The 144,179-nt window shown below is 46.6% G+C and overlaps 4 protein-coding genes across 13 annotated transcripts in view; 2 read left to right on the top strand and 2 right to left on the bottom strand.

Moving 5' to 3' along the window:
* Positions 1–43,797, top strand: part of LOC146010024 (uncharacterized) — a 437,588-nt gene extending 393,791 nt beyond the window's left edge. The window contains exons 1-5 of one of the 5 annotated variants that reach the window (XM_083150827.1): positions 20,653–20,968; positions 21,110–21,557; positions 31,487–31,584; positions 31,963–32,074; positions 41,811–43,797. In XM_083150827.1, the coding sequence (XP_083006953.1) occupies positions 21,122–21,557; positions 31,487–31,584; positions 31,963–32,074; positions 41,811–43,711 (2,547 nt within the window). In that variant the 5' untranslated portion in view covers positions 20,653–20,968; positions 21,110–21,121 and the 3' untranslated portion in view covers positions 43,712–43,797. Of the gene's footprint in view, positions 1–20,652; positions 20,969–21,109; positions 21,602–31,486; positions 31,591–31,962; positions 32,075–41,810 lie in introns of those variants that run through there. The other 4 variants (XM_083150825.1, XM_083150826.1, XM_083150830.1 and 1 more) reach the window with 4 other exon arrangements.
* LOC146010064 (uncharacterized) lies at positions 1,859–13,073 on the bottom strand. 2 transcript variants are annotated; one of them, XM_083150929.1, is made up of 4 exons: positions 12,133–13,073; positions 8,712–8,809; positions 8,171–8,570; positions 1,859–3,806 (listed from the first exon to the last, which is right to left on the bottom strand). In XM_083150929.1, the coding sequence occupies exons 1-4, from the start codon at positions 12,278–12,280 to the stop codon at positions 2,467–2,469; spliced, it is 1,986 nt and encodes a 661-aa protein (XP_083007055.1). In that variant the 5' UTR covers positions 12,281–13,073; the 3' UTR covers positions 1,859–2,466. The 2 variants fall into 2 exon arrangements, with proteins under 2 accessions (XP_083007055.1, XP_083007056.1); XM_083150930.1 differs by having other exon boundaries at positions 1,859–3,803.
* Positions 43,798–67,512: 23,715 nt separating the features above from the next.
* Positions 67,513–106,737, bottom strand: LOC146010021 (uncharacterized). Of its 4 annotated transcripts, none has more exons than XM_083150821.1 (9): positions 106,567–106,737; positions 105,978–106,129; positions 103,897–103,994; positions 103,566–103,755; positions 100,237–100,334; positions 99,906–100,095; positions 96,265–96,362; positions 95,778–95,889; positions 67,513–71,075 (listed from the first exon to the last, which is right to left on the bottom strand). In XM_083150821.1, the coding sequence occupies exons 2-9, from the start codon at positions 106,009–106,011 to the stop codon at positions 69,343–69,345; spliced, it is 2,553 nt and encodes an 850-aa protein (XP_083006947.1). In that variant the 5' UTR covers positions 106,012–106,129; positions 106,567–106,737; the 3' UTR covers positions 67,513–69,342. The 4 variants fall into 4 exon arrangements, with proteins under 4 accessions (XP_083006947.1, XP_083006944.1, XP_083006946.1 ...); XM_083150818.1 differs by having other exon boundaries at positions 96,259–96,362; positions 106,567–106,736; XM_083150820.1 differs by having other exon boundaries at positions 96,259–96,362; positions 105,978–106,108; positions 106,567–106,736.
* On the top strand, positions 106,549–127,823 carry LOC146010030 (uncharacterized). 2 transcript variants are annotated; one of them, XM_083150849.1, is made up of 7 exons: positions 106,549–106,872; positions 107,904–108,055; positions 109,618–109,715; positions 109,857–110,142; positions 110,251–110,348; positions 110,722–110,833; positions 123,525–127,823. In XM_083150849.1, the coding sequence occupies exons 2-7, from the start codon at positions 108,022–108,024 to the stop codon at positions 125,255–125,257; spliced, it is 2,361 nt and encodes a 786-aa protein (XP_083006975.1). In that variant the 5' UTR covers positions 106,549–106,872; positions 107,904–108,021; the 3' UTR covers positions 125,258–127,823. The 2 variants fall into 2 exon arrangements, with proteins under 2 accessions (XP_083006975.1, XP_083006974.1); XM_083150848.1 differs by having other exon boundaries at positions 106,551–106,872; positions 110,251–110,354; positions 123,525–127,821.
* The last annotated feature ends 16,356 nt before the right edge of the window (positions 127,824–144,179 follow it).

Below are 144,179 nucleotides of genomic sequence, written 5' to 3'. Positions count from 1 at the left end.
TAAAAAAATCTTTTCAGATAATCGATACATTCATATAGTTTTTGTGGTAACATGAGAAAAATATTTTTCTGTAGTGTATTCTCTTTTTGAATCACATATTTTCTTTCTTCAGTCACTGCAAATATGTATCATATTTTTGCTCCTCTCATTCATCGCATTTGAATTCGGTTTATTAGCATTGTGATATTGATTTACTGCAATCACTTGATGTTCTGCACATATGTTTTTTCTATATGTTGGTTTTCATGTTGTACGTGAGGTATTCACTTAAATTTTTTTATTCCATACAGACCCTCCTGCATTGTACAGTGTATTTCACCCTTATGACTCCTCCAACTCCGGTGATTGTCACGAAGATCTCTATGTGGAATAAGCGGCCCCTGGTGGAGCGCATATTTTCCGCATTTCTGCGTTCCAGTGAGTCACACCGCCGAGACGGTGATGAAGTCATCAGGCGGGGACTACATGCTGACGGCGGCGGGTGCAATGGAGCGTTTCACTGTCTATATGGGCATAAAGGTAAGCACTATTGTAGTTATCTGTGTCCCTGACGAAAATCTGTCAATAGATTTGAAACGTTGGCAAAATAAACCAAAGTGTGGTGTATTTATTATACTTTGAAAGACCTTGTGAGTGCTGTCCGTCCTCCTCTGCTTATATATAAACGCCAACGTTTCAATATTTATTCATATTTTCTGCCCTGACGAAAATATGAATATTGAAACGTTGGCGTCTGAATAGGCTGTCTGTCAAGTTTCTATTGTGACTGAGTGCTGCCGCACCGACCAATATATATATATATATATATATATATATATAAATATAATGATGTCTTACATTTAATTTGTGTGGTTTTTGATAAGCATATTTAATTGCTTTTAAAATAAGCAGTTTATCTATTGTAACTCTGATTTCCCTGGTGGTCTCGGGTGAAAGCACTCAGCAAATGTTCATTACCAGACAAACTACCCCTCCCCCCTTTCCCAGCAGTTTTGGGGTTGGTGGCAGGCAGTCCAGTACACCGACCCCAGGCAGTGAAGAGAAAGCAGGGCTGGTCCATGCTGTAACTGCAGCTCCAGGCGTGTCCCGCGCATGTCACACAGGCAGCGCAAAGCACAGCAACATTGCAACTGCCCCAGCGGTGTCCAGGCTATTGCTGAAAATACTGGTAACTGGTACATTCGCGGTGGGGAAGACCCGATTAAGCGATAGCCGATGCGGTAGTCAGCTCTGCGTTGTTGCTGTGCTTCCGGCACCGCTGTCTGTATGACAGGCGCAGTACAGGAGGCACCATGTCCCAGCAGAAGCAGAGTGGTAGTACAGGGAGAGGCTTGAGCGCCTCTTCAGTCCGGTGCCTCCCTGCACCGCAGGAGCCGCTGAGAGGGTAGCGCCGGCCCTGACAGCTTGTTTATAGTGTGCAATTCTCCAGCACATTGTGTATGTGGAGGGGGTAAGAAAGCCACCACCTTACTTGTTAGGGGATTCAGTCCCAATGCGACTGGCCTCCATCCGGCGTCTCAGCCGGTGGCGGGTGTCTGACCCGCCACAGGATCGAGTTGATTGTTGCTGCGTATGTAACGTTGTGCTGCCGGGTGGTCTCGGCGGGCAAACACCTAAAATGAGGTCCCAGCTCCAGTGCAGCGGGTAAGTTGCAACCTGCAGCCCACGTCAAAAAACACTCTCCGGCTCCGCAGTGCAGTCTCACCAACACCTGGGGATATAGAAGGATGCGGGAAGGAGGTATGGGCAGCAGGAACGAGACTCCGGTAAGGGAATAGGGCTATTATAAGTGGCGTAATGCAAGAACTCTCCCAGGCCGATTCTGCTCTCCTTCCCTACCAAGCCATGCCCTATATTGACATATTTTAATTAAGAAAACACCATTCGATTGCTTATTTCTCCAGAAAAGTCAAAGATAATCTCCAAAAAATCAATTCAATGTCAAGACAGAGAAATAAAAGTGAATGTTTTATTGTTTGTCCCCACCAGGAAGAAATACTTCCCATAATCCACCATTCCACAACAGCAAAACCTGGGTTCTACCCAAACACTTCCAGAATGTCTGTATAAATGGTCCTGCATGTTCTCTGTTACGTGTGTGACTGACATGGATAACATGTAGACACTTCTGTAACACTATGGTCTGTCAGTAATGTGGTGAGTGGGGCAGAGATCTACTGGAATATACACATACTATAAGTTACACCTGAGTGACCTTTTCCAGTCTTATATTACTGACACACGTTCCAATTACCTGATGAAGGATCACTCATAATGTTACAGGATTGTGGTTACAACCCTGTTGTAGATCAGCTCATTGTAATGCTTTACTCTTGTGTGAATTCTGATGGGTAGGAAGATTGGAAATGTATGTAAAACATTTCTAAAACTCACAGCATGCATATGGATTAAGTTGTGTGACTTCTCTGATGTCTAACAAGATCTGATTTATACAGAAAACATTTCTCACTCAGAGCATGGAAATGGACTCTCACCTGTGTGACGTCTCTGATGTGTAAGAAGACTTGATTTCTGTGTAAAACATTTCCCACACTCAGAGCATGGAAATGGTTTTTCACCTGTGTGAATTATCTGATGAGTAATAAGATTTGTTTTATGTTTAAAACATTTCCCACACTCAGAGCATAGAAATGCCCTCTCATCTGTGTGAATTATCTGATGTCTAACAAGTTTTGATTGGCTTGTAAAACATTTCTCACACTCAGAACATGGAAATGGTTTCTCACCTGTGTGACTTCTCTGATGAGTAATAAGATTTGATTTCTGTTTAAAACATTTCCCACACTCAGAGCATAGAAATGGCCTCTCACCTGTGTGAATTTTCTGATGTCTAACAAGTTGTGATTGGCATGTAAAACATTTCTCACACTCAGAACATGGATATGGCCTCTCACCTGTGTGACTTCTCTGATGACTAACAAGGTCTGATTTATACAGAAAACTTTTCTCACACTCAGAGCATGGAAATTGCCTCTCACCTGTGTGAATTGTCTGATGTTTAACAAGAACTGATATCCGCGCAAAACATTTCCCACATTGAGAGCATTTAAATGGCCTCTCACCTGTGTGACTTCTATAATGTGCGACAAGACGTGATTTAATTTTAAAACATTTCTCGCACTCAGAGCATGGAAATGATTTCTCACCTGTGTGAATTATCTCATGTGTAACAAGTTCTGATTTGTGTTGAAAACATTTCCCACACTCTGAACATGGAAATGTACTCTCACCTGTGTGACTTCTCAGATGTGTAACAAGATTTGACTTATGTGTAAAACATTTTGCACACAAAGAGCATGAAAATGGTTTCTCACCTGTATGAATTCTCTGATGTCTAACAAGAAATGACTTCTGTTTAAAACATTTCCCACACTCTGAACATGGAAATTGCCTCTCTCCTGTGTGACATCTCTGATGTGTAACAAGAAATGATTGTGTAAAACATTTCCCACACTCAGAGCATGGAAAAGGCCTCTCACCTGTGTGACTTCTCTGATGTGTAACAACATGTGGTTTAGATATTACACATTTCCCACGCCCAGAACAGGGACATTGTGTATCACATGTGTGATCTGCATGATGTGTGACAATAGCTGAGGTATTAGAAGAACAGACATCACGATTAGAGGGATCAGATGATATATAAGCACTGGGAGGTACTGGATGTATATTTGGGGTACTGGGGATGTCTCCTGGAGAGTCTTGTGTAATGTCATCTTCTAGTTTAGTATCAGCAGATAAGATGCGATCTTCCTCCAGGACATCCCTGTATGTGTCTCCCCCTGCTGGAGATAATATAATTATTATTATGCCCAGGACTTTATACAGTGTAGACACATAACTCCACCCTACAGAGACTATACAGTAATTCTCATCAGTTCCTGCCCCAGTGGTGGTAACACTCTGTATTCCCTGCCAGACAGCACTGCTCACCCCTACATCACTGTGTCACTATGATGTCATCATTATGTCAGCCAGTGACATTGCTGAACCCCAATATCCATCCAGACTGCCCTCATACATAAATACAGGAAACTTGTGGGCTGAATTACACACAACTGCGTCCCCACTACACAAAGTGCTCCAGGTGATTGTATATACATATACTAGTAAGCCCGCTCAAAGCAAAAGCTGTGACATACTGTAACCAATCCCAAACCACCCAACCCTCCCCCAGCCTGCATGTCTATCTCCAACTGTGACATACCTAATCCCAAACCACCCAACCCTCCCCCAGCCTGCATGTCTATCTCCAACTGTGACATACCTAATCCCAAACCACCCAAACCCACCCTGCATGTCTATCCCCAACTGTGACATACCTAATCCCAAACCACCAAACCCTCCCCCACCCTGCATGTCTATCCCCAACTGTGACATACCTAAACCAAAACCACCCAACCCTCCCCCACCCTGCATGTCTATCCCCAACTATGACATACCTAACCATAAACCACTCCACCCTCCCCCACCGTGCATGTCTATCACCAACCCAGATATCTGGGCTGGTAATACACAAGAGAGTGTGGGGAGAAGACTGGTCAGATCTCTGGGCTGGTAACACACAGTGACATGATGTTAGGAGGAGAACAGGAGTATAATAGGGGCTGATGGCTCCTGATGTATGAGATACACCACAGAGTGTGGGGAGGAGACTGGTCAGATCTCTGGGCTGGTAACACACAGTGACATGATGTTAGGAGGAGAACAGGAGTATAATAGGGGCTGATGGCTCCTGATGTATGAGATACACCACAGAGTGTGGGGAGGAGACTGGTCAGATCTCTGGGCTGGTAACACACAGTGACATGATGTGAGGGGGAGAGCAGGAGTATAATAGGGGCTGATGGTTCCTGATGTATGAGATACACCAGAGAGTGTGGGGAGGAGACTGGTCAGATCTCTGGGCTGGTAACACACAGTGACATGATGTTAGGAGGAGAACAGGAGTATAATAGGGGCTGATGGCTCCTGATGTATGAGATACACCACAGAGTGTGGGGAGGAGACTGGTCAGATCTCTGGGCTGGTAACACACAGTGACATGATGTTAGGAGGAGAACAGGAGTATAATAGGGGCTGATGGCTCCTGATGTATGAGATACACCACCAGAGAGTGTGGGAAGGAGACTGGTCAGATATCTGGGCTGGTAACACACAGTGACATGATGTGAGGGAGAGAGCAGGAGTATAATGGCGGCTGATGGCTCCTGATGTATGAGATACACCAGAGAGTGTGGAGAGGAGACTGATCAGATCTCTGGGCTGGTACCACACAGTGACATGATGTGAGGGAGAGAGCAGGAGTATAATGGCCGCTGATGGCTCCTGATGTATGAGATACACCAGAGAGTGTGGGGGGGAGACTGGTCAGATCTCTGGGCTGGTAACACACAGTGACATGATGTGAGGGGGAGAGCAGGAGTATAATAGGGGCTGATGGCTCCTGATGTATGAGATACACCAGAGAGTGTGGGGAGGAGACTGGTCAGATCTCTGGGCTGGTAATACACAGTGACATGATGTGAGGGGGAGAGCAGGAGTATAATAGGGGCTGATGGCTCCTGATGTATGAGATACACCAGAGAGTGTGGGGAGGAGACTGGTCAGATCTCTGGGCTGGTAACACACAGTAACATGATGTGAGGGGGAGAGCAGGAGTATAATAGGGGCTGATGGCTCCTGATGTATGAGATACACCAGAGAGTGTGGGGAGGAGACTGGTCAGATCTCTGGGCTGGTAAAACACAGTGACATGATGTGACGGGGAGAGCAGGGGTATAATAGGGGCTGATGGCTCCTGATGTATGAGATACACCAGAGAGTGCAGGGAGGAGACTGGTCAGATCTCTGGGCTGGTAACACACAGTGACATGATGTGACGGGGAGAGCAGGGGTATAATAGGGGCTGATGGCTCCTGATGTATGAGATACACCAGAGAGTGCAGGGAGGAGACTGGTCAGATCTCTGGGCTGGTAACACACAGTGACATGATGTGAGGGAAGAGCAGGAGTATAATAGGGGCTGATGGCTCCTGATGTATGAGATACACCAGAGAGTATAGGGAGGAGACTGGTCAGATCTCTGGGCTGGTAACACACAGTGACATGATGTGAGGGGGAGAGCAGGAGTATAATAGGGGCTGATGGCTCCTGATGTATGAGATACACCAGAGAGTGCGGGGAGGAGACTGATCAGATCTCTGGGCTGGTAACACACAGTGACATGATGTGAGGGGAGAGCAGGAGTATAATAGGGGCTGATGGCTCCTGATGTATGAGATACACCAGAGAGTATGGGGAGAAGACTGGTCAGATCTCTGGACTGGTAACACAGTGACATGATGTGAGGGGAGAGCAGGAGTATAATAGGGGCTGATGGCTCCTGATGTATGAGATACACCAGAGAGTGTGGGGGGGAGACTGGTCAGATCTATGGGCTGGTAACACACAGTGACATGATGTGAGGGGGAGAACAGGAGTATAATAGGGGCTGATGGCTCCTGATGTATGAGATACACCAGAGAGTGTGGGGAGGAGACTGGTCAGATCTCTGGGCTGGTAACACAGTGACATGATGTGAGGGAGAGAGCAGGAGTATAATAGGGGCTGATGGCTCCTGATGTATGAGATACACCAGAGAGTGTGGGGGGGAGACTGGTCAGATCTCTGGGCTGGTAACACAGTGACATGATATAAGGGGGGGAGCAGGAGTATAATAGGGGCTGATGGCTCCTGATGTATGAGATACACCAGAGGGTGCAGGGAGGAGATTGGTCAGATATCTGGGCTGGTAACACACAGTGACATGATGTGAGGGGAGAGCAGGAGTATAATAGGGGCTGATGGCTCCTGATGTATGAGATAGACCAGAGAGTGTGGGGAGGAGATTGGTCAGATCTCTGGGCTGGTAACACACAGTGACATGATGTGAGGGGGAGAGCAGGAGTATAATAGGGGCTGATGGCTCCTGATGTATGAGATACACCAGAGAGTGTGGGGAGGAGACTGGTCAGATCTCTGGGCTGGTAACACACAGTGACATGATGTGATGGGGAGAGCAGGAGTATAATAGGGGCTGATGGCACCTGATGTATGAGATACACCAGAGAGTGCGGGGAGGAGACTGGTCAGATCTCTGGGCTGGTAACACACAGTGACATGATGTGAGGGGGAGAGCAGGAGTATAATAGGGGCTTATGGCTCCTGATGTATGAGATACACCAGAGATTGTGGGGAGGATACTGGTCAGATCTCTGGGCTGGTAACACACAGTGACATGATGTGAGGGGAGAGCAGGAGTATAATAGGGGCTGATGGCTCCTGATGTATGAGATACACCAGAGAGTGCGGGGAGGAGACTGGTCAGATCTCTGGGCTGGTAACACACAGTGACATGATGTGAGGGGAGAGCAGGAGTATAATAGGGGCTGATGGCTCCTGATGTATGAGATAGACCAGAGAGTGTGGGGAGGAGATTGGTCAGATCTCTGGGCTGGTAACACACAGTGACATGATGTGAGGGGGAGAGCAGGAGTATAAAAGGGGCTGATGGCTCCTGATGTATGAGATACACCAGAGATTGTGGGGAGGATACTGGTCAGATCTCTGGGCTGGTAACACACAGTGACATGATGTGAGGGGAGAGCAGGAGTATAATAGGGGCTGATGGCTCCTGATGTATGAGATACACCAGAGAGTGCGGGGAGGAGACTGGTCAGATCTCTGGGCTGGTAACACACAGTGACATGATGTGAGGGGAGAGCAGGAGTATAATAGGGGCTGATGGCACCTGATGTATGAGATACACCAGAGGGTGCAGGGAGGAGACTGGTCAGATATCTGGGCTGGTAACACATAGTGACATGATGTGAGGGGGAGAGCAGGAGTATAATAGGGGCTGATGGCACCTGATGTATGAGATACACCAGAGAGTGCGGGGAGGAGACTGGTCAGATCTCTGGGCTGGTAACACATAGTGACATGATGTGAGGGGGAGAGCAGGAGCATAATAGGGGCTGATGGCTCCTGACTCCCCCACTGGGCAGATACAGTCCTTAGGTTGTACTGACAGAGGAGGGTGTAGGATTAATGATTGTTTTTTATTGACAGAGGAATATTGGGCTTTTAATAAGTGTTTATTACTCACCTGTGCTGATATCTGTAGGGGTTTCCTCTTCCTTACACTGCTGATTACCTGGTACACACATCTCTTCTTCTCCCTCTGTATCTTCTGCCTTCGTATGAGTTACATCCGTCTCTTCTTCTCCTTGTGTATCTTCTACCTTGATATCAGTCACATCAGTCTCTTCTCCGCCTTCTGTATCTTCTGCCTTAATATCAGTCACATCCGTCTCTTCTCCGCCTTCTGTATCTTCTGCCTTAATATCAGTCACATCCATCTCTTCTTCTCCCTCTGTATCTTCTACCTTAATATCAGTCAAATCTGTCTCTTCTTCTCCCTCTGTATCTTCTGCCTTACTATCCGTCACATCCGTCTCTTCTCCCTCTGTATCTTCTGCCCTAATGTTAATCAAGTGTTTTTCATCCTATATAAAGCAGCAATAAAATACATTTTGCAATTCAGTAAGAGATTATATAATACAAATATTTGGATGTAATGTGTTTCTCTACAGATCATATAATGATAGTGACTTTAATATATTGGGAAGACCCTAAATCCCACCTACCTTATCCTCCTGTGGGGTCCTGTGAGTTCCCTCTGTACAGTGCTGGGAATACAGAGGACGGGGACATCTCTCTGGGGTATTCCTGTTACTGGGCCCATCTGTAGGAGACACGCAGTGACTGAGGACATGGTATATATGTGATTATCCTGGGAATACAGAGGACGGGGACATCTCTCTGGGGTATCTCTGTTACTGGGCCCATCTGTAGGAGACACGCAGTGACTGAGGACATTGTATATATGTGATTATCCTGGGAATACAGAGGACGGGGACATCTCTCTGGGGTATCTCTGTTACTGGCTCCATCTGTAGGAGACACGCAGTAACTGAGGACATGGTATATATGTGATTATCCTGGGAATACAGAGGACGGGGACATCTCTCTGGGGTATCTCTGTTACTGGGCCCATCTGTAGGAGACACGCAGTAACTGAGGACATGGTATATATGTGATTATCCTGGGAATACAGAGGACGGGGACATCTCTCTGGGGTATCTCTGTTACTGGGCCTATCTGTAGGAGACACGCAGTGACTGAGGACATGGTATATATGTGATTATCCTGGGAATACAGAGGACGGGGACATCTCTCTGGGGTATCTCTGTTACTGGGCCCATCTGTAGGAGACACGCAGTGACTGAGGACATTGTATATATGTGATTATCCTGGGAATACAGAGGACGGGGACATCTCTCTGGGGTATCTCTGTTACTGGGCCCATCTGTAGGAGACATGCAGTGACTGAGGACATGGTATATATGTGATTATCCTGGGAATACAGAGAACGGGGACATCTCTCTGGGGTATCTCTGTTACTGGGCCCATCTATAGGAGACACGCAGTGACTGAGGACATAGTATATATGTGATTATCCTGGGAATATAGAGGACGGGGACATCTCTCTGGGGTATCTCTGTTACTGGGCCCACCTGTAGGAGACACGCAGTGACTGAGGACATGGTATATATGTGATTATCCTGGGAATACAGAGGACGGGGACATCTCTCTGGGGGTATCTCTGTTACTGGGCCCATCTGTAGGAGACACACAGTGACTGAGGACATGGTATATATGTTATTATCCTGGGAATACAGAGGACGGGGACATCACTCTGGGGTATCTCTGTTACTGGGCCCATCTGTAGGAGACACACAGTGACTGAGGACATGGTATATATGTGATTATCCTGGGAATACAGAGGACTGGGACATCTCTCTGGGGTATCTCTGTTACTGGGCCCATCTGTAGGAGACACGCAGTGACTGAGGACATGGTATATATGTGATTATCATGGGAATACAGAGGACGGGGACATCTCTCTGGGGTATCTCTGTTACTGGCCCCATCTGTAGGAGACACGCAGTGACTGAGGACATGGTATATATGTGATTATCCTGGAAATACAGAGGACGGGGACATCTCTCTGGGGTATCTCTGTTACTGGGCCCATCTGTAGGAGACACACAGTGACTGAGGACATGGTATATATGTGATTATCATGGGAATACAGAGGACTGGGACATCTCTCTGGGGTATCTCTGTTACTGGCCCCATCTGTAGGAGACATGCAGTGACTGAGGACATAGTATATATGTGATTATCCTGGGAATATAGAGGACGGGGACATCTCTCTGGGGTATCTCTGTTACTGGGCCCATCTGTAGGAGACACACAGTGACTGAGGACATGGTATATATGTGATTATCATGGGAATACAGAGGACTGGGACATCTCTCTGGGGTATCTCTGTTACTGGCCCCATCTGTAGGAGACATGCAGTGACTGAGGACATTTTATATATGTGATTATCCTGGGAATACAGAGGATGGGGACATCTCTCTGGGGTATCTCTGTTACTGGGCCCATCTGTAGGAGACACACAGTGACTGAGGACATGGTATATATGTGATTATCCTGGGAATACAGAGGACGGGGACATCTCTCTGGGGTATCTCTCTTACTGGCTCCATCTGTAGGAGACACTCAGTGACTGAGGACATGGTATATATGTGATTATCCTGGAAATACAGAGGACGGGGACATCTCTCTGGGGTATCTCTGTTACTGGGCCCATTTGTAGGAGACACACAGTGACTGAGGACATGGTATATATGTGATTATCCTGGAAATACAGAGGACGGGGACATCTCTCTGGGGTATTCCTGTTACTGGGCCCATCTGTAGGAGACACGCAGTGACTGAGGACATGTATATATGTGATTATCCTGGGAATACAGAGGATGGGGACATCTCTCTGGGGTATCTCTGTTACTGGGCCCACCTGTAGGAGACACGCAGTGACTGAGGACATTGTATATATGTGATTATCCTGGGAATACAGAGGACGGGGACATCTCTCTGGGGTATCTCTGTTACTGGGCCCATCTGTAGGAGACACGCAGTGACTGAGGACATGGTATATATGTGATTATCCTGGGAATACAGAGGACGGGGACATCTCTCTGGGGTATTCCTGTTACTGGGCCCATCTGTAGGAGACGCGCAGTGATCGAGGACATTGTATATATGTGATTATCCTGGGAATACAGAGGACGGGGACATCTCTCTGGGGTATTCCTGTTACTGGGCCCATCTGTAGGAGACACGCAGTGACTGAGGACATTGTATATATGTGATTATCCTGGGAATACAGAGGACGGGGACATCTCTCTGGGGTATTCCTGTTACTGGCCCCATCTGTAGGAGACACGCAGTGACTGAGGACATTGTATATATGTGATTATCCTGGGAATACAGAGGACGGGGACATCTCTCTGGGGTATCTCTGTTACTGGGCCCATCTGTAGGAGACACGCAGTGACTGAGGACATGGTATATATGTGATTATCCTGGGAATACAGAGGACGGGGACATCTCTCTGGGGTATTCCTGTTACTGGGCCCATCTGTAGGAGACGCGCAGTGATCGAGGACATTGTATATATGTGATTATCCTGGGAATACAGAGGACGGGGACATCTCTCTGGGGTATTCCTGTTACTGGGCCCATCTGTAGGAGACACGCAGTGACTGAGGACATTGTATATATGTGATTATCCTGGGAATACAGAGGACGGGGACATCTCACTGGGGTATCTCTGTTACTGGGCCCATCTGTAGGAGACACGCAGTGACTGAGGACATGGTATATATGTGATTATCCTGGGAATACAGAGGACGGGGACATCTCTCTGGGGTATCTCTGTTACTGGGCCCATCTGTAGGAGACACACAGTGACTGAGTACATGGTATATATGTGATTATCCTGGGAATACAGAGGACGGGGACATCTCTCTGGGGTATATCTGTTACTGGGCCCATATGTAGGAGACACGCAGTGACTGAGGACATGGTATATATGTGATTACATAGGGGGCCCTCATACTTGTCCTCCCCTATATAATAAATGTTTCCTCTTACCCAGTGATGTGAGGGGCCGGTGATTCACCATCATCATGTCCTTGTACAGACCCCTGTGTTCCTCCTCTATATACTCCCCCTCCTGCATGGAGAGACAGACAGTGACATCCTGATACCTAACAGGCACCGGACACACACAATGATACATACTATACAAGAACCTCACAGATTACCCGGACCTTCTCTTAGTGTTATATTATACTATGTGAATAAGAAGAGATGATAACTACTACCACGGTGTATACAGCCCAAATAACAGATGGTGGTATGCGGGGCACTGGCCAAGTTTAAAATATAAAACACAAACTTTTATTAACAACTATTATATAAATCCCCACAAAACAACCCATAAAATATTATTATAATATTAGTAATAAATATTAGTTATAAAACCTAAAGGAAGAAATAACACAGCTACTGTAACCATTACTGCTGCAGCCCGGATCAGTGTTGCATTTGCGCGCGGCGGCTCCTCCACAAGTCCCCCTCAACAGCATTATCTGTCACAGCGCTATGCAGGGTCTGCGGCTGTGCTAAGAGCACCCAAGCTGCCAATCAGCTCCCGATGAAAAGGGAGATGGGGTCTGCAGGCTGTGTGGGGCAGAGCATCCACACACTGTGCAGGCATCTGTCTCCAGGGGAGCAGGCATCCGTGGCTGTCCTGCGCCCCAGGTCTCTTTCCAGAGGAGCAGGCATCCACGGCTGTCCTGCGCCCGGGTCTCCTTCCAGAGGAGCAGGCTTCCGCGGCTGTCCTGCGCGCCGGGTCTCCTTCCAGAGGAGCAGGCATCCGCCGCTGTCCTGCGCGCCGGGTCTCCTTCCAGGGGAGCAGGCATCCACGGCTGTCCTGCGCGCTGGGTCGCCTTCCAGCGAAAATACTTACCCTTGAACGTCCTTTAGTTCCTGTGAAGGATCAAAACCCCGCTGTTCTTCTATGAGTGCCACCTTACCTGACTGAGAAATAAGTTCTGTCACTGCACAGCGAGCAGCAGGGGGGAAGCTGCGGGCACCCAGCAGAGGCAGTTGTAAGTGGTGCTCCTGGCACTCCGGAGTCCGATGGTCCTTCAGGTCCACCTCTATCATGTCCTCCTCCGAACAGCTACTTTTAAGACACCACCGATTTCATCAACAAACTAATGAAGACCCCTTATAATGACAAACACCTTCTGGCCACTATGGATGTGGCGTCTTTATATACAGTGATTGCCCATGATTTGGGGCTTCAGACGGTAGGGAGGCATTGCAAGCAAATAATCACACTGATCCCCCTACTGATTTTTTTTATTTCTTTGTTGGAGCTCACTCTTACATGTAATTATTTTAGATACGATGACCAATACCTGCTTCCAAACTGTGGGCACAGCTATGGGCAGTAACATCGCACCCTCATCCGCTAACTTATTTATGGATATGTATGTGAGGGCCCATATACACTCGCAGTTTGGAGGTAAACTGGCATTTCATCATCGTTTCATAGATGGGGTCTTCCTAATTTGGAAAGATAACCATGAATCTCTGCATGAGATGTTCCTACATCTTAACTCAATAGATTCACCCATTATATTCACTATTAATATTCAAATTGAATCGAATTTCTAAATGTTCTGGTTTATTCAGACCACTTCGATTTAGACCTAACCGCAATGGTCCGTTTGAGACCCTTGTTCCGAGCTTGCACCCCCTCTTCTCCCCTGTGACGTCAGGACGTCCCTTAGCCCACTTCGATTTAGACATAACCATTTGACCTCCTTCCCTCCTAGTCCTGAATGACAGTAGGGAGGGAAGGGGTGCCGCGGGTGTGTACCTGATACTGCAAATGCTACTGATCCTCAGACTCCTCCCCCTGATGAGGACAGCCGGTCACATGGGGGGTGACATCATTATAGATCCTTTTCACTAATGCCCCTTTCAGACCGCACTTTTAAAACGGTAAATTGCCGTTTTTTTACCGTTTTAAAACGGTAATGTGTGCGGTCTGAAAGGTCCAGTCCCACTTAACCGGTTAGAAAATGCCGTTTTTTCTAACCGGTTAAAATGCAGGGTCCTACCCGTTTCTGAACCGGTATTTTAGCCAAAAAATCGGCTCAGAAACGGTATTTAGGACCCAGCCAATGAGCTGGGTCCTAAATTCAGCCCAGTGAATACTTAATGAGCTCATTAATGAGCTCATTAAGTATTCACAGCACTGGAGCCCCCCGCGCGCGTGTCTACACCCCCCGCGCGCGTGTCGACGCCCCCCCGCGCGTGTCGACGGCCCCCCCGCGTGTCGACCCCCCCCGCGCGTGTCGACGGCCCCCCCGTGTCGACTTACCCCGTGCCGGTATCTCCGTTGTGGTTCCCGGCACTGCAGCTCAGTATGCTCGGAAAGCACTTATGAAAAAAGTGTCTTTCAGAAAATGGCTGCCCCCATACGGAAGACAGTTTTTTTAAACTGGGTTTCCTATGGGGCAGCCATTTTCTGGAAGACACTTTTTTCATAAGTGCTTTCCGAGCATACTGAGCTGCAGTCCACAACGGAGGTACCGGCACGGGGTAAGTCGACACGGGGGGGGGGGCGCCGACACGCGGGGGGGGTGGGGGGGCGTCGACACGCGCGGGGGGCGTCGACATGCGCGGGGGGCGTCGACATGCGCGGGGGGCGTCGACATGCGCTCGGTCGACACGCGAGGGGGGGGGGAAGCTGCATGGAGGGGAGTGCTGAAGGCTGCACTGGCTTTGACCCTGTATTTGGAAAGTTTCCAAAAACGGGTCTGCCAGTGTCAAAAAATCGGCACTTAAACGGTAATATACCGTTTAAGTGCTGCGGTCTGAAAGGGGTTTTATCTGGCAGACCCGTTTTTGGAAACGTTTCCAAATACAGGGTCAAAGCCAGTTATGCGGTCTGAAAGCAGCATTATTAGCCGCTGTCGTGCCCCTGCACTGCAGCCGTGAATGATCTCCTCTCTCGCCCCGGGAGAGGAAGCTACTCCCGACTTCCGGCCTGTGCGTTCCAACTGACTTCCTGTATCCGGTCTACTTCCGGTCACTATGCGTTCCACCTGGCTTCCCGCTCGCAGCGCGCCTCAGCTTCTCTCCGGGACCAGCGGCGCCGGTCTTCATTCCTTCGGTCCGGACGTAAGTAGGGTGTTCTATTCCGGGTAACCGGGTGTGCAGCAGTGTAACCCCCATATTGGGCCCTGATTATTGGGGGTTATGTAATGCAGCCTAGGTTGTAGCTGTTCCCGGCCGCGGTGCATCATATACACATCCCAATGGCTGCTATACAGTGTTACATTGTGTGATTTGTACATTTTGCAGCCTTATACATTTACATCCGTCACATATAAGAAACAACCTGTAATTTGGTATAGAACTGATGTGTGACGTATCAGGCAGCAGTGTATATAAACATTTGTATTGTAACTTGATGTATACATATATAACAAACATATGAAAGAATTATATCAGCAGCGTATTGTAAGTAATAGAGAGAAAGGAAAGTTATGGGAAGAACGAGTCGGGTGTGAGAACCATCTTCCGGACATCGGGAGAGCGCTGTGCGGTTTCCTATTGTATACGGGTTTGCTCAGGATGGGGGTCGATGCCTGGTAGCGATATTTTTGTATGTAGCCGTTTCCCATAATTCTAGCCAGGGGAATTTTTGTATGTAGCCGTTTCCCATAATTCTAGCCAGGGGAATGTGTCAGAGGCAGACATTATAATGTCGTCCATTGTTATATACGCTTCTATGTGGTTGAGCTCAGGACCTAATCACTGTCGACCATATCCCCCCCCCCAACACTATCCTCTTCTTCGTGCCTAATCCTGCCCCCTCCCTGCAGCCTAACCCTAGGTCCTCCCACTAGTGCCTAATCCTGCCCCCCCCCCCTGCAGCCTAACCCTAGGTCCCACCACTAGTGCCTAATCCTGCCCCCTCCCTGCAGCCTAACCCTAGGTCCCCCCACTAGTGCCTAATCCTGCCCCCTCCCTGCAGCCTAACCCTAGGTCCCCCCACTAGTGCCTAATCCTGCCCCCTCCCTGTAGCCTAACCCTAGGTCCCCCCACTAGTGCCTAATCTGCCCCCTCCCTGCAGCCTAACCCTACGTCCCCCCACTAGTGCCTAATCCTGCCCCCTCCCTGTAGCCTAACCCTAGGTCCCACCACCAGTGCCTAATCCTGCCCCCCCCCTGCAGCCTAACCCTAGGTCCCACCACTAGTGCCTAATCCTGCCCCCCCTCCCTGCAGCCTAACCCTAGGTCCCCCCACTAGTGCCTAATCCTGCCCCCCCCCTTGCAGCCTAACCCTAGGTTCCACCACTAGTGCCTAATCCTGCCCCCCCTCCCTGCAGCCTAACCCTAGGTTCCCCCCACTAGTGCCTAATCCTGCCCACCCTCCCTGCAGCCTAACCCTAGGTCCCACCTCTAGTGTATTATCCTGACCCCCTCCCTGCAGCCTAATCCTAGGTCCCACCACTAGTGCTAATCTGTCCCCCTCCTGCAGCCTAACCCTAGGTCCCACCACTAGTGACTAATCCTGCCCCCCCTCCCTGCAGCCTAACCCTAGGTCCCCCCACTAGTGACTAATCCTGCCCCCTCCCCCCCTGCAGCCTAATCCTAGGTCCCACCACTAGTGCCTAATCCTGCCCCCCCCTCCCTGCAGCCTAACCCTAGGTCCCCCCACTAGTGCCTAATCCTGCCCCCCTCCCTGCAGCCTAACCCTAGGTCCCACCACTAGTGCCTAATCCTGCCCCCCCTCCTGCAGCCTAATCCTAGGTCCCACCACTAGTGTATTATCCTGACCCCCTCCCTGCAGCCTAAACCTAGGTCCCACCACTAGTGCCTAATCCTGCCCCCCCCTCCCTGCAGCCTAACCCTAGGTCCCCACTAGTGCCTAATCCTGCCCCCCCCCCCCCCTGCAGCCTAACCCTAGGTCCCCCACTAGTGCCTAATCCTGCCCCCCAGCCTAACCCTAGGTCATACGTTAGCCCACCTCTGATAATCCCGATGAGGATGTCGGTGTTCCGAGAATCGGCATCCTGATCCTTGTAGCCCTTGTACCTGGTGCTATTATACCGACCCTGCAGGAGTCTTATGTAACCCCCCCCCCCCCTTTCCTGTGGAAGTTGGGGGGTTATGTTACTGTTTGTCACAGCCGCCGGGGGTGATTTGGTGTTACCGCACACACCACACCGTAATATACACTCACATTCTCCCGGCTATGTGGCGCACACTGGTAAATACAATATAGTTTTATTACACCTGACACTTCTCCAGGAGCTTGGTGCATAGGGGGGTAACCCGTGTCCCTATAGGGTGTAAGGTTGTTACTTTCTATCTCTCCATGCAGGAATGGGAATATTTAGAGGAACAACAAGGATTATTACAAGTGTAGTACCCCAGAGTTATGTACAAATAGGGGCCCCTTTATGTTGGCATATATGGGTATGGCAGCCTGTGTAGCCCTGTGTTCGGTTAGGCCTGAACTCTAGGTGACCCTGTCAGCCAGGCTAGAGACACCTGGGTCACCTCTGCCCAGCAACTGCTTTAGGCGGGAAGAAGCCTTGTCTGGGGATTGGATACTTGGGTCGCAGGGCAGAGGGGACAGGGGGCTGGTTGTTGCTGGGGCCCTAGGAGCCAATCATTTGCAAGGAGCTGAGGGGGAGAGGAGATCCCTAGACCTGGAGACCTATAAAGAAACAGCCAGGAGCAGGGAGAGCAGACAGAGGGTGAGATGTTATTAAGCCTTGAAAGTGATAAACCCACCAACCAATCAGCTCCTTACTGCCATTTTTAAATGGGCTGCAACATGAAGGTTAGGGGCTGATTGGCACTTTATCACTTTTTTTTCAAGCTTAGTACATCTGATCCCCTGAGAGTTAAGGGGAATTCACACTGGCCGATATATTGTCCGTTTTGATTTAAATGGACAATATATATTGACAGTCCATCAGCCAGTGTGTACCTGCGATATATCATCGTTCTGTGTGTATGGGCCCCGGCAGATGAACAGAGATTGGCCCTGGCGGTGGAAGGACTCTGCCTGGACAACAAAACATCTATGTCAGTAAATTGAGTTGGATCTTAACGGTGTTTTCTTTTGTCTGCACACACAGGGGACATACGCCTGCACACACAGGGGACATACGCCTGCACTTGTCTCTCTGTCACGGTGCGCACCCGCTGAATCATAAGAAGAATTTCCAGAGCACCTGGGAGTTACACAAGGACCGGATGATGGAGAATTACCGGCCCCTCACAATCAATGGGTAACAGGAGACTTTAGTGGGGAGCGGTACTGACAGCCACCTACATACACACATTACATGATACTCACATATATACCATGTCCTCAGTCACTGTGTGTCTCCTACAGATGGGCCCAGTAACAGAGATACCCCAGAGAGATGTCCCCGTCCTCTGTATTCCCAGGATAATCACATATATACCATGTCCTCAGTCACTGTGTGTCTCCTACAGATGGGCCCAGTAACAGAGATACCCAGAGAGATGTCCCCGTCCTCTGTATTCCCAGGATAATCACATATATGCAATGTCCTCAGTCACTGTGTGTCTCCTACAGATGGGCCCAGTAACAGAGATACCCCAGAGAAGATGTCCCGTCCTCTGTATTCCCGGGATAATCACATATATACAATGTCCTCAGTCACTGCGTGTCTCCTACAGATGGGCCCAGTAACAGAGATACCCCAGAGAGATGTCCCCGTCCTCTGTATTCCCGGGATAATCACATATATACCATGTCCTCAGTCACTGTGTGTCTCCTACAGATGGGACCAGTAATAGAGATACCCCAGAGAGATGTCCCCGTCCTCTGTATTCCCAGGATAATCACATATATACCATGTCCTCAGTCACTGTGTGTCTCCTACAGATGGGCCCAGTAACAGAGATACCCCAGAGAGATGTCCCCATCCTCTGTATTCCCAGGATAATCACATATATACAATGTCCTCAGTCACTGTGTGTCTCCTACAGATGGGTCCAGTAACAGAGATATCCCAGAGAGATGTCCCCGTCCTCTGTATTCCCCGGATAATCACATATATACCATGTCCTCAGTCACTGCGTGTCTCCTACAGATGGGCCCAGTAACCGAGATACCCCAGAGAGATGTACCTGTCCTCTGTATTCCCAGGATAATCACATATATACCATGTACTCAGTCACTGTGTGTCTCCTACAGATGGGCCCAGTAACCGAGATACCCCAGAGAGATGTCCCCGTCCTCTGTATTCCCAGGATAATCACATATATACAATGTCCTCAGTCACTGCGTGTCTCCTACAGATGGGCCCAGTAACAGAGATACCCCAGAGAGATGACCCCGTCCTCTGTATTCCCAGGATAATCGCATATCTACCATGTCCTCAGTCACTGCGTGTCTCCTACAGATAGGCCCAGTAACAGAGATACCCCAGAGAGATGTCCCCGTCCTCTGTATTCCCAGGATAATCACATATATACCATGTCCTCAGTCACTGCGTGTCTCCTACAGATGGGCCCAGTAACAGGGATACCTCAGAGGAGATGTCCCCTCCTCTGTATTCCAGGATAATCACATATATACCATGTCCTCAGTCACTGTGTGTCTCCTACTGATGGGCCCAGTAACAGAGATACCCCAGAGAGATGTCCCCGTCCTCTCTATTCCCAGGATAATCACATATATACCATGTCCTCAGTCACTGTGTGTCTCCTACAGATGGGCCCAGTAACAGAGATACCCCAGAGAGATGTCCCCGGCCTCTGTATTACCAGGATAATCACATATATACAATGTCCTCAGTCACTGTGTGTCTCCTACAGATGGGCCCAGTAACAGAGATACCCCAGAGAGATGTCCCCGTCCTCTGTATTCCCAGGATAATCACATATATACCATGTCCTCAGTCACTGCGTGTCTCCTACAGATGGGCCCAGTAACAGAGATACCCCAGAGAGATGTCCCCGTCCTCTGTATTCCCAGGATAATCCCATATATACCATGTCCTCAGTCACTGTGTATCTCCTACAGATGAGCCCAGTAACAGAGATACCCCAGAGAGATGTCCCCATCCTCTGTATTCCCAGGATAATCCCATATATACCATGTCCTCAGTCACTGTGTGTCTCCTACAGATGGGCCCAGTAACAGAGATACCCCAGAGAGATGTCCCCGTCCTCTGTATTCCCAGGATAATCACATATATACCATGTCCTCAGTCACTGCGTGTCTCCTACAGATGGGCCCAGTAACAGAGATACCCCAGAGAGATGTCCCCGTCCTCTGTATTACCAGGATAATCACATATATACCATGTCCTCGGTCACTGCGTGTCTCCTACAGATGGGCCCAGTAACAGAGATACCCCAGAGAGATGTCCCCGTCCTCTGTATTCCCAGGATAATCCCATATATACCATGTCCTCACTCACTGTGTGTCTCCTACAGATGGGCCCAGTAACAGAGATACCCCAGAGAGATGTCCCCGGCCTCTGTATTACCAGGATAATCACATATATACAATGTCCTCAGTCACTGTGTGTCTCCTACAGATGGGCCCAGTAACAGAGATACCCCAGAGAGATGTCCCCGTCCTCTGTATTCCCATGATAATCACATATATACCATGTCCTCAGTCACTGTGTGTCTCCTACAGATGGGACCAGTAACAGGGATACCCCAGAGAGATGTCCCCGTCCTCTGTATTCCCAGGATAATCACATATATACCATGTCCTCAGTCACTGTGTGTCTCCTACAGATGGGCCCAGTAACAGAGATACCCCAAAGAAATGTCCCCGTCCTCTGTATTACCAGGACTGTACAGAGGAGACTCACAGGACCCCACAGGAGGATAAGGTTTGTGGGATTTGTGGTCTTCTCTATATACCAAAGTGACTTTCACTATATGATCTGTAGAGAATCAGAATACATCCAAATATTTGTATTATATAATCTTTTACTGAATTGTAAAATGTATTTTATTGCTGCTTTATATAGGATGAAAACCACATGATTAACATTAGGGCAGAAGATACAGAGGGAGAAGAAGAGACGGATGTGACTGATATTAAGGTAGAAGATACAGAGGGAGAAGAAGAGACGGATGTGACTGATATTAAGGTAGAAGATACAGAAGGAGAAGAAGAGACGGATGTGACTGATGTTAAGGCAGAAGATACAGAGGGAGAAGAAGAGACGGATGTGACTGATATTAAGGTAGAAGATACAGAGGGAGAAGAAGAGACGGATGTGACTGATATTAAGGTAGAATATACAGAAGGAGAAGAAGAGACGGATGTGACTGATGTTAAGGCAGAAGATACAGAGGGAGAAGAGAAGGATGTAACCGATACGAAGGCAGAAGATACAGAGGGAGAAGAAGAGACGGATGTGACTGATATTAACGCAGAAGATACAGAGGGAGAAGAAGAGATGTATGTACCAGGTAATCAGCAGTGTAAGGAAGAGGAAATCCCTAGGGGAAAGCAGGTATGGGGGTCCCCTATATAATCACGTATATACCACCCCTCCTCCCTTCATCCCTCGCTGCCACTGACTTTGCCTCTTTCTTCCTCTCTAAAATTGAGATAATCCGACATGATATCTCGTCCCATACCCCCTCTGCTGCCCACCCACCCCAATCATCCTCCCCTCCCAACTACCCCAATCTGTCATACTTCTGCCCTACTACAGCTGAGGAATTTCGCTCCCTCATCTCATCCTCTCCCCCCTCTACCTGTCCCTTGGACCCTCTCCCCTCCCGTCTCCTCAGTTCCCTCTCCCCCACTGGCTGCTCCCATCTTGCTCACCTCTTTAACCTATCTCTTTCTACTGGCATCTTTCCCTCACCCTTCAAACACGCTCTGGTCTCACCTATTCTTAAAAAAACAAACCTGGACCCTTTATCTCCCACAAGCTACCGCCCTATCTCTCTTCTCCCCTTTGCCTCTAAAATACTAGAACGGCTGGTTTATAGGCGTCTCACCAGCTACCTGTCTGACCACTCCATCCTAGATCCCCTTCAATCTGGCTTTCGCCCACTTCACTCCACTGAGACTGCCCTAGTGAAAGTCACCAATGACCTGCTGTCAGCCAAATCCAAGGGTCACTTCTCCCTGCTTATCCTTTTGGACCTATCTGCTGCCTTTGACACTGTGGATCACCCTCTCCTCCTCCACACACTCCAAAACATTGGCCTCTCTGGCACAGTCTTCAACTGGTTTTCCTCTTACCTCTCCAACCGTTCCTTCTCAGTCTCTGCCTCTGGCTCCACCTCACCACCTTCCATCCTTCCTGTCGGGGTCCCTCAGGGTTCCGTCCTTGGCCCCCTTCTGTTCTCTCTGTACACCTCCTCTCTGGGTGCACTCATTAACTCCTTTGGCCTCCAATATCACCTCTATGCGGATGACACCCAAATCTACCTCTCCTCTCCTGATCTGTCCCCCACTGTTTTCTCTCAAGTTTCGAACTGCCTCGCTGCCATCTCTACCTGGATGTCTGAGCGATTACTGAAGCTGAATATGGACAAAACCGAACTTATTATCTTTCCCCCACCCAGAGCTATGCCCCCTACTAATATCTCTATCACTGTTAACAACACCATCATCTCCCCTGTTCCCCAACTCCGCTGCCTGGGTGTCACTCTTGACTCCTCCCTCTCCTTTGCACCCCACATCCAAACGCTGGCCCATTCTTGCCGGTTCCAGTTACGCAACATTGCTCGCATCAGGCCCTTTCTCTCACAGAGTGCAACTAAGCTGATCATCCACTCATTAGTCATCTCACGGCTTGACTACTGTAATGCTCTTCTCACCGGCCTCGCTCAATCCCAACTAGCTCCTCTCCAATCTGTCCTCAATGCTGCAGCCAGGCTTATCTTCCTCTCCCGCCGCTCTAATTCTGCTACTCCTCTTCAACAAAATCTGCACTGGCTTCCATTCCCCTACAGAATCCTCTTCAAACACCTCACACTCACATACAGGGCCATCTCTAATTCCATTGCTCCATATATCTCTAACCTCATCTCCATTCATACACCCTCCCGCCCTCTACGGTCGGCTGACGACTGTCGTCTCTCCTCCACCCTGATCACTGCTTCCCATGCTAGAGTACAGGACTTTGCCCGTGCTGCACCCCTTCAGTGGAACGCACTCCCTCGCTCCATTAGACTCTCCCCGACCTTGCAAAGCTTCAAACGGGCACTGAAAACTCACCTATTCATCAAAGCATACCCTTCCACTGCATAAACCAGCTGGTTCTCCGACCCCTTGCCTGTTTACATCCTGCTATCTAACCACCACCCACTTGCTTGCACCTCTTGTAATCTGTCTCCCCTTCCTACTAGATTGTAAGCTCCTCCGAGTAGGGCCCTCTTCCCTCCTGTTGTCAAAGCCCACTTCTCTTCACATGTCACTCACAGCTCTCCTATACTCCAACACTCAGTGTACTCTAGTTGTATATTGAGTCCTCACTACTTGTATCCAAGCTGTAATGTGTATTGAACTGTGGCGCTCTTTATTTGTACTGTATTCTTGTTATTTCTCCTTCCTCCACTAGGTGTCACTGGAGCGTAGACAGTGGGGATAGAAGGGCGACCTCAGGGAGCTAGGGCACTCTATTGTAAATTCAGTGTGGCCAACTCCTCCCCTTCTCCCCCCCCCCGGCAGTCTTAGATCGTGCCCAAGGGAGCTGGGCATGTTTTCTGATGCTCCTGGGCAATTGTCATTAGTTAGGTCTTTATTATGTTTTAAAGCAAGAGGACAGGCTGGCAGTATGCTGTCACTGCCAGCCTGCTACGTGGGCGCTGCCGGGGGGACCCAGCCGCCGCTACAAAGCACTGCGCCCGGGTGACCACAGTCTCTGTGAAGACGCGCGCGCCCCATAGACAGAAATGGCGGCAGCGCGACGCTTCCACAGCCGCTCCGCCGACCGGCCAGCAGGACGGCTGTGAGTATTCTGACCTCTCTCCAGTTAGTGGAGGAGGTCAGCAAAACAATAATGGCGGATAGCAGAGGGGTTTTTCTGCGTATAGAAGCCCTGGCACCGGAGCGTGGACGGGAGGCGGGGCTTAGCGCAGACCCCTCCTCAGTAAGGGGGGTAACCAGGCAAGGCTCAGAACCTCCGTTCAGCCCCCTGCAGCGCTGCTGGCGGCCATTTTTAGACTTTGGCGCCTCAGGCAGAGCGTGCAGGCTGTGCAGTAATCCTGACTCCGGTGACCGTCCCGCATATACTCTACCCAGTCTGTGAGGTACACAGCGGGGGCTAGAGTAGGGTGAGCCAGATTTGGGCTGTGCTAAAGTTTGTTAGGCTACAGTGCCTTTGTTGTAAGGCAAGTTTGGCCGGGCCAGCTCTTAACCCTTTCTCTGCGGTCTCCCCTGTCAGTTTCACTTCTAACCTTATTCTTACTGTTGGAAGTGTGTGAGTGTGGTGTTATATCTCTGTTCAGTATGGCAGGAGGGAACACCAAATGTAAGGGCTGTAAGGGGAAGTTTACTCCTTCTGCTGATGGAGTTGTTTTCTGTGGGAAATGTGGGTACTTATGTAGTATCTGGGCGCCCAATTTTTTTATTGTATGCCTTAAGTTAAGGCATACAATCAGATGCGATGCGATGACCTGATTTTTCCATAGGATTCAATGTTAAAATGGACTGAGTCCATTTTAACATGGAATTCAATGGGAAAAGGGGTCCTTTTCATACCCCTACTATCCAAGTGGGCATGGAGTTGGATATAAACCTGTGGCGAGCCACCGAGCCCGAAGCGTGGCGAGCGGACGGTATTGTGTCCCCTCGCTGGGCTCGCCACGCTTCGGGCTTGGTGGCTCGCCACAGGTTTATATCCAACTCCATGCCCACTTGGATAGTAGGGGTATGAAAAGGACCCCTTTTCCCATTGAATTCCATGTTAAAATGGACTCAGTCCATTTTAACATTGAATCCTATGGAAAAATCGGGTCCATCGCATCCGATTTGGTCGCATGCGATGTGATGTGCCCGATCCGACCCGATTTCTAAATCGGGAGCCCAGATACTACATAAGTACCGAAATGTGCAGTTAACCCCTCCTCATCCACAGCTCAGGAAGCACCGGTATGAGCTTCTCAGCTTACTGAGGTAATGACACGTTTGGCTTCTGAACTTTCTGCCTCGCAGAAAGACAGAGAGCAGGCAAGAGACCAACAAATCTCTTTAGCCACAGCTGTACAGGGGTTAACAAAAGCCCTTGTCCCGCCGGCTTCTGCGGAGCAGGGTCAGGCATCTTTACTGCCCCCTATTCTCTCACAGGGAAGGAGGCCGTTTACTCATGACTCTGGCACTGATTCAGACGAAATGCCTGAGTTAGAGGAAGGAGAATATTATATTCCTAGCGCTGCTGCACCAGAGACTCAGGATCAGCAAATGGCGGTCCTACCGGACCCTGATCCTGTGGTACATGGCTTAGAGGATTTGATTGCCATGGTGAAGTTAGCCACGGATTATGTTGATACATCTGAGACTCCAGCAAGGCCTTCTCTGTTTGGGAAGAGGCCCAAACAGTCGTCTAGCTTCCCTCAGTCTGAGGAATTAGATGATTTTGTTACACAGGCCTGGAATCATCCAGATAAAAAATTTCAGATTCCTAGGAAATTTTATGTTTCTTATCCACTCCCTGCAGATAGTAGGAAGAAAGTGGAAACGCCTCCGGTGGTGGACCCATCGGTGACTCCTCTATCTAAGAAGATGGTATTGCCGGTGCCTGGGGCCACATCTCTCAAGGATGCTTCTGACCGTAAGTTGGAGCTTACTTTAAAGTTAATTTTCTCTGCGGCAGGAGTTTTACAGAGACCAGCGCAGGTAGGATGCTGGGTAAACAAAGCAATGGGGGTCTGGGCCTCCAAGATTTCTGAAGGTTTAAAAGACAACCCAGACCCAGCCGAGCTTAATAGGTTAGCTGAACACATACGGGAGGCCTCTGACTACCTGATGGAGGCTTCGGCTGACATTTGTAAAATGTCCGCACGTATTTCAGCCTTATCCATTTCTGCGCGCAGGGCTTTATGGCTTAGGCAGTGGCAGGCAGATGCGGAGTCCAAGCGGGCGGTTGAAGCATTGCCCTTCAAGGGAGAAGTCTTGTTTGGAGCAGAACTAGACAAATGGATCTCTCTGGCAACGGGGGGTAAGTCTTCTTTCCTCCCTTCAGCTGCTCCACCTGCCCCTCGTAAGACCTTTCAGAGTCACACTTAGGTCCTTTTGTCCCCAAAACAGATTTCGCGGTAGATCGAGAGGAGCTTCCGTCGCCCAGAGGGGAACTCGGGGCAGAGGAAGAAGTATGGCCACAGTACAGCAGGAGGCAAAGTCCACCCCTAAACAGGCATGACGGTCTCCTCTCCCTGAAGGAGACCCTCCAGGTGGGAGCGCGTTTGAGGCACTTCAAGCATGCGTGGCTTCAGTCTTGTCAGGATGCTTGGGTACGGGATCGGGTGTCAGATGGTTACCAGATAAAATTCATGTTTCCTCCTCAGAGATTTTTCAAGACAGGTTGGCCAGCTTCTCCAGAAAAAGCAATCCTTTTGAGGGAAGCAATTGCCAAGCTTCAAAGGATGGAAGTGATACTCCCAGTCCCGATGGAGGAAAGGAACCAAGGGTTTTATTCTACCCTGTTTCTGGTGCCGAAACCGGACGGATCGGCTCGTCCCATCCTGAACCTGAAACAACTGAATCCGTACCTACAGCCTCTGAAATTCAAGATGGAATCCATTCAATCTGTAATTGCAGGTTTGAGTCAGGGGGAGTTCCTGGTATCCCTGGATATCAGGGACGCCTACCTGCACATTCCAATTTGCCCATCCCACCAGGCTTTTCTGCGATTTGCAGTTCTGCAACACCATTAGCAATTTCAAGCCCTGCCCTTTGGCCTCTCCTCGGCACCTCGGGTGTTCACCAAGGTGATGGCCGTAATGATGGAGATTGTTCGCTCAAAAGGCGTAACGATAATACCATATCTGGACGACCTCCTTCTGAAGGGCTCTTCTCAGGAGGAACTATTGACAAACATCAATCTGACCAAGAGGATACTGGTAGAACACGGCTGGATCCTAAACTACGAAAAGTCCCAGCTGCAGCCATCGCAGAGGATGCAGTTTTTGGGATTGATCCTGGACACGATACAACTGAGGGTTTTCTTACCGGAAGACAAGATCAGATCACTGCAGGAGTCGGTGCGTCTAGTACTGCAGCACAGGAAGGTCTCAGTACTCCTCTGCACGCGTCTGCTGGGGAAGATGACCGCTTCTTTCGAAGCAGTCCAGTATGCTCGCTTTAGGTCAAGACCATTTCAACTAAATCTTTTGAGACAATGGTCAGGATCACACCTACACCTACAACGTCTGGTGACCCTGTCCCCAAGAGCGAGGCTCTCCCTTTCATGGTGGCTTCACTCAGCCAATCTCAGGGAGGGGAAACGTTTCGCTCTTTGGAATTGGACGGTCATCACAACGGATGCAAGTCTCCGAGGATGGGGAGCACTGACATTGGACCATCAGTTCCAGGGCCGTTGGACTTGTCTGGAATCCTGCCTACACATCAATATTCTGGAACTCAGAGCAATATATTACGCTCTCATCCAACCACAACCCCTGCTTCAGGGTCGACTAGTCCGGGTTCAGTCCGACAACGCCACCGCGGTCGCCTATATAAACAAACAGGGCGGCACAAGAAGTCGGACGGCCATGAAAGAGGTAACCCGAATCCTGGTGTGGGCTCAGGATCATGCGATGGCCATCTCAGCGATCTTCATTCCAGGAGTGAAAAATTGGGAGGCCGACTACCTAAGTCGGCAGGATGTCCACCAGGGAGAGTGGTGCCTTCATCCTCAGGTTTTTCAGCGACTGGTTCGAAAATGGGGATGTCCTCAGGTAGACCTGATGGCTTCACGTCTCAACCATCAACTTCCGTTGTACTTTGCACGAACTCGAGACCCAGCAGCAGCGGGAGTGGATGCCCTGACGGCTCCTTGGCCATTCAGCTTTGTATACCTGTTCCCTCCGTTTCCGCTGATACCCAAGATTCTACAGCGCATAAGGAGGCAGAGGGTGTTGGCCCTCCTAATTGCTCCGGACTGGCCTCGGCGAGCTTGGTACACCAGCCTCACAACCCTGCTGGTCGAAGAGCCGTGGCCTCTGCCATTACAAGAAGATCTTCTCAGTCAAGGTCCTTTCGTCTTCCCAGACTTAAAGCGGCTACATTTGACGGCGTGGCTGCTGAAAAGTCCATCTTAAGACCAGCAGGGATTCCAAGAACAGTAATCCCGACCATGATGAGTGCAAGGAAAGAGGTAACATCAAGACATTACCACCGTATTTGGAGGTCGTATGTGGCATGGTGCGAAGGCCGCGGGGTCTCCACAACGGCATTCAAAAAGGCCAGACTTCTTTTATTCCTTCAGGCTGGGCTGTCTGCAGGTTTGCGTTTGGGATCCCTGAAGGTTCAGGTGTCCGCTTTATCCTTTTTTTTTCAAAGACGGTTAGCACTGCTACCTGAGGTACAAACCTTCTTTCAGGGGGTTTTACGATTGCAGCCTCCGGTTCGCCCTCCTACGGCCCCATGGGACTTAGACTTGGTCCTTGATTATCTTTGCTCCTCGGTTTTTGAACCTTTGGATGAGGTAGATCTCAAATACCTCACTTGGAAGACGGTTCTCTTACTAGCTTTGGCCTCAGCCAGAAGGGTTTCAGAGCTGGGAGCCCTTTCATGTCGCTCGCCTTTTTTGGTGTTTCACTCAGAGCCGAGCTTCGTACATCCTTATCCTTCCTTCCAAAGGTGGTTTCCTCCTTCCACCTTAACCAGCCTATCGTAGTTCCTGCATTTACCGAAGATCCTCAAGCAGAATCTTTGGACGTGGTGAGGGCCTTCAAAGTTTACGTTGCCAGAACAGCCTCAGTTAGAAGATCGGAAAAAAGGTTATTCACTAGGAATAATCAGGCGCCTGGTATTGAGCTGATTCTTCAATTTAAAGCAGCTGCTCAGGTGTGGGGGTAGTCACTCCCCACTTTTTAAAGAAGAAAGAAAAAGGGGAGACACGCACCAGGCAAGTCGAGCAACGCTTAAAGACAATGAATATTACCAATTGGTAAAGAGTGTAAATTTTTACTGTTAAAAGTACATACAAATAATACAATAATACAAATAAACAAATAAGGGGGTAAGGTGGGGAAATAAACGTAAATTGGAATTAATAAAAACAATAATAAAGGGATAAAATTGGAGGATGTAAATAAGTCCTCGCCTCAATGGACACGTCTGTGTGATATATTGGGTCACTTATTGGAGACCGGGTAAGTGCACATTACCGGATATGAATTTGGATGTCCCACAGAAGTAGCAAAACTGGGAGTCCTCACGATGTCTGTGGCTCGATGGATTGCCACTGGAGGAGATGGATACGCTTGGATGGATTCAGTCCTCTATTGGACGGCGAGTGAGATGTATTATACAGCTGTATCAAATGAGAAACTGCGCATTATTACTCATTTGATACAGCTGTATTATACATCTCACTCCCAAAAGTGAGACACCTATTAAATGATTTTTGGAGGATATGTCCCCTCTATCTTTGCTCTCACTGCCCCGATCATGTGATCCGTTTCTGGTCACATGACCGGAGTCATGATAATTGTACTCCACAGGTGTATTGATTCCCCCATTAGTAGGGGTATATATACCTGTACAAGGTAACCAGTCCCCCACACCTTTGATAAAGCTGCAGGACGCAGTGAAACGCGTTAGGTGACCTCCCTCAGCCTCTGGACATCGCTGTGAACACTTGCATTCAGTGTGGACACTACCATTCTTTATTCCCCACTGTGGATATCTCCAAACGGCGGACACCGTGCTTAACAACTCCTGGTCAAACCATCTATACCAGTGTGAGTTACCCCAGACACGGAAGCCATAACCCATTGCAGCAACATCTACTGGGATTTCGTTTTTGGACATCCTCCGGCGATTGAGACTAAAGGCAATATCTTCTCTCGCCGTCCAATAGAGGACTGAATCCATCCAAGCGTATCCATCTCCTCCAGTGGCAATCCATCGAGCCACAGACATCGTGAGGACTCCCAGTTTTGCTACTTCTGTGGGACATCCAAATTCATATCCGGTAATGTGCACTTACCCAGTCTCCAATAAGTGACCCAATATATCACACAGACGTGTCCATTGAGGCGAGGACTTATTTACATCCTCCAATTTTATCCCTTTATTATTGTTTTTATTAATTCCAATTTACGTTTATTTCCACACCTTACCCCCTTATTTGTTTATTTGTATTATTGTATTATTTGTATGTACTTTTAACAGTAAAAATTGTTACACTCTTTACCAATTGGTAATATTCATTATCTTTAAGCGCTGCTCGACTCGCCTGGTGCGTGTCTCCCCTTTTTCTTTCTCAGTTAGAAGATCGGACTGTCTCTTTGTCACCTATGATCCAATCCGTCGGGGATGGCCTGCATCTAAACAGACTTTGGCCAGATGGATACGGTTGACTATAAGACAAGCATACGTGAAAGCGGCTCAGACTCCTCCGGCTTCCATTTCGGCGCATTCTACGCGTTCAGTAGGACCCTCTTGGGCGGCTGCTCGAGGGGTTTCCATTAATCAGCTTTGCCGAGCTGCTACATGGTCGGGCAGGCGAACCTTTGTTAGGTTCTATAGATTCGACACATTTGCTTCATCGGCCTCACAGTTTGGCCGAGCAGTTCTTGGGGGTTCTCAGCGCCTTCCCACCCGTGTTGGGAGCTCTGGGACGTCCCCACTGTCTACGCTCCAGTGACACCTAGTGGAGGAAGGAGAAAATAGGATTTCTGTACTTACCGTAAATCCCTTTCTCCGAGTCCACAGGTGTCACTGGACGCCCTCCTCGGCGCTGTTGCCGACTTACCTAGGAAGGACCTTCTAGTCCTGGTTTGGGGTTTCTTCCTGCTAACTAGTTTTTGTGTGGTTAACTATGTTCAGTGTTTGTGTTATTTCATCACTGCTTGACTCAGTTTCCATGTCTGCATGAATGTTGGTTAAAAGTTCCAGCTCCCTCTGGGCACCATCATTGAGACTGCCGGGGGAGAGAGAAGGGGAGGAGTTGGCCACACTGAATTTACAATAGAGTGCCCTAGCTCCCTGAGGTCGCCCTTCTATCCCCACTGTCTACGCTCCAGTGACACCTGTGGACTCGGAGAAAGGGATTTACGGTAAGTACAGAAATCCTATTTTATTCAATGTTATGCCAAGCTTTGTCTCCCTGTATTGTTCCTTTGTACGGCGCTGCGAAACACTTGTGGCGCCTTATAAATAAAATTATAATAATAATACCATGTCCTCAGTCACTGTGTGTCTCCTACAGATGGGCCCAGTAACAGAGATACCCCAGAGAGATGTCCCCGTCCTCTGTATTCCCGGCACTGTACAGAGGAGACTCGCATGACCCCACAGGAGGATCAGGTACAGGTAGGTGGGATTTAGGGTCTTGCCAATATACCAAAGTGACTTATAACTGAATGATCTGTAGACTGTGTGTTATACACTGAGCTGGTGGAGACCTGTGGGATAGAGAGATTGCTGGGGATTATTGTGCATGTGTGTGTTCATAAGTAGGTAATGGGACAGAAATAATGAATACAAAGTAAAAGAAGATGTAATTAGATAAAAGTATAGATAAATAGTTGGATCATATAATCAGAGTGCAGACTGAGTAAGTACAAGCTTCTGTGGGTGGTAGGGAGATTCCTGAACGCATTTCACCATCAGTTTGAGGCTTCCTCAGAGGGTTCTCTGTCAAGACCTGACACATTTCTTTTATATTTGTGGGGTTTTTTTAAGGGTGAAGATCCGACTAATATTAAAGAAGAAGATCTGGAGGGAGAAGAAGAGACGTGTGTGATGAGGGATCGGCCAGTTAAGGAGGAGGAGATCCCTACAGATCCCAGCACAGGTGAGTAGTAATCACATATTACAGAGAGTAGTCACATGTTCTACTGTCTGTGTATGGCGTCCTCTGGAATCATTTCAGTTTCCTCATTTTATCTGTGAATTAAATTCAAAGCAAATTCCACAAAGTGCTGTTGGAACGCCATAAAGGCGGTCAGTATAAGGCTATCATACGTGTGCCCAGCAGGTGCTCACCGTGTGACATATATGGGCGGAGCTGTGTGTACCGGAACTCCAGCCACCTATGTGATTGCATGGGGAATTCTGCCCGTTGCAGCTGGGATGTGTAACCTAAATACAGATGTACTAAGACTTAAGGCCGGTTACTTTATCCCACCGCTATAGATGGGATCCTGTTCCAGGGGACAATGTTGAATTCTCCTGAATCTCCAGGTAGTGGGGGCTTTCCTTGTCAGGGTCCATGGGTCCCACAGGGGACATCGGGGTTGTAGGCGGATCCAGGGGGTCCGAGGCACCAATCAGCGAAGCTCTTAAAGGTTTTACCCAGCATGCCCGGGCCCTCTCCCCTACAGCCCCGCCTCCAGGCTACTGCCGCCAGTTTTTAGTTGGTGCCTGCAGGAAGCAGACGCACCTGTAATCAGCAGGAATCACCTCTTTGAGGTGATTCCAGAAGAAGCTTTTTATTTTTAAAACGGCTGCTACGGCGGCAGAAGCCGCCTTGCGGCAGAGACGCTCCCCGCCGTCAGTGATTGACAGCGGAGTGAGCGTCTCCTTCACTCCTCCCGGCGCCGACCTCCTCAGAACATCTTGAGGCAGACGGCGGAGGCGACGTCAGCGCCTAGCACCGCCGGACGTCGCTCTCCTGACAGCGTGGCCGGACCAGGAGCAGGTAAGGCTTCCTAAGGAAGCACTAATCGCTGTCCTGCCGCGGCGCGCTGGGAGACGCCCGCGGTGGCTGGCGTGGGCACTCGCTTCGGCCAGGGATCCCACTAGACCACCGGGGACAGAGCAGCAGGCTGGGCCTGGGGGGGACCCATTTTTAAGTAGCTCTTATGCTCCGGTGGGGGAAGTCCAGCAAGGGGAGGTGGCGTTTGGCCTGCAGTCCCTCCCCCAGCTTTGGCGCCAATCTCCTCGAGGTCTGCCGTCCATTAGCTGAAACTGTTTGTGCCCGCCCCCCCTCTCTTGGACCAGCGCCATTACAGCAGCACGCAGGTCTCCAGAGGTCGGGCACATCTCTCTCCCCTGTGAAACCGGCTACAGGCTAAGTAGTGCTTTTCACAGCCACCCTCATTCCCCCTTTGCTCTATAGAGTACTGTGGTTGATATAGGGTGTGTTAGCTCATCTATATTGCCTAATATAGTGTGTATGTGACTTTGTGCTAGTACTTCCTTTTCCTCTGTCAGTTTTTTTCTCAAACTGTCCACTTTATTTCTAAGTGAGGTTTTTACCTCAGAGGTCACATACTGTCAGTGGATCACTCTAGGTTCTCTTCCACTGAGTTACCTACTGTGCACTGTATCCCCCCTATTGGGAGTGTGCTCACTATGTCCAAACGGGGGCGCAGCCAGACAGAATCTCCCTTGCTCTTGTCTTGCAAGAGCTGCGCTGCAGGTCTGTCTGAAATGGATGTCATCCAGGATGGGCTATGTGTCAATTGCTTTACTCCTCCTGACCATCCCCAGCCCTCAGGGGCACCCCAGCCACCATGGGCAGCCTTTCAACAGCTGTTGGGCACCCTGGTGGATCGTCTCCCTAATGCTGTAGCACCCCCTGTAGTACAGCCCCCCCCTCCATGGGTGGATGCTCTGTCGACCACGGTGCAGACCTTGCAGCAGACTACGGCAGCTATGCAGAAGCTACTGCCACATGCTGCACAACCCAGTAGATCCTTGATAAATCCGTTGCTACCGGTAACCAGGGATGGCTCTGATGACACAGACGATGGCGGGGATGAACCCGATAATGCAGACCCTGATAATGGGGATGACATCATACCTGATGACGATGGGGATGACCCTATGCCTACTGATCCTCTCGCTTCTCAGGCTGAGACCCCTGACATAGCAGGCCTTATTTATGCTATCCGGGAGGTTCTTCTGTCAGATGCAGATGAACCTGAACCCACTGCTAAGACCAGGGACGTCTTCAAAAAGCAGAAGGTAGTCAAAGCCCAGTTCCCTCATTCTGATCATTTATCAGAAATCAGGAGAGATCAATGGGAGGCTTTAGGGAAGAGAGCCAACATATCTAAAAAGATGCTGGCTAGATACCCGCTACCTCCAGAGGATTGTACCCCTTGGGAAATCCCTCCCACAGTGGACGCGCACGTGTCCAGGCTGGTTAAACCATCCATGCTCCCGGTAGCCTCAGGGTCAGCCCTGAAGGACCAGACAGACAGGCGTCTGGAAAACGCTCTTAAGGCAGCCTTTTCTTATGCAGGGGCAGTGCAGAGGCCTACAATTGCAGCTACTTGGGCGGCAAAGGCCATTTCTCCTTGGTTACAAGTGATAGAGGATGAGTTGGCCCCAGTCGCATCTGAGGATGCAAGGCTGTGTATGCAACACATCAAACATGCAGCATCATATATTATGGATGCTATGTCGGACGCCGGCACTCTAGCTGCCAGAGCCTCCGCTAGTTCAGTGCTGGCACGCCGGATTATCTGGCTTCGGTCATGGAAGGCGGACCTAGAATCCAAAAGGACTCTGGAACTCTTACCCTTTAAAGGGGAAAACCTGTTTGGGGAGGAGTTAAATAAAATTGTGGCCTCCTTGGCGTCAGCTAAGACAGCCTGCCTCCCTACGGCTCTACCTCAAAGGCCTAGAACCCAGTCCTTTCGGCCCTTTCGTCCTCAAGGCAAGGCCAGAGGCCAGTCCTATACCAGACCCTCGCCCGCTCATAAGACTGGCAAACCCAAACCCAAGCAGCCTTGGGCCGCCAGACAGGCTCCCCCCAAGGCCGACAAGCCTTCCGCATGACGGGGCCAGCCTCCCACAGGCGGACCCCCAAGTGGGAGGCAGACTCCTGTACTTCGCTCACCAGTGGCTATCCACTACAAAGGATGCCTGGGTGAGGGAGGTAGTGTCGCAGGGGTACGCCATATCCTTCTCAAAGCCCCCCCCAAGAAGGTTCTTTTGCACAGGCCTCCCGAGAGACCCATACAAGGCAGAGCACATGAGGATCATTCTACAGACCTTACTTCGGTCGCGGGTCATTGTTCCCGTGCCGGGGCACCAGAGAGGCCTCGGCTTCTACTCAACCCTGTTTCTGGTGCCCAAACCAAATGGAACGTTCCGTCCCATTTTAAACCTCAAAGCTCTGAACAAGGTGGTAAAAGTCACAAAGTTCAGGATGGAGACCTTGAGGACCATCATCCTGGCCCTAGAGGAGGGGGGACTTCATGGTCTCTCTAGATATCAGAGACGCATACCTCCACATTCCCATCCTACCGGCCCACCAGAAGTATCTGCGCTTTGCTATTCTGAAGAGTCACTACCAGTTTCAGGCCCTCCCATTCGGCCTTGCAACAGCGCCAAGGATTTTTACAAAAGTGATGGCTATAATGGCAGAAATCCTGCACAAGCAGGGGATCAGGGTCTTCCCCTACTTGGACGACCTGTTGATTGTAGCCAAGTCACCAGAGGTCCTAACATCCCACTTGCAGATAACAATCTCCACATTACAGGCTCACGGGTGGCTCCTCAACTGGGAGAAATCTTCCACGATCCCCTCCCAGAGAATGTTGCATCTGGGAGCTTTACTGGACACCAGAGCCCTGCGTCTGTTTCTCCCAAACGACAAGGCCAGGGACTTAGTACAGAGAATCCAGATCTTTGCTCAGAAACCAAGAGTCTCGGTTCACTGGGCCATGAAAATATTGGGGAGGATGGTGTCCACATTCGACATGGTCGAATGGGCCCAGTTCCACTCCCGTCCGCTCCAGGGCCTGGTCCTGGCGAAATGGGATGGCCTACCACAACACGTCAAGTCGACGTTTCTCACTCTAACACAGGAGGTCAAAGACTCGCTCCTGTGGTGGGAACAGATGGACCACCTAAACCAGGGGAGACTATTCTGGTTCAGAGAGTGGATAGTACTAACCTCAGACGCCAGCCTGCGAGGCTGGGGGGCAGTAGTAGGATCCCGGTCCTTGCAAGGCGTCTGGACCGAACCAGAATCTCGATTATCCATCAATGTCTTAGAGATTCGAGCAGCCTACAATGCCCTTCTTCAGTCTCAGGATCTGTTGCAGGGAAAACCTGTTCAGATCAGGTCGGACAAAGCCACGGCGGTGGCATACATAAACCGCCAGGGAGGAACTCGAAGTGTCGCCGCCCTCCGGGAGGTCTCCAGGATTCTCACCTGGTCGGAAGAACATCTCCTAGCCCTGTCGGCAGTCTTCATCCCAGGAGTCCTGAACTGGGAGGCGGACTTTCTGAGCCGACAGGATATCCACCCGGGGGAGTGGTCCCTACACCCGGAAGTGTTTGTCAGTCTGACGCAAGTCTGGGGCACCCCAGATGTAGACCTCATGGCGTCCAGACACAATTTCAAACTCCCATGCTTCGGAGCAAGGACCAGGGATCCTCAGGCCTACTTCACGGATGCCCTGTCCGTACCGTGGAAGTTTCATCTCCCATACGCGTTCCCTCCGATAAACATGATCCCCAGGGTGATCAGAAAGTTCAGGCAAGAAGGAGGAACCCTCCTTCTCATCGCGCCAGACTGGCCACGCCGACACTGGTACGTGGACCTACAACAACTGTCACACCAGTCCCCCTGGCCATTGCCTCTTCGTCAAGATCTGTTGAGCCAGGGGCCGTGTCTTCATCCAGACCCTCAGCGCCTGTCTTTGACGGCGTGGCTCTTGAAATTGCCTTATTAAAGAGCAAGGGTTTTTCTGACAGGGTGGCTAGGACGATGATCCAGGCTCGCAAGCCAGCATCTTCAAGGATATACTACCGGACTTGGCATTCCTATTTTTCTTGGTGCAATTCTAATAAATATGATCCCAAGATTTTCAAAACAGCCAGGATATTGGCCTTCCTTCAAAATGGATTGGACTTAGGACTAAGATTGGCTTCTCTGAAGGTCCAAATCTCAGCCCTTTCAGTATGGTTTCAGAGAAAGATTGCATTCTTACCTGACATTCGCACATTTCTACAGGGAGTAGTACACATACAGCCTCCCTTTGTTCCTCCCACGAATCCTTGGGACTTATCTTTAGTGCTTCAAGCTTTAACCAAACCACCGTTTGAACCACTATCATCAGTGGAGCTTAAATGGCTGAAAGTCAAAACTGTCTTCCTCCTGGCCATTGCCTCCGCACGCAGGGTGTCGGATCTTTCCGCACTGTCGTGTAAATCACCCTTCCTGGTGTTCCACAGTGACAGGGCAGTGTTACGGACAAGGTCTTCTCATCTGCCCAAGGTGGTGACAAAATTCCATGTCAACCAGGAAATCGTGGTACCTGCATTCACCTCAGATGACCTTTCATCTGATGAAAAATTGCTTGATGTGGTCAGAGCTTTGACCATCTATATCGACCGCACTAAATTGGTCAGGAAATCTGATTCCCTCTTTGTGTTATATGGCTTTCACAAGAAGGGTTGGCCAGCGGGTAAACAAACTATTGCCCGCTGGATCCGCATGGCTATACAACAGGCATATCTTCTGTCTAACAGGCCCATTCCGGTTGCTATCAGGGCACACTCTACTAGAGCGGTTGGGCCTTCATGGGCAGCAAGCAGGGGTGCTTCTGCCGAACAGCTGTGCAAGGCTGCAACGTGGTCATCCGTCCAGACATTTATTAAGTTCTACGCCTTTGACACGTTCGCCTCCCAGGATGCCTCCTTCGGTCGTCTGGTTCTGCTGACACCTCAGACAAATTCCCTCCCTTAATTACGGCTTGTGACATCCCCGATGTCCCCTGTGGGACCCATGGACCCTGACAAGGAAAAGGAGAGTTATGGTAGACCTACCTTTGTTAACTCCCTTTCCTTGAAGTCCATGGGAACCACAGGGCGCCCACCCTTTAAATTTGCCACTGAGGTTCACCTTTACGTGATGTTCTGATACTGTGACCTGTTCTGACCATTCCAGAAGTATGTATGAGTTCTGGGCATATGTGTAATCTTCTCCGCTTCCTGCTCTCGGCTTGTTACCAAAAACTGGCGGCAGTAGCCTGGAGGCGGGGCTGTAGGGGAGAGGGCCCGGGCATGCTGGGTAAAACCTTTAAGAGCTTTGCTGATTGGTGCCTCGGACCCCCTGGATCCGCCTACAACCCCGATGTCCCCTGTGGTTCCCATGGACTTCAAGGAAAGGGAGTTAACAAAGGTAGGTCTACCATAACTCTCCTTTTTTGCCAGCAGACGTATCTGGTACCCTAAGTACCCGCCCACTCCCGCTTCCTATTGGTCTCCTATCTATATCCTTGGCATTGGCTACTGATTCTTCAGAGGCGGACTCACATCTGTTATTTTTAAAGCCTTGTTTCACAGGGTTCACTTATATCCCGGGGCTGGATTGTCAACCCGTCCTTACAGAGAGTGACTTTTCCCTGCTAGGCCATATCCTGGCCGTCCAGTCCCTAGGTGTGTGATTATGCATCTTTAGTCCATATGGGTATGTTTTCTTCTTCAACGCCATTCCATGGGCCTTCATTTGACCCTGCTTTCCGGGTGTGATGCGTTTCATCTCCATCTGGCTCTTGGCTCAGGTTCTGGCCAACCACTTATGATCTGGAGCTGGGCTTTAGTAACCACAGAACCAGGGTTCTCCAGTATAAGTTTTGAGTTTGGTCCCGTCAGTAGGCTCTTATCCCGATATTGCTGAAGGCTGGAAAGCCAGTCTGTGCTCTGCATTGTCACTATATAAGGACAGGACACGTATCCTGGTGTGAGAGACGAGTTTCCTCCTTGTGTCTTTCCCGACTTCTTTTATTCCTCAGCAACGTCTGGTCACAAGTTTGCATCTAAGATCTTGGAAGGTGCCGGTTTCTGAGCGGTCATTTACCATCGCCTTGTCTTGTATAATTACATCATTGATGCAGGTGGTCCTCAGTCTGCAGACTCCCATGACTCTGTGGTACCTCAATACGAGCTTTGATTTCTTGCAGCCTGTTTGGTCTGAGCCACTTGAGTCCGTGGACCGCAAGGATGTTACTTTGTATTCTCCCTGGTGATTATTTGTGATGACACGACAGTCGACGCTTTGTACTACATCGTCCTATTTGTGTGCTTTGTGCAGCCATTGACATGTGCGCATTGCTCAGAGGTAGCTGGTGCCTTCCATGTTCATGTCTCCAGGGATCTCTGCGTCTCAGTAGGGTGGCACCTAGTTGCCCCTGCACAAGTTACTAAGCTCTACCATATCAGCACCTTTGTGAACCTGTAGGGCAGTTTTGGGCGCAGGGTTATTTGTTCAGCTCCTACACACTCCCTCCGGTGACGGAATCTTTGGGATGTCCCCAGTGTCCATCAGCGGCAGAAATAGAAAACTTGGTTTTTGCACTTGCCAGTAAAATCCCTTTCCCTGATTACATGGGGGGCAGTGGACACGCTCCCAGTGCGTCATGTGTATGGTTACATTCTGTGTGTTATGTGGTGGAGGTTGTTGTTGGTTGTTTGCGGCTATGTCTACAATGTCTTGTTCTGTCTCATTTTAGTTTCTTCCCTTTTTTCTTTTTTCCTCTCTGTCTCTTCTTGGGCTTGGTTATGTCACAAACCTGACTTGGTTTACATTTGTTTCCTGATTTGCAATGTTTCCAGGCTTGTCTGTGTCCATGCTGCTGCAGCTGCTCTGCATTCCTCCTTGATCACCTGACTTCAGCACTGGTCACATGATCCAGGTATATTCAAGAAATCCTTCTTCCTGGTTGTGACCTAATTGCTGCTGCGGCGGCCAGTAGCCAATCCCCAGCTACCTAGGGGGATATAAGGATTCACTTGAGAACAGCTCAGGGCCTTGAACAACTAGTCTGATCCCTGTGTTCATCCAGAAGTCAGTGTTCCAAGGCTCCAGGTTCCTGTCCAGAGTCCCTGTGGTTTTCTGTGCAATCTGCTGCTGCTACTACTAGCTGTTACCAAAGCTCCCTGGCTCTCTCCACCTGCCAGGTTACCTTCTTTGCTGTTACCATCTCCAGCTCCCAAGGGAAGAGGATATAGAGCACTCCAGCATGTCCCAGCAGAGTTTGCTATTGGTCTTAAAGGGCCATCACCGTCTTCGACTCCCTAGTCAGCACAGGCGTCAACTCTAAACCTCACTCGTCATTCTCCTGAGAGTTTCCCAGAGACTGACTCCAAGGCTCCTGAGTACCTGCTACAGTGATCCTCATCCTGCTGCTGCTACGACCACCCTGCCTGGTTAATTCCACCTGCTGTAGCTGCTGTTCTATTATCTCCAGCGTCCAGCTTACAGTCAGCTTCCCGAGTGCAGCACAGGGCCATCGGTTCCCAGACCGACACAGTCATCGACTCCCAGATCGATTCTGCAACCAGCATGAAGGCTGAAGAATGTCGGGTTCCTCACTGACAGTGCCTTCCATTGGCTCCCAGGCCGACGTACCCTCCTGGTTCCTAGGCCAGACGGACTCTCCAGCGGCTCCCATGCCGTCAACTGCCTGTGTCGGCTCCCAAACCACTATCTTCTCTCTGGCCTCCCATGACAACGAAGACCAAGTTCCTCAGTTCCAAGCTCACTGCCACTAGTCACCATCCTTCTCCCGTGACTGGCCAGTTAGCTGTGGGGAACTCGGGTCAGAGGGCCGCGACCTCTCTACCGAACGCAGCGGAATCCAGACCTCCTTGTGGGGGTCCCTGGTAAAAACCGTTGGTGGTGTTAGACTCCGCGCCTCTGACCAGAGTCTCATCAACTCCCCCACCTTGCTGTGCCCGCAGTGCCAGTGATCCTCTTATGAACTGTCCTTGCCTCTAACCCCCAGTGTTCCAGTTCCCAGCGTCCACCACTGGCCCACTGCTGCCACATCCGGGAACACCAGAGACCCGAGTCCTGACAGGGTAACCTTAACTGCGGTCAATCAAGTGCCAGACTCCACACACCAACATGTATACACCGGTGTTTCCATTGTCCCACCATGGAATCGGAGAAAGGGATTGCCCAGACCTCTGTGAGCTGACAAGTACCAGGGGAGGGGGCGGGCATACAATATTAAATATTTTATCCAATGACTTTACCATACGCCAGCACCAGTGATACTGTGATATGATTTGCTGGAGCAGCACTGACAATATACCAGCACTTATGTGTTATACCTTCCAGATGTACACATATAATTATATGGGTACACAATGGATTAATAACCTTTATTCTGAGGTAATGTCACATCCCTTGGGTACCGGGCACATAGCTTATTCCGGTCAGGAGATGCTCATTTTACCCCTCATCCAACAATTAAGTTGAACAATATTAATATCCCATAAAATAAACACACATCGGACCTTCACGTTAATACACGATACAACACTATTATCACCTTTTCACTGTATGTCTTTTATATATGTTGCTGAGTTTAGCTAGCATCATCCAATGACAGTTACAGTATAATTACTCTCCTGGGACACTTGGTGAGAGAATATAGGGATTATATACACCACATTAATAGTTACCCCAGAGTGCCCCTTGTAGGAATACTTCTGTGCCTGTGTATATACTGTATATCTCTGCATTATTGAATACATTAATATACAGGGATTGGATAGCTATACTATATATAGGCTGTGCAGATTAATTCTAGGTTTTCTTATTTAATTCCGGGCAGATGATGACAGAAGGAAGAATATTGTGATGGGAGATCGAATTTTGTTTCCAGACATTAAAATAGAAAATACCATCATACGGGATTCTCCAGGAGAAAACACCATTATCTCCGATATACATCCAGTGCTTCATAATGCAAATTCATCGTCTGATCCTTCTTCTCCAGGGGACTATGCTCCTAATAACTCTGCCATTGTTACATGTAGTCCAGGTCATACAGCTGATACAGGCTTTCCATGTTCTGTGTGTGGGAAATGTTTTCCTCACAAATCACCTCTTGTTAGTCATCAGAGACGTCACACAGGTGAGAAACAATTTCCATGTTCTGAGTGTGGAAAATGTTTTACACATAAATCAGCTCTTATTAGACATGAGAGAAGTCACACAGGTGATGAACCATTTCCATGTTCTGAGTGTGGAAAATGTTTTACATACAAATCAACTCTTATTAGACATGAGAGAAGTCACACAGGTGAGAAACCATTTCCATGTTCTGAGTGTGGGAAATGTTTTCCTCACAAATCAGCTCTTGTTATTCATCAGAGAAGTCACACAGGTGAGAAACCATTTCCATGTTCTGAGTGTGGAAAATGTTTTCCTCACAAATCAGCTCTTGTTATTCATCAGAGAAGTCACACAGGTGAGAAACCATTTCCATGTTCTGAGTGTGGAAAATGTTATACAGATAAATCAGCTCTTAATAAACATCAGAGAAGTCACACAGGTGAGAAACTATTTCCATGTTCTGAGTGTGGAAAATATTTTCCTCACAAATCAGCTCTTGTTATTCATCAGAGAAGTCACACAGGTGAGAAACCATTTCCATGTTCTGAGTGTGGAAAATGTTATACAGATAAATCAGCTCTTAATAAACATCAGAGAAGTCACACAGGTGAGAAACAATTTCCATGTTCTGAGTGTGGAAAATGTTTTCCTCACAAATCAGCTCTTGTTATTCATCAGAGAAGTCACACAGGTGAGAAACCATTTCCATGTTCTGAGTGTGGAAAATGTTTTCCTTACAAATCAACTCTTGTTATTCATCAGAGAAGTCACACAGGTAAGGAAGAATTTCCATGTTCTGTGTGTGGAAAATGTTTTACACGTAAATCAGCTCTTATTATACATGAGAGAAGTCACACAGGTAAGGAACAATTTCCATGTTCTGAGTGTGGAAAATGTTTTAGCTGTAAATCAGCTCTTGTCGTTCATCAGAGACGTCACACAGGTGAGAAACCATTTCCATGTTCTGAGTGTGGAAAATGTTTTACAGAGAAATCATCTCTTGTTAAACATGAGAGAAGTCACACAGGTAAGGAACAATTTCCATGTTCTGAGTGTGGAAAATGTTTTACACATAAATCATCTCTTGTTATTCATCAGAGACGTCACACAAGTGAGAAACCATTTCCATGTTCTGAGTGTGGAAAAAGTTTTACTGCGAAATCAGCTCTTACTAAACATCAGAGAATTCACACAGGTGAGAAACCATTTCCATGTTCTGAGTGTGGAAATTGTTTTACACAGAAAGCATATCTTGTTATTCATCAGAGACGTCACACAGGTGAAAAACCATTTCCATGTTCTGAGTGTGGAAAATGTTTTACTGAGAAATCAGCTCTTACTAAACATCAGAGAATTCACACAGGTGAGAAACCATTTCCATGTTCTGAGTGTGGAAAAAGTTTTACAGAGAAATCAGCTCTTACTAAACATCAGAGAAGTCACACAGGTGAAAAACCATTTCCATGTCCCGAGTGTGGAAAATGTTTTCCTCACAAATCAGCTCTTGTTATTCATCAGAGAAGTCACACAGGTGAGAAACCATTTCCATGTCCTGAGTGTGGAAAATGTTTTGCAAATAAATCAAATCTTATTAGACATGAGAGAAATCATAGGTAAGAGGTCCATACTCCTGCTGTGAATGTGTAAAATATTTGAAAAATAATTCAGTTCTTCTTAGGCCCATACACACTAGGAGATTTTAATTTCAGAAGACTTTGCTGAAAATCTTTCAAAGATTGCAACAGACAGGCTTCACCCTGGGCACAACCTATTTGACATTCTCCCATCGGGCAGACACTTCAAATCGATCCCTGCCAAATCATCCAGATCCGCGAAAAGCTTCTTTCCGTTAGCTATCCGCCAAATGAACAATGTGCTACAAACGAATACAAATCGACTCGTCTAACTATGCTTGTCTAACTATGCCTATCATTGAAACGTTAAATATCCAATGTATGTACGCGAAAAAGTCAAAATGTCTCTGGTTGTCTCACCTCCACCCCGTTCCCTTACTTGTTCCCTTGCTCGCAGCTGCTCTGTTATATACGCGAGTATACATGGCCAATAAAGTTGATTCTGATAAAAGGTGATTTACATAATGGGCGGGGTTTGAATTACAAGGGTAGGAGCAGGGGCCGTTGTATTCTGTGCATTCCTGTTGTTGGTGCCTGATTCAGAACGGATTGCTGGGCTGCATATATTTGGAGCCTAGCAATCAGGTAAACGCCACCCCGTGCCGCCCTGACCGGGCAAAATCCCACTCATGTGCATGGCAGACATTTCATTTGCAGCTGTGCACGTAGGGAGAAATCCATACACTTGCACCAGCAATATATATGTTACGCCATAACAAAATATACATTGGGGGTGCAGTGGCGGCGCTAACATATACATTGCTGGCCTGCGAAAAATGTAAGTCATGACTTTGTGGGACAGGGGACTTTGCACTCCGCAATGCCCATTACACATTATGCCACATACCGTAATGGCCATTATGCATTATACCACATACCGTAATCCCCATTACACATTATACCACATACCGTAATGCCCATTACACATTATGCCAGACACCGTAATGGCTATTATGCATTATACCACATACCGTAATGCCCATTATACAATTATGGTAGGAAGAGGCAGAAGAGATTGGTCGCACAAGACCATACAGTATGTGTTACAGGACCCCCTAGATGCAATCACGACCGTCAGGTTGTGGTAATGGCGGAGGTGTGCTACCCCAGGACAGTGAGAAATATCACAGTTGAAAAAGGAGAGAAAGAATGTCCTTTTTAGTTGGGTGCACCTATGTATAATTAAAATATAGCTTTTAATGAGAATATATAAAAAGATTTATTGCGAAGTGTTAAAAAATATTTTCACACACAAAGATTAGACATACAAAGGTTAAAGTCAGAAATAACACTTAGTAAAAATAAGGTGGCAGACAGAAAGCTCTCTCTAAATATCCTTCTCTCGATAATGGATGGATTGGTGTAGAAGCACCTTGTTTTTAATTCATACAAGTGGGGTACTTAAATTGTAATCCCAATACATGCAGACCTGTTATATATATGCTGCTTATCGGTTATGCCCGCTCTGCGGGTACCCACAGTATCACTACTATTAGTCCTGACACACCAGGTCAATCACCCGTTTACCCAGACTGTAACTGGGACAAAAGTGGGCTATTACCTTAGGTGGTATGGAATAATAATACGCTAGGTTAATTATCCACTGTGATCCCGCAGGTGGATATTATATATCTTATGGATGATAAGCCTGGCGATTAGTGTCTCATGATATATGTCTCAATACGCAAGATTTGTTAGCAGGATCTATCAGACTCATGCGTGGTGTTACTGGTCTGAGATCACTGATAACAGATAGGTAGTGTGTACCAATAGATTCACCGCGTGTCCCTTAAAAAAGCGGTTAAGTGTCCCTGCTTATTGTGTCCTGGATACAGGTTCAATGACTGGACACACGGGGAAAGTGAGCACCGGTATATATACCGTTGGTGCCCCGCTATAAATTAAAGGGACTGCTCTAGTATATGTCGACTCTTATAAAGCCCAGGATTTATTAGTGTTGATTTACTTCCCAATTACCCTGCATATAGCCGGGACAGATCATATGGGTAGATGATAAAACTCATAGATAGTAACACTCAATTAGGGCTTGCGTTATTCCACTGCGAGCCCGCAAGTGGGAATAGGAGTCTACAGTAATTAAGAGCCACAAAAATGAGGTCACACTCTGTACTGTCAGTATGCGTCAACGTGGTAGTGATTCAGTGCGTGAAGAGTGATTAGAGACATAGATACTTGAGATCACGCCAGCTCACTGTGTTGTAGTAATCACACAGTGCTGCAGGACTTAGATATCAGATCTCATCAACCAGTACGTCCCTTCCCCAAACCCACAATGTACGCTCAGTGGCTGGGTGTAAAGGGGTTGGAGACGCCGGTGTTGATGCCTGTCTAGCCCCGCTACCCTTACAAGGGCTGTGGGGTGATACTGTCTAATACACACAATCAAAATACATCCTAAATAATGAAAAATAATAAAGAGGAGAGAGAGCTGATTCTGTCTGCGCACCGCTAGCCGGCACGCGCTTCGCAGAACAGCTTTTTCAAGGCCAACCAGATAGCAGTCCTGACAGGAGTTTTATACCCCTGTGTGTCCCTATCCACCAATCAGAACGTGGGTGTGTCTACGATGTGCCGGAGACTCAGTATTAGACAGAAGGGGAAGGGTAAGTCAGCATACGTCCGATACTCTGCTGATATTGTATGCTTTTAATGACTTGAGTGTAAGTGTTGTGTCTGTGCCAATTTGTGACATAGTGTCCGCTCCGTGATGTCTGATACAGGCTCTTAGTATTAAATATTGAAGTGTCATTTGCCCCTCATTGGGTGGGCAAGGCGGAGCATCAGTCTACTCATCTTATGCTTGCCACAACCTGATTGTGTAGACCTTGCCGACTCGATTCCTGATGACCGTCCTCTCATCATGTTAAGGTGTTCCCCCACTCTCGGATGAGACTATTCCCAGGTACCGCGGTGATTACCTCTCTCTGTCCCTAGGTGAAGTAAGGTCGACTGGTATTATGTCGACCTGTACTGTAGATATACACGTAATCATCAACATGGGGAGACCCTATCTAAGGGGCAAGGTGTTCATCACTCTACCTACGTGTGTCTAGTGAGGTCGGTGAAGGTTATGTCGACTCATATCGTGGACTATTGTAATTCCCTCGTAGTATCGTTAAATGGGTCTTCGGGGTCTGGTGGCTTGTAGTGGGTAGGAATACCGACCCCTTACCTCATACCTCGCTGCCCTAGTTTATATCTCATAAATAAGGTTGCCCCCTGTAGTTCCCTTGGCTATTCGCTATTCTCGTGTCTCCCTCCTGGGCATCCACACTGATTGCTGCCATGGGTTGAGTGAATCTAGCAGGCGAATTATGATGTTGGGATGTAGTGGTTCCTGAATACAGGTATCCCACAGTAAATTGGTGGTAGATGTATCTATATACAAATTGTGGTTACATCCTCATACTGGGTGTGTTGATACTATTGTCCTTGTGTCGATGTGCATTGAGAGATACAGTGGTAATTAATCTGTCCACTAATATCGGTTTATTTCTCTGTGCATGAGTGGAATAATGAAGACATGGATGTGTATGTGTCGGTGTTGGACGCAGAACGTGACACAGCAAACAAAAGCAACAAATGTGCATAATAATGAACAAACGGGGGGGTGTAAGTGATGACACAAAGAAATGGGTGAAATTGATATGTCAAAATTGACATATCCTGCCTCATAACAATAATCAATAGTGGTGATCTACCATGCTGTGTGGAGTTGCAGGGTAAAGGTGACATAAGGTGAGGTTCCGAATTGATAGTGGTGAGTGTCGAATATGGTGTGACCCTTCAGTGTCCACACCATATTGAGTGCCGGGGTTAAAATACCATACAAATGGAAGAAAGAAACTGAAAATAAATGGATGCCCTTAAATGGAGTGTGGTGATAGGGCTAGACAGTAGTTGACAAAAAGACTAATTCTTAGTCATGTCGGTAAGAAGAAATAGGGGTCGACACATTAATTAAAGGTGTGGAATAACTTTAGAAATCAAAAATGTAGTATGTTGGGTCGACTATATAGTCGACATTCAAAATGGAGCCAGTGATGTGGCCAAGTGTGATGCTATCGCATGTCACTTCTCTATGACAAGTATGTAAGACACGCAAATAATGTGATGTGATAAATAGTTGTAGTAAGTGTGAGTTACCATTATAATAGTCGGGTCCCTCAGTCACCAAGGGATATGACCGCTTAAAACAAGTAAAATCGTATATAGATGGGTAATGTTACCATGGAAGTGCACAGATTAAATTATTCTGATGGATTGTGGAACCACCTGGGAGGGATTGTTGGTTATTGAATATTGTCAATAGTTGATCGAGAGTTGGGGGGTAACTTGTTCGTAACTGGTCGTGGGGTGGGGGATCAAGGTTAGTGGTCTGCAGGGGCCAATCACAATGCCTCCTAGTGTGTTAGATAAGGGGTGATGGTACTGTTGATCCATTATGGCCATATGGCTAGTCTGGAGATGACCTAACTCTCATTGATAAACATAGGTCTTGATTGGGGGATCCTAGGAATATTCAGGGGGTACATAGTGGGTGGAGATTCTTTCATGGTGTGAGATGTCACAGATAAGCCGCATAGCTGTTCTCCTCGTTTAAGCCTCTTGGGGACATAGTGTCCATCAGAAAAATTAGCCTAGTCTCCTGTCTGAGGAGTTCGGCATCAACATCTCCCCTTCTGATGCCTAAGTCCACCTTCTTCATTCCATAGGCTACTAGGCCCGTAGGTTTGCTATTGTGGTGGCGGTGGAAGTGTCGGGCAATCGGGGTGAGGGATTTCATCGCTTTCCTGTCTTTCTCAGCATTCTTGATGCTGGACAGGTGCTCCAGCAATCTTTTCTTCAGTGGTCTCTTGGTTTTACCTATATAGGTTTTTGGAGTGGGGCATGGACATTGTAAGTTGTATATAACGGCTGTCGTGTCACAATTGATTTGTTCTCCAATCTTCCATCGCTTTCCGAATTTGTCAACATATTCTTCTTTAGGGATCATTATGCTGCAGGCTTTGCAAAAACCACATCTCGAGGAGCCATTTTTCCTCCTAATGACCCTCTTATTGCTTTCAAGGTGGCTGTGTACCAATATGTCCCGCAAGTTCTTACTCCTCCAATTAATCTGTATTCGGTTATCCACAATTGTTGCCAAATCTGGATCCGTTTGGAGAATTCTCACATGTTTGTTGAGAATTGTTTGGATTTGTTGCCACTCACTGCAGTAGGTGCTGATGAACCGTACTTGGTTATCTTCAATGATCTGCTTCTTTTTTGATGGAACTAGGAGTTGCTCCCTCTCGTATGCTCGTGTGTCATGATAAGCTTTTTTGACAGCTCTATGACTATACCCTCTATCCCTTAGTCGGTTGCTTAGCTCGCCTGCTCTTTTCTTGTAGGTATTGTTATTAGAGCAGTTGCGTTTGGTTTGCAGGTACTCGCCTTTCGGCAACCCCCTAATGACCGCAGGGTAGTGTGAGCTCTTGTTGTGGAGCAGGGAATTGGTCGCTGTGGCTTTTCTGTACATATCAGTTGAGATCGATCCGTCTTGTTCGACAGTAATATGCAGGTCAAGATAGTTAACTCCTGTTTGACTCATTTCATACGTAAGATGTAAGTTGAGGTCATTTTGATTTAATTTGTCCATCAGTTCGACGAATAGATTTTTGTCCCCTTCCCACACAATGAGGAGATCGTCTATGTAACGAAGCCAGAGGAGGATGGGATCTGTCAGTCTCTCATTCTCCTCACTAAAAACGACTTCGCGTTCCCACCACCCCAGGTACAGGTTCGCATACGTGGGGGCACAAGTGCTCCCCATCGCAGTCCCCCGTACCTGGAGGTAGAAATTCTCATTGCATACGAAGTAGTTCCTCATCAGAACAAACTTAAGCAGTCTTAGAATGAAGTCGTTCATGTCACTGTCACGGTCCATTTTTAAGAAGTATTGGGCCGCCTGTAAACCATACCTGTGATGTATGCTTGTGTACAAGCTCTCTACATCACAGGTAATGATCCAGGAGGTCTTACTCAATGTGACATCTTGTAGTTTGGTTAGCACCTCCATTGTGTCCCTGACATAAGAGGGGAGGGTAACCACATATTTACGAAGGTGTGCATCCACAAATTGACTCGCTTTCTCCGATAATCCTCCCATCCCGGACACGATGGGCCGTCCGGGTGGTACCTTGTCATTCTTGTGGACCTTCGGCAGCAAGTATAATGTGGGTATCCTTACGTCTGATACCTGAAGAAATTGGGATTGTGACTTAGTGATGACACCATCATGAGTGGCCGTGTGGATTATGTTGTTGTAGATTTCAAGGAAATCCTGGGTCGGGTTAAAAGTGAGTTTCTTATAACAAGTGACATCACTCAGCTGTCGTTCTAGCTCTTTCACATATAAATCCCTGGACCACAGGACCACATTCCCACCTTTATCCGATGGCTTAGTGATGGTGTCCTTCCAACTTTTCATTTATTCTAGGGCTGCCCTCTCCTCCTTTATCAAAGTTGTGTGGGAAGTGATCACTTCCCACACAACTTTGATAAGGAGGAGAGGGCAGCCCTAGAATAAATGAAAAGTTGGAAGGACACCATCACTAAGCCATCGGATAAAGGTGGGAATGTGGTCCTGTGGTCCAGGGATTTATATGTGAAAGAGCTAGAACGACAGCTGAGTGATGTCACTTGTTATAAGAAACTCACTTTTAACCCGACCCAGGATTTCCTTGAAATCTACAACAACATAATCCACACGGCCACTCATGATGGTGTCATCACTAAGTCACAATCCCAATTTCTTCAGGTATCAGACGTAAGGATACCCACATTATACTTGCTGCCGAAGGTCCACAAGAATGACAAGGTACCACCCGGACGGCCCATCGTGTCCGGGATGGGAGGATTATCGGAGAAAGCGAGTCAATTTGTGGATGCACACCTTCGTAAATATGTGGTTACCCTCCCCTCTTATGTCAGGGACACAATGGAGGTGCTAACCAAACTACAAGATGTCACATTGAGTAAGACCTCCTGGATCATTACCTGTGATGTAGAGAGCTTGTACACAAGCATACATCACAGGTATGGTTTACAGGCGGCCCAATACTTCTTAAAAATGGACCGTGACAGTGACATGAACGACTTCATTCTAAGACTGCTTAAGTTTGTTCTGATGAGGAACTACTTCGTATGCAATGAGAATTTCTACCTCCAGGTACGGGGGACTGCGATGGGGAGCACTTGTGCCCCCACGTATGCGAACCTGTACCTGGGGTGGTGGGAACGCGAAGTCGTTTTTAGTGAGGAGAATGAGAGACTGACAGATCCCATCCTCCTCTGGCTTCATTACATAGACGATCTCCTCATTGTGTGGGAAGGGGACAAAAATCTATTCGTTGAACTGATGGACAAATTAAATCAAAATGACCTCAACTTACATCTTACGTATGAAATGAGTCAAACAGGAGTTAACTATCTTGACCTGCATATTACTGTCGAACAAGACGGATCGATCTCAACTGATATGTACAGAAAAGCCACAGCGACCAATTCCCTGCTCCACAACAAGAGCTCACACTACCCTGCGGTCATTAGGGGGTTGCCGAAAGGCGAGTACCTGCAAACCAAACGCAACTGCTCTAATAACAATACCTACAAGAAAAGAGCAGGCGAGCTAAGCAACCGACTAAGGGATAGAGGGTATAGTCATAGAGCTGTCAAAAAAGCTTATCATGACACACGAGCATACGAGAGGGAGCAACTCCTAGTTCCATCAAAAAAGAAGCAGATCATTGAAGATAACCAAGTACGGTTCATCAGCACCTACTGCAGTGAGTGGCAACAAATCCAAACAATTCTCAACAAACATGTGAGAATTCTCCAAACGGATCCGGATTTGGCAACAATTGTGGATAACCGAATACAGATTAATTGGAGAAGGAGTAAGAACTTGCGGGACATATTGGTACACAGCCACCTTAAAAGCAATAAGAGGGTCATTAGGAGGAAAAATGGCTCCTCGAGATGTGGTTTTTGCAAAGCCTGCAGCATAATGATCCCTAAAGAAGAATATGTTGACAAATTCGGAAAGCGATGGAAGATTGGAGAACAAATCAATTGTGACACGACAGCCGTTATATACAACTTACAATGTCCATGCCCCACTCCAAAAACCTATATAGGTAAAACCAAGAGACCACTGAAGAAAAGATTGCTGGAGCACCTGTCCAGCATCAAGAATGCTGAGAAAGACAGGAAAGCGATGAAATCCCTCACCCCGATTGCCCGACACTTCCACCGCCACCACAATAGCAAACCTACGGGCCTAGTAGCCTATGGAATGAAGAAGGTGGATTTAGGCATCAGAAGGGGAGATGTTGATGCCGAACTCCTCAGACAGGAGACTAGGCTAATTTTTCTGATGGACACTATGTCCCCAAGAGGCTTAAACGAGGAGAACAGCTATGCGGCTTATCTGTGACATCTCACACCATGAAAGAATCTCCACCCACTATGTACCCCCTGAATATTCCTAGGATCCCCCAATCAAGACCTATGTTTATCAATGAGAGTTAGGTCATCTCCAGACTAGCCATATGGCCATAATGGATCAACAGTACCATCACCCCTTATCTAACACACTAGGAGGCATTGTGATTGGCCCCTGCAGACCACTAACCTTGATCCCCCACCCCACGACCAGTTACGAATAAGTTACCCCCCAACTCTCGATCAACTATTGACAATATTCAATAACCAACAATACCTCCCAGGTGGTTCCACAATCCATCAGAATAATTTAATCTGTGCACTTCCATGGTAACATTACCCATCTATATACGATTTTACTTGTTTTAAGCGGTCATATCCCTTGGTGACTGAGGGACCCGACTATTATAATGGTAACTCACACTTACTACAACTATTTATCACATCACATTATTTGCGTGTCTTACATACTTGTCATAGAGAAGTGACATGCGATAGCATCACACTTGGCCACATCACTGGCTCCATTTTGAATGTCGACTATATAGTCGACCCAACATACTACATTTTTGATTTCTAAAGTTATTCCACACCTTTAATTAATGTGTCGACCCCTATTTCTTCTTACCGACACGACTAAGAATTAGTCTTTTTGTCAACTACTGTCTAGCCCTATCACCACACTCCATTTAAGTGCATCCATTTATTTTCAGTTTCTTTCTTCCATTTGTATGGTATTTTAACCCCGGCACTCAATATGGTGTGGACACTGAAGGGTCACACCATATTCGACACTCACCACTATCAATTCGGAACCTCACCTTATGTCACCTTTACCCTGCAACTCCACACAGCATGGTAGATCACCACTATTGATTATTGTTATGAGGCAGGATATGTCAATTTTGACATATCAATTTCACCCATTTCTTTGTGTCATCACTTACACCCCCCCGTTTGTTCATTATTATGCACATTTGTTGCTTTTGTTTGCTGTGTCACGTTCTGCGTCCAACACCGACACATACACATCCATGTCTTCATTATTCCACTCATGCACAGAGAAATAAACCGATATTAGTGGACAGATTAATTACCACTGTATCTCTCAATGCACATCGACACAAGGACAATAGTATCAACACACCCAGTATGAGGATGTAACCACAATTTGTATATAGATACATCTACCACCAATTTACTGTGGGATACCTGTATTCAGGAACCACTACATCCCAACATCATAATTCGCCTGCTAGATTCACTCAACCCATGGCAGCAATCAGTGTGGATGCCCAGGAGGGAGACACGAGAATAGCGAATAGCCAAGGGAACTACAGGGGGCAACCTTATTTATGAGATATAAACTAGGGCAGCGAGGTATGAGGTAAGGGGTCGGTATTCCTACCCACTACAAGCCACCAGACCCCGAAGACCCATTTAACGATACTACGAGGGAATTACAATAGTCCACGATATGAGTCGACATAACCTTCACCGACCTCACTAGACACACGTAGGTAGAGTGATGAACACCTTGCCCCTTAGATAGGGTCTCCCCATGTTGATGATTATGTGTATATCTACAGTACAGGTCGACATAATACCAGTCGACCTTACTTCACCTAGGGACAGAGAGAGGTAATCACCGCGGTACCTGGGAATAGTCTCATCCGAGAGTGGGGGAACACCTTAACATGATGAGAGGACGGTCATCAGGAATCGAGTCGGCAAGGTCTACACAATCAGGTTGTGGCAAGCATAAGATGAGTAGACTGATGCTCCGCCTTGCCCACCCAATGAGGGGCAAATGACACTTCAATATTTAATACTAAGAGCCTGTATCAGACATCACGGAGCGGACACTATGTCACAAATTGGCACCGACACAACACTTACACTCAAGTCATTAAAAGCATACAATATCAGCAGAGTATCGGACGTATGCTGACTTACCCTTCCCCTTCTGTCTAATACTGAGTCTCCGGCACATCGTAGACACACCCACGTTCTGATTGGTGGATAGGGACACACAGGGGTATAAAACTCCTGTCAGGACTGCTATCTGGTTGGCCTTGAAAAAGCTGTTCTGCGAAGCGCGTGCCGGCTAGCGGTGCGCAGACAGAATCAGCTCTCTCTCCTCTTTATTATTTTTCATTATTTAGGATGTATTTTGATTGTGTGTATTAGACAGTATCACCCCACAGCCCTTGTAAGGGTAGCGGGGCTAGACAGGCATCAACACCGGCGTCTCCAACCCCTTTACACCCAGCCACTGAGCGTACATTGTGGGTTTGGGGAAGGGACGTACTGGTTGATGAGATCTGATATCTAAGTCCTGCAGCACTGTGTGATTACTACAACACAGTGAGCTGGCGTGATCTCAAGTATCTATGTCTCTAATCACTCTTCACGCACTGAATCACTACCACGTTGACGCATACTGACAGTACAGAGTGTGACCTCATTTTTGTGGCTCTTAATTACTGTAGACTCCTATTCCCACTTGCGGGCTCGCAGTGGAATAACGCAAGCCCTAATTGAGTGTTACTATCTATGAGTTTTATCATCTACCCATATGATCTGTCCCGGCTATATGCAGGGTAATTGGGAAGTAAATCAACACTAATAAATCCTGGGCTTTATAAGAGTTGACATATACTAGAGCAGTCCCTTTAATTTATAGCGGGGCACCAACGGTATATATACCGGTGCTCACTTTCCCCGTGTGTCCAGTCATTGAACCTGTATCCAGGACACAATAAGCAGGGACACTTAACCGCTTTTTTAAGGGACACGCGGTGAATCTATTGGTACACACTACCTATCTGTTATCAGTGATCTCAGACCAGTAACACCACGCATGAGTCTGATAGATCCTGCTAACAAATCTTGCGTATTGAGACATATATCATGAGACACTAATCGCCAGGCTTATCATCCATAAGATATATAATATCCACCTGCGGGATCGCAGTGGATAATTAACCTAGCGTATTATTATTCCATACCACCTAAGGTAATAGCCCACTTTTGTCCCAGTTACAGTCTGGGTAAACGGGTGATTGACCTGGTGTGTCAGGACTAATAGTAGTGATACTGTGGGTACCCGCAGAGCGGGCATAACCGATAAGCAGCATATATATAACAGGTCTGCATGTATTGGGATTACAATTTAAGTACCCCACTTGTATGAATTAAAAACAAGGTGCTTCTACACCAATCCATCCATTATCGAGAGAAGGATATTTAGAGAGAGCTTTCTGTCTGCCACCTTATTTTTACTAAGTGTTATTTCTGACTTTAACCTTTGTATGTCTAATCTTTGTGTGTGAAAATATTTTTTAACACTTCGCAATAAATCTTTTTATATATTCTCATTAAAAGCTATATTTTAATTATACATAGGTGCACCCAACTAAAAAGGACATTCTTTCTCTCCTTTTTCAACCATTATACAATTATGCCACACACCGTAATTACATAGTTACATAGTAGGTAAGGCTGAATAAAGACTTGCGTCCATCTAGTTCAACCTGGTATAGATATCCATTGCTGATTTGTTAGGTTCTGATATTTTAAAGACAGATTATATTTCTTATTGTTACGACTCTCTGGTGGAATCTGGGTGAGGTGACAGCTGGCAGGAAGGAAGAGGTCAGGCGTGAAAAGACCGCAGGTTTGAGAAGTGAAGCGTGAAAGGTATTATGGATCCTGAGGGACTTAGGTAGGGAGACTCGGAACGCTACCGTATTAACCCTCCTGACAATTCGAAAGGGACCGATAAAATGAGGTCATAACCTTGCCGACGGTTGATGGAGCCTGATATTTCGGGCAGAAAGCCATACCCAATCTCCCACTTTAAAACAGCAAGGACGTCTGAATTTGTCAGCAAACACCTTTTCTCTAAAAGACGCTTCCTTCAGTGCTGTATGGATACTCCGCCAAATCACTCTGAGTCGGTAGGCAGCAGAGGACGAAGACCTGGGGGTATTGGGACCCAAGGAGTTGGCCCGGGGATGGAACCCATACACTGCAAAAAAATGGAGAGCTCTTAGAGGCCGAATGGTGTGCGTTATTATACGCAAATTCGGCCAGCGGTAGAAAATTTGCCCAATCATCCTGCAGTTTAGAAACAAAACATCTCAAGTACTGTTTAAGAGACTGGTTAAGACGTTCTGTTTGGCCGTTGGCCTGTGGATGGAATGCAGAAGTGAGGCTGGTTTTCACTTTTAAGGCCGAACAAAACAGTCTTCAGAATTGGGCCACAAATTGTGGGCCCCGATCGGAGACGATCTCGGTGGGTAACCCATGTAGCCTGAACACATTCTGTAGGAACAGAGAGACCAGATCTTTAGCCGAGGGTAATTGTCTCCGGGCCACAAAGTGTGCCATCTTAGAGATCCTATCCATGATGACCCAAATCACCTGACATTGAGACGAGACCCACAATAAAGTCCATGGCCAAGTGGGACCTAGGTTTACCAGGTACTGCCAAGGGTACCAGCTCTCCCACTGGTCGTGAGCGTGGAACTTTATGCCGGGCACAGTCAGGACAGGACAGAACAAATTCTTTGGTGTCTCGAGACATCCCAGGCCACCAAATGACACGAGAGAGTAGGGCAAGAGTCTTAGCTACTCCAGGGTGACCGGCAATCCTGGAATCATGACATTCCGAAAGAACCTTGCGTCTTAAGGATGGAGGGACGAACCATTTGTCCTCCGGAGTTTGGGTAGGAGCCTGGCTCTGGGCTTGAAGAAGCCCCTCTAAGGTCTGACTCACTCCCACCTGAATACACGACGCTGATATAATGGGTCCCTTACAAAATCTACCCTCATGCTGGGGAAGAAAACATCTGGACAGAACATCTGCTCTAATGTTCTTCGACACTGGCCTGTAGGAAATGAGAAAATTGAATCGCATGAAGAAAAGGGCCCACCGGGCTTGCCGTGCATTCAACCTTTTGGCTGACTCGATATATTGTAGATTTTTATGATCTGTCAAAACCAGGATCTGATGGGCAGCCCCTTCTAACCAATGTCGCCACTCCTCGTAAGCCAACTTGATGGCGAGCAACTCCCTGTTACCCACATCATAGTTGGACTCCGCTTGGGAAAATTTCCTAGACATGTAGGCACAGGGGTGTGTCTCCCGAGACTCAGAATCCCTTTGGGACAAGACTGCTCCGGCCCCAACTTCAGAGGCGTCTACCTCTACAATAAAAGGCAAATCCGGATTAGGATGCCTGAGGACTGGAGCTGAGACAAAGGCCCGCTTAAGTGTTCTAAAAGCTTGTTCTACAGGAGATGTCCATATTGAGGGATCGGCTCCTTTCTTAGTTAAAGCCACCAAAGGTGCCACAATAGAAGAAAATGAGCGAATAAACCGCCTGTAATAGTTGGCAAAGCCGAGAAACCGTTGCACCGCCTTCAAGTTTGTGGGACGGACCCAATCAAGAACGGCCTGTAGTTTCTTCGGGTCCATTTGAAATCCTTGAGAGGAAATTATATATCCCAGGAAGGACACCTGAGTCACTTCAAACTCACATTTCTCGAGTTTGGCGAATAACTGATTTTCTCGTAACTTTTGCAGAACTTGGCGAACCTGAGCTCTATGTGAGGCCAAATCATGGGAGAAGATTAGGATATTGTCTAAATAGACGACCACGAATTTGCCCAGGAATTCGCAAAGAACGTCATTTATAAAATCCTGAAAGACGGCTGGGGCGTTAGAGAGGCCGAATGGCATTACCAGGTACTCATAATGCCCTGTTTGGGTACTGAAAGCTGTCTTCCATTTGTCTCCCTCCTTGATTCTTATGAGGTTGTATGCCCCCCGGAGGTCAATCTTGGAGAAAATGGCTGCGGACCTTAGCTGGTCAAACAACACCGCGATCAAGGGGAGCGGATAAGTGTTTTTTACTGTGATCCGGTTAAGAGCCCTGAAATCAATACAAGGTCTCAATGAACCGTCCTTTTTAGCCACAAAGAAAAGACCGGCACTGAGAGGGGACTTAGACGGCCGGATGAACCCCTTGGCGAGACTTTCTTGGACATAGTCATCCATGGCTTTAGTCTCTGGGACGGACAAGGCATATAGTCTGCCCTTGGGCAGGACGGCGTTAGGGACTAATTGAATAGCACAATCGTAAGGACGATGAGGTGGCAACACGTCCACCTTTCCCTTAGAGAAAACATCCGAAAATTCCTGATAAGGAAAGGGAATATTGGCGAGGGAGGCAGAGGCCAGCAGGCATGAAGTTTTAAAACAATGCTTGGTACAAGTAGGGCTCCAACGAGCAATCTCACCCTTATCCCAATCAATTACGGGGTTGTGCTTCTTCAACCAAGGGAATCCTAGTACCATAGGGACTGCGGGACATGATACAAGAGGAGATCTCCTCTTGATGAAATAGCCCAATGGATAACTGCAGGGGCGGAGTTTGGAAGGATATGACTCCGTTGGAGAGGACATTCCCGTCTAACCCGCGTAGGTTAACCGGCAAGGGAAGTTTAACATAGGGAACGCCCAACGTCTGGGCCACCGAAAAATCTAAAAAATTTCCAGCAGCACCACTATCAATGAACATGGGTCCGGAAAAATTGGTGCCCTGAAAAGAAACACAACCGGATACTAATAATGAGTTTTGAGAGGAAAACAGTTGTAGGCCTAAGTGAACCCTCTCCGCGTTCACTTGGCCCTGGCTTTTACTGGCTTGTTGGGACAGTTACGAAGAATATGCCCCTTATTACCGCAGTACAAACATAGGCCGGAGCCAAGTCGTCGGGCTCTTTCCTCTGGGGTAATTCGGGCTGCCCCCAGCTGCATGGGCTCATCACCTTCCTCAGACACTGACGGAATGTAGGGCACCACTCGAGAGATGGTACCCCGTTCAGACCTTCGTTCACGGAGACGACGGTCAATTCCAATGGTGAGCTCCATTAATTTATCGAGAGAGGTAGGAGTTGGGTACTGAATCAGGCAATCTTTGATTTCGTCTGTTAGTCCGCAACGGAATTGACTGCGTAATGCCGGATCATTCCATCCGCAGTCATTGGACACTCGTCTGAATTCCGTGCAGTAAACCTCCGCTGGGTCTTTTCCCTGTTTAAGGGCCCGGAGATAAGTCTCTGCGGAGGCCTCTCTATCAGGATCATCATATAACAGACCCAGGGAGCTAAAAAAATTGTCTACAGAGGACAAGGCCGGACTATCCGAGGGTAACCCAAAGGCCCAAGTTTGAGGATCTCCTTGCAATAAGGAAATGACCAGACCAACGCGCTCGGACTCGGAACCAGATGATCGCTGCCGAAGTCTGAAATATAACTTACAGCTCTCGCGAAAATTGTAGAAAGTTGCGCGGTCTCCTGAAAACCGGTCTGGCAAATTCATCTTAGGTTCAGAGACCCCTGGTTCTAAAGGACGTAGGCGCTGTTCTTGAGAAGCAACCTTTACCGAGAGATCTCGCACCATCTGGGTTAATCCCTGAACTTGATCAGAGAAAGTTTGTGTGGACGGATTCATAATCCCTACCAAGAAAAAACACTTCTGAGACAAAATCAACTGGAGGCGTGTATAAATGGGGACAATCCTACCCGGCTGTCTATATGGCCGGTTATAATGTTACGACTCTGGTGGAATCTGGGTGAGGTGACAGCTGGCAGGAAGGAAGAGGTCAGGCGTGAGCCCGTGGCTGGGACCGCTGTTTAGGACGGCCACAGCAAAACCCTACACTGACTCTTTTGAGTCTCCCGGGCAGATGGAATACCCTGCAGAGTGCTAGGCTTCGCCTGTAGCCGCCGCGTTCGCAAGAGCCAGTTACGCTGGCTCTAACCCCGATGCAGCCAGGTGTTAGGATAAGACAAGGGGTGAGCGATCGCCAGGGAGTATCTCAAAAGGATGATCTGACTACCGGGCCTGACTGGGATAGAACCCCTGACTGCCGGCACCTGGCCAAGAACGGGGAGACGCGACCTAGTCGCAGGTACACAAGGGAGATAGGGAATCTCGGACGGAAACACTAGGAAGACAGTGATTCCCCAAAACCAGGTACAGAAGGAAAAAAGGGAATTCCCCTGCCTAACAGGAGTTAGGGCGACAGACAAACCCACAGTGTAGAAAATGATAATAACAAACGGACCCACGGAGGGGCGCAGCCACGGCGGGCCTGAGATCTGAAAGTAAATAATAACCAGGCTCCAGAGGAGCACTTACGTGACCCCAAAACAAGGAGGGGAACCTTGAGGAGACGTGGGAAGAGCCGGGAGCACGATGAAAATCCGGGACCCAGAGCGTCTCTAAACTAAACTGAAGAACTATAAGGACAAGGAACAGGAATATCCTGGGAACGCAGAAGGCTGTGACAGCAAGGAGCTATAACCGGCGTCTGTGCCCAGCAGACGCCGGATATTTATTTGTATTGCGCGCCGCCTGCCTGACGTCAGGCGTGCACGTGGTCCCCGGCAGGCTGGGCGGAAGTTCGGGGACGTTGCCTAGCAACGCCCCGACGCCTGTCTCCCGAACGAGGCTTGGAGCGCTGCTTGGCAACGCCCCCTGCCTCCGGCCCCTGCAACGGAGCTGCTGTACGTCCGGGAGTCGCCATACCCGGACGGCGGCGCACAACACTTATTTGTACCCATAGATGTTTTTCTCCAGTAAATGTTTGTCCAACTTTGCCTTGAACGCATTTAATGAGCCAGCTGTTACCACCTCTCTGGGAAGAGAGTTCCAGAGTTTGACTGTTCTGACCGTAAAGAAATTCTTTCTACTTGCTGAATTAAAGCTTTTTTCTTCTAATCTATACTCATGCCCTCGTGTCCTAGATTCCTTTCTAGTAGAAAAGAGGGTGTGTGACAGTTCCTTATATTGGCCCTTGATATACTTGTACATGTTGAGCATGTCCCCCCTTAAATGTCTCTCTTCCAACGTAAATAGTCCCAAATTGCTTAATCTCTCCTTGTAGCTTAAATTCTCCATTCCCATTATAAACTTTGTTGCTCTCCTTTGGATTTTTTCTAATGCTATGATGTCCTTTTTATAGTGCGGGGCCCAGAACTGCACTCCATACTCGAGGTGAGGTCTCACCAATGCTTTATACAGTGGCATAATTACCCTTGAGTCCCTAGTTTCCATTCCTCTCTTAATACATGCCAGAATTTTGTTGGCTTTTTTTTTTTGTAGCTACATTACAATGGGCACTACATCCCAGTTTGCTGTCAAGTTGGACTACTAGATCCTTTTCAAGTATGGAATTACCCATTTCCTCTTCTCTAAGGTTGTAACTTGGACACTGGTTGTGTCTCCCAAGGTGCATAACCTTTCATTTATCTACATTGACCTCATCTTCCTATTTTTTGCCCACTCATCTAGAATTGCAAGATCATTTTGAAGCATGGTGACATCTTCTGAATATTTGATGACTTTGCTAAGTTTTGTATCGTCCGCAAACATGGATACATTGCTGAGTAACCCTATCCCAATATTGTTAATAAAAATGTTAAACAGAATGGGCCCCAAAACCGAACCCTAGGGCACTCCACTTAGTACCAGTATTGTATCTGATACGGCACCATTCTCAACCATTTCACATATGCCACACACCGTAATGCCCATTATACATATGCCACACACCGTAATGCCCATTACACATATGCCACACACCGTAATGCCAATTACATATAACGCTACTCAAATGGAGTAAACAAAATTGTCTACTATTAAACACCAATAACACCAAGGAGATAGTAATAGATTTTAGGTGAACTTGTGGTAGGTCAATATTTCCCATGTTTATGGAGGGCACGCCTATTGAGGAGGTAGAGTTTTTTAAATTCTTAGGTCTGTATATTTCTGGTGATTTAACCTGGTCTCTAAACTGCACTACTATGATTAAGAAGGCCCAACAACGCCTCTTCTTGTTAAGAAGACTTAAGGCCGTATGTTCTGAAATATGCTAATTAGATTGTATCCGGGAATCGTGGAGAGTGTTCTAACGTACGGGATTGTAGTATGGTTTAAGAACTGTACTGCGGCAGAGCAGGCCGCGTTAGACCGAGTGATAAAAACTGCAAGTAAAATTATTGGGGTGTCTTTACCGTGCACCCGTGATCTGTATAATAATAGAATGTTAAAGAAAGCAAATCGTATCTTTGTCCCAGTCATCCGAATGATGAGGTTTTTGATATTTTGCAATCCAAAAAAAACGGTTCTGCAGTGTCCCGGCACGTACAAAGCGCATGCTAAACGGCTTTTTCCCAACTGCTGTTTGCATGCTAAATGACAAAAAATGAAATGGGAAATGTTCTTTTATTGTTTCTTGTGCAGGTACTTGTGTGAAATGTTTGTTGACAGTGTATTGATTGCAGTGTATTGTTAATAACAAAGTATTCTATCCTATTATTCTATTCTATGACCCGTGAAGTACCACTTACCTACTTGCTGGCTGTCAGGGGGATTACATGCTCGTTGCCAGGAGTTCCATGCTCGTAGCCAGGGGGATTACATGCTCGTTGCCCAAGGGGAGTTAAATGCGTGTCGCCCAGGGGGATTTAAATGTTTTTATTGCCCACCCGTCAGCGCCACGGAGGACCAGAGTCTCTGACAGCATCACAGAGACCCTGCGCCCCTCCAAAGATGGCTGCAGGGTAAATACTGGCTGCTTTATTTCTACACTGCAATATAGATCTCACTTTGAAGTATAACCCCACCCAAGTCTTACTCTGCACATATTACATCTGCCCCACCTGCAGTGCACATGGTTTTGTCCATCGAAGAAGGAATTTGCCAGGAGTGAACCAGAATAAGGCCCTCTGTCAGAGACTCTGCGCTTCCGCAGTGGTCAGCATTCCCTGTTACCGGCTTGTAAAGTAATGTGCATAGGATGGCAGTGGGGCCAGTAACATATACATCACTGGCCTGTGCGGGCGGCGCAGTGTCCTCTGTATGAAGCAAGGTGAGGGAGCAGGCGGGTAGTGTGTATTGTGCTCCGTACAGAGCAGGGGTGAGAGCTGACAGCTGGGCGGAACACAAGGCAGGGGGAGGGCGGGATGCAGGAACACCAGTAGTGTGCTCCGTGTGGAGCAGGGGAGGGAGGTGGGCGAGTGAGCGGGCATTGTGCTCTGAGTGGGCGGGCATTCAGCTGAAAATCATCTAGTGTGCATGGGCATTTAGATATGAGGCAAAATACAAAAACAATGGTAAGAGACTTTGGCATTTAAGATACAACACACGGTGTGATTTTGGCGATGAACGATATTGATTGTGATTTCCCTTGTAGTCCCCGGGGCCGGGAACCACCGATTTTTACTATATTTTTGTTTAATTTTGATTTAGCAATTTTGACTACAGACATTCCTCACTTAACAACCTACCTGTTTACCGACCACCCGGACTTACGACCTGTGCCTTCATTTAGCATCCGTGCTGTGACTACTCAGACTTACGACCCCGTCTGCTCTGATTTACGACCGGCCCGCCTACCCTCTCGCAGTTACGACCTGCCCTGCCTGTTTAACGACCCACGTCTCAGGAGTCTTAAGGGGTTTTATATAGGCTTGTTTAACAACCAATTCGCTTAACGACCGGGTCGTAGGAACGGAACCTGGTCGTTAAGTGAGGAATGTCTGTATACCAGAACACTAGATTGTATACAGTATAGTCAGTATTGAGCTGCCTACCCAGTCTATTATTACTTGCGATACGGACTTTGCATCGGTGCTGCTGTATAACACTGGGTTCTGTGCTAACTTTCCATATGATTCTGACTATATAAATAAAACTGTAAGCACAAATCGCACTGTGTATGCACCGGAAGAGTCGTTTTTCTAGACCTTTGAAATAAGGAGCTGCAGTGAAACGCGTCAGGTGTGCATTGACCAACTTGCTACATTGGGGGAAATTTACTAATATGAAAAACCTAGTTTTTCGTATTGGTATTTCCCCTACGACTGCATACGACTGTTTCAGTCGTATGCAAAGTCGTGTTCCGGAGGGGAATGTACAAAGCAGTCATATACGACTGCTTTGTAACCCTCCGATGGTGTAACCATTCGTATTAGCTGGCCGTATATACGGCCGCTAATACGAAGTCCTACAGGCAGGCTGCAAGGTGTAAAAAAAATAGAAAACTAAATAAATAAATAAAAAAAACAGCGTGGGGTCCCCCCCACAGCTGTAACCAGCACCAGGCTGACAGAGCCGGCCGGTAATTAAAAATCAGGGAACCCAACAAATAGGGGTTCCCCGATTTTTAACAACCAGCCCCAGGCTCCAGGTCCGGGGCTGGTTCCCAAAATACGGGGGACAAAATGACTAGGGGTCCCCCGTATTTTAAGAACCAGCCCCAGGCCAAACCAGCCAGCAGGGTAATGCCACAGCCGGGGGGAGACTTTTTATACAAGTCCCCCCGGCCAAAGCATTCATCCCTCTGACCAGTCAGCCTGGCCAGGGGCCCTAGGTGAGTGGGGACCTCCCCAATAAAGGGGTCCCCCACCTCCAGGACTTACCTGACCAGGCTGAAGCCTGGTGCTGTCCTCGATGCCCCTGGGCGGTGGGCATCGAGCTGATCTTGGTGTAAAAAAAAAGATGAATAAACTATTGTTTTAAACCTGGGGTAGCCAACCCTAGTCCTCGAGAGCTACCAACAGTGCATGTTTTGCAGGTCTCCTCACAGAATCACAAGTGAGCTAATTAGCTCCACCTGTGGATCTTTTAAAATGTGTCAGTGATTAATGAGTGCAGCTGTGCAGCAGCTAGGTTGTCTGTAAAATGTGAACTGTTGGTAGCTCTCGAGGGCTAGGGTTGGCTACCACTGTTTTAAACTGTAGTACTATGAGTCCCAGCAAGCCTCCCTTGCAAGCTGGGACTTGGAGAACCACAAGTCCCAGCCTGCGGGGCATTAAAGGGCCCGCTGGCACTTGTAGTTCCACAGTAAAAAAAATAGTTAAATAAATACACACTGACACCTTAAAAATAAAAGTTTAATACATACATTACACACACACTGATACTTACCTATCTTGATCCCGTAGGTAGGTCCCAGAGTCTTGATCCGGTGCCTTGTCCTGGTTCCGGATCATGTCGTCATTCTTCATCATGTCGATCTTCATGTCGGCGTCAGGTCCAGGTCCGAAGAAATCCATGGTGGACCTGTGGAAGGAAATCCAACTCACCCAGGTCCTCCATGGAAGCTCTTCTGGCTTGGTCTGATGTTGTCCAGGGCTTCTTGCATTTTCTTCCATCTTCTGGCTTCTTATTCACGCTGCCGGCGACTCCAGCAAAGCTCCCCGACTGTCAGAGCCGCAGAGATGTTTCCTCCTCGGCGTCTGCACTAAGAATGAATTCTGGCCAATCAGGAGCCAACTTTCATAAATCCAGATGTGAAAAGATAACTTTATATGCCTGACAAAAATAATTTTTTACTTGTTTTGGTTGGTCACAGTTGTCATATGTAGAATGCTACACATTGGCTGATTTATACTTTTTCCTCTTATACTTACGACATCTTGGCACCTCTACTGCTCTATAGGTAGAACACACAAAAAGTAACAGAGAAGACTGCACTTTTCAGAGCCACGTGAAGAAACCTTTACAGGATTTCCCTTCCACCACTGTGAGTGCGGGTACGCCCGTCTTCTTCATTCCAGATGTGACAAGGATACCTTTATACGTTTGACATTTCCCACAGTTTCTAGTGAGTGGGGTACGCCCATCAATTTATCACAATCATTTTTTATGATTATAACTTGCACGATTCAATATCCAAAAAGAATTTTAACACAATATTCTTTATTTCTGTCTTTTGAATGATCATTAGCATCAATAATTGAAAAAGTGATTTTAAAGTGACTGTTACTGGCAGTAAAAAAAAACCTATTAGCTGGGTGCACACTCCCAACATTGCTCAGTGTTTCAATGGGTGTTCCCATGGAAATTGCAGGAGAGATAAATGTCCTTATAGATAGATGTTCATTTGGTGGATCCTCACTAGTCACAGTGGAGAGATATGTGCCAATAACCTGAATCAGGAGTAGTTTGTGCAGTCTCTATGGTTCCATCATCATCAGTGTCCAGATACTGGTCCAAGCGCAGACACAATGTAGCAAGTTGGTCATTGCGCACACCTGACGCGTTTCACTGCAGCTCCTTATTTCAAAGGTCTAGAAAAACGACTCTTCCGGTACATACACAGTGCGATTTGTGCTTACAGTTTTATCTATATAGTCATAATCATATGGAAAGTTAGCACAGAACTCAGTGTTATACAGCAGCACCGATGCAAAGTCCGTATCACAAGTAATAATAGACTGGGTAGGCAGCTCAATACTGACTATACTGTATACAATCTAGTGTTCTGGTATAGTCAAAATTGCTAAATCAAAATTACACAGAAATATAGTCAAAATCGGTGGTTCCTGGCTCCGGGGACTACAAGGGAAATCACAATCAATATCGTTCATGGCCAAAATCACACCGTGTGTATGTATCCTAACAAATGCCAAGGTCTCTTACCATTGTTTTTGTATTTTACCTCATATCTAAAGGCCCATACACACTAGGTGATTTTCAGCTGAATGCCCGCCCACTCAGAGCACAATGCCCGCCCACCCGCCCGCCTCCCTCCCCTGCTCCACACGGAGCACACTACTTGTGTTCCTGTGTCCCGCCCTCCCCCTGCCTTGTGTTCCGCCCAGCTGTCAGCTCTCACCGATGCTCTGTACGGAGCACAATACACACTACCCGCCTGCTCCCTCACCTTGCTTCATACAGAGGACACTGCGCCGCCCGCACAGGCCAGTGATGTATATGTTACTGGCCCCACTGCCATCCTATGCACATTACTTTACAAGCCGGTAACAGGGAATGCTGTCCACTATGGAGGCGCAGAGTCTCTGACAGAGGGCCTTATTCTGGTTCACTCCTTCTGGCAAATTCCTTCTTAGATGGACAAAACCATGTGCACTGCAGGTGGGGCAGATGTGCAGAGAGAGTTAGATTTGGGTGGGGTTTTACTTCAAAGTGAGATCTATATTGCAGTGTAGAAATAAAGCAGCCAGTATTTACCCTGCAGCCATCTTTGGAGGGGCGCAGGGTCTCTGTGATGCTGTCAGAGACTCTGGTCCTCCGTGGCACTGACGGGTGGGCAATAAAAACATTTAAATCCCCCTGGGCAACGAGCATGTAATCCCCCTGGCTACGAGCATGGAACACCTGGCAATGAGCATGTAATCCCCCTGACAGCCAGCAAGTAGGTAAGTGGTACTTCACGGGTCATAGAATAATAGGATAGAATACTTTATTTGTTATTAACAATACACTGCAATCAATGCACTGTCAACAAACATTTCACACAAGTACCTGCACAAGAAACAATAAAAGAACATTCCCCATTTCATTTTTTGTCATTTAGCATGCGAACAGCAGTTGGGAAAAAGCTGTTTAGCATGCGCTTGTATGTGCCGGGACACTGCGGAACCGTTTTTGTGGATGGCAAAATATCAAAAACCTCATAATTCGGATGACTGGGACAAAGATACGATTTGCTTTCTTTAACATTCTGTTAATATACAGATCACGGGTGCGCGGTAAAGACACCCCAATAATTTTACTTGCAGTTTTTATCATTAGGTCTACGCGCCTGCTCTGCCGCAGTACAGATCCCAAACCACACTACAATCCCGTACGTTAGAACAATCTCCACGATTCCCGGATACAATCTAATTAGAATATTTCAGAACATACGGCCTTAAGTCTTCTTAACAAGAAGAGGCGTTGTTGGGCCTTCTTAATCATAGTAGTGCAGTTTAGAGACCAGGTTAAATCACCAGAAATATACAGACCTAAGAATTTAAAAAAAACTCCACCTCCTCAATAGGCGTGCCCTCCATGAACATGGGAAATATTGGCCTACCATAAGTTTGCCTAAAATCTATCACTATCTCCTTGGTGTTATTGGTGTTTAATAATAGACAATTTTGTTTACTCCATTTGAGTAGCGTTATATGTAATTGGCATTACTGTGTGTGGCATATGTGTAATGGGAATTACGTGTGTGGTATATGTGTAATGGGCATTACGATGTGTGGTATATGTGAAATGGGCATTACTGTGTGTGGAATAATGCGTAATGGGCATTACCATATGTGGCATAATTGTATAATGGGCATTACGGTATGTTGCATAATTGTATAATGGGCATTACAGTATGTGGTATAACGCATAATGGCCATTACGGTGTGTGGCATAATGTGTCATGGGCATTACGGTGTGTGGCATAATGTGTAATGGGCATTACGGAGTACAAAGTCCCCTATCCCACAAAGCCATGCCTTACATTTTTCGCAGGCCAGCAATGTATAGTTTACCGCCGCCACTGCACCCCCAATGTATATTTTGTTATGGCGTAACATATACATTGCTGGCGCAAGTGTATGGATTTCTCCCTATGTACACAGCTGCAAATGAAATGTCTGCCGTGCACATGGGTGGGATTTTGCCCGGTCAGGGCGGCACAGGGTGGAGTTTACCCGATTGCTGGGCTCCGAATATACGCAGCCCAGGAATCAGTTCTGAATCAGGCACCAACAACAGGAATGCACTGAATACAACGGCCCCTGCTCCTACCCTTGTAATTCAAACCCCGCCCATTATGTAAATCGCCTTTGTTTGCTAGGATTTATTTGTGGATTACAGAGCAGCTGCATGCAAGGGAACAAGTAAGGGAACGGGGTGGAGGTGAGACAACCAGAGACATTTTGACTTTTCTGCGTACATACATTTGATAGTTAATGTTTCAATGATAGGCATAGTTAGACAAGCATAGTTAGACAAGTCGATTTGTATTCGTTTGTAGCACATTGTTCATTTGGCGGATAGCTAACGGAAAGCTTTTCGCGGATCTGGATGATTTGGCAGGGATCGAACTGAAGCGTCTGCACGATGGGAGAATGTCAAACAGGTTGTGCCCAGGGTGAAACCTGTCTGTTGCGATCTATGAAAGATTTTCAGCAAAGTCCTTTGAAATGAAAATCTTCTAGTGTGGATGGGCCTAAGAAGAACTGAATTATTTTTAAAATATTTTACACATTCACAACAGGAGTATGGACCTCTTACCTATGATTTCTCTCATGTCTAATAAGATTTGATTTATTTGTATAACATTTTCCACACTCAGAACATGGAAATAGTTTCTCACCTGTGTGACATCTCTGATGAATAACAAGAGATGATTTCTCTGTAAAACATTTTCCACACTCAGAACATGGAAATGGTTTCTCACCTATGTGACGTCTCTGATGACTAACAAGAGCTGATTTGTGAGGAAAACATTTTCCACACTCAGAACATGGAAATGGTTTCTCACCTGTGTGACTTCTCTGATGAATAACAAGAACTGATTTACGTGTAAAACATTTTCCACACTCAGAACATGGAAATGGTTTCTCACCTATGTGACGTCTCTGATGACTAACAAGAGCTGATTTGTGAGGAAAACATTTTCTACACTCAGAACATGGAAATGGTTTCTCACCTATGTGACGTCTCTGATGACTAACAAGAGCTGATTTGTGAGGAAAACATTTTCCACACTCAGAACATGGAAATGGTTTCTCACCTGTGTGACTTCTCTGATGTTTATTAAGAGCTGATTTCTCTGTATAACATTTTCCACACTCAGAACATGGAAATGGTTTCTCACCTGTGTGACTTCTCTGATGAATAGCAAGAGAGTATTTATGTGTAAAACATTTTCCACACTCAGAACATGGAAATGGTTTCTCACCTGTGTGACTTCTCTCATGTCTAATAAGAGATGATGTATGTGCAAAACATTTTCCACACTCAGAACATGGAAATGATTCATCACCTGTGTGACTTCTCTCATGTCTAATAAGAGATGATTTATGTGTAAAACATTTTCCACACTCAGAACATGGAAATGGTTTCTCACCTGTGTGACTTCTCTGATGAATAACAAGAACTGATTTACGTGTAAAACATTTTCCACACTCAGAACATGGAAATTGTTCCTTACCGGTGTGACTTCTCTGATGAATAACAAGAACTGATTTACGTGTAAAACATTTTCCACACTCAGAACATGGAAATTGTTCCTTACCGGTGTGACTTCTCTGATGAGTAACAAGAGTTGATTTGTAAGGAAAACATTTCCCACACTCAGAACATGGAAATTGTTTCTCACCTGTGTGACTTCTCTGATGAATAACAAGAACTGATTTACGTGTAAAACATTTTCCACACTTAGAACATGGAAATGGTTTTTCACCTGTGTGACTTCTCTGATGAATAACAAGAACTGATTTACTTGTAAAACATTTTCCACACTCAGAACATGGAAATTGTTCCTTACCGGTGTGACTTCTCTGATGAATAACAAGAACTGATTTACGTGTAAAACATTTTCCACACTCAGAACATGGAAATGGTTCCTTACCGGTGTGACTTCTCTGATGAATAACAAGAACTGATTTACGTGTAAAACATTTTCCACACTCAGTACATGGAAATGGTTTCTCACCGGTGTGACTTCTCTGATGTATAATGAGATATGATTTACGTTTAAAACATTTCCCACACTCAGAACATGGAAAGCCTGTATCAGCTGTATGACCTGTACTACGTGTAACAATGGCAGAGTTATTAGGAGTAAAGTTCCCTTGAGATGAAGGATCAGATGCTGTATTTGCATTATGAAGCACTGGATGTACATTGGAGATAATGGTGTTTTCTCCTGGAGAATCCCGTATGATGGTATCTTCTATTTTAATGTCTGGAAACAAAATTTGATCTCCCATCACGATATTCTTCCTTCTGTCATCATCTGCCGGGAATTAAATAAAGAAAACCTAGAATCAATCTGCACAGCCTATATATAGTATAGCTATCCAATCCCTGTATATTAATGTATTCAATAATGCAGAGATATACAGTATATATACAGACACAGAAGTATTCCTACAAGGGGCACTCTGGGGTAACTATTAGTGTGGTGTATATAATCACTATATTCTCTCACCAAGTGTCCCAGGAGAGTAATTATACTGTAACTGTCATTGGATGATGCTAGCTAAACTCAGCGACATATATAAAAGACATACAGTGAAAAGGTGATAATAGTGTTGTATCGTGTATTAACGTGAAGGTCCGATGTGTGTTTATTTTATGGGATATTAATACTGTTCAACTTAATTGTTGGATGAGGGGTAAAATGAGTATCTCCTGACCGGAATAAGCTATCTATGTGCCCGGTACCCAAGGGATCTGACATTACCTCAGAATAAAGGTTATTAATCCATTGTGTACCCATATAATTATATATGTACATCTGAAAGGTATAACACATACATGCTGGTATATTGTCAGTGCTGCTCCAGCAAATCATATCACAGTATCACTGCTGCTGGCGTATGGTAAAGTCATTGGATGCTGCTTAGCAACAGTATATCATATGCTGCTTTCTGTTGTAATCAATCAGTAACCGTATCCTATTCTGTAGTACTATGACCACACTGATATTCCCCAACCATGTACCCTATTTTTCGCTCTATAAAACCCACCTAGTTTTTAGAGGGAAACCAGAAAAAAAATATTCTGAACCAAACAGTGTAATAAAATATTTAATATTGTATACCCGCCCCCTCCTCTGGTACTTGTATGCCCGCCCCCTCCTCTGGTACTTGTATGACCGCTCCCCTCCTCTGGTACTTGTATGACCGCTCCCCTCCCCTGGTACTTGTATGACCGCTCCCCTCCCCTTCCATGGTACTTGTATGACCGCTCCCTCCCATGGTACTTGTATGACCGCTCCCCTCCCCTTCCATGGTACTTGTATGCCCGCCCCCTCCTCTGGTACTTGTATGACCGCTCCCCTCCCCTGGTACTTGTATGACCGCTCCCCTCCCCTTCCATGGTACTTGTATGACCGCTCCCTCCTCTGGTACTTGTATGACCGCTCCCCTCCCCTCCCATGGTACTTGTATGACCGCTCCCCTCCCTCCCCTGGTACTTGTATGACCGCTCCCACCCCTGGTACTTGTATGACCGCTCCCACCCCCTCCTCTGGTACTTGTATGCCCACCCCCTCCCATGGTACTTGTATGACCGCTCCCCTCCCATGGTACTTGTATGACCGCTCCCCTCCCATGGTACTTGTATGACCGCTCCCCTCCCATGGTACTTGTATGACCACTCCCCTCCCATGGTACTTGAATGACCGCTCCTCTCCCCTCCCATGGTACTTGTATGACCGCTCCCCTCCCATGGTACTTGTATGACCCCTCCCCTCCCCTCCCATGGTACTTGTATGACCGCTCCCCTCCCATGGTACTTGTATGACCACTCCCCTCCCATGGTACTTGAATGACCGCTCCTCTCCCCTCCCATGGTACTTGTATGACCCCTCCCCTCCCATGGTACTTGTATGACCACTCCCCTCCCATGGTACTTGTATGACCACTCCCCTCCCATGGTACTTGTATGACCACTCCCCTCCCATGGTACTTGAATGACCGCTCCCCTCCCCTCCCATGGTACTTGTATGACCGCTCCCCTCCCATGGTACTTGTATGACCGCTCATATATGACTCTCTTTGTGGGGCACTCTTAATATGTCAAATGGTAGTTTTAAAACGTAACTTTTATTACATATTCCATTAAGATAAATTGGACAAATAGGCCTTCCGTATAAAATAAGTGGATAGATAAGTAGAAAACTTCCTACGTCCCTATTGCAGTGAGCCTTTACAATATATGCTATGCACTGGGGGATGTTTTAATTGATAAGGAGGATTTCCCCTATGGGGGTCTTAAATAAGTAATGTACACCCAGTGTGGCCGAAGCTCTGTGGTCTGGGGATCGTTATGGAGGCAAAAGTATGTGTAATTAGAATCCTGTATAGGGTCATTTTAAGGGGTGTATTCCCTATTATTGATAGAGGATTCTAAATATTTTTGCTGAGGGTAAAGGGTAAAGGGAGGAGGCTGCTTTTAATTAAAGTGCCTGATATTGTAAATTCAGGGTCTGGCTGCAGCAGATGGATGTCTGTGACAGTCAAGGAATCACTTTTGTTCAATAGTGTATGTGAGTTGCTTGTGCCCAACAGTGTATCTGTATTGGCAGATGACCCTTAGGTCTATGCTGGAGATATTGCACAAGCGGCAGGCGTATGTTCTATGTCACTGACAAAGATCACAGTCCATTATAATTGCACCAAAACAGACAATCAATTGCATGTCTTCCGCAGTGTGTGTGCAATACAAACGTATATTTTGGTCTATGGCAGATCACAGAATTTTGAACATTTATCACTGTTGGGTGACCAGAGCGGGTCACAGTCAGAAGCATACCAATAATCACTAATGCTGGTTAGTATATTTCTGTTCAATCCAACAGTATATTTTGACACAATCAGTTGATCAATCACTTGAGTTTCACAGTGTGTATATGCTGATTACAAGAGATCCATTATCTGTGCATTCAGCAGTGTGTTTTTGTGCAAGCAAATGACTTTTAGGACAGTGTTCTGGTGTTGGGCTGCACGACCTACGGTGGTAGTAAGATATCTGTCTGTGTGTACCTGCTATTTTACTTAATGCCAGGAAAAATCAGATAAATCAGTGGTTCAATCTGTTAATCAGTGCTTGTCAGGACTGTATCGGCAGATGTTACACTTAGGAAATTTCTCCTATGGATCAGCCTGGCCCTTTAGTACCAATCGGATGTTCTGCTTTCTATCAGTCGTGCAAACGTGCATAGGACTAAAGATGAGAGGGTTTCCGATTGGACTGCAGGGTCATAGAAATATAGGCAGGGGTTAGCACTCCTTTTATTGCCTGAATATATTTTTAGCTGTGCCCTGTTGCTATGTATAGCAGTGCAGGGTATTATGCTGTATAATTCTTAGGCAGTCGGAGCTGTAAGTAACAATAGGGTGCTACCTTCTGCTGTTAGTGAGTCATGCTCCAGCAGCGGACTCAGTAATGAGAGAGGTAGGTCCTGTAACTAAGTTATAAACAAGAAAAAGAAGAAAGAAACTCGGGTGGGATGCACTCTTATTCCCCAATCTACAATTGCTGAGCTGCTCAAAAAAGTTTTTTTATGTAATTTTTTATGCCAAGTGAAACATCTATTTTTGTGTTTTTATTATTTTATTGTTTTTTTATCATTTTTTTACACTATCATTTTATGTGCTCGTAAGGTCATACAATACAAAAAAAGTTTATTTAGTATCAAAATATACAGTGTGTCAATTTAATTCATGCTGCAATTTGTTATTTTTAAAGAAAAATATTTTCAAATAAAAATATTTTTTATGTTGTTATTATTGCCTCTATTCGCGATTTATTTATAGACAATTATAATGGGGCTGGTATCAACAAATGGTGCAGTAAAATCGTATGTATGTGTCACTGCCACAAGTGCACATATGCACCTTTACTATACAGGGCTGACCGTCATAAATCCTTAATGCCTTCTCCAATTGGCATTATAATTTTGTCTCAACTGAATGAGATAAGGATTATAATCATTGGTCAACAAAAAATAATTCCAAACATTCAAACAAAGTATATACAATATTTACATTTGTGCACATGCATTGGTATTTTTCAGGATTGCTCTATTTATTAATTAAGAGACTGTAGATTGATGAGTCTATAAGACTATAAATAGATTAATTTTACTCAGTAAAGTTTACAAACGTACTTGCATCCAAGAGTTGCATAACATCATTAATCAGTGCACCCTTAATTCTGGTATAACACACCTGCCTAGAATGGGTTCTCACAGGCATCAGAAGATCAACAAATATATATGTAAGCCAAAAATGCCCCTCAGTAGATTGATTTTAAGGCTCTATAGTGAAGAGGCTGTAATTATTCAGGTGAAAAAATAATGATTAATCAATTATGTGCATGTCAACTGTGTCTGCCTCAGTACAACACAACATATGACAATTGCTGCTAACTCAAGCGGATTAACACAAAACTGCATATAATTATCACTGTATTCGCTTTAGCGCAGAATGGCATATAGTTATGAATGCCTGGAAAATCACTGTATGCCGCAAGAGCCAAACAGAAAGATGGATAAAACAGCTTCTGCAATTTACTCAATTAATGCAGAAAGACCCAGCAATAGAATTACACATAATAGAAATCATGATGAGCGGCTGTGTCCTCTACAACCCAAAAGAACACTTATAAATGCCTGGAATAAATACTGTGTCCTGGAGGAAAAGCAATTATCCCATAAGAAGACTCTGCCGTTGCCCATTCATCACCAGAAATCAATTTAAATGTTGAAGCGGTATACTGCCGCTAATGAATGCAAAATATGTCCGAAAGTCAGTACCAAAGTACTCAAATGCACAGCTTTAACTTCAATTAATCACCAGAAATCAATTTAAATGCTGAAGCGGTATAATGCCGCTAATGGATGCAAATGCTTCTAAGAGTCAATACCAAAGTACTCAAAATGCACGGCTTTCACTTCAATTAAATAGAAATAAATATAAATATAAAGAGAAAAAGACCACCTTGCCTGCAGTCAGAGCCGTGCCGACACAATGCGGCGTACGGCTACTCATGCAGGGAGAGGTCTTACTTTACCAGCCCTGGATCTATCAGATGCAGGGACGCGTAGGAGCGCTGTCTCTTGTCTTGGGATCTCCGATTTGGAAGCCGCTCCAGCGGTGACGTGTGCACACGTGACCCGCGTCTCTGCCTGTCTGTCAAAGGGACGTACGTTTCGCAAGGAAGCTTGATCACCCGGCAGCGTGTCTAAGCTGTCCGGCTGTGGCTTCTTAAGCTTGTACACAGCCAATCAAAAACTACTATCAATTATTATGCTTATTCACGCAGCTTAGTGCTTTTGGTCTTTTTGTATATGTATTGCGGCACATTTTTATTTGCTCTTAAAGGTGTATCACCATTAAATTTTGCTTACATCGGCAGGAGAAAAAGATTCCAATAATCTTATTGTTTAATTACTAAAAGTGAAACACTTTGGTTTTTTGAAAATAAAAGAATTAATCCCTGTCCGCTCACTCATCTCATACAGTATCACGGCATGTCTTTTGTCTGAGCTATATTTCCTAATTAACATTGATTATAGCTTTTAACAATTTGTTTTTTTCTTTTTCTTTTTTCCTTTTCATTCTTATATCTCTGATCTATTTGCCACCGTACTTATTGTGGCTTGTCTCTTTGTCCAACTATTGATGATATTACTGTATCTATATCCTAAAATTTTATTGCATTTATCTGCATTATTTATTTTCTCTCTACCTCATACTATTTTTTATTTTTTATATATTTTTTATGTGTGTAGATTTCTTTTATTTCAAAAGAATCAATTATATTGATACCTATCAATATGGTTTTTCTGATTAATTTATTACTTTTGTTATTAGCCATTTAGTATATGAATAATATCACCCAAAGAGTTTTATAATAAAGGACAAAAATTATAAAAATGAAAATGAAAATAGAATGAGAGTCATCATAAAACCAACAAAGGGGGAGAGGGAAAAATGATAAGATTATGCCAGTGAGTGTATAGTGTAATAATAAATTACATGAACACTATAAAAAATAATAATCATTAATTAATAATAATATATATACTCATAGTGTAGAAGAAAAAGATAAAGATCTCGCTAGCCCAATTACTATATATTTATATATGTTAATAGATCTAAAATTCAAAAAACCCCTTTTATAGTGCAAGTGCAGGCTCCCCCCACCCAACTTTCTTTCTAGTTAATTGTAGTGGCTGGGACACCAGTTTTCTGGGGGGACTTCTAGCACATATAGTGGGCAGATTTTGGACACCAAGTTTGCTCTCTCTCTTGAGAGCATCAGGTCTCCAACATAGAAACAAGTGACATCAACATACTCGTATATCACCAAGCAAAATGAGCTTTAATTTAAGGCAGGAATTGACCTTTAGGAGGCAAGCAAGGGAAAACTTGGAGGACATCTTCCCAAGTGATATCCAAAATAGTGATCCCCACACAAGCTGGGAAGATGACTATATGAAACTCAAGTTAACCCTACAAAAACAAACTAGGACCTCATGGGACTTAACAACATTAGAGAACTATATAAAAAATAAAATCATACCAAGAGGACTGCGTCCGAGAATTTTCCCTGCATTCAATCTCATGAGTGAGAATTTGAAAACCGAGTGGGAAAATTCACTGATTAAATGCTCCATGGAGCTAATGCACATATTGGTGAAACATGATAATCTGGTGTTAGAAGAGTGTGAAAGGGAATTGGAAGAATTGAGCAAAAAACTTGAGTCTTGGGAGAAAGACAGTCAGTTCCAGAAATGTTTTGAGAAAAACAAGGAGGATCTCAAAAATTATGAGCAAATAATCATTGATCGCAAGAGGAATAAATTTGCAAGAGACATGAAAGATTTCTCTTCTGGTCGCATCTTCAAGTGGAACATTAGATCTCGAACCCAAGCCGGAACTAGGACGCAGGAGCAGTACTCCTCATCTGAACTGGATACCACAGCAGGTGACAGCAGTGACCCCGATAGAGACCAGCAAGGGGAGAGGTACCAGAGAGGAGGCCCAAAATATAACCAGCGTTTTTTAGGGGACAACCCGGTGGGCAGATCCAAACAAAAACGGGGAAGAGGAAGACGAGACGCGGGAGTGGTAGATCTAAGAAATCAGCAGCAATGGGAGGAGACACCACAGCAGCGCTACCCCGTGAGAACCACACGAAGACGTTAAACTCTAAAATTATCCCCAGATTACCATCACAAGATAATCCACATTGTGAAGAAGACCCAAATTCTCAGTACATGCAAAGTTCGAACATGCAGAAATTGAAAGTGATCAATCTCTCGCCTCATGAATTGAATCAAACTCAATTAGACATTTTAGGTAAAGGACTGTCTTTTTCACCAACACAACATTTTGAAAGATTTAAGTGGGAACGAGATTTGAAGCTGTTCGGTAGGAAATTAATGTTAACAAAAATGTATGATAAAGGTGACTCAGAGGAGGATCTCTCATCTCAACACCAGGAGATGAGCGAAGAAGAACAAGCAGCCCTATTGGCACTGGAAGAGTTGGACACAGAAATTAGATCCGACTCACCAGTGTTAACAGTAGGCAGCAGTAGACCACAAGTAAAACCTAAGTCTACCTTCTTCCCCCCAGACACTAACAGTCCGGAAATTCAGATCTTCATGAAGGCTGTATCATCAGAACTTGACCATCTTTATTGTAATCAACATCGATTCTTCAGAAAATCAAACATCAGTGCGCAAGAGAGTAAGGCTATCAAGCAGATACAGGAATGGAAGGATGTGCTAGTCAAACCCAGTGATAAGGGGGGCAACGTTGTAATCTGGTCAAAAGCTAAATACTTGAAGGAAGCTCATCGCCAACTAAATGACGCGAATTGTTATAAGTCCTCACTATTCAATCCTATGGACAGTTATAAGGAACAATATCGCAGAATTTTGGATGAAGCCAAATCAGATGGCATTATTACCACCAATGAACATAAATATCTACAATGTAACAACCCAGTAATGCCAACCTTCTACATGTTGCCGAAGGTGCACAAGAGACTTCACGATCCACCAGGCAGGCCGATCGTATCGGGTAACGGTGGCCTGACCGAAAAAGCATGCACCTTCCTCGACTTGCACCTTAGGCATTTTGTCTTCAATCTACCTTCCTTCGTACAAGACACCTCCGATGTACTAAGAAGAATCCATGACATATGTCTAGCAGAAAATCAACTCCTGGTGTCATTGGATGTAGAGGCCCTCTACACCTCAATAAATCATAACCAAGGCATAGAAGCGGTCAGCTATTTTATGGATGCTGAGAAACACGAACCATTCCAGCAATTCCTCATTAAATTACTGAAGTTCATACTCCATCATAATGTCTTCACGTTTAATGACCGATTCTATGTGCAGGTAAGGGGCACGGCTATGGGGGCGGCATGTGCCCCCACCTACGCAAACATATTCCTCGGAAAATGGGAGCAGGAAGTAGTGTTTAACGAGATCAATGACCGATTTACCTCACATGTCGCGATGTGGCTGAGGTACATCGACGACATTTTCCTCATATGGGAAGGGGATGAAACACTGCTCCTGCAGTTTATACAACAGCTGAATACCAACAATCTCAATCTCCACTTCACTCATACCATCAGTAAACAGGAACTTGCATTTTTGGATCTAAAAATCTACAAAGATTCAAACAACCATCTGGCCACCCAACTATATCGCAAGGACACTGCCACCAATACCTTGCTACACCAAACAAGCGCACATTTTCCGCCTACGGTCGAAAACATCCCCAAAGGGGAGTTTCTGCGACTCCGAAGAAATTGTTCTGGGGAACAAGAATTCAAGACCCAAAGTCGAGAACTCACCCAACGCCTACGCGAGAGAGGATATAGTCACACTTCCACTAAAAAAGCCATGAGAAATGCCATGGCACTGGACCGCGAGTCTCTAATATTTAAAACCAAAAGCAAGCAAGCAAAAGATCAGACTATACGCTTTGTGGGCGATTTTTGCCAAGAATGGCAGACCATCAAAGACATTATACAAAGACATTGGTCTACCCTGCTCCTAGATCCAACTCTAGCCAAGAAATTGGGTCCCAAAGTCTCCATGAGTTGGCGCAGGGCTAGAAACCTGAAAGACCGTTTGGTCAAGAGTCACTTTGTAAGAAGTACACCATCAACAAATCGCCTTAAAGGGACCTATCCATGCGGACAATGCAAGGCCTGCCAATATATACTAACCAAGAATAACATCCAAGATCGTTTTGGCAAAACAATTGAACTCAAAGATTATATCAATTGCAAAACTGAAGGCGTGGTATACTGCATTTTTTGTGGGTGTGACCAGAGGTATGTGGGGATGACGACACGCCCCTTCAAGCAACGCGTGCTTGAGCACGTAGGCACGATTCGGAATGGGGCTATGGATTTACAAAATCATAAGAAACTAACATCTGTCGCAAGACATTTCATGACTAAACATGGCGGATCCCTCAAAGACTTCCGAGTGTGTGGCTTGGAAAAAGCGAGTTTGGGGATTAGAGGAGGTGATCTCACTCAAATTCTACTTAAGAAAGAGAGCCGATGGACCTTTGAACTGGGCAGTGTGAGCCCTGATGGCATGAATGAATATATCAACTACGGAGTCTTTCTTACATAATTTTTGTAATAATAGAGCAGCTCCTACCCATAATATTTTAACAATACATTCATATCAAAAATTGTTTCTCTTCTTCTCCCCCCCTTTTCTCTTTCTTCTTAATATTTTCATTCAATTATTTATATTGTTCCCTGTAGCTTAACATCCCGCTCAGCACAGCAGCATGTCACCTCACTAACCACTATATTTTGATAATATGGGCTTACAGATATTGTCATAATTTAATATTGGGAGTATTCTGTATAGACTTATTAGGATGGCTATTGATTGAGTATTAGATCCAAGCTTCCCTTCAAATCCCCCCTTCCCCCCCTAGTTTAGCTTAAACATTACCAATGCACTCACAAAGTAGGAGTGCCCTCTATGACACATAAATGTCTTTTCCAATATTCACATTCTCACAAGATGGATGGCTTATGCCTCTTGATATTGCTATTTTCTTATCTGCATCATAATTATGTCACATATTTGGCAATATAGTCTATTGCCCCTCATGGTTGCACTGCACTGTTTGTTTTTTCACTAAGTTCTTTTTCTACACTTCACAATGGTTATCTATTCATTTGGCACTTGCACTATAAAAGGGGTTTTTTGAATTTTAGATCTATTAACATATATAAATATATAGTAATTGGGCTAGCGAGATCTTTATCTTTTTCTTCTACACTATGAGTATATATATTATTATTAATTAATGATTATTATTTTTTATAGTGTTCATGTAATTTATTATTACACTATACACTCACTGGCATAATCTTATCATTTTTCCCTCTCCCCCTTTGTTGGTTTTATGATGACTCTCATTCTATTTTCATTTTTATAATTTTTGTCCTTTATTATAAAACTCTTTGGGTGATATTATTCATATACTAAATGGCTAATAACAAAAGTAATAAATTAATCAGAAAAACCATATTGATAGGTATCAATATAATTGATTCTTTTGAAATAAAAGAAATCTACACACATAAAAAATATATAAAAAATAAAAAATAAAAAATAGTATGAGGTAGAGAGAAAATAAATAATGCAGATAAATGCAATAAAATTTTAGGATATAGATACAGTAATATCATCAATAGTTGGACAAAGAGACAAGCCACAATAAGTACGGTGGCAAATAGATCAGAGATATAAGAATGAAAAGGAAAAAAGAAAAAGAAAAAAACAAATTGTTAAAAGCTATAATCAATGTTAATTAGGAAATATAGCTCAGACAAAAGACATGCCGTGATACTGTATGAGATGAGTGAGCGGACAGGGATTAATTCTTTTATTTTTAAAAAACCAAAGTGTTTCACTTTTAGTAATTAAACAATAAGATTATTGGAATCTTTTTCTCCTGCCGATGTAAGCAAAATTTAATGGTGATACACCTTTAAGAGCAAATAAAAATGTGCCGCAATACATATACAAAAAGACCAAAAGCACTAAGCTGCGTGAATAAGCATAATAATTGATAGTAGTTTTTGATTGGCTGTGTACAAGCTTAAGAAGCCACAGCCGGACAGCTTAGACACGCTGCCGGGTGATCAAGCTTCCTTGCGAAACGTACGACCCTTTGACAGACAGGCAGAGACGCGGGTCACGTGTGCACACGTCACCGCTGGAGCGGCTTCCAAATCGGAGATCCCAAGACAAGAGACAGCGCTCCTACGCGTCCCTGCATCTGATAGATCCAGGGCTGGTAAAGTAAGACCTCTCCCTGCATGAGTAGCCGTACGCCGCATTGTGTCGGCACGGCTCTGACTGCAGGCAAGGTGGTCTTTTTCTCTTTATATTTATATTTATTTCTATTTAATTGAAGTGAAAGCCGTGCATTTTGAGTACTTTGGTATTGACTCTTAGAAGCATTTGCATCCATTAGCGGCATTATACCGCTTCAGCATTTAAATTGATTTCTGGTGATTAATTGAAGTTAAAGCTGTGCATTTGAGTACTTTGGTACTGACTTTCGGACATATTTTGCATTCATTAGCGGCAGTATACCGCTTCAACATTTAAATTGATTTCTGGTGATGAATGGGCAACGGCAGAGTCTTCTTATGGGATAATTGCTTTTCCTCCAGGACACAGTATTTATTCCAGGCATTTATAAGTGTTCTTTTGGGTTGTAGAGGACACAGCCGCTCATCATGATTTCTATTATGTGTAATTCTATTGCTGGGTCTTTCTGCATTAATTGAGTAAATTGCAGAAGCTGTTTTATCCATCTTTCTGTTTGGCTCTTGCGGCATACAGTGATTTTCCAGGCATTCATAACTATATGCCATTCTGCGCTAAAGCGAATACAGTGATAATTATATGCAGTTTTGTGTTAATCCGCTTGAGTTAGCAGCAATTGTCATATGTTGTGTTGTACTGAGGCAGACACAGTTGACATGCACATAATTGATTAATCATTATTTTTTCACCTGAATAATTACAGCCTCTTCACTATAGAGCCTTAAAATCAATCTACTGAGGGGCATTTTTGGCTTACATATATATTTGTTGATCTTCTGATGCCTGTGAGAACCCATTCTAGGCAGGTGTGTTATACCAGAATTAAGGGTGCACTGATTAATGATGTTATGCAACTCTTGGATGCAAGTACGTTTGTAAACTTTACTGAGTAAAATTAATCTATTTATAGTCTTATAGACTCATCAATCTACAGTCTCTTAATTAATAAATAGAGCAATCCTGAAAAATACCAATGCATGTGCACAAATGTAAATATTGTATATACTTTGTTTGAATGTTTGGAATTATTTTTTGTTGACCAATGATTATAATCCTTATCTCATTCAGTTGAGACAAAATTATAATGCCAATTGGAGAAGGCATTAAGGATTTATGACGGTCAGCCCTGTATAGTAAAGGTGCATATGTGCACTTGTGGCAGTGACACATACATACGATTTTACTGCACCATTTGTTGATACCAGCCCCATTATAATTGTCTATAAATAAATCGCGAATAGAGGCAATAATAACAACATAAAAAATATTTTTATTTGAAAATATTTTTCTTTAAAAATAACAAATTGCAGCATGAATTAAATTGACACACTGTATATTTTGATACTAAATAAACTTTTTTTGTATTGTATGACCTTACGAGCACATAAAATGATAGTGTAAAAAAATGATAAAAAAACAATAAAATAATAAAAACACAAAAATAGATGTTTCACTTGGCATAAAAAATTACATAAAAAAACTTTTTTGAGCAGCTCAGCAATTGTAGATTGGGGAATAAGAGTGCATCCCACCCGAGTTTCTTTCTTCTTTTTCTTGTTTATAACTTGACGTACTTCTACTCGGGGGTGCACCACTGACCATCACACTTCTTAAGGCCACGGCCTTGGGCACACGCTAGTAGGTGATGTGAATTAGGATTTTTCCTTGTTAATTGTAGTCAGTTCTTTCCCAATCTCCCTATCTTTCCAATTCATCGTTCCCATTTTAGTGCAGGCCCCCCCCACCCAACTTTCTTTCTAGGTCCTGTAACTATTCAGCAGAAAGTACAGAGTGAAGTTATCGCTTCTGCTGTTAGAGTTAAATGCTGCAGACTTCCCTGTTGTCCAAAGACAGAGCAGGGATAGTCAGTGTGCAGGTCTCTAATGAGAGAGCGATTAGGTACCTTTTAGTGTGCCTGGGATGGCAGGGGGTGCAGACAGGGGTAAGTCCGGTGTCCGTCTAAGTTTCCTGTCACTGTACTCAGCCCGTGTGGGATGCGGCTGTGTTGCCGAGCAGTCTCCGTCCACACTGACCCGCCGGCACCGGGTCACCCTGTCAGTTAAGGTTACCCTGTCAGGACTCGGGTCTCTGGTGTTCCCGGATGTGGCAGCAGTGGGCCAGTGGTGGACACTGGGAACTGGAACACTGGGGGTTAGAGGCAAGGACAGTTCATATGAGGATCACTGGCACTGCGGGCACAGCAAGGTGGGGGAGTTGACAAGACTCTGGTCAGAGGTGCGGAGTCTAACACCACCAACGGTTTTCACCAGGGACCCCCGCAAGGAGGTCTGGACTCCGCTGCGTTCGGTAGCGAGGTCACAGCCCTCTGACCGGAGTTCCTCACAGCTAACTGGCCAGTCACGGGAGAAGGACAGTGACTAGTGGCAGTGAGCTTGGTCTTTATTGGCATGGGAGGCCAGAGAGAAGATAGTGGTTTGGGAGCTGACACGGGCAGTTGATGGCCTGGGAACCGACACGGGCAGTCCGTCTGGCCTAAGAACCAGGAGGGTACGTCGGCCTGGGAGCCAATGGAAGGCACTGTCAGTCAGGGACCCAACATTCTTCAGCCTTGGTGCTGGTTGCAGAATCGACCTGGGAGTCGATGACTGTGTTGGTCTGGGAACCGATGGTCCTGTGCTGCACTCGGGAAGCTGACTGTAAGCTGGACGCTGGAGATAATAGAACAGCAGCTACAGCAGGTGGAATTAACCAGGCAGGGTGGTCGTAGCAGCAGCAGCAGGATGAGGATCACTGTAGCAGGTACTCAGGAGCCTTGGGGTCAGTCTCTGGGAAACTCTCAGAAGAATGAAGATTGAAGTTTAGAGTTGACGCCTGTGTCGACTAGGGAGTCGAAGACGGTGATGGCCCTTTAAGACCCATAACAAACTCTGCTGGGACATGCTGGAGTGCTCTATATCCTCTTCCCTTGGGAGCTGGAGATGGTAACAGCAAGGAAGGTAACCTGGCAGGTGGAGAGAGCCAGGGAGCTTTGGCAACAGCAGATTGGGTAGCAGATTGCACAGAAAACCACAGGGACTCTGGACAGGAACCTGGAGCCTTGGAACGCCGACTTCTGAACACAGGGATCAGACTAGTTGTTCAAGGCCCTGAGCTGTTCTCAAGTGAATCCTTATATCCCCCTAGGTAGCTGGGGATTGGCTACTGGCCGCCGCAGCAGCAGTTAGGTCACAACCAGGAAGAGGGATTACTTGAATATACCTGGATCATGTGACCAGTGCTGAAGTCAGGTGATTAATCAAGGAGGAATGCAGAGCAGCTGCAGCAGCATGGACACAGACAAGCCTGGAAACATTGGAAATCATGAATCAAATATAAACCAAGTCAGGTTTGTGACATAACCAAGCCCAAGAAGAGACAGAGGAAAAAGAAAAAAGGGAAGAAACAAAAATATGAGACAGAACAAGACATTTTAGACATAGCCGCAAACCACCAACCACAACCTCCACCACATAACAGACAGAATGTAACCATACACATGACGCACTGGGAGAAAAAAAAAAAGGAGAGTTATTGTAGACCTACCTTTGTTAACTCCCTTTCCTTGAAGTCCATGGGAACCACAGGGGACATCGGGGTTGTAGGCGGATCCAGGGGGTCCGAGGCACCAATCAGCGAAGCTCTTTGCGATTTCCCAACATGCCCAGGCCCTCTCCCCTACAACCCCGCCTCCAGGCTCCTACAGCGAGTTTTTGGTAACAAGCCATAAGCGGAGAAGAGAAGAGGACAGAGAACACACATGCCCAGAGACTCAGACATACATAGTATAGCAATGGACACGACATTGGTCGATACAGGTCACAGTATCAGAACATCACATATAGGAATACCTCAGGAGCAAATTAAAAGGGAGGGCGCCCTGTGGTTCCCATGGACTTCAAGGAAAGGGAGTTAACAAAGGTAGGTCTACCATAACTCTCCTTTTCAGGGCCCATGGGTCCCACAGGGAACATCGGGGATGTCACAAGCCGTATTTCAAGGGAGGGAATTTGCCTGAGGTGCTAGAAGAATCCGACGACCGAATGAGGCATCCTGGGAGGCAAACGTTTCAAAGGCATAAAATCTAATGAAAGTTTGGACAGATGCCCACGTTGCAGCCTTGCACAGCTGTTCGGCAGAAGCACCTCTGCTTGCTGCCCATGATGGACCAACCGCTCTGGTAGAGTGCGCCTTGATTGAAACCGGAATAGGCTGGTTAGCCTGAAGATAGGCCTGTTGTATAGCCATGCGAATCCAGCGGGCAATGGTTTTTTTTCCCGCTGGCCAACCCTTTTTGCAAAATCCATACAATATAAAAAGGGAATCAGACTTTCTGACCGGCTTTGTACGGTCAACATAAATGGTCAGAGCTCTGACCACATCCAGTAATTGTTCATCTGGTGAAAGATCCTCTGACGTGAACGCAGGTGTAAGGTTTCGGAGACCACCTTACCTGCCCTACCTCCGTTGCCTCGAGCTGGGGTTGGTGGACGTGTGCGGAACTAGGCTTCGCCAATAATAGCCGCATCCGAAGGAGCCGGTTAGTCCAGCTCCAACCCCGATGCCACCTGGTCTTAGAGAGAGACAACACGCCCACCAAGGCCAGAGGAGAGCAAGGGGACAGCTATCTAAAGCCCACACCCGGCAAGGGGCCCCGGACCCCCAAAGGGTATCTAGATGGTCTGTGCGTGACCGTGCGTAATGGAGTCTCAATATAATGATAGAGACAAAGGCAACAATGCTCAAAGGATGTAATATCACAAAAATAGTACTCGAAGGCAACAATGCAAAGAAGATGGTATAAGATAAAGATAAATGGCAACAATGCTCAGAAGATGGTATAAGATAAAGATAAATGGCAACAATGCTCAGAAGATGGTATAAGATAAAGATAAAATATGAGGTATTTGCAGGGTAAACCCTGACTTATCTTGTGAATGACAGCCACACTTCCAAGGACTCCGGAATCCAGCAGCAGAAGATGCCAAAGGAGTCAGGAACCGACACAGCAAGGGACCGACAGGGCAGGAAAGACCTTCCAGCAGGCACCAGGACCACGACAAGCTTCCTTAACAGGGCAAGACGCTATAACCGGCGTCAGATAGAGCCCTGAGCCGGCTTTTATTAAAAAACGCCGCCTCTTCAGGCGGAAGTGACGTCAGACGCCGCATCCCCCTGCTGCTGTGTGAGCGGCGGAAGTTCGGGGCGTTGCTAGGCAACGACCCGATGCTTCCGTCCCCACCAGCCGGAGTCCTGCCGGAAGATGGCCGCCGTCCTGACGCCTGCAGCGCAGCAGCTGACAGGTGAGTCAGGCGGCGCCACCGGTGCCTAACAGCAGGGACCACTATTTCCTGATTCACGTGGAATTTGGAGACAACTTTAGGCAAGTAGGAAGATTTTGTCCGCAGAACCGCCCTGTCCGGGTGAAAAATGAGGAAGGGTGATCTACAAGAAAGGGCAGATATATCCAACACCCTGTGGGCGGAAGCGATGGCCAAGAGAAAGACTGTCTTGGCTCTCAGCCATTTGAAATCCACTGAAGGTAATGGTTCAGGTCCAGGTAAGGGAAGACTCCGATTCCCTGCCGGTGTAGAAGTTCCGCCATTATCGCCATGATTTTTTTGAAAATCCTTGGCGCAGTGGCTAGCCCGAATAAGAGGGCCTGGAACTGGTAATGTCTGTTGAAGATAGCAAACCTCAGGTATTTCTGGTGTGCTGGCAGAATGGGGATGTGAAGGTACGCGTCTCTGATGTCTAATGAGACCATGTAATCCCCTTCTTCTAATGCTAGAATGATAGTCCTCAATGTTTCCATCCTGAATTTTGAGACCTTTACCACCTTGTTTAGTGCTTTCAGGTTCAAAATGGGTCAGATAGTACCATTTGGTTTGGGCACAAGGAACAACGTTGAGTAGAAGCCGCAGCCTCTTTGATGTGGTGGCACTGGAACAATGACTCGAGAATGAAGTAGGGACTTTAAGATCAGTTGTAGTTCTGCCTTGTATGGGTCGTGAGGAAGACCTGTGCAGAAAAACTTCTTTGGGGGGAGGCTTTTTGAATGAGATGGCATAACCCTGAGACACCACTTCCCTCACCCAAGCATCCTTTGTTGTGGATAGCCATTGGTGGGCAAAGTACAGGAGTCTGCCTCCCACTTAGGGCTCCCCCTGCGGGAGGCTGGCCCCATCATGCGGAAGGCTTATCTGTCTTTGGAGGGGCTTGTCTGGCCGTCCAGGCTTGTTTGGGTTTGGCTTTTCCTGCCTTGTTAGAAGGAGTGGGTTTGGGGTAGGACTGCCCCCTGGCCTTGCCCTGGGGTCGAAAGGTTCTGGGTTTTTGTGGCAGAACAGTTTTTCATCAGCCAATGAAGCCACAATTTTATTGAGCTCTTCCCCGAACAAATTTTCACCCTTAAAGGGTAATAGTTCCAGAGTCTTTTTCGACTCCAAGTCCGCCTTCCATGGCCTCAGCCAGATAATGCGGCAGGCCAGAACGGAACTTCCCTAGGACACGCCCCCCCCATCTCCACCTGTACATTAGCCAGCACCTTCCCCCATGCCTTCAGTCTTTTGACATGTCTCCGCCACCGATCCTAGGGAAAAACACAAACATGGGGGGGTAATAATATAGGCTGCCATGAAGTACTCCGAAGAAAAGGAATTATCGTAAGTATAATCCGTAACTTTCTTCTTCTTACTTCATGGCAGCCGGACAATGGGATATACCAAAGCAGTAGGGTGGGCTACAATACCTTAGATCAAGGCCTGATGTAGAACTCTGCTCCCAAAAGATTCTTCAGATACATCCAATGCATAATGTTTTGCAAAGGTATGTATGGATGACCATGTCGCAGCCTGGCATATGTCTTTGACCGAGACATTAGCCTCTCTCGCCCAGGAAGTTGCCATTGCTCTAGCCGAGTGTGCCTTTATGCCTTCTGGGACTTGCCGGCCAACTTTCTTATAGGTGAAACAAATTACTTCTTTAAGCCACCTGGAGATAGTTTGTTTTGAAGGAGCGAATCCTTTCTTCGCCCCTTGTGGGATCACAAACAATGACCTCGTTTTCCTGAAGCTTGCTGTTCGGTCCAAATAAATTTTTATTATTCTAACCATATCCAACGTATGAAGATCTTCCTCTATTCTACTGGTTGGGTTTGGAAAAAAACAAGGCAAAACAATATCTTGACTCATATGAAACGAGGAAAAAATGAAGGTTTGGTTCTCAGGACTACTTTGTCCGGGAATAACTTAAGATAGGGTTCGCAGCATAATAACGCATGCAGCTCCCCCACTCGTCTTGCTGACGTGATAGCCACCATGAACACCACTTTCCATGTGAGAAATTTTAGTTTAGACCTCTCACATGGCTCGAATGGAGTTGCCATGAGACCATTTAACACTAGATTGAGATCCCACTGAGGGTTTATCGGTCTAATTCTTGGACGGATTCTCTTTGCTGCTTGACAAAACCTCTTTATCAGCACGTGGTCTGCCAACTTCCTATCCAACAGGGCGCTGAGAGCCGAAATTTGCACCTTCAGAGTCGCTATTGATAGTCCTTTATTGAAACCTTCACAGAGGAAATGTAAAACGTGATATTTTTGCCTTGGGAAATGGGAACCTATCCTTTGACCATCCAGCAAAGATTCTCCAGATTCTGTAATATATGTCAGACGACACCTTCTTCCTTGCTTGCAGGAGTATGTCTATCACGACTGGAGGCAAACCTTTGTCCGCTAACTGCTTTCAAGCTCCACGCCGCTAAATGTAACTTCTGTGGATCTTGACACATTACTGGACCCTGTGTCAGGAGATCGTGCGACACCAGCAGAAACCATGGCTCTGCCACCGTCATGCTTTCTACCATCGGAAACCAGGACCTCCTGGGCCAGTATGGAAGAATGGCTATTGCCCGAACTCTCTCCGACCTGATCTTCCATAACACTTTGTGGATGAGTGGGAAAGGTGGAAATATGTACACTAGAGTGAACTCCCACCTTTGGGACAGAGCGTCCACCCCTTCTGAACCCTGCGTCGGGAATCTGGAAAAGAATAGAGGATTCTTTGCATTCTCTGGAGTCGCCATGAGGTCTATTTGTGGTTGACCGAATCTGTGGACTATTTGCCTGAAGACAGAGTCCTTCAACTCCCATTCCCCTGACAGTACTTGAGTTCTGCTTAGTAAGTCTGCCAGTTGATTTTCTTCTCCCGGCACATGCAGTGCCGAAATGGACAAGAGATGTTTTTCTGCCCAGACCATGATCAATCGAATCTCTTCCAACACTGACACACTGTTGTTATTTATAACCCTGCTTTACACGCAAGCTGTACCACACTAGATATCATCTCCGTTATCAAGTTATAGCCTGAGCGCTAGTCACCTTCTTGTTATTTATCTTCCAACAGTGGGCGACTTCTTGTCCCCCCTTGTTTGTTGATATATGCGACCGTGGCTATGTTGTCTGAGAAGACTCATAGTTACATAGTAGGTAAGGCTGAAAAAAGACTTGCGTCCATCTAGTTCAACCTGGTATAGATATCCATTGCTGATTTGGTAGGTTCTGGTATTTTACAGACAAATTATATTTCTTATTTGTACCCATGGATGTTTTTCTCCAGTAAATGTTTGTCCAACTTTGCCTTGAACGCATTTAATGAGCCAGCCGTTACCACCTCTCTGGGAAGAGAGTTCCAGAGTTTGACTGTTCTGACCGTAAAGAAATTCTTTCTACTAGCTGAATGAAATCTTTTTTCTTCTAATCTATACTCATGCCCTTGCATCCTAGATTCCTTTCTAGTAGAAAAGAGGGTGTGCGACAGTTCCTTATATTGGCCCTTGATATACTTGTACATGTTGAGCATGTCCCCCCTTAAACGTCTCTTTTCTAATGTAAATAGTCCCAGATGGGACCCCTTTATCTCGATGGAAAAAGCTCTTATGGCCATATACACCGCTCGAAGTTCTCTGTGATTTGATGACAGATCTGACTCTTGAATGGACCAAATACCTTGGGTAGTTTTGCCTAAACAATGCGCTCCCCACCCTGTGGCGCTTGCGTCCGGTGTCAGGACTACGTACTGCGGACTTGAGACATTTTTCTGGACGCCATATACCTGCTTTGCCACCAATGCAGAGACAAAACCACTGGACGGGGTAACGTGATGAAGCGGTCCAGAGGAACCTGGTTCCTGGTATAGGGAAGAAGATGCCATTGCAGTGTTCTCATATGCCATCTGGCCCACGGAACCACTTCCACTGTAGACGCCATCATTCCTAGAAGACTTATTGCCAGTCTTAGAGGAACTTTCTGATTTCTTTGAATAGCATCCACCAGATCTTGAATTCTGCTGCATCTCGGATTGGTCAGAGTGACCTCGAATTGTAATGTGTTTATGACGACGCCCAGATACTGACTAGTTTGTGTAGGGGACAGATGACTCTTGCTCCAATTGATCAACCACCCGTGATCCTGTAAGAAATGAACGACTGTATCTGCATCTCGGACGGCTTCTGCCTCTGATCTTGCTGAGATGAGTAGATCGTCCAGATAGGCCCATATTGCTATATTCTTCTTCCTTAGACACTCTATCATGACCACTAGTACTTTTGTAAATACCCTCGGTGAGGACGTAAGGCCAAAGGGAAGGCAAGTAAACTGAAGATGGTTTCCTTTGACGCAGAACCTGAGAAATCTTCTGTCTGGTATACAAATAGGGACATGAAAATAAGCGTCCTTTAGGTCCCATCAGTATAGACTTGGCTGTCTCCATATGGAACTTGCGTTTCCAGATTCTGGCATTTAAATCTCTTAAATCCAAGATTGTTCTAAAACCTCCAGAACTTTTTGTCACTACAAACAGGCGAGAGTAAAACCCTAGGCCTTCCTCCGCCTCCGGAACCGACTCTACCGCTCCTGACTCCACCAGATCCTTTATACTTGAGATCAGAGCCTCTTGCTCCGCCCTTGAAACTGGAATTTGAGAAACTAAAAATTTTTCCCGTCTGGGTTTTGAAAGAAATTCTAGGCGATATCCCGTGTATACCACTTCTAGTACCCAGGTCTCTTGAACAGTTTGCTCCCACACGTGGGCAAACTGCAGCAGTCTTCCGGCAACCTGGATACTCTCCACGGGACACGGTTTGTCACTGTTTTTTATCGCCTCTTTTAACTGTCTGTCGGAAGAATGCCCTGGAGATTCCCGAGGTATATCTCTCCCGAAATGGCCTCCCAGGTCTGTAAGCTCTGGCCTGCCTGAAACTTTGCCTGGGGAAATAGTTGGATCCCCTTCCCCTCTTATCTTGGGAAAGTCTGACTGACTCTTACCCCCTGACATTCTCTGTATCATCTGGTCTAGTTTACTGCCAAAGAGGAACTCACCCTCAAACGGCAGAGTAGCCAGCTTGTTTTTGGAGTGGGAGTCTGCCGCCCAGGACTTAAGCCACAGGGCCCTCCTCGCCACTACTCCAGACGTCAACGCCTTAGCTGAATAATCCAGCACGACTAACGATGCCTCACAGATGTAATCGACGGCAAGCTGAATCTGGGCCAGACTACTAATAATTTGCTCTCTGGCGACACGCTCCTGTAGATCTTCCTGCAAAGAAGCACACCAGATTCTGAGAGCTCTGGCCGATGAGGCAATGGCCACCCCTGATTTAATGGAGGTTGAACTGGAGATATGAAGCCTCTTCAGGGCACTCCCCATACGCTTATCCATAGCATCTTTAAGAGAGGCACCGTCCTCCAGGGGAATTGTTGTCCTAGTGGTGACCTCGGACACTGCAGCGTCTATTTTGGGGATATTGCACCACTTCAGGAATTCCGCATCCTCTATTGGATACATTCTTTCTGTCCTTTTAACAGACCCAATACGTTTATCTGCATTGGCCCATTCTTTAGTGAGTATCTCTTTGACAACTTTGTGAACGGGAAAACACCTTCCCTTCCTGGATCTGTCCTCAAACAACGCGTCATACTCAGTCTTGACTGGCTGTTTATAGTTCAATGTCTTATACAACTCTTTAAGGACGACTTCCACAAGCTCTAAATTAAAAGAGCATTCCTCTTCCACTAGTTCGCCAGACTCTGCACCAGAGGCTCCAGACCCCATATCATCATCAGTGTCTGCAGCCGCAGGCACATCACATTCTAGATCCAAACTGGTCGGAGACCTGGACCTTTTCCCCTGGTATTCCTTTTTGGAAACAAAGTTTTCCTTCATCCAAGTCATTAACTCACTAATGTGGGATACAGTACCAATACTGGGAGCCTCCTTGGCACAGCTCTGACACACAGATTTTTCACCAGTGAAGACTTTATCACATCCAATGCAGGTTTTACTAATATGCTTCTTCTTAGCAAGCTTCTTCTTAGTCACCACAGGCACACTAAAAATTAAACAAACAGTAATCACTAATTATACTGCATAAACCTAACATAAGAAACCAGTCCTCAGAGAGGACTTACCTGGGCAGCAATGCAGAAACCTTCTGAGAGGCTTCCTCCGCGTCCATGTCTCACACAAGGTGCTTACACACAACCTTGGATCCAGCACACTTTAGGAAGCGCCTGTAACACCGACCAGGCGCATTATAAAGGCTACTTCCGCCCCTGCTTCTGGGCCGGAGCCAGGCAGCGTGCGCGTCATTCACCGACGCTGAAACGCACGCCAACCCGACTTCCGGCCCCAGTGAGCCGCACATGCCGGCGCAGTGAATTGCGCACCATACGGGGGCGCGCCGTCAGCCAGCTCAGGTCAGAGCAGTGTGCCCTGAGTGGAACGCATGCTGCTGAACCGCATGAACTTCCGCCGGAAGCCCAACGCTACACACACGCCGGGACCCACGCCGGCGTGTCGCTGAGAACCAGCAGGGGCTCCCGCCGCTCACCAGGGACTCCGTGTCTGGGGGTCCACGCCACCGGCCAGGACCTCTTTAGGGAACCGGCACCGCCATCCCAATGCTGCCCAGGACTGGCAGCATAACGCCTACCAGTGAGTAAAATAAAAAACCTACACTACCCTGTCTAGGAAAAAGACTGAAGGCATGGGGGAAGGTGCTGGCTAATGTACAGGTGGAGATAGGGGCGTGTCCTAGGAAAAAACTACCTGTCTAATTAAGAGGGGAGAGAGGGATGAACACATTGTCCGGCTGCCATGAAGAAAGAAGAAGAAAGGGATTTTACTGGCAAGTGCAAAAAACAAGTTTTCTATTTCTGCCGCTGATGGAGACTGGGGACATCCCAAAGATTCCCTCACAGGAGGGAGTGTGTAGGAGCTGAACAAATAACCCTGCGCCCAAAATTGCCCTACAGGTTCGCAAAGGTGCCGATATGGTAGAGCTTAGTAACTTGTGCAGGGGCAACTAGGTGGCCACCCTACTGAGACGCAGAGATCCCTGGAGACATGAACATGGAAGGCACCAGCTACCTCTGAGCAATGCGCACCTGTCAATGGCTGCACAAAGCACACAAATAGGGCAATGTAATACAAAGTGTCGACTGTCGTGTCATCACAAATAATCACCAGGGAGAATACAAAGTAACATGCTTGCGGTCCACGGACTCAAGTGGCTCAAACAAAACAGGCTGCAAGAAATCAAGGCTCGTATTGAGGTCCCACAGAGTCATGGGAGGCTGCAGACTGAGGACCACCTGCATCAATGATGTCATTATACAAAACAAGGCGATGGTAAATGACCGCTCAGAAACCGGCACCTTCCAAGATCTTAGATGCAAACTTGTGACCAGACGTTGCTGAGGAATAAAAGAAGTCGGGAATGACACAAGGAGGAAACTCGTCTCTCACACCAGGATACGTGTCCTGTCCTTATATAGTGACAATGCTGAGCACAGACTGGCTTTCCAGCCTTCAGCAATATCGGGATAAGAGCCTACTGATGTGACCAAACTCAGAACTTATACTGGAGAACCCTGGTTCTGTGGTTACTAAAGCCCAGCTCCAGATCATAAGTGGTTGGCCAGAACCTGAGCCAAGAGCCAGATGGAGATGAAACGCATCACACCCGGAAAGCAGGGTCAAATGAAGGCCCATGGAATGGCGTTGAAGAAGAAAACATACCCATATGGACTAAAGATGCCTAATCACACACCTAGGGACTGGACGGTCAGGATATGGCCTAGCAGGGAAAAGACACTCTCTGTAAGATAGGTCTCCTGGCAAAAAGCCCCCACTACCTGGAGATTCAGGAGAATTCAACATTGTCCCCTGGAACAGGATCCCATCTATAGTGGAGGGATAAAGTAAACGGCCTTAAGTCTTAGTACATCTGTATTTAGTGTAAACATCCCAGCTACAACGGGCAGAATTCCCCATGCAATCACATAGGTGGCTGGAGTTCCGGTACACACAGCTCCGCCCATATATATCACACGATGAGCACCTGCTGGGCACACGTATGATAGCCTTATACTGACCGCCTTTATGGCGTTCCAACAGCACTTTGTGGAATTTGCTTGGAATTTAATTCACCGATAAAATGAGGAAACTGAAATGATTCCAGAGGACGCCATACACAGACAGTAGAACATGTGACTACTCTCTGTAATATGTGATTACTACTCACCTGTGCTGGGATCTGTAGGGATCTCCTCCTCCTTAACTGGCCGATCCCTCATCGCACACGTCTCTTCTTCTCCCTCCAGATCTTCTTCTTTAATATTAGTCGGATCTTCACCCTGAAAACGCCACAAATATAAAAAATGCGTCAAATCTTGACAGAGAACCCTCTGAGGAAGCCTCAAACTGATGGTGAAATGCGTTCAGGAATCTCCCTACCACCCACAGAAGCTTGTACTTACTCAGTCTGCACTGATTAATTATATTATCCAACTATTTATCTATACTTTTATCTAATTACATCTTCTTTTACTTTGTATTCATTATTTCTGTCCCATTACCTACTTATGAACACACACATGCACAATAATCCCCAGCAATCTCTCTATCCCACAGGTCTCCACCAGCTCAGTGTATAACACACAGTCTACAGATCATACAGTTATAAGTCACTTTGGTATATTGGCGAGACCCTAAATCCCACCTACCTGTACCTGATCCTCCTGTGGGGTCATGTGAGTCTCCTCTGTACAGTGCCGGGAATACAGAGGATGGGGACATCTCTCTGGGGTATCTCTGTTACTGGGCCCATCTGTAGGAGACACAGTGACTGAGGACATGGTATATATGTGATTATCCTGGGAATACAGAGGAGGGGGACATCTCTCTGGGGTATCTCTGTTACTGGGCCCATCTGTAGGAGACACGCAGTGACTGAGGACATGGTATATATGTGATTATCCTGGGAATACAGAGGACGGGGACATCTCTCTGGTGTATCTCTGTTACTGGGCCCATCTGTAGAAGACACACAGTGACTGAGGACATTGTGTATATGTGATTATCCTGGGAATACAGAGGACGGGGACATCTCTCTGGGGTATCTCTCTGTTACTGGGCCCATCTGTAGGAGACACGCAGTGACTGAGGACATGGTATATATATGTGATTATCCTGGGAATACAGAGGACGGGGACATCTCTCTGGGGTATCTCTGTTACTGGGCCCATCTGTAGGAGACACACAGTGACTGAGGACATGGTATATATATGTGATTATCCTGGGAATACAGAGGACGGGGACATCTCTCTGGGGTATCTCTGTTACTGGGTCCATCTGTAGGAGACACGCAGTGACTGAGGACATTGTATATATGTGATTATCCTGGGAATACAGAGGACGGGGACATCTCTCTGGGGTATCTCTGTTACTGGCCCCATCTGTAGGAGACACACAGTAACTGAGGACATTGTAAATATGTGATTATCCTGGGAACACAGAGGACGGGGACATCTCTCTGGGGTATCTCTGTTACTGGGCCCATCTGTAGGAGACACGCAGTGACTGAGGACATTGTATATATGTGATTATCCTGGGAATACAGAGGACAGGGACATCTCTCTGGGGTAGCTCTGTTACTGGACCCATCTGTAGGAGACACGCAGTGACTGAGGACATGGTATATATGTGATTATCCTGGGAATACAGAGGACGGGGACATCTCTCTGGGGTATCTCTGTTACTGGGTCCATCTGTAGGAGACACGCAGTGACTGAGGAGATGGTATATATGTGATTATCCTGGGAATACAGAGGATGGGGACATCTCTCTGGGGTATCTCTGTTACTGGCCCATCTGTAGGAGACACACAGTGACTGAGGACATGGTATATATGTGATTATCCTGGGAATACAGAGGACGGGGACATCTCTCTTGGGTATCTCTGTTACTGGGCCCCTCTCTAGGAGACACGCAGTGACTGAGGACATTGTATATATGTGATTATCCTGGGAATACAGAGGACGGGGACATCTCTCTGGGGTATCACTGTTACTGGCCCCATCTGTAGGAGACACGCAGTGACTGAGGACATGGTATATATGTGATTATCCTGGGAATACAGAGGACGGGGACATCTCTCTAGGGTATCTCTGTTACTGGGCCCATCTGTAGGAGACACGCAGTGACTGAGGACATTGTATATATGTGATTATCCTGGGAATACAGAGGACGGGGACATCTCTCTGGGATATCTCTGTTACTGGCCCCATCTGTAGGAGACACGAAGTGACTGTGGACATGGTATATATGTGATTATCCTGGGAATACAGAGGACGGGGACATCTCTCTGGGGTATCTCTGTTACTGGGCCCATCTGTAGGAGACACGCAGTGACTGAGGACATTGTATATATGTGATTATCCTGGGAATACAGAGGACGGGGACATCTCTCTGGGATATCTCTGTTACTGGGCCCATCTGTAGGAGACACGCAGTGACTGAGGACATGGTATATATGTGATTATCATGGGAATACAGAGGACGGGGACATCTCTCTGGGGTATCTCTGTTACTGGGCCCATCTGTAGGAGACACGCAGTGACTGAGAACATAGTATATATGTGATTATCCTGGGAATACAGAGGACGGAGACATCTCCCTGGGGTATCTCTGTTACTAGGCCCATCTGTAGGAGACACGCAGTGACTGAGGACATTGTATATATGTGATTATCCTGGGAATACAGAGGATGGGGACATCTCTCTGGGGTATCTCTGTTACTGGGCCCATCTCTAGGAGACACGCAGTGACTGAGGACATGGTATATATGTGATTATCCTGGGAATACAGAGTACGGGGACATCTCTCTGGGGTATTCCTGTTACTGGGACCATCTGTAGGAGACACACAGTGACTGAGGACATTGTATATATGTGATTATCCTGGAAATACAGAGGACGGGGACATCTCTCTGGGGTATCTCTGTTACTGGGCTCATCTGTAGGAGACACGCAGTGACTGAGGACATGGTATATATGTGATTATCCTGGGAATACAGAGTACGGGGACATCTCTCTGGGGTATCTCTGTTACTGGGCCCATCTGTAGGAGACACGCAGTGACTGAGGACATTGTATATATGTGATTATCCTGGGAATACAGAGGACGGGGACATCTCTCTGGGGTATCTCTGTTACTGGGCCCATCTGTAGGAGACAAGCAGTGACTGAGGACATGGTATATATGTGATTATCCTGGGAATACAGAGGACGGGGACATCTCTCTGGGGTATCTCTGTTACTGGGCCCATCTGTAGGAGACACACAGTGACTGAGGACATGGTATACATGTGATTATCCTGGGAAAACGGAGGACGGGGACATCTCTCTTGGGTATCTCTGTTACTGGGCTCATCTGTAGGAGACACGCAGTGACTGAGGACATGGTATATATGTGATTATCCTGGGAATACAGAGGACGGGGACATCTCTCTGGGGTATCTCTGTTACTGGGCCCATCTGTAGGAGACACGCAGTGACTGAGGACATGGTATATATGTGATTATCCTGGGAATACAGAGGACGGGGACATCTCTCTGGGGTATCTCTGTTACTGGGCCCATCTGTAGGAGACACGCAGTGACTGAGGACATGGTATATATGTGATTATCCTGGGAATACAGAGGACAGGGACATCTCTCTGGGGTATTCCTGTTACTGGGCCCATCTGTAGGAGACACGCAGTGACTGAGGACACGGTATATATGTGACTATCCCGGGAATACAGAGGACGGTGACATCTCTCTGGGGTATCTCTGTTACTGGGCCCATCTGTAGGAGACATGCAGTGACTGAGGACATGGTATATATGTGATTATCCTGGGAATACAGAGGACGGGGACATCTCTCTGGGGTATCTCTGTTACTGGGCCCATTTGTAGGAGACACGCAGTGACTGAGGACATGGTATATATGTGATTATCCTGGGAATACAAAGGACGGGGACATCTCTCTGGGGTATCTCTGTTACTGGCCCCATCTGTAGGAGACATGCAGTGACTGAGGACATTGTATATATGTGATTATCCTGGGAATATGGAGGACGGGGACATCTCTCTGGGGTATCTGTGTTACTGGGCCCATCTGTAGGAGACACTCAGTGACTGAGGACATGGTATATATGTTATTATCCTGGGAATACAGAGGACGGGGACATCTCTCTGGGTTATCTCTGTTACTGGGTCCATCTGTAGGAGACACACAGTGACTGAGGACATGGTATGTATGTGATTATATAGGGGACCCCCATACCTGCTTTACCCTAGGGATTTCCTCTTCCTTACACAGCTGATTACCTGGTACATACATCTCTTCTTCTACCTTAAAATCAGTCACATCCGTCTCATCTTCTCCCGCTGTATCTTCTACCTTAATATCAGTCACATCCATCTCTTCTCCTTCTGTATCTTCTACCTTAATATCAGTCACATCCGTCTCCTCTCCTTCTGTATCTTCTGCCCTAATGTTAATCATGTGGTTTTCATCCTATATAAAGCAGCAATAAAATACATTTTTCAAGTCAGTAAAAGATAATAGAATACAAATATTTGGATTTAATCTGCTTCTCTACAGATCATATAGAGACAGTCACTTTGGTATATAGAGAAGACCACAAATTCCACATACCTTATCCTCCTGTGGGGTCCTGTGAGTCTCCTCTGTACAGTCCTGGTAATACAGAGGACGGGGACATCTCTCTGGGGTATCTCTGTTACTGGGCCCATCTGTAGGAGACACGCAGTGACTGAGGACATGGTATATATATGTGATTATCCTGGGAATACAGAGGACGGGGACATCTCTCTGGGGTATCTCTGTTACTGGGCCCATCTGTAGGAGACACACAGTGACTGAGGACATGGTATATATATGTGATTATCCTGGGAATACAGAGGACGGGGACATCTCTCTGGGGTATCTCTGTTACTGGGTCCATCTGTAGGAGACACGCAGTGACTGAGGACATTGTATATATGTGATTATCCTGGGAATACAGAGGACGGGGACATCTCTCTGGGGTATCTCTGTTACTGGCCCCATCTGTAGGAGACACACAGTAACTGAGGACATTGTAAATATGTGATTATCCTGGGAACACAGAGGACGGGGACATCTCTCTGGGGTATCTCTGTTACTGGGCCCATCTGTAGGAGACACGCAGTGACTGAGGACATTGTATATATGTGATTATCCTGGGAATACAGAGGACAGGGACATCTCTCTGGGGTAGCTCTGTTACTGGACCCATCTGTAGGAGACACGCAGTGACTGAGGACATGGTATATATGTGATTATCCTGGGAATACAGAGGACGGGGACATCTCTCTGGGGTATCTCTGTTACTGGGTCCATCTGTAGGAGACACGCAGTGACTGAGGAGATGGTATATATGTGATTATCCTGGGAATACAGAGGATGGGGACATCTCTCTGGGGTATCTCTGTTACTGGCCCATCTGTAGGAGACACACAGTGACTGAGGACATGGTATATATGTGATTATCCTGGGAATACAGAGGACGGGGACATCTCTCTTGGGTATCTCTGTTACTGGGCCCCTCTCTAGGAGACACGCAGTGACTGAGGACATTGTATATATGTGATTATCCTGGGAATACAGAGGACGGGGACATCTCTCTGGGGTATCACTGTTACTGGCCCCATCTGTAGGAGACACGCAGTGACTGAGGACATGGTATATATGTGATTATCCTGGGAATACAGAGGACGGGGACATCTCTCTAGGGTATCTCTGTTACTGGGCCCATCTGTAGGAGACACGCAGTGACTGAGGACATTGTATATATGTGATTATCCTGGGAATACAGAGGACGGGGACATCTCTCTGGGATATCTCTGTTACTGGCCCCATCTGTAGGAGACACGAAGTGACTGTGGACATGGTATATATGTGATTATCCTGGGAATACAGAGGACGGGGACATCTCTCTGGGGTATCTCTGTTACTGGGCCCATCTGTAGGAGACACGCAGTGACTGAGGACATTGTATATATGTGATTATCCTGGGAATACAGAGGACGGGGACATCTCTCTGGGATATCTCTGTTACTGGGCCCATCTGTAGGAGACACGCAGTGACTGAGGACATGGTATATATGTGATTATCATGGGAATACAGAGGACGGGGACATCTCTCTGGGGTATCTCTGTTACTGGGCCCATCTGTAGGAGACACGCAGTGACTGAGAACATAGTATATATGTGATTATCCTGGGAATACAGAGGACGGAGACATCTCCCTGGGGTATCTCTGTTACTAGGCCCATCTGTAGGAGACACGCAGTGACTGAGGACATTGTATATATGTGATTATCCTGGGAATACAGAGGATGGGGACATCTCTCTGGGGTATCTCTGTTACTGGGCCCATCTCTAGGAGACACGCAGTGACTGAGGACATGGTATATATGTGATTATCCTGGGAATACAGAGTACGGGGACATCTCTCTGGGGTATTCCTGTTACTGGGACCATCTGTAGGAGACACACAGTGACTGAGGACATTGTATATATGTGATTATCCTGGAAATACAGAGGACGGGGACATCTCTCTGGGGTATCTCTGTTACTGGGCTCATCTGTAGGAGACACGCAGTGACTGAGGACATGGTATATATGTGATTATCCTGGGAATACAGAGTACGGGGACATCTCTCTGGGGTATCTCTGTTACTGGGCCCATCTGTAGGAGACACGCAGTGACTGAGGACATTGTATATATGTGATTATCCTGGGAATACAGAGGACGGGGACATCTCTCTGGGGTATCTCTGTTACTGGGCCCATCTGTAGGAGACAAGCAGTGACTGAGGACATGGTATATATGTGATTATCCTGGGAATACAGAGGACGGGGACATCTCTCTGGGGTATCTCTGTTACTGGGCCCATCTGTAGGAGACACACAGTGACTGAGGACATGGTATACATGTGATTATCCTGGGAAAACGGAGGACGGGGACATCTCTCTTGGGTATCTCTGTTACTGGGCTCATCTGTAGGAGACACGCAGTGACTGAGGACATGGTATATATGTGATTATCCTGGGAATACAGAGGACGGGGACATCTCTCTGGGGTATCTCTGTTACTGGGCCCATCTGTAGGAGACACGCAGTGACTGAGGACATGGTATATATGTGATTATCCTGGGAATACAGAGGACGGGGACATCTCTCTGGGGTATCTCTGTTACTGGGCCCATCTGTAGGAGACACGCAGTGACTGAGGACATGGTATATATGTGATTATCCTGGGAATACAGAGGACAGGGACATCTCTCTGGGGTATTCCTGTTACTGGGCCCATCTGTAGGAGACACGCAGTGACTGAGGACACGGTATATATGTGACTATCCCGGGAATACAGAGGACGGTGACATCTCTCTGGGGTATCTCTGTTACTGGGCCCATCTGTAGGAGACATGCAGTGACTGAGGACATGGTATATATGTGATTATCCTGGGAATACAGAGGACGGGGACATCTCTCTGGGGTATCTCTGTTACTGGGCCCATTTGTAGGAGACACGCAGTGACTGAGGACATGGTATATATGTGATTATCCTGGGAATACAAAGGACGGGGACATCTCTCTGGGGTATCTCTGTTACTGGCCCCATCTGTAGGAGACATGCAGTGACTGAGGACATTGTATATATGTGATTATCCTGGGAATATGGAGGACGGGGACATCTCTCTGGGGTATCTGTGTTACTGGGCCCATCTGTAGGAGACACTCAGTGACTGAGGACATGGTATATATGTTATTATCCTGGGAATACAGAGGACGGGGACATCTCTCTGGGTTATCTCTGTTACTGGGTCCATCTGTAGGAGACACACAGTGACTGAGGACATGGTATGTATGTGATTATATAGGGGACCCCCATACCTGCTTTACCCTAGGGATTTCCTCTTCCTTACACAGCTGATTACCTGGTACATACATCTCTTCTTCTACCTTAAAATCAGTCACATCCGTCTCATCTTCTCCCGCTGTATCTTCTACCTTAATATCAGTCACATCCATCTCTTCTCCTTCTGTATCTTCTACCTTAATATCAGTCACATCCGTCTCCTCTCCTTCTGTATCTTCTGCCCTAATGTTAATCATGTGGTTTTCATCCTATATAAAGCAGCAATAAAATACATTTTTCAAGTCAGTAAAAGATAATAGAATACAAATATTTGGATTTAATCTGCTTCTCTACAGATCATATAGAGACAGTCACTTTGGTATATAGAGAAGACCACAAATTCCACATACCTTATCCTCCTGTGGGGTCCTGTGAGTCTCCTCTGTACAGTCCTGGTAATACAGAGGACGGGGACATCTCTCTGGGGTATCTCTGTTACTGGGCCCATCTGTAGGAGACACGCAGTGACTGAGGACATTGTATATATGTGATTATCCTGGGAATACAGAGGACGGGGACATCTCTCTGGGGTATCTCTGTTACTGGGCCCATCTGTAGGAGACACGCAGTGACTGAGGACATGGTATATATGTGATTATCCTGGGAATACAGAGGACGGGGACATCTCTCTTGGGTATCTCTGTTACTGGCCCATCTGTAGGAGACACACAGTGACTGAGGACATGGTATATATGTGATTATCCTGGGAATACAGAGGACAGGGACATCTCTCTGGGGTATTCCTGTTACTGGACCCCTCTCTAGGAGACACGCAGTGACTGAGGACATGGTATATATGTGATTATCCTGGGAATACAGAGGACGGGGACATCTCTCTGGGGTATCTCTGTTACTGGGCCCATCTCTAGGAGACACGCAGTGACTGAGGACATGGTATAAATGTGATTATCCTGGGAATACAGAGGACTGGGACATCTCTCTGGGGTATCTTTGTTACTGGGCCCATCTGTAGGAGACACACAGTGACTGAGGACATTGTGTATATGTGATTATCCTGGGAATACAGAGGACGGGGACATCTCTCTTGGGTATCTCTGTTACTGGGCCCATCTGTAGGAGACACACAGTGACTGAGGACATTGTGTATATGTGATTATCCTGGGAATACAGAGGATGGGGACATCTCTCTGGGGTATCTATGTTACTGGGCCCATCTGTAGGAGACACGCAGTGACTGAGGACATTGTGTATATGTGATTATCCTGGGAATAATACAGAGGACGGGGACATCTCTCTGGGGTATCTCTGTTACTGGGCCCACCTGTAGGAGACACGCAGTGACTGAGGACATGGTATATATGTGATTATCCTGGGAATACAGAGGACGGGGACATCTCTCTGGGGTATCTCTGTTACTAGGCCCATCTGTAGGAGACACGCAGTGACCGAGGACACTGTATATATGTGATTATCCTGGGAATACAGAGGACGGGGACATCTCTCTGGGGTATCTCTGTTACTGGCCCATCTGTAGGAGACACGCAGTTACTGAGGACATTGTATATATGTGATTATCCTGGGAATAATACAGAGGACGGGGACATCTCTCTGGGGTATCTCTGTTACAGGGCCCACCTGTAGGAGACACGCAGTGACTGAGGACATTGTATATATGTGATTATCCTGGGAATAATACAGAGGACGGGGACATCTCTCTGGGGTATCTCTGTTACTGGGCCCATCTGTAGGAGACACAGTGACTGAGGACATGGTATATATGTGATTATCCTGGGAATACAGAAGACGGGGACATCTCTCTGGGGTATCTCTGTTACTGGGCCCATCTGTAGGAGACACGCAGTGACTGAGGACATGGTATATATGTGATTATCCTGGGAATACAGAGGACGGGGACATCTCTCTGGAGTATCTCTGTTACTGGGCCCATCTGTAGGAGACAGGCAGTGACTGAGGACATGGTATATATGTGATTATCCTGGGAATACAGAGGACGGGGACATCTCTCTGGGGTATCTCTGTTACTGGGCCCATCTGTAGGAGACACACAGTGACTGAGGACATATATATATGTGATTATCCTGGGAATACAGAGGACGGGGACATCTCTCTGGGGTATCTCTGTTACTGGGCCCACCTGTAGGAGACACACAGTGACTGAGGACATGGTATATATGTGATTATCCTGGGAATACAGAGGATGGGGACATCTCTCTGGGGTATCTCTGTTACTGGGCCCACCTGTAGGAGACACACAGTGACTGAGGACATGGTATATATGTGATTATCCTGGGAATACAGAGGACGGGGACATCTCTCTGGGGTATCTCTGTTACTGGGCCCATCTGTAGGAGACACGCAGTGACTGAGGACATGGTATATATGTGAGTATCATGTAATGTGTGTATGTAGGTGGCTGTCAGTACCGCTCCCCACTAAAGTCTCCTGTTACCCATTGATGTGAGGGGCCGGTAATTCTCCATCATCCCGTCCTTGTGTAACTCACAGGTGCTCTGGAAATTCTTCTTATGATTCAGCGGGTGCGCAGCGTGACAGAGAGACAAGTGCAGGCGTATGTCCCCTCTGTCTGCAGGCGTATGTTCCCTGTGTGTGCAGACAATAGAAAACACCGTTAAGATCCAACTCAATTTACTGGCATCAATGTTTTGTTGTCCAAGCAGAGTCCTTCCACCGCCAGGGCCAATCTCTGTTCTTCTGCCGGGGCCCATACACACAGAACGATTATATATCGCTGGTGCATACACACCGGCTGATGGCCTGTCAATATATATCGTCCATTTAATCAAAACGGACAATATATCGGCCAGTGTGTATGCACCTTAACTGTCAGGGGGTCAGATGTACTAAGCGTGAAAAAAGTGATAAAGTGACAATCAGCTCCTAAGTGTCATGTTGCAGCCCATTTTAAAAAATGACAGTAAGGAGCTGATTGGTTAGTGGATTATCAATTTTCTTGGCTTAGTAACATCTCGCCCTTGGTCTGCTCTCAGGGAAGGGGGGCCGCGGGTGAGAGTGGGTACCTGATACTGCAAATGCTACTGATCCTCAGACTCCTCCCCCTGATGAGGACAGCCGGTCACATGGGGGGTGACATCATTAAAGATCCTTTTCACTAATTAGCCGCTGTCGTGCCCCTGCACTGCAGCCGTGATCTCCTCTCTCGCCCCGGGAAAGGAAGCTACTCCCGACTTCCGACCTGTGCGTTCCAACTGACTCCTGTATCCGGTCTACTTCCGGTCTCCCTGCGTTCCACCTGGCTACCCCCTCGCAGTGTGCTCAGCTTCTCCGGGACCAGCGGCGCCGGTCTTCATTCCTTTGGTCCGGACGTAAGTAGGGTGTACTATTCCGGGTAACCGGGTGTGCAGCATTGTAATCCCCATATTAATCCGTTTATTGGGGGGTTATGTAATGCAGCCTAGGTTGTATCTGTTCCCGCACACACCACACCGTAATATACACTCACATTCTCCCGGCTATGTGGCGCACACTGGGAAATACAATATAGTTTTATTACACCTGACACTTCTCCAGGAGCTTGGTGCATAGGGGGGTAACCCGTGTCCCTATAGGGTGTAAGGTTGTCACTGTCTATCTCTCCATGCAGGAATGGGAATATTTAGAGGAACACCAAGGATTATACAAGTGTTGTACCCCAGAGTTATGTACAAATAGGGGCCCCTTTATGTTGGCATATATGGGTATGGGAGCCTGTGTTAGGTTAGGCCTGAACTCTAGGTGACCCTGTCAGCCAGGCTAGAGACACCTGGGTCACCTCTGCCCAGCAACTGCTTTAGGTGGGAAAAAGCCTTGTCAGGGGATTGGATACTTGGGTCGCAGGGCAGAGGGGACAGGGGGCTGGTTGTTGCTGGGGCCCTAGGAGCCAATCATTTGCAAGGAGCTGAGGGGCATAGGAGGTCCCTAGACATGGAGACCTATAAAAGAAACAGCCAGGAGCAGGGAGCAGACCAAGGGCGAGATGTTACTAAGCCTTGAAAAATGATAATCCACTAACCAATCAGCTCCTTACTGTCATTTTTAAATGGGCTGCAACATGAAGGTTAGGGGCTGATTGGCACTTTATCACTTTTTTTTCAAGCTTAGTACATCTGATCCCCTGAGAGTTAAGGTGCATACACACTGGCCGATACATTGTCCGTTTTGATTAAATGGACAATATATATTGACAGTCCATCAGCCAGTGTGTACCAGCGATATATCATCGTTCTGTGTGTATGGGCCCCAGCAGAAGAACAGAGATTGGCCCTAGCGGTGGAAGGACTCTGCCTGGACAACAAAACATCTATGTCAGTAAATTGAGTTGGATCTTAACAGTGTTTTCTTTTGTCTGCTCACACAGGGGACATACGCCTGCACACACAGGGGACATACGCCTGCACTTGTCTCTCTGTCACGGTGCGCACCCGCTGAACCATAAGAAGAATTTCCAGAGCACCTGGGAGTTACACAAGGACGGGATGATGGAGAGTTACCGGCCCCTCACATCAATGGGTAACAGGAGACTTTAGTGGGGAGCGGTACTGACAGCCACCTACATACACACATTACATGATAGTCACTCCTATACCATGTCCTCAGTCACTGTGTGTCTCCTACAGATGGGCCCAGTAACAGAGGTTCTCCAGAGAGATGTCCCCGTCCTCTGTATTCCCAGGATAATCACATATATACCATGTCCTCAGTCACTGTGTGTCTCCTACAGATGGGCCCAGTAACAGAGATACCCCAGAGAGATGTCCCCGTCCTCTGTATTCCCAGGATAATCACATATATACCATGTCCTCAGTCACTGTGTGTCATCTACAGATGGGCCCAGTAACAGAGATACCCCAGAGAGATGTCCCGTCCTCTGTATTCCCAGGATAATCACATATATACCATGTCCTCAGTCACTGCGTGTCTCCTACAGATGAGGCCAGTAACAGAGATACCCCAGAGAGATGTCCCCGTCCTCTGTATTCCCAGGATAATCACATATATACCATGTCCTCAGTCACTGTGTGTCTCCTACAGATGGGCCCAGTAACAGAGATACCCCAGAGAGATGTCCCCATCCTCTGTATTCCCAGGATAATCACATATATACCATGTCCTCAGTCACTGCGTGTCTCCTACAGATGGGCCCAGTAACAGATATACCCCAGAGAGATGTCCCTGTCCTCTGTATTCCCAGGATAATCACATATATACCATGTCCACAGTCACTGTGTGTCTCCTACAGATGGGGCCAGTAACAGAGATACCCCAGAGAGATGTCCCCGTCCTCTGTATTCCCAGGATAATCACATATATACAATGTACTCAGTCACTGCGTGTCTCCTACAGATGGGACCAGTAACAGGAATACCCCAGAGAGATGTCCCCGTCCTATGTATTCCCAGGATAATCACATATATACCATGTCCTCAGTCACTGCGTGTCTCCTACAGATGGGGCCAGTAACAGAGATACCCCAGAGAGATGTCCCCGTCCTCTGTATTCCCAGGATAATCACATATATACCATGTCCTCAGTCACTGTGTGTCTCCTACAGATGGACCTAGTAACAGAGATACCCCAGAGAGATGTCTCCGTCCTCTGTATTCCCATGATAATCACATATATACAATGTCCTCAGTCACTGCGTGTCTCCTACAGATGGGGCCAGTAACAGAGATACCCCAGAGAGATGTCCCCGTCCTCTGTATTCCCAGGATAATCACATATATACCATGTACTCAGTCACTGTGTGTCTCCTACAGATGGGGCCAGTAACAGAGATACCCCAGAGAGATGTCCCCGTCCTCTGTATTCCCAGGATAATCACATATATACCATGTCCTCAGTCACTGCGTGTCTCCTACAGATGGGCCCAATAACAGAGATACCCCAGAGAGATGTCCCCGTCCTCTGTATTCCCAGGATAATCACATATATACCATGTCCTCAGTCACTGCGTGTCTCCTACAGATGGGCCCAGTAACAGAGATACCCCAGAGAGATGTCCCCGTCCTCTGTATTCCCAGGATAATCACATATATACCATGTCCTCAGTCACTGTGTGTCTCCTACAGATGGGCCCAGTAACAGAGATACCCCAAAGAGATGTCCCCGTCCTCTGTATTACCAGGACTGTACAGAGGAAACTCACAGGACCCCACAGGAGGATAAGGTATGTGGGATTTGTGGTCTTCTCTATATACCAAAATGACTTTCACTATATGATCTGTGGAGAATCAGAATACATCCAAATATTTGTTTTATATAATCTTTTTCTGAATTGAAAAATGTATTTTATTGCTGCTTTATATAGGATGAAAACCACATGATTAACATTAGGGCAGAAGATACAGAGGGAGAAGGGACGTGTGTGACTGATATTAAGGTAGAAGATACAAAGGGAGAAGAAGAGATGGATGTGACTGATATTAAGGTAGAAGATACAGAAGGAGAAGAAGAGATGGATGTGACTTATGTTAAGGCAGAAGAGACGGATGTAACTGATACGAAGGCAGAAGATACAGAGGGAGAAGAAGAGACGGATGTAACCGATACGAAGGCAGAAGATACAGAGGGAGAAGAAGAGATGTATGTACCAGGTAATCAGCAGTGTAAGGAAGAGGCAATCCCTAGGGGAAAGCAGGTATGGGGGTCCCCTATATAATCACATGTATACCATGTCCTCAGTCACTGTGTGTCTCCTACAGATGGGCCCAGTAACAGAGATACACCAGAGAGATGTCCTCGTCCTCTGTATTCCCGGCACTGTACAGAGGAGACTCATATGACCCCACAGGAGGATCAGGTACAGGTAGGTGGGATTTAGGGTCTTGCCAATATACCAAAGTGACTTATAACTGAATGATCTGTAGACTGTGTGTTATACACTGAGCTGGTGGAGACCTGTGGGATAGAGAGATTGCTGGGGATTCTTGTGCATGTGTGTGTTTATAAGTAGGTAATGGGACAGAAATAATGAATACAAAGTAAAAGAAGATGTAATTAGATAAAAGTATAGATAATAGTTGGATAATATAATCAGAGTGCAGACTGAGTAAGTACAAGCTTCTGTGGGTGGTAGGGAGTTTCCCGAACGCATTTCACCATCAGTTTGAGGATTCCTCAGAGGGTTCTCTGTCAAGATTTGACGCATTTTTTTATATTTGTGGGGTTTTCAGGGTGAAGATCCGACTAATATTAAAGAAGAAGATCTGGAGGGAGAAGAAGAGACGTGTGCGATGAGGGATCGGCCAGTTAAGGAGGAGGAGATCCCTACAGATCCCAGCACAGGTGAGTAGTAATCACATATTACAGAGAGTAGTCACATGTTCTACTGTCTGTGTATGGCGTCCTCTGGAATCATTTCAGTTTCCTCATTTTATCGGTGAATTAAATTCAAAGCAAATTCCACAAAGTGCTGTTGGAATGCCATAAAGGCGGTCAGTATAAGGCTATCATACGTGTGCCCAGCAGGTGCTCATCGTGTGACATATATTGGCGGAGCTGTGTGTACCGGCACTCCAGCCACCTATGTTATTGCATGGGGAATTCTGCCCGTTGTAGCTGGGATGTTTACACTAAATACAGATGTACTAACACTTAAGGCCGGTTACTTTATCCCTCTGCTATAGATGGGATCCTGTTCCAGGGGACAATGTTGAATTCTCCTGGATCTCCAGGTAGTGGGGGCTTTTTGCCAGGAGACGTATCTGGTACCCTAAGTACCCGCCCACTCCCGCTTCCTATTGGTCTCCTATCTATATCCTTGGCAGTGGCTACTGATTCTTCAGAGGCGGACTCACATCTGTTATTATTAAAGCCTTGTTTCCCAGGGTTCATTTATATCCCGGGGCTGGATTGTCAACCCATCTTTACAGAGAGTGACTTTTCCCTGCTAGGCCATATCCTGGCCGTCCAGTCCCTAGGTGTGTGATTATGCATTTTTAGTCCATATGGGTATGTCTTCTTCTTCAACGCCATTCCATGGGCCTTCATTTGACCCTGCTTTCCGGGTGTGATGCGTTTCATCTCCATCTGGCTCTTGCCTCAGCTTCTGGACAACCACTTATGATCTGGAGCTGGGCTTTAGTAACCACAGAACCAGGGTTCTCCAGTATAAGTTTGGTCACGTCAGTAGGCTCTTATCCCGACATTGTTGAAGGCTGGAAAGCCAGTCTGTGCTCTGCATTGTCACTATATAAGGACAGGCCACGTATCCTGGTGTGAGAGACGAGTTTCCTCCTTGTGTCTTTCCCGACTTCTTTTATTCCTCAGCAACGTCTGGTCACAAGTTTGCTTCTAAGATCTTGGAAGGTGCCGGTTTCTGAGCGGTCATTTACCATCGCCTTGTCTTGTATAATGACATCATTGATGCAGGTGGTCCTCAGTCTGCAGCCTCCCATGACTCTGTGGGACCTGAATACGAGCCTTGATTTCTTGCAGCCTGTTTGGTCTGAGCCACTTGAGTCCGTGGACCGCAAGCATGTTACTTTGTATTCTCCCTGGTGATTATTTGTGATGACACGACAGTCGACGCTTTGTACTACATCGTCCTATTTGTGTGCTTTGTGCAGCCATTGACAGGTGCGCATTGCTCAGAGGTAGCTGGTGCCTTCCATGTTCATGTCTCCAGGGATCTCTGCGTCTCAGGAGGGTGGCACCTAGTTGCCCCTGCACAAGTTACTAAGCTCTACCATACCAGCACCTTGCGAACCTGTAGGCCTGTTTTGGGCGCAGGGTTATTTGTTCAGCTACTACACACTCCCTCCGGTGACGGAATCTTTGGGATGTCCCCAGTCTCCATCAGTGGCAGAAATAGAAAACTTGGTTTTCTCTTTCAAATGATCCTGGTGACACAGCTCAACATTGGGATGTAGGAGCCAGGCACCTATCCTAAAGCTTTTCAGAGGGGTAGGCTCCTCCCCCTACATCCCAGACACTTCAGTTTGTGTTAGGTGCCCACTGGAGTGGGTGCTATTCTAAAGGGCTGCTGGGGCAGCCGAAGGATTAGAGTTAGTTAGGTGTTTTTTATTTTATTAACTTTTACACTTAGCTTGGTAGGCACATTGTGAGGATTTCATTGAATCCTCACACTGACAGCGCAGCAGGAGCTGACAGAAGCGCGTCCTGTCAGCTCCCTGCGCACAGGGGAGACACTGTCTGGTCTCCCTGTGCGGCGCTTACAGCTTCTATTAAGAAGCTGCCTGGGCTCCGGAGCGCACTGAAACCGGCTTCACGCTAGGTGGGGGTCATGGGGGACAGGCGCTCCGTGATGGCGGCGGCCATTTTATGCGAAGCTTACACGCTGAGCTATTGTTAGAGAGGACAGCAGCGTGTTACAGGCGCATTCCAAGTGGTCCCCAGCAGAGGGGGAGACACTGGAACTTGGAGATCCTACAGTGGGAGCGGCTGTCTGGGGGTGGTTGGCGCCAGAAGTCACGGACCCCGCAGCTGCAAGGACTTGGTCTCTTCCCTCACTCTGTTTGTCGCCATTCGGAGGACGCTTGCAGCTCAGCTGAACTAGTTTACAGATCCTGGCAGAGTGTTTTGGATTTCCTGGGCATCGTTTTCCCCACTTCTTGGAGAAGCTTCAGACAGATAAGTGGCTGTTTTGCATTGGCTCTGTATATAACGCCTGTACATTGTGCACTGTGACTGTAATTTTGATATCATGTCTGAGAAGCAGTCTGTGGCTTTGGGGGAGCGAGCCCTTATTACATTGTGCACTTGTAGTGTTTGTACACTAACATTTGTCCCTGAACAGATGGCCAAGGGGTGTTTGTGTATTACTTGCGCTGGTGTGAGACCCATGGGCAGTGAACCCCAGAGAGTAGAGCAATCGGAGCCTGCGTGGGCCAGTTCCCTGGGCAGGTCTGTTAATGCCTTAGTGCAATTGTTGGACAGACAGAGTGATGTGTTGGTAGCTTCTCCTAGACCTATGTCATCCTCTCAGCAGTCCTCAGGCTCCTTGCCTCTGACCCAAGCAGATCCTGGATTCTTACAGGTTATGCAGGATACTGCAAAAGGGATTAGCAGATTTAATGATTTGCTGGACAGATTTGATAGTAATACTGTGGGGACCCCTAAAAGGTCTTATTCGGTGCCTTTACTTGCTGTTAAATCTGGAGAGGAGGGAGAGTGCGCAGACATCCCCTGGGATGAGGGTGATGATTCTGAGGAAACCTCGGCCCGTGGGGTAGAGGATTTGATTGCTGCGGTTAAACAGGCTTTAAATTTGTCTGATGAGGACAAGACTCCGGTAAAAGGGGTGTTTAAACGGCAGCGAAAGGAAGCTGTTACCTTCCCTGCAGACGAAGGTTTACAGAATCTTTTGGAAGGGGCTTGGAAAACGCCCGATAAGAGGCTTCAAATGCCAAAGAGGTATTTAAGTCTCTATCCCATGCCTGAGGCTCATGCAGACCTCTGGGAGAAAGTACCTGTTGTAGATGCTTCTGTGGCACGGCTTTCTAAAGCCACTGTGCTACCTGTCCAGGGGGGTGCGGCCTTTAAGGACCCCGTAGACAAGCTTGAAGGGAACCTCAAGGCAATATTTGAAGGGGTGGGATTCACTCTACGCCCCCTTATAGCGTCAGCCTGGGTCTCTAAGGCCATGATTGTTTGGGCTAGCAATTTGTGTACTATTTTGCATGCTGATCCAGGTGTACTGCTGCTAGCTGAGAAGTTGAATGCAGCTGCGGAGTATGTGCTTGAGGCAGAGAAAGAAGCTCTTAAGATGGCTTCCAGAGTGTCCACTGTATCCATCAATGCCAGGAGAGGCCTTTGGCTTAAGGCCTGGGAGGCGGATAATGAATCGAAAAAGGCCGTAGAGGCGTTGGCATTTAACGGAAAGTTGTTATTTGGTTCTGAGCTTGAAGAGATCATTAAGCAGGCCACGGAAGGCAAAAGTACTTTCCTGCCGGCTCCTGCAGCAAAACAAGCTTCCAGGTTTTCCGCTTTTCGGCCTTCCTTTCGGCCCTCCCCCAGAGGGGGTGCGTCCTTTCGAGGACAGTCATTCAGGGGAAAATTCCAGTCCTCTAAGGGTAAGGCCCCAAAGTCCAAATTCGGTTCTTTCCACAAAAAGCCGAGCGCTAAGGGCGAGGAGAAGCCCTCGGCATGACTGCCTGGGGAGTCCCCCATCTGTGGTCAAAGTGGTGGGACGTCTGTGATGGTTCAGGGACGCTTGGGCGTTTTTGGACCGGGATCCTTGGGTGTTGGACATTGTGTCCCAGGGATACAGGATTCCCTTCAAAGGACTTCCTCCAAGAAGATTTCTTCACCACTGCCAAAGGATTCTCTGCTCCATTCTGATCTTTTGGGGGCGGCTCAGTTCCTTTTAGAAAAAGGAGTGGTGATTCCGGTCCCTCGAGCGGAGTGGAAGAAATGCTTTTATTCCACTCTGTTTTTGGTGCCCAAGCCAGACGGTTCCTTCGGACCGATCTTAAATTTAAAGTCTTTGAATCTCCATCTGTGGGTAGACCATTTCAAGATGGAATCTCTGCGGTCCGTGCTTCTAAGCCTGGACCAGGGAGAATTTTTGGAGTCCATGGATGTCCAGGATGCATATCTGCATGTACCTATTCACCCGGAACACCAGGTCCTTCTGAGGTTTGCTATAGGAAACCTGCATTTTCAATTCCAGGCGTTGCCCTTTGGACCGGCCACAGCTCCAAGGGTATTCACCAAAATCATGTCAGTGATGGCGGCTGCCCTCCGACTGAAGGCTATCAATGTGATACCTTATCTGGATGACCTGCTGTTCAAGGCAGAGTCAGCAGAGACCTTGCAGAAACACCTGGAGGAAGCCATTCAGTTTTTGCGGGTTCACGGTTGGCTTATAAACTTACAAAAGTCTCAACTTGTGCCGTCACAGAGAATCCAGTTTTTGGGGGTGATCCTGGATACCCATTTACATTGGGTATTTCTGCCGGAGACAAAGGCCAAGGACATGTCTCTCTTGGTGCGGGAGATCCTGGGGTCTCCGAATCCAATGGTATGGAGGTGTCTCAAGTTGCTGGGGAAAATGGTGGCTACTTTCGAGACGCTACAGTTTGCCAGGTTCCACTCCCGGATCTTCCAGTGGAACATTCTGACATCCTGGTCGGGGAGCACGCAGACCATGAAGTAAGAACGGATAGAACTGTCTCAGGAAACCTGGGGCGAAATGTAATAGGGTGCGATTTTTTAGACATGTGCGATTTTTGGTCAAAAACGGCCGAAATCGCACATTTTCCGAAAATCGCACATTTAATAGGTTGAAAATCGCGGTAAAAAATCGCACTTTTTACCGCGAAATCGCACTTTTAGAAGTGCGATTTTTAGTCACATTTCAATTCGCATCCAGATGTTTTCCCATTATAAAGTATACAACTCGCAAATGTAATAGGGTGCGATTTTTGGTAAATGTTACCAAAAATCGCAAAAAAAATAGACCAGGTTCTGACAGGCGAATTTGACAGAACCATGCACAGATCATTGAGATCTGTGCATGGTCCTGTTAATAAAAATGTGTAAAAGTGTTTTTATAAAAAAAAAACGGCGTGGGGTCCCCCCTCCTAAGCATAACCAGCCCCGGGCTCATTGAGCTTGACCTGGTTCCAAAAATACGGGGGGACAAAAAGCATAGGGGTCCCCCGTATTTCTGAAACCAGCCCCGGACTCTTGGACCGGTCCTGGTTCCAAAAATACGGGGGACAAAAAATCTGGGGGTCCCCCGTAATTTGAAACCAGCACCGGGCTCCAACAGCCCGCGGTGTCATGCCACAGCCGGGGGACACTTTTTATACAAGGTCCCCCGGCCATAACATGAGCACCGTGGCTGGTCAGCCTTGGACGGGGTACCTGGAGGAGTGGGGACCCCCCCAATAAAGGGGTCCCCCCCCCCCCAGGCTTCACCCGTCCAGGGCTGAAGCCCGGGGCTGTCACCGGCGTCCGTGGCCAGTGGACGCCGGCCTGATAGGGTTAAAATCGATCATACGTTACATTGCTTTATACCGGAGAACTACAAGTGCCAGCAGACCTCCCCCGCATGCTGGGACTTGGAGAACCACAAGTCCCAGCATGCGGGGCATTAATGGGCCCGCTGGGACTTGTAGTCCACCTGTAAAAAGAATGTTTATAAAAAACACACACAGAGAAGTAAAAGTTTATTACACACACACACCTCACTTTTACACCAGCGTTACTTACCATTCCTGGATCCAGCGCTGGTCTGGCTGCTTCACAGCCGGCTCCCCCCGCACTGACAGGCAGCGGGGAGAACCGGCTTTCTCAGTTGCTTCTAACAGCTTCTGTAGCGCTGTCCCAGCGCTACAGAGGCTGAGAGCGCGATTGGCTGAGCTATGCGTCTCCATGGAGACGCATAGCTCAGCCAATCAGGACTGAGCTATGCGTCTCCATGGAGACGTATCGGTCAATTGCGCTCTCAGCCTCTGTAGCGCTGGAACAGCGCTACAGAAGCTGTTAGAGGCAACGGAGAAAGCCGGTTCTCCCCGCTGCCTGTCAGTGCGGGGGGAGCCGGCTGTGAAGCAGCCAGACCAGCGCTGGATCCAGGAATGGTAAGTAACGCTGGTGTAAAAGTGAGGTGTGTGTGTGTAATAAACTTTTACTTCTCTGTGTGTGTGTTTTTTATAAACATTCTTTTTACAGGTGGACTACAAGTCCCAGCGGGCCCATTAATGCCCCGCATGCTGGGACTTGTGGTTCTCCAAGTCCCAGCATGCGGGGGAGGTCTGCTGGCACTTGTAGTTCTCCGGTATAAAGCAATGTAACGTATGATCGATTTTAACCCTATCAGGCCGGCGTCCACTGGCCACGGACGCCGGTGACAGCCCCGGGCTTCAGCCCTGGACGGGTGAAGCCTGGGGGGGGGGACCCCTTTATTGGGGGGGTCCCCACTCCTCCAGGTACCCCGTCCAAGGCTGACCAGCCACGGTGCTCATGTTATGGCCGGGGGACCTTGTATAAAAAGTGTCCCCCGGCTGTGGCATGACACTGCGGGCTGTTGGAGCCCGGTGCTGGTTTCAAAATACGGGGGACCCCCAGATTTTTTGTCCCCCGTATTTTTGGAACCAGGACCGGTCCAAGAGTCCGGGGCTGGTTTCAGAAATACGGGGGACCCCTATGCTTTTTGTCCCCCCGTATTTTTGGAACCAGGTCCGGCTCAATGAGCCCGGGGCTGGTTATGCTTAGGAGGGGGGACCCCACGCCGTTTTTTTTTTAACTTTTTTTTTTTTGCACAAAATCGCATTTATGAAAATGCGCACATGTTCATGACTGAAAATGCGCACATTTTCATGACTAAAAATCGCCCGAAATCGCGGCAAATCGCATTTTTTGCCGCTAATTCGCATCTCATTACATATGCGAATTCGCGGCAAAAAACGCGATTTTTAAAGGTGCGATTTCTGGCGAGTTTGGAACTCGTCCAAAAATCACACCCTATTACATTTCGCCCCAGGTCTTCCCTGAAATGGTGGACGGAGGTGGATTCCCTTCAGTTGGGTCGGTCTCTACAGTCCTGGGACTGGCTGGTAGTCACTACTGACGCCAGCCTCGGGCTGGGGGGCAGTTGTTCTGGACTTACGGCTTCAGGGCCTGTGGACTACGGAGGAGTCGGCCTTACCGATCAACATCCTGGAACTGTGGGCTATTTGGATGGTGCTATCCCTGGCAGGAGAAAGATTGCAGGGTCTCCCCTTGCGGATTCAGTCAGACAATGCCACGGCTGTGGCGTACCTGAATCATCAGGGGGGCACACGCAACAGACTGGCCATGTGGAGATTTCCCGGATCGTCTTGTGGGCGGAGCAGAAGGTTCCAGCATTATCGGCGATATTCATCCCCGGGGTGAAAAATGTCAAGGCCGATTTCCTGAGCAGGGAGAAGCTGCTCGAAGGGGATTGCAGTCTGAACCCACAAATATTCCAACAGATAACAGTGCGTTGGGGAACCCCGCACATGGATCTTATGGCATCCAGGTTCAACCGTCAAGTACCCAGGTTTTTGATGCAATGACTATTCCCTGGGAGGGGAATCGAGTTTGTTTTCCCGCAATTTACAATGCTGGGGAGAGTTCTGAAAATAATCAAGTCCCAAGGAATCCCGCCGATTCTCATAGCCCCAGATTGGCCAAGGAGGTCTTGGTACTCGAGTGTTCAGAGACTGTCTGTGGACTCGCGGCGTCTACCTCAGAGGTCAGATCTGTTAAGCCCAAGGTCCGTTTTTTCACCTGGATTTAGCTCAGCTAAATTTGAAGGCTTGGCTATTGAAACCGCCATCCTAAAAAGCAAGGGTTTCTCAGAGGCTGTGGTGAAAGCCAGGAAGTCTGTGTCTTCTGCTAACTACTATAGGGTGTGGAAGACCTATATATGATGGTGTGAGAGACAGAAATCGCATACATCTAGATTTCGACTTTCAAATTCGCTTGAGTTTTTGCAGGATGGTTTCTCGTCTGGTCTAAGTCTTCAGTCGCTCAAGGTACAGATTTCAGCTCTGTCCATATATTTCCAGAAAAGGATAGCGATTCTACCGGAGGTGCAGACCTTCCTGCAAGGAGTTTCCAGATTGAAACCTCCCTACAAGCAACCAGTGGCTCCCTGGGACCTATCACTGGTGTCTTCAAAGGGCGCCCTTGAGCCGTTAAGGTCGGCTGACCTTAAGTTCCTTACATGGAAGTTAGTGTTTTTATTGGCCGTTGCCTCTGCAAAGAGGGTTTCGGAGTTGGGAGCATTGTCCTGTAAGTCTCCCTTCCTTATTTTTCACGACCGGGCTGTTCTTCGAACAGTTCCTCAATTTTTGCCAAAAGTAGTTTCTGCTTTTCATTTGAACCAGAAGATTGTTCTGCCTGTGTTTCAACCCCCAGAGAGGGTTCAAGAAAAAGGGACAAATTGCAGAATTTGGACGTTGTGCGCTCCTTGCGCATTTATGTGGACAGGGTGAAAGGTGTCATGAAGACTGACACTTTGCTAGTCTTGTATGATGTGCACAATATTGGTTGGTCTGCTTCTAAGCAGACGATTGCTAGGTGGTTGTGTTCTGTCATTGCTTTTACATACACTAAGGTTGGTAGGCCTGTTGCGGCCAGGATTAACGTGCATACCACCAGGTCTGTAGCTACCTCATGGGGCTACAGCTGTGCAGGGCTGCCACTTGGTCATCTGTTCACACTTTTGCCAAATTCTACAGGTTCCATGAGTTTGCGTCGGAGGACGCATCATTCGGGCGAGCAGTGATGAGAGCTGCAGACCTGAGCATACCCTCCCAAAGGACCGGCTCTTGAACGTCCCAATGTTGAGCTGTGTCACCAGGACCATTGAAAGAGAAAAAGGGATTTTTGTAAGAAATTACCGTTCGAATCCCTTTCTCTGATATGGTCCTGGTGACACAGCGATCCCTCCCTTACGCTCAGTAAGTATGCCAGTGTTCATGATGTTTCATGTTATATATGGTTAAAAAGTTATTTTTTTAAAATGTGCAGGCATTTGTACTGAGTTAATGGGCGGTATTCAATGAGAATACCTGCGAGGTGCAGCGAATCCTTTTTAGGATTTGCTGCACATTCGCCACGTTCCGGAGCCTCGCTGGCTACGGTATTCAACGTGTCAGGGGCTCGCTGCCCCAGACTGGTGAATATGAGCTCCTACGGCGAATGCCGCAGGGAGCCTGAGGACGGTGGCAGGCAGAGAGATGGAAGTCTCTCTGCCTGCCCCAGAACGTTTGTGGGGGGGGAGGTGGGCTCCCCGGGTGCCAGGCAGCACAGGCTGACCCCCGGGGGTGCCAGCAGGGGACCGTATATTCACTATACCCGATCGTAACGATCGGGTGCAGTGAATATATGAATATGTAATGAGCGGCTCGGCTCCGGCGCCCCCTGCTGGCTGCTGTGTAAAAAAAAAATATATTTTTTTAAATTAAATATATATTCATGTGCTTACAGCACATGAATAAAAATAGCATGCCCCTCTTTAGAATAAAATTCCTGATTTTTTGACACCAAATGTAAAAAACAAAACACTTTATTTTAAAAGTTCACATTCCACTTCTCCATAAAAAGATAGCGATTGCTACTCGGTGAATCATGGCGAAAAAAACCTTCAAATGTATTCGCCATGTGGTCATTGAACAGGGTGATTCACCGTTTTTGTCAAAAATTCGCCAAACAGCACAAATTCGCCATAAAAACATGGCGAATCAGGCTCATTGAATACCGCCCAATGTATTCCAGTGGCTTTGCAAGATTGAACTGAAGAGTCTGGGATGCAGGGGGAGGAGCCTACCCCTCTGAAAAGCTTTAGGATAGGTGCCTGGCTCCTACGGACCCTCCTACATACCAATGTTGAGCTGTGTCACCAGGACCATATCAGAGAAAGGGATTCGAACAGTAAGTTCTTACAAAAATCCCTTTTTTGCACTTCCCAGTAAAACCCCTTCCCTGATTACATGGGGGGCAGTGGACACCCTCCCAGTGTGTCATGTGTATGGTTACATTCTGTTTATGTGGTGGTTGTTGTTGTTGGTTTTTAGGGTGGGTATACAATTAAAATTCGGGTCTGGGGGGGGGGGGCATTTAACATGGGAATAAGCCCAAATCAGGCATGATCGCATCGCATGCCATTATAATGGCATGTGATGCGATATTAAAATTGTATGCTCACGCCCGGGAAAAGGCTCAAATCGTGTCCCATCGCATACCTTAATTAGTGGCATGCGATAGGCGCCGTGATAATACACAAGTACCGTTTTATGATTTCCAATGTTTCCAGGCTCGTCTGTGTCCATGCTGCTGCAGCTGCTCTGCATTCCTCCTTGATTAATCACCTGACTTCAGCACTGGTCACATGATCCAGGTATATTCAAGTAATCCCACTTCCTGGTTGTGACCTAATTGCTGCTGCAGGCAGTAGCCAATCCCCAGCTACAGATATAAGGATTCACTTGAGAACAGCTCAGGGCCTTGAACAACTAATCTGATCCCTGTGTTCATCCAGAAGTCAGCGTTCCAAGGCTCCAGGTTCCTGTCCAGAGTCCCTGTGGTTTTCTGTGCAATCTGCTGCTGCTACTAGCTGTTACCAAAGCTCCCTGGCTCTCTCCACCTGCCAGGTTACCTTCCTTGCTGTTACCATCTCCAGCTCCCAAGGGAAGAGGATATAGAGCACTCCAGCATGCCCCAGCAGAGTTTGCTATTGGTCTTAAAGGGCCATCACCGTCTTCGACTCCCTAGTCGACACAGGTGTCAACTCTAAACCTCACTCGTCATTCTCCTGAGAGTTTCCCAGAGACTGACTCCAAGGCTCCTGAGTACCTGCTACAGTGATCCTCATCCTGCTGCTGCTGCTACGACCACCCTGCCTGGTTAATTCCACCTGCTGTAGCTGCTGTTATATTATCTCCAGCGTCCAGCTTACAGTCAGCTTCCCGAGTGCAGCACAGGACCATCGGTTCCCAAACCGACAGTCATCGACTCCCAGGTCGATTCTGCAACCAGCACCAAGGCTGAAGAATGTTGGGTCCCTGACTGACAGTGCCTTCTATTGGCTCCCAGGCCGATGTACCCTCCTGGTTCCTAGGCCAGACGGACTCTCCAGCGGCTCCCAGGCCGCCAACTGCCTGTGTCGGCTCCCAGGCCGCCAACTGCCTGTGTCGGCTCCCAAACCACTATCTTCTCTCTGGCCTCCCATGCCAATGAAGACCAAGTTCCTCAGTTCCAAGCTCACTGCCACTAGTCACCGTCCTTCTCCCGTGACTGGCCAGTTAGCTGTGGGGAACTCAGGTCAGAGGGCTGTGACCTCACCACCAAACGCAGCGGAGTCCCTGCTGAAAACCATCGGTAGTGTTAGACTCCGCGCCTCTGACCAGAGTCTCGTCAACTCCCCCCACCTGCTGTGCCCGCAGTGCCACTGATCCTCATATGAACTGTCCTTGCCTCTAACCCCCAGAGTTCCATTTCCCAGCGTCCACCACTGGGCATACAATATTTAATATTTTATTACCCTGTTTGGTTCAGAATATATATTTTCCTGTTTTCCGCTAAAAACTAGGTGCGTCTTATAGAGCGAAAAATACGGTACATGGTTGGGGAATATCAGTGTGGTCATAGGACTACAGAATAGGATACGGTTACTGATTGATTACAACAGAAAGCAGCATATGATCTACTGTTGCTAAGCAGCATCCAATCACTTTACCATACGCCAGCACCAGTGATACTGTGATATGATTTGCTGGAGCAGAACTGACAATATACCAGCATGTATGTGTTATACCTTTCAGATGTACACATATAATTATATGGGTACACAATGGATTAAAAACCTTTATTCTGAGGTAATGTCACATCCCTTGGGTACCGGGCACATAGATAGCTTATTCCGGTCAGGAGATGCTCATTTTACCACTCACCAAACAATTAAGTTGAACAATATTAATATCCCATAAAATAAACACACATCAGACCTTCACGTTAATACACGATACAACACTATTATCACCTTTTCACTGTATTTGTTTTATATATGTCGCTGAGAATATAGGGATTATCTACACCACACTAATAGTTACCCCAGAGTGTCCCTTGTAGGAATACTCCTGTGTCTGGTGCGATATTCCTGAGGAGTGCATATATATATATATATATAGCGGGGGACGGGGCTCGGCACTCCAGACGGCTTGTAGTAACTTCAGGCGGACACAATAAACGGCATTGAAACGTTGTTTATTATCCCTGTGTCCGCCTGAAGTTACTACAAGCCGTCTGGAGTGCCGAGCCCCGTCCACCGCTGCATTGTCTTCACTTTCCCGGGCACCCGACGCAGCAATCCTTAACAGAGGAGAGCCGGATCCCCCCTCCGTTCTATATATCTATATATATATATATATATATATATATATATATACACACACATACATACACAGCTGCATTATTGATTACATAATATTTATAGGCTGTGCAGATTAATTCTAGGTTTGCTTTATTTAATTCTCTGCAGATGATGACAGAAGGAAGAATATCGTGATGGGAGATCAAATTTTGTTTCCAGACATTAAAATAGAAGATACCATCATACAGGATTCTCCAAGAGAAAACACCATTATCTCAGATATACATCCATTGCTTCATAATGCAAATTCATCATCTGATCCTTCATCTCAAGGGAACTCTGCTCCTAATAACTCTGCCATTGTTACACGTAGTACAGGTCATACAGCTGATACAGGCTTTTCATGTTCTGAGTGTGGGAAATGTTTTCCTTATAAATCAGTTCTTGTTGTTCATCAGAGATGTCACACAGGTGAGAAACCATTTCCATGTACTGAGTGTGGGAAATGTTTTCCTTACAAATCAGTTCTTGTTGTTCATCAGAGATGTCACACTGGTGATGAACCATTTCCATGTTCTGAGTGTGGAAAATGTTTTCCTCACAAATCAGCTCTTGTTATTCATCAGAGATGTCACACAGGTGAGAAACCATTTCCATGTTCTGAGTGTGGAAAATGTTTTAGACAGAAATCAGCTCTTACAAAACATCAGAGAGTTCACACAGGTGAGAAACCATTTCCATGTTCTGAGTGTGGAAAATGTTTTCCTCACAAATCAGATCTTGTTATTCATCAGAGATGTCACACAGGTGAGAAACCATTTCCATGTTCTGAGTGTGGGAAATGTTTTCCTTACAAATCAGTTCTTGTTGTTCATCAGAGATGTCACACTGGTGATGAACCATTTCCATGTTCTGAGTGTGGAAAATGTTTTCCTCACAAATCAGCTCTTGTTATTCATCAGAGATGTCACACAGGTGAGAAACCATTTCCATGTTCTGAGTGTGGAAAATGTTTTAGACAGAAATCAGCTCTTACAAAACATCAGAGAGTTCACACAGGTGAGAAACCATTTCCATGTTCTAAGTGTGGAAAATGTTTTCCTCACAAATCAGATCTTGTTATTCATCAGAGAAGTCACACAGGTGAGAAACCATTTCCATGTTCTGAGTGTGGAAAATGTTTTGCACGGAAATCAAAACTGGTTATTCATCAGAGAAGTCACACAGGTGAGAAACCATTTCCATGTTCTAAGTGTGGAAAATGTTTTACACATAAATCAGGTCTTGTTATTCATCAGAGACGTCACACAGGTGAGAAACCATTTCCATGTTCTAAGTGTGGAAAATGTTATACAGAGAAATCAGCTCTTAATAAACATCAGAGAAGTCACACAGGTGAGAAACCATTTCCATGTTCTGAGTGTGGAAAATGTTTTCCTCACAAATCAAAACTGGTTATTCATCAGAGAAGTCACACAGGTGAGAAACCATTTCCATGTTCTGAGTGTGGAAAATGTTTTAGACAGAAATCAGCTCTTACAAAACATCAGAGAGGTCACACAGGTGAGAAACCATTTCCATGTTCTGAGTGTGGAAAATGTTTTCCTCACAAATCAGATCTTGTTATTCATCAGAGATGTCACACAGGTGAGAAACCATTTCCATGTTCTGAGTGTGGAAAATGTTTTGCACGGAAATCAGGTCTTCTTATTCATCAGAGATGTCACACAGGTGAGAAACCATGTCCATGTTCTGAGTGTGGGAAATGTTTTACACGTAAATCATATCTCATTATACATCAGAGAAGTCACACAGGTGAGAAACCATTTCCATGTTCTGAGTGTGGAATTTTTTTTACAAATAAATCAAATCTTATTAGACATGAGATAAATCATAGGTGAGAGGTCCATACTCCTGTTGTGAATGTGTAAAATATTTTAAAAATAATTTAGTTCTTCTTATAGTGCGTACACACGGAGCTATTTTCCTCAAAGAGCAAGAGATTTTCAGGAGGCAAAAGACTTTGCTGAAAATCTTTCATAGATCGTAACAGACAGGTTTCACCCTGGGCACAACCTATTTGACATTCTCCCATTGGGCAGACACTTCAGATCGATCCCTGCCAAATCATCCAGATCCGCGAAAAGCTTCTTTCCGTTAGCTATCTGCCAATTGAACAATGTGCAACAAACGAATACAAATCGACTCGTCTAACTATGCTTGTCTAACTATGCCTATCATTGAAACATTAAATATCCAATGTATGTACGTGAAAAAGTCGAAATGTCTCTGGTTGTCTCACCTCCACCCCGTTCCCTTACTTGTTGCCTTGCATGCAGCTGCTCTGTAATCCACAAAAAAAATCCTAGTATACGCGAGTATACATGGCCAATAAAGTTGATTCTGATAAAAGGTGAAATTACATAATGGGCGGGTTTGAATTACAAGGGTAGGAGCAGGGGCTGTTGTATTTAGTGCATTCCTGTTGTTGGTGCCTGATTCAGAACGGATTGCTGGGCTGCGTATATTCTGAGCCTAGCAATCAGGTAAATTCCTCCCTGTGCCGCCAATATCCCACCCATGTGCACGGCAGACATTTCATTTGCAGCTGTGTACGTAGGGAGAAATCCATACACTTGCGCTAGCAATGTATATGTTACGCCATAACAAAATATACATTGGGGGTGCAGTGGCGGCGGTAACATATACATTGCTGGCCTGTGAAAATTTTAAGGCATGGCTTTGTGGGACAAGGGACTTTGCACTCCGTAATGCCCATTACACATTATGGCACATACCTTAATGCCCATTACACATGCCACATACCTTAATGCCCATTACACATTATACCACATACCGTAATGCCCATTACACATTATGCCACATACCTTAATGCTCATTACACATTATGCCACATACCTTAATGCCCATTACGCATTATACCCCACACCGTAATGCCCATTACGCATTATATACCACACCGTAATGCCCATTACACATATGCCACACACCGTAATGTCCATTACATATAATGCCCCGTGAAGTACCACTTACCTACTTGCTGGTTGTCAGAGGGATTACATGCTCATTGCCAGGTGTTCCAGGGGCGGTTACATGCTCGTTGCCCAAGGGGAGTTAAATGCATGTCGCCCAGGGGGATTTAAATGTTTTTATTGCCCACCCGTCAGCGCCACGGAGGACCAGAGTCTCTGACAGCATCACAGACCCTGCGCCCCTCCATAGATGGCTGCAGGGTAAATACTGGCTGCTTTATTTCTCCTACGATCCCCATGGCAGCCATGACAATGGGGTATTCCACTCCTCCCACTAGTTAATACAGGACTGTTTTCTAGGGACCGCCCACCTTGGGTATATCAGCCAGCTCCTCCCTTCTCCCTGTGTCTTTTTCTCCTGTCTCTGTCTAGGTAGGACAGGCAGGGCTTTATGTTTTATTTTCAATCAGGGCTACCTCGGTATATTCAGTATATATGATTGGGGTGGCACCCCGAGGAGAGGAAGAGTGTGGAGGAGTGTGGCCTTTCAGATTCCTGCCTCCTACACTATAAGCGTCTGTAAGTTACTGGTCTGTGCTTGGCACCAGCAGTAATTAGTAAACCGGCATCGTTACATGTGAATGTCACCTGCTGCTGAGCTGTTATCTTAATGGCGCCATTGATCCTTGCTGCAGTGAGGCAAGTGCGGAGGATCCGGCGGACGGCGTTCTGCTGGCCGGACAGTGTCTCTGTGTCTCCTGGCTTAGAACAGTTTTTAGAAGCTGCCGGGTGCTTGGATGCAAAGGGTGGAAGTGCGCTTGGACTTCACTTCCGCCGGCGGTGCATCGCAGAATAAGGTCCCCCGGAAACCGGGCTGGTAATCTTGGTTCCACTCGCCGAATTTTCTCTATGATTTAATTTGCCTGGCGTATTAAGGGTCAATTGACTGGGTTTAAAAGCAGGAAACATGCTGGTTTGTTTGCTCTGGCTTCTGGATTGAATCATCATGGATGTTCCTTCTCCCCAACAGCCTGGTAATACCCCTTTGAGGTAAGCCCTTTGGTTTTATGGGCATTAGATGTTTTATTTATATGATACTAGCTAGGCTTTTCTGTCTTTTATAGTGTACCTCAATCTCCTGTTCAGAAGAAGAGGACTGCTAAAAAGAAATATGTAACCTGTACCTGCATGGCTTGTGATCAGACTCTTTCTGGGTCTGCCAAGAGAAACTTGTGTGAGGATTGTGAAAAGTCTCAGCATAAAGTGGCGGATAAACCTGACCAATCTGTTATGCTGAGAAAATGGATGGATTGGATGAAACATTCTTTTGTTTCCAAGGATGAATTGATTGCGTCCCAACATCCTGAGAGATCTAGGGAACAAGCAGGAATGAGCTATGAAGCAGGTGGTTCGTCTGAGGATTTAGATCCATTAGATCAGGGACCGGCAACTGGCGGACCGCGGTCCATCTCCGGACCGCAAAGGATAGAAAAGCAGACCGTCTAAACTCCTGAAACTAGCAGTGCGGTGCTGCTAGTTTCAGGAGTTTAGACAGTCCGCTTTTTTATCCACCTGCAGCAGTCCCAGGGATACATTGCAGCTGCTGCGCGGGTGATGTCACCGTACGGCTAGTGAGATCAGTCGGTGTCATGTGTTGAGGCTGCCGCAGCGCTGCTTAGAGACTGCAGCAGCAGGAGGGAGCAGGGATGCATTGCGGGTGATGTCACCGTACACCCGCGCGCACCTAGTGAGATCAGTCGGTGTCATGTGTTGAGGCTGCCGCAGCGCTGCTTAGAGACTGCCGCAGCAGGAGGGAGCAGGGATGGAATGAGGACCCGTTGGGAGCAGCTGCAGCAGTGGGGATCGTGACAGCCAACTCCCAGTAAGATTCAATATAGGATGGGAGTATTGTTTTTTTTAATGGATGCTATGCAGTGGGAGGGGGGTCTCAGGAAGTTTCTGCTACAGCGGAAGATCCGTTGTTTGAGGAGAGATCAAAAATAGGTAGAACATTTCCAGTTCATAAGGTGGTCCGAGAAATGATTAATATAGAATGGACTAACATTGACAAGAGATTGGAAGGTTGGCCCAGAATGGATAAAATGTTTCCATTCAAAGATGAAGACTTTCTAAAATGTTGCCAGGTTCCAAAGGTGAATGCGGCAGTGGCGGAACTAACATCTAGAACAACAATTCCATTAGAGGATGGAGCAGCGTTTAAGGACGCTATGGAAAGAAAAATTAAAAATTCTCTAAGGAAATTACATCAGGCATCGGCATTGTCTCTATGTCTAGCGTGGCTACTGCCTCCGTGTCTAGGGCACTAAGATTGTGGTCCTCAGAATTGAATACAGAGATAAATGATACAATTTCTAAACCGTATCCGTTAAGAAGTTTACAAATAATGCTAAAGGCCATAGAGTATCTATGTGAGTCTTCGCTTGATGCTGTGTCCTTTTCAGCTAAAACCATGGCAGCTGGAGTCACGGGCAGAAGGGCATTATGGCTCAAACCGTGGAGCGCGGATGCCAGTTCCAAGAACAGATTGACAGCTTTGCCCTTTGAAGGAAGTTTCCTGTTCGGTTCTAAATTGGATTCTATGATCCAGAGAATTTCAGGAGGCTAATCAGTTAGATTACCTCAAGATAAAAGGAATCGGTTTTCCATACCAACGTCAAATAGACAGTCTTATAAGGAGGCTAGAGGATATCGTCCGGGACGCCCGTACTTCTGAAGAGGCAATCCAAATGCCACTCGTCCGTCCTTTCGACAATCATATAGAAGAGGTTTGAGATTATGACTGGGTGACAGTGGAAGTAGGAGCCCGACTACTTCAGTTTGCAGAAATTTGGAAAAAATCTATCACAGACAAATGGGCTCTCGAAGTGGTGGAAAATGGTTACCAGATCGAGTTTTTAAGAAGACCATGGAAAACCAGATTTGTCAAGTCCCGTGTTCCAGAGAGAATAGAAGAAAAGAAAACCCTGTTTATGAAGATCCAGCAGTTACTAGAGATAGGAGCAGTAGAACGTGTTCTAGAAGATCAACTAGGTCTAGGCTTTTATTCAAACCTATTTCTCATGAAAAAAAGCACGGGAGGTTACAGAACAATTCTGGACTTGAGGGTACTGAATCTGTATGTCAAAAGAACAAAGTTCCAGATGGAAACTATCACTTCTATTCTCACAGGGATAAAACAAGGAGAATTCCTAGCTTTCATCGACTTAAAAGATGCTTACTACCATATCGCAACAAGTCAGAGACAGGAAGTTTCTGAGGTTCTCTCTTCAAGGTCTCCACTGTCAGTTCACCTGTATCCCATTTGGCCTGAAAACATCTCCGCGAGTATTTATAAAGGTTTTGGTGACACTAATAGAGCTGAGAAAGCAAGGTGTGCAAATTTGGCCCTATTTGGACGACCTGTTACTATCGTGAAGATCGATAGAAGAAGTTCAAAGCAGTGTGAAATTCACCATAAGATTTCTGCAGAATCATGGTTGGGTTGTCAACCAGGAAAAGAGTCAACTGACACCTTCGCAGACCATCGTATTTCTGGGAGTCTTCATAGAGGTAAGCAACTATCGACCAGTGAGCCTTACATCAGTAGTAGGGAAATTGATGGAAACACTCTTAAAACAAAGAGTTGTAGAATATCTCAAAACCAGCAATTTACAGGATCCAAAACAGCATGGGTTTACTGGGGGAAGATCATGTCAAACAAATCTTATTGACTTTTTTGACTGGGAGACTAAAGTAATAGATCAAGGTGGGGCTGTAGATGTAGCTTATCTAGACTTTAGTAAAGCTTTTGACACTGTCCCACATCGCAGACTGTTAAATAAACTTGAAAGCTTGGGATTGGATTCTAAGATAGTTGAATGGATAAGAGCGTGGTTGCAGGACAGAAAACAGAGTTGTCGTAAAGGGAGTACAGTCAAAGGAGGGAAAGGTTACAAGTGGAGTACCCCAGGGATCTGTACTTGGACCGGTGCTTTGTAATATCTTTATTGGTGAAATTGCAAATGGAATTGATGGTAAAATGTGCCTTTTTGCAGTTGGCACAAAGGTATGCAACAGGGTAGACAAACCAGGAGGGGTAAAACAAATGATTGAGGATCTAGGTAGATTAGAGAAATGGTCAAGAGAATGGCAACTACAGTTTAATGCCAAGAAATGCAAAATCATGCACTTGGGTCTCAGAAATCCAAAGACTCAATATAGTATAAATGGCACTATAATGGAAACTACTGAGGGAGAGGGATCTAGGTGTCACTATTTCAGGGGACTTAAAGGCAGGTAGGCAATGTAACAAAGCAAAGAAGAAGGCAAGTCAGATGCTTAGTTGCATAGGGAGAGGTATCAGCAGTAGAAAGAAAGAAGTTATAATGCCACTGTATATAGGTCATTGGTACGACCTCACCTAGAGTATTGTGTTCAGTTCTGGAGGCCATATCTCCAGAAGGATATAAATACATTAGAGACTGTACAAAGAAGAGCAACTAAAATGGTGCATGGCCTACATCACAAAACGTACCAGGAAAGACTAAAATATCTTAACCCCTTCCCGACATATGACGTACATTTACGTCATATGTCGGTTGGGGGTGAATCAAGCCAGCTCACGGAGTGAGCTGGCTTGATAGAGAGCAGGTAATGGCTGTATATTACAGCCATGTCCCTGCTCTCACGGCCACGAGCGGCGAGTTCGCCGATCGCGGCCGTTTAACCCTTTAAGCGCCGCGGGCAAAGCGCCCGCAGTGCTTAAATAGCTGATCGGAGGGGGGGCGCCCCCCTCCGGCGCCGATCGGGGCCCCCCGCAGCGCGATCGGAGGGTGCCGATCGGTTGCCATGGTAGCCAGGGGTCTAATGTAGACCCCTGTGCTGTCCGTGTATTCATACCTATTACATCCTGCCTCAGGCAGGATGTAATAGGAAGTGCAAAAAATCACTACGTTCAGCCATAGAGCTCTATGGCTGAACCTAGTACAGGCGATCGCGCCCCCTAGTGGTCAAGTACACTAGGGGGCCTTGTAGTAAAAGTAAAAAAAAAAAATAAATAAAGTTTAAAAATAAAAAAAAAATAATAAAATATTAAAAGTTCAAATCACCCCCCTTTCCCCATTTCCCAAATAAAAATAAATAAATAATAAAAAAAATAAACATATTTGGTATCGCCGCGTTCCTAAAAGTCCGATCTATTAAAATATAACATTAGTTATCCCGCACGGTTAAAGGCGTAAACGGAAAATAATCCCCAACGCCAAAACTACGCTTTTTGGTCGCATCGCCTACCCAAAAAAAAATAGCTAAAAGAGATCAGAAAGTCGCCCATATCCCATAATGGTATTAATTAAAAAGTACACTTCAGCCCGCAAAAAATGAGCCCTCACCCAGGTCCGTAGGTGGAAAAATAAAAAAGTTATAAGCCGCAGAACATGGCGACGCGACGCAAATTCGAAAAACCGTAACATTTTCTATTTTTTTTTTTTGTGGTAAAATGTAACGAAAACTATATAAGTTTGGTATTACCGGAATCGTAACGACCCATAGAATAAAGATAACCCATCATTTTAAACGAACTATGAATTTCAAAAAAACCGTAACCAGCGCAAAATTGTGGAATTGCGTTTTTTTTTTTTTTTTACCCCACATTGAATTATTTCCTGATTCCCCAGAATATTATACGGTATAGTAAATGGTACCATTAGAAAGTACAACTTGTCCCGCAAAAAAAAAGCCCTCATGTGTCTATATAGCCGGAAAATTAAAAAAGTTACGCTTATTTGAACACAAGGAGGAAAAAAAAAAAAAAAATTACCTTAAAAGGCAATGTCGGGAAGGGGTTAATATGTATACTTTAGAGCAGAGAAGGGAAAGGGGGGACATGATAGAAACTTTCAAATATATCAAGGGTTTTACCAAGGTACAGGTGGGAGACATTCTTCACAGGAAGTGGAGCAACAGAACACGAGGACATGCACTGAATTTAGAGGGAGGAAGATTCAGGGGAAATGTGAGGAAGAATTTTTTCACAGAAAGAGTAGTAGATAAGTGGAATAGCCTCCCATCAGAGGTGGTAGATGCAAATACAGTAGTACAATTTAAACATGCTTGGGATAAGCATATTGATATCCTTACAAAAAAATAAGGATCAAATATGGTTTGAGGTAACTTGTTTAAAAAAAGGGGCAGACTAGATGGGCCAAGTGGTTCTTATCTGCCGTCAAATTGTATGTTTCTATAGATACAAGAAGCTTTTCAGTGAGGTTATCACGAGACCGGTGTGTGAAGATTCAGAATTTAGCTCAAACGTTGTTCCTGAAAGAAATATGTTCTCTGTAAGCAGGCCTTGGAATGATGGCATCATGTATACATATTGTTCCATAGGCCCAATGGTACATGAGAAATCTACAGTGGCAACTGATACCACATGTAAGGAACAAAAGCAAGGACAGTATCCAGATTCTGTTGAACAGCAAGACAAAAGAATCCCTGATATGGTGGTCAAGGGGATTAGAGACCAGATTTTCCAGTTTAGCAAGCCCAGAATTCTTAATACTCACTACAGACGCAAGTTTACAAGGTTGGGATGCGCATCTAGGAAACAATTCAATACAAGAAGTCTGGTCTTGAGAAGAGAGCTCAAAATCTTCAAACGTGAGATAATTACAGGCAGTCTGGAAGGTGACTTGTTTAAAGGATAGAATCCGAAGTTCCAATCTAAGGGTGATGTCAGACGTTACTGTTGTGGCTAGGGTGGCCAATATCGGGATCGGTGGGATTTGTCCACTAAAATGCCGGGGTTTCAATGGATTTCGTGATTAGACTGCGCATGTGCAGTCTAAGGCCGGGCAGTGTCTGAGCTTGTGCTTCTCACATCCTGGGCAGTGCGGCTCTGCGCAGCGTGATGTCAGGTCACACTGCGCAGGCCACACAACAGCAGCCTCATCCGACATCCTGTGCACGCTGCCGCTGACCTTCCACCACCCACCCAGCCTGCATTTGCCTCTATCCAGCCCGGATCCCTGTACCATCGCCCGACAACCAAAGGCTGCATCCTCCCGCAAACATGCACCAGCTGTATCTGCCCAGCTCCATCACCCAGCCGCACCACACCTGTAAGTAAATAAGCGGGCGGCCGGGGTGGGTTTTTGTATTTGGGAAGCCAATCCCGGGATTGGGCATTTTTCAATCCAGAATTCCGGGATTGAAAAAATGCCTTGAGATTGGCATCCCTAGTCATGGCTCATATAAATCATCAGGGAGGAACAAGGAGTCTACCGATATTAGCAGTCACAGAAAAGATCCTGTCATGGGCACTACAGAATCTTCTATCAATCTCAGCTGTCTACATACCAGGGCCAGAAAACATCATTGCGGACTTTCTGAGTCGGAAGCAGATCTTACCAGGAGAATGGGTGATCTCTGCAGAAGTGTTAGACATGATAGTAGCCAGATTTGGAAAACCGGAGGTAGACCTTATGGCAGGGGTGGCCAAACCGGTCCTCGAGATCTACCAACGGTCCACGTTTTCCAGGTTACCTAGCTGGTGCACAGCTGTAGTCAGTACTAACTGTCACATTTTAAAACCTGCTGCATTCATTCCTACTATAAATCCACAGGTTGCCTGGAAAACATGCACCGTTGGTAGATCTTGAGGACAGGTTTGGCCACCCCTGCCTTATGGCTTCATACAACAACATACTCAAAATTCTTTCATCCTCAAACTGCAGTCCTAGACACTTTTTCAGTGAAGTGGGAGTTCACTCTGGGTTACATCTTTCCTCCATTTCTCATGATCAACAAGATACTCAAGAAAATCAGGGAGGACCAAGTGGAGGTCATCGCAGTCCTGCCATGTTGGCCAAGAAGAGCCTGGTTCACAAATGTGATAAAAATGTTAGTGTGCCAACCCTGGGAATTGCCAGTCACCCCAGGTCTTTTGAGATAGGGTCCAGTGTTTCATCCAGAACCAAAATCCGTTTGTCTAAAGGTATGGAGATTGAGCGGCCTACTCTGAGGCACCACATTTTATCTGGTCAAGTAACAGATCTACTGTTAAAAGCAAGGAAAGACGTTTCATCTATAGCGTATTACAAGACTTGGAGCAAGTTTATGTCTTGGGGACATTTTGAGAGATTTCTTCAATATTCCTATGGGGAAAGTATTGACGTTCTTATATGAAGGATTTGAACTAGGGCTTGCTGTGTCTACAATTAACTCTCAAATTGCAGCTCTTAGTGTGTTATTAGACAGACGTCTGGCAGAACAAAAACTGGTGAAGAAATTCTGCACAGCTATCAGTAGAATTCGCCCGCCATTAAAATCCTTGGTTGCTCCTTGGGATTTAAACTTGGTCCTTAGAGTCTTGATTAAACAACCATTTGAACCTATGGAAAACATTTCATTTAAATTCCTCACTTGGAAGGGTCTGTTCCTTGTGCCCATCACATCAGCCAGAAGGGTGAGTGAAATACAAGCTTTCTGGATAAAATAACTGGTACTTGTGTATTATCAGGGCGCCTATCGCATCGCATACCATAAGGTATACGATGGTATGCGATGCGATATAATGTTAGCAGATGTTGTACAATTTCAAATTGTATGGCATATACAATGGTATAAGATTTTAAATTGTATAAGCACCCTAATGGTTTTTTTTTATGTTAAATGTGCCCCCTATAAGATAAATAATTGTATAAGCACTGTAAGAGGTGCTTACAGTGTTAAAAGCACCCCCACGCCACCCGTGCTATCAACGCCAAGCCGAATCATGGCAAGCGCAGCGGTACGCGTCCTCCGACCTTTTCATACCCCCACTATCCACGTCGGCGTGGAGTTGACTTTATATAGTGTGGCTAGCGCATGCAGAATACATGTGAAGTAATGCGCGGCCGCTCGCCACGATTCGGGCTCGGTGGCTCGCTGCGCTCACAACACTGTATAAAATCCACTCCACACCGACATGGATAGTGGGGGTGTGAAAAGGTCAGAGGACGCGTACCGCTGCGCTCGCCACGCTTCGGGTTGGCGTTGATAGTGGCAGTGGCGTGGGGGTGCATTTAACATTGTAAGCACCTATTAAGGAGCTTATACAATTAAAGATTGTATATACAATTTAAAATCGCATCTCATTGCATTGTATGCCATATACAATGGTATACAATTTTAAATGGAATACAATGCCATACGACTGAATATAGTGGGCACCGTGATAATACTTAAGTACCAAATAACCTTATCTGATCTTCCCTGAGTTTTTTTGTGTACTCACCCAGACTTCATGCCTAAAGTCATTTCAGCATTCCATATTAATCAGGAAGTATCTTTACCAAGCTTCTTTCCTAATCCCATAGATGAGGAACAGAAGGCTTTTCACATGTTGGACCTGGTGAGAGCAGTGTCTATTTATATCAACCGTATGAAAGAATGGAGAAAGACAGATCATCTGTTTATTATTCCTGAAGGGCCAAGAAAAGGATTGGCTCCAGGAAACCATTTCAAGATGGATTCGAGAGGTGATTTGAGTTTACCTACAAACAAGAAGGCAAGGTTCCACCTCCAGTGATTAAGGCACATTCTACCCGGGCAGTGTCTACGTCTTGGGCAAGAAGGGCTAAAGCGTCGGTCAAGGAGATATGTCAAGCAGCGACCTGGTCCTCTGTCCATACTTTCACAAACCATTATGCCTTGAATGTGTATACAGCCCACGTTGGGAGTCATGTACTACAAGAGGCTTTATCCATAAGATGATTCCTCTATAATAAACATGAGTTATTTGCATTGATGTTGGCTCCCTCCCGTTTTTTATTCCGTTTGGGTATGTCCCATTGTCGTGGCTGCCAGGGGCGGATCCAGGATAAAATGACAGGGGGGGCACCATGATAAAAAAGGGTTTGGGTGGGGGAGGGGCGGTGTTAGTGGTGCCAGTGTACATGCTAAGAGAGCGGCAGGAGAGGTTGGGAATGGCGCTCCGGAAAAGGGTGTGTGGCCACTCAACAGGGGGCGTGTCAACACCATATACAACTTCTACACATTATGCAACAAAATACTAGACCCCATTATACTTGCCCCTTACACATGATGCCAAATGGATTGAGCCAAAATTCAAATAATGCCACATGGATTGAGCCAAAATTTACATAATGCCACATGGATTGAGCCAAAATTCAAATAATGCCAAATGGATTGTGTCAAAATTCACATAATGCCACACAGATTGAGCCAAATGCATAAAATGCCATACGGATTGAGCCAAAATTCACATAATGCCACATGGATGGAGCCAAAATTCACATAATGCCACACGGATTGAGCCAAAATTCACATAATGCCACACGGATTGGGAAAAATTCACATAATGCCACATGGATTGAGCCAAAATTCACATAATGCCACATGGATAGAGCCAAAATTCACATAATGCCACACGGATTGAGACAAAATTCACATAATACCACATGGATTGAGCCAGAATTCACATAATGCCACACAGATTAAGCCAAAATTCACAATACACTTCATAAACAGGGACATTGTCCACCAAAGGCTCGCATTAAACATTTACACCATAATGTCCATTACACGTTAAGTTACACGCCATTATGTCCATTATGTGTTATGCCAAACACCATAATGCCTATTAAAAATTATGCTACATAAGTGCTGCTTCTCTACATGCTCATTGCCAGAGGTTCCATGCTCGTTGCCATGTGGGATTACATGCTCATTGCCAAGGGGGAATACATGCTCGTGGTAAATGGGGACAGCCGCCGCCAGGCAGAAGTGATAGCCACTGACAGTGGCAGAGCCTGGCTGTATTCAGAGCACTGCAGGTCCCAGCTATTTGAAATAATACCCCTTTCACACCAGAAAATGCATTCCCAGGTTGGCCCCTTTTACACCAGCCTAGTCCCTGCATTTTCTGGTGTGAGGGGGAGAGAAAACCACCCCTCCCCCCTTTAACCAGTTATCTCATTTAACCGGCTATATCTTCGGAACCAACTGACCCATTTACATGAGACAAGTATTATATTGAAGAACTTTTGATCAGGCTTTGAATGATTTTGGTCCAGTGAAATTGGAACATTTGGTTCCAGAGTAATCTGCCCTCAAAGAACATGAACAGCTATGAAATTACATTTCAAAAATAAAAAAAAATCGGTTTACACGCAATATCTCTAGAACTGATTGACCGATTTGGACCAGCCTGATATCATATTGAAGGCCCAGCGATTTGGAATTGAATGAAATCAACCATAAGCTTCTGTGATGCCAGGGCGGGAACTGGCAGCCGTCGGAACCGGGTGGGTGTCGGAATTGACGGGTCCCATATTATCCTATGGGGAAAAAACGTTACAGGTTTGCCAGGCGATATCTCCGGTTCCCGGGGGGCTAGAGACACGGGGCTGGGCTCGTTGGAAAGCCCTGGTCCTCAGCTACTAAATAAATGACAGGGGGGGCACGTGCCCGGGTGCCCCCCCCCTGAATCCGCCACTGGTGGCTGCCATGGGATCTCTAGGAAGAAAAGGAATTATCGGTGAGTATAATTCACATATTTCTACACTGCAATATAGATCTCACTTTGAAGTAAAACCCCACCCAAGTCTAACTCTCTCTGCACATGTTACATCTGCCCCACCTGCAGTGCACATGGTTTTGTCCATCTAAGAAGGAATTTGCCAGAAGGAGTGAACCAGAATAAGGCCCTCTATCAGAGACTCTGCGCCTCCGCAGTGGACAGCATTCCCTGTTACCGGCTTGTAAAGTAATGTGCATAGGATGGCAGTGGGGCCAGTAACATATACAGTGCTGGCCTGTGCGGGCGGCGCAGAGTGTCCTCTGTATGAAGCAAGGTGAGGGAGCAGGCGGGTAGTGTGTATTGTGCTCCGTACAGAGCAGGGGTGAGAGCTGACAGGTGGGCGGAACACAAGGCAGGGGGAGGGCGGGACACAGGAACACAAGTAGTGTGCTCCGTGTGGAGCAGGGGAGGTGGGCGAGTGGGCGGGCATTGTGCTCTGAGTGGGCGGGCATTCAGCTGAAAATCGTCTAGTGTGTATGGGCCTTTAGATATGAAGCAAAATACAAAAACAATGGTAAGAGACTTTGGCATTTGTTAAGATACATACACACGGGTGATTTTGGCCATGAACGATATTGATTGTGATTTCCCTTGTAGTCCCCGGAGCCGTGAACCACCGATTTTGACTATATTTCTGTGTAATTTTGATTTAGCAATTTTGACTACACCAGAACGCTAGATTGTATACAGTATAGCAGGGCCGAAACTAGGGTTTCCGGCGCCCGTGGCAAGGCAGTCTTTTGGTGCCCCCCCCCCCCCAGCGATGCTGCTGCGCGCCGAAATTTTTCGGGGGGCGTGGCCTAATTTGGGGGCGTGGCCTATAATCGCTGCTCTTCCGCGAGGCCACGCCTCCATTTTGCCGCTATGGGGGCATGACCCAGAGGCTCTGTGAGCCTCTAGCCATGCCCCCAGCCCCCTGGCTGCGGGAATAGACGCTGTGCGCATGCGCACAGCGTTTATTCCCCGCTGCTTAGTTAGCAGCTGACAGGGGGACCGACCAAATGACGCCTTGTCCCTGGCGCCGGAGACCCCCCCTCCCCGCACAGCCGGAGACCCCCCCCCCTCCCCGCACGGCTCTCACCGTCCATCTCCTTCTAGCGCGGCTGCAGGAAGCGCTGATGACTTCAAAAAGACTTGCCGGACGCTGATTGGCTGAATTCAGCCAATCAGCGTCCGGCAAGTCTTTTCGAAGTCATCAGAGCTTCCTGCAGCCGCGCTAGAAGGAGATGGACGGACTCCGACGGAGTTAAAGTAACATGCCCGCCGCTACACTACAGCAGCGTCCACATACACCGGACCTCACAGCGCCCCTCACCTCCAGCGCCCGGTGCGCGTGCCCCCCCAGCCCCCCCCTAGTTACGGCCCTGAGTATAGTCAATATTGAGCTGCCTACCCAGTCTATTATTACTTGCGATACGGACTTTGCATCGGTGCTGCTGTATAACGCTGAGTTCTGTGCTAACTTTCCATATGATTCTGACTATATAGATAAAACTGTAAGCACAAATCGCACTGTGTATGCACCGGAAGAGTCGTTTCTCTAGACCTTTGAAATAAGGAGCTGCAGTGAAACGCGTCAGGTGTGCAATGACCAACTTGCTACATCTGTGTCTGCGCTTGGACCAGTATCTGGACACTGATGCTGATGGAACCATAGAGACTGCACAAACTACTCCTGATTCAGGTTATTGGCACATATCTCTCCACTGTGACTAGTGAGGATCCACCAAGTGAACATTTATCTATAAGGACATTTATCTCTCCTCCAGCGATTTCCATGGGAACGCCCAATTGAAACACTGGGCATTCCCATGGGGAGTCCCCCGGCCCGCCACCCCACGCCCGCAATGTTGGGAGTGTGCACCCAGCGCATAGTTTGTTTGCCATGGACGCACTCACCCAGAAATGTGTCTGCGCATTGTGCAGTCGCAAAACAACGGCCCTGAAAAAGGTCCAAAGTGAGAGGAGCGTGAGATCCAGTGGCTGAGGATTAGACACCTGGTCACCGTGACCATGACTGTCAGTAAGGCTTTTCAGGAATCCATATGTGTCTATTCCCCACACTGAGAAATCCACAAACCTAAAAGCTGCAACATTTTATATACACAAGTTTGGGGAATAAATTGGAGGAGTAACACCCAGGGTGCTAAATGAATGTTACCCAAACACGCAGGTATATACAATACATTCCTTTTCACTATGAAGCCCAACATTTCCTTTTTTTTTTTTTACTGCCAGTAACAGTCACTTTAAAATCACTTTCTCAATTTTTTATGTCAATGATCATTCAAAAGACAGAAATAAAGAATATATAACCACACAAGTGTGTTGAAATTCTTTTTGGATATTGAATCGTGCAAGTTATAATCATAAAAAATGATTGTGATAAATTGATGTGCGTACCCCACTCACTAGAAACTGAGAAATGTCAAACGTATAAATGTATCCTTGTCACATCTGGAATGAAGAAGAGGGCATGCCCACACTCACAGTGGTGGAAGGGAAATCCTGTAAAGGTTTCTTCACGTGGCTCTGAAAAGTGCAGTCTTCGCTGTTATTTTTAGTGTGTTCTACCAATAGAGCAGTAGAGGTGCCAAGATGTCGTAAGTATAAGAGGAAAAAGTATAAATCAGCCAATGTGTAGCATCCTACATATGACAACTGTGACCAACCAAAACAAGTAAAAGGAAAGTTATGGTAGACCTACCTTTTGTTAACTTCCTTTCCTTGAAGTCCATGGCAACCACAGGGGCCATCGGGTTGTAGGCGGATCCAGGGGGTCCGAGGCACCAATCAGCGAAGCTATTGAAATTTCCCAGAATGCCCAGGCCCTCTCCCCCACAACCCCGCCTCCAGGCTCAGGCCGTCAGTTTTGGTAACAAACCATAAGCAGGAAGCAGAGAAGAGGACAGAAAGAACACTTACCCAAATACTCATACATACACATCATGGCACATGGACAAGACTATGGCCGTTAAAGGTCACAGTGTAGTATATCACACATAGGGATACCTCAGGAACAAATTGAAGGGAGGGCGCCCTGTGGTTCCCATGGACTTCAAGGAAAGGAAGTTAACAAAGGTAAGTCTACCATAACTTTCATTTTCAGGGTCCCACAGGGGACATTGGGGATGTCTCAAAGTCATATTTAAAGGAGGGAATTCGAGGTGTCAGAAGTACCCGACAACCAAAGGAGGCATCCTGGGAGGCGAACGTGTCAAAAGCATAGAATCTAATAAAGGTATTGACAGATGACCATTTTGCAGCCTTGCACAGCTGTTCGGCAGATGCACCTTGGCTTGCTGCCTATGATGGGCCAACCACTCTGGTAGAGTGGTGCTTTGATGGAAATAGGAATAGGCAGATTAGCCTATTGATAAGTCTTTTGGATAGCCATGCGAATCCAGCAAGCAATGGTCTGTTTGCCCGCTGGCCAACCCTTTTTGCGTAATCCATAAAGCAAAAAAAGGGAGTCCGATTTTCTGACCGTCTTGGTACGGTCAATATAGATGGTCAGAGCCCGGATCACATCCAGTAAGCGTTCGTCTGACGAAAGATCCTCTGCCGTGAACTTAGGAACCACAATCTCCTGATTAACGTGAAACCTGGAGATGACCTTCGAAAGGTAAGATGGTTTTGTCCTCAAGACCGCCCTATCTGAATGAAAAATTAGGAAAGGTGATTTACAAGAAAGAGCTGACGGATCTGAAACTCTTCGGGCGGAAGCGATGGCCAAGAGGAATATCGTCTTGGCTGTCAGCCATTTGAAATTAGACGCAATTAGCAGGTTCAAAAGGAGTCTTGGTTAAAGCCTGTAACACGAGTGACCGGTCCCAAGGTGTTGTAGGAGGGACATATGGAGGCTGGACATGTATCACTCCTTGAAGGAATGTGCGTACATCCGGTAGGAAGGCAATTTTCCTCAGGAACCAAACAGATAAAGCTGAGACCTGGACTTTTAAAGACGCCAGTCTCAGCCCCATGTCTAGGCCCTTCTGTAGGAATGCCAGAATTCTGGCTACCTTGAAAACCTTCGGATCATACCTCCTCGCCGTACACCATGTAAAGTAGGTGTGCCATATCTGGTAATAAATCCAAGAAGATGCTGGCTTGCACGCCTGAATCATGGTCCTGGCTACTTTAAAGGAAAAACCCTTATGTTTCAGTAAGGCAGTTTCAAGTGTCACGCCTTCGAAGACAGACGCTTAGGGTCCGGGTGTATGCAAGGACCCTGAGCATCCGGGTGTAGGCAAGTGGCCTTGACAAAGCTGTTTCCAGACAGTAAAACACATGTGTTGGCACAGACCAATACCAAAATGCTTGTTAGCTTAAAATAGAAATGTGATTTTGATCTGTTGGTATTTGTATTAGCACTATACCAAGTGATCCCCGTGAGGCAAAGGTCACAAGGGAACATATTTGAGAAAGAGCCCAACGGTGGGTCTCTAGACAATATCCCCCTGAACCTAATAGATATATGCCTCACACAGTGGCGTAACTAAGTTTTGGGCGCCGCCCGCCAAGCACCCCCAATCCTCCGCTGCCCATGAAAACCCCCCCCCCCCCATCCCCTGCAGCCTTACCTATCGCGCTGGTCCCGGCGGCTCCGTTCTTCTTCTGCTGAGGACCACCACAAAATGGCCGCCCCCATACAGCAGACAGTTTCAGAGAACTGTGTGCTATATGGGGGCGGCCATTTTGTGGTGGTCCTCAGCAGAAGAACGGAGCCGCCGGGACCAGCGAGATAGGTAAGTCTGCGGGGGATTGGGGGGGTGTAACTATAGCACCGCAGCCCCCGGTGCCCCCACATGCACAGCGCCCCCCCCCCCGCGGTGGCGAGGTCTGCGGTGCTATAGTTACGCCGCTGGCCTCACATGTTGGCTTACATGCCTGTTTTCTGCTTACTAATATAAAAATATAGTAGGCAGTACCATAAATGACCAGCAGATGGCACTGAAAACCACTAATACAGGGGTTCCCAAACTTTTTTGAATCACGGCACCCCAAAGCATCAGAATTATTTCGCGGCACCCCTAGGCTAAATTTTTCTCGTTGAGAAAGTTAGAAACAAATATTAAAGTTTAAATAAATTGTGTTTATATCTCATCCTTAGGATCAGTAATGTGGTAATGGACAGGATTCTCTTCTGTTTGTCCCCAATTTGACTATTATATTGGACATAAATAACTTGAATTGGTCCTGGACCACCATCCGAGGGCACCCCTGCAAGTCCTCCAAGGCACCCAGTTTGGGAACCATTGCACTAATACATTAATTACAAAATATAAAGGAGAAACTTTGATATCCTTTATTAAAGTGGATCAGTGAACCATCTGCCCTAGTGTAGTGTGTACCTCAATTAAAACACACCACACACAGTGAGGGGATAAAACACTAATACAACTCCTCTGCTAAGCTACAATAGAAGCATCTTTTGGATTGGTCTCTGTGTAATTTTCAACACACTATTCTTTCTTTAAAAACACACTGCATGTATATGTCTATGTATGTGATTTTACCTCTATTTTTCACTGTTGTCCTAGTTCCTGCATTGTAATACAGGAAATCTTGGAAAAATAACCTAATAAAAGTTATATTTTAAATAAACTAAACTACCAGTGCGTACCCCATCAAACAGTCCCTTCTCTCTCTCTCCCTTATAAACTGTATACCATTGACTGTGAGGAACAGCACCCCCAACACCTATGTATGGAAATTGGGGTTTCTTCTAAACCATTCAACAAAATAAATTGGTGTGCAGACGAGCAACAGGCTCCCGAGAGGACCAAAAGATATACTAAGGACCCTGACTCAGCAAGTCCACCTGAAGGGGTAAGCGAAAGGGAGGCCAGTGTGACATCTGCTGGAGGTCTACATACCAGTGCCTACGTGGCCAGGCCGAAGCTTCCTGATTGACCTTCCTGATTACTCTGGAAATCATGTTTATTGGTGGAAAGGCATATGGAAGAAGAAAAGTCCATGGAACCGATAGAGCATCCGTGATGCAAGCTTGAGGATCCCTGGCTCTCGACCCGAAGTTGGACAATATGTTGTGTCTGGATGCCATTAGGTCCACATCTGGCAGGCCCCAATGATCTTTCAGGATGGCAAACACCTCTGGGTGAAGTGACCACTCCCCCGGATGAATATCTTGACGACTTAGGAAGTCTGCCTCCCAATTTAGGACACCTGGGACGAAGATAGCCGACAAAGCCAGAAGGTGCTGTTCTACCCAAGCAAGGATTCTGG

This window comes from Crinia signifera, chromosome 6 (genome assembly GCF_055691185.1).
Source record: "Crinia signifera chromosome 6, ASM5569118v1, whole genome shotgun sequence".
NCBI classification, from domain to species: Eukaryota; Metazoa; Chordata; class Amphibia; order Anura; family Myobatrachidae; genus Crinia; species Crinia signifera.
The sequence above is the reverse complement of the archived record's forward strand: the minus strand, read 5'-3'. Positions and strand labels throughout refer to the sequence as shown.

Excerpts from the sequence above, each read along its gene's own strand:
- LOC146010030 (XM_083150848.1), top strand. The coding sequence starts at position 108,022 with ATGATGGAGAGTTACCGGCCCCTCACATCAATGG. Across the intron at positions 108,056-109,617 it reads CCGGCCCCTCACATCAATGG|ATGGGCCCAGTAACAGAGAT; the intron begins GTAACAGGAGAC and ends TGTCTCCTACAG. Across the intron at positions 110,834-123,524 it reads CCCTACAGATCCCAGCACAG|ATGATGACAGAAGGAAGAAT; the intron begins GTGAGTAGTAAT and ends AATTCTCTGCAG.
- LOC146010064 (XM_083150929.1), bottom strand. The coding sequence starts at position 12,280 with ATGTATCATTGTGTGTGTCCGGTGCCTGTTAGGTATCAGGATGTCACT. Across the intron at positions 8,810-12,132 it reads CCGGCCCCTCACATCACTGG|ATGGGCCCAGTAACAGGAAT; the intron begins GTAAGAGGAAAC and ends TGTCTCCTACAG. Across the intron at positions 8,571-8,711 it reads GGACCCCACAGGAGGATAAG|GATGAAAAACACTTGATTAA; the intron begins GTAGGTGGGATT and ends TGCTTTATATAG.
- LOC146010021 (XM_083150818.1), bottom strand. The coding sequence starts at position 106,011 with ATGATGGAGAATTACCGGCCCCTCACATCAATGG. Across the intron at positions 103,995-105,977 it reads CCGGCCCCTCACATCAATGG|ATGGGCCCAGTAACAGAGAT; the intron begins GTAACAGGAGAC and ends TGTCTCCTACAG. Across the intron at positions 95,890-96,258 it reads CACAGGAGGATCAGGTACAG|GGTGAAGATCCGACTAATAT; the intron begins GTAGGTGGGATT and ends TGGCGTTTTCAG.